At 43.9% G+C, this 144,179-nt stretch overlaps 1 protein-coding gene across 1 annotated transcript; it reads right to left on the bottom strand.

The window, feature by feature from the left end:
• Nucleotides 1–116,876: 116,876 nt before the first annotated feature.
• FOXE1 (forkhead box E1) lies at nt 116,877–119,994 on the bottom strand. The gene has a single exon (XM_086963200.1). The coding sequence runs from the start codon at nt 119,289–119,291 to the stop codon at nt 118,170–118,172; it is 1,122 nt and encodes a 373-aa protein (XP_086819326.1). The 5' UTR covers nt 119,292–119,994; the 3' UTR covers nt 116,877–118,169.
• Nucleotides 119,995–144,179: the final 24,185 nt, after the last annotated feature.

Raw genomic sequence — 144,179 nt, forward strand, 5'->3', positions numbered from 1 at the left:
AAAATACTTTGACAGTGAAATGGCCAAAAATGATGCCAAACTGGAAAAGCTGGAAAAGGAAATTCGAGAGAAAAAGGAGAGCAAATTTACCAGAGACCGCAATGATTACGAGCGCGGCCAAGTGCTAACATTTGCCAAGAGATATGACCATTTGCGCACTGTCACTACAATTTTCGGACCAGTGACATCCCAAACAATGAGTAATGCGCAAGCGACTCCGATGATGGCAGATGATACCCGAGAAAACGAGGAATCAATTGCGGGAACCAGTGCCCAGACTACATCTAATCCTGACCTCATGAGCCCAAAAGACAAAATTTTATTGGAATACGCGATGGTGGCCCAATGGAGACTAACAGGGCAAAACAAAACCAACGCAAGAGGACAAAAAGGACGAGGTCAACGCGTGAAAGGCGCCCGAAAATCCGGCTCACTAAACCTCAGCAGCATATCAAGCCCAGTGGGATCCAGAACGAGGGGCCAGAGGAAAGGGAAATAATGGATACCCGAACAATCATCAATCTGTCTTCAAGGGAACTGAGTGAAGCAGAAAAAGAGGTACTGTCTCTCGGATTATCTTTTTGCCCCACTTCATCCTTTGATTACACCCAAAGCCGAATTTACCTTTTTTACTTTACCAGAATATTGCTCTTGAAAAAGTGGTATTCTACTAAACTTAATATTGAAACTCACGAATCTGTACAGGAACCCACCAGCCTCACAGGGGGAGATGTGGAAACCTTACATCTACTTCATGAGCTGAGGGGAGACTTGAATGTTATTGACAACCCTATGCTTAACTTAATCAATGATGATTTGAGAGTTGACCTTAATTATCGGAGTGTCTTTTTGACACAGATCATTAATGAACCTATTGACATTTTTGAGAGGGCTATGATCAAAGAGTTGGACAAAATATCGAAAAACAAGGATTTTGTTAAATGTAATATGACTAATGCACAATTTAAGGCTATTAAGACTCTCAGCAATGACAAGAGTATAGTCATAAAGAAAGCCAATAAAGGGGGGAACATGGTTGTGTTGCCTCGCAATATGTACATTAATGAAGGACTTTTACAGCTGGGGGATAGCACTAAATATGAGAAAAGTAATAGGACAAGTTATAACATCTGTATCACACAATACTCAAAACAACTGAATGACTGGAGGGAGAGAGGTCTCATTAGTCGGGAGGAATTTAATTTTCTCAACAATAGATATCCCAAGATACCTGCCCTCTACCTATTGCCCAAAGTGCATAAGAGTATGACCGAAACCCCAGGGAGGCCCATTGTCTCCTCGAGGGGCAGCTGTAAACGTAAAAGAAAATAATATCAGGTGGTGACCAAAGTGCAGTGATAATAAAAACATTACAGTTTCATGAAACAGAGTTAAAAAACAACATAGTTGCAGTGGCAATCATATGACCTAAATTCTAGAACTAGCCTAAATGCACGGTTAGTTCTTCATGTAAATTGTGACCACCAGGTTGTGTGGTTCTGTATTTGATTATGAGTCTTGAGTCTAATCTCCTCATTTCCTTGATTCTGTCACCTCCTCTTTCCCTACTGGGAACAGTTTCCAAAACACAAAAGGACAGTAAATTGGCATTACTCTTGTGATGTAACGCAAAATGCCTTGCTATTGGGTATTACTTGTCCCCGTTGGTGATAGCTCGCATGTGTTCCAGAACTTTCTTTTTGGCTGGGTGTTTGGTGCTCCCAATGTAATAGAGCTGGCATGGACATTTAAGTGCATATATTGCGTAGTCAGTCAGACACATGACATTTTTCAGGATCTTAAATTTGTCCATTTCTTTTGATAACTGGACTTCTTTTTGATTCTTGCTATTGCGGCAGGCTTTGCATCTACCACAAACGTAGAATCCTTGCACCGGATATCTTTGACTGGTATTCTCTGGTATAAGTGTGGTACAGAGAAGGTCCTTAAGGGACTTGGGTCTCCTAAAAGTAATTTGGGGGTATTCAGAGATTCCTGGTGCTAGATCCCTATCCAGTTTCAGCACATTCCAGAATTTCCCCAATATCGCCAGATATCCGGTGCAAGGATTCTACGTTTGTGGTAGATGCAAAGCCTGCCGCAATAGCAAGAATCAAAAAGAAGTCCAGTTATCAAAAGAAATGGACAAACTTAAGATCCTGAAACATGTCATGTGTCTGACTGACTACGCGATATATGTACTTAAATGTCCATGCCAGCTCTATTACATTAGGAGCACCAAACACCCAGCCAAAAAGAGAGTTCTGGAACACATGCGAGCAATCACCAACGGGGACAAGTAATACCCAATAGCAAGGAATTTTGCATTACATCACAAGAGTAATGCCAATTTACTGTCATTTTGTGTTTTGGAAACTGTTCCCAGTAGGGAAAGAGGAGGTGACAGAATCAAGGAAATGAGGAGATTAGAATCAAGACTCATAATCAAATACAGAACCACACAACCAGGTGGTCACAATTTACATGAAGAACTAACCGTGCATTTAGGCTAGTTCTAGAATTTAGGTCATATGATTGCCGCTGCAACTATGTTGTTTTTTAACTCTGTTTCATGAAACTGTAATGTTTTTATTATCACTGCACTTTGGTCACCACCTGATATTATTTTCTTTTACGTTTACAGAACGTTGGGATGACACATTATGGGAATCTGTTCGGCACTCTGTGAGCGACTGCACATTTGAAAGAACCGCATGACTGTGGACCCTTTTAAGTATGACAGTATTACTTTCAACATTTACGTTTTGGCATTCGAGTATGCCGTCTACCGCCGTAGATGGCGCCTCAAAAAAATGCTGCGTTTTATTTTTGTGCCCACTGTGGCTGCACACGTTGGATATTGACTAATCAGCAAAACTTTGATATTTTGCCCACATGGGCATTACGATTATGCCACACTCATTGAATATTGAGGATCATTGGTGGAGATGTACAATTATAAACGCTTACAATTGACCTAAATGGGGTGACCCTCTATTAAGAAACATTGCGTCTTGTTATGCCCAATGGGGCTGTTACCGCTGGAGGTGGAGGAGTGTGAAATGAGAGTAGACTTTGACATGTAGCCCACAAGGGCAGCACTAAGTCCATTACTCCTGCTTACTTTGCATATTAATTTGGCTTCCGATTGCTTAACAATCGGAGATTGCAACAACTTAACCCACTTGTTGCAACAAGCGGAGCACTCGAGGCTGCTTTCTTTTATATTTTTATTTTAATTTTCAGCCTACATGGTGCACTTTATTGTTTCCCTCCACATGGACAAAGAGGGTAGGCACAAACCATACCGGTGTCTTTTCCTTGTAGGAGTGGTTATATGTCACTTTCAATTGAATACGGCATTTTGAAACATAATGTTGACAAATCACAGTATTGTATGTTGTGTTCTTTCTCTAACTTGAAATGTATTGCCTAAATATTTTCGTTCACAAATTGAAAAGTATTGCCTTACATGAACTCAGCCCACTAGTTCATCAGAAAGTCTGTTGTTTATTACCATTGGTATGATGTCAATACCAGGTGACTTTGCATATCTTGCACGCAATGCAGTTCACTCGTGAGAAAGCAGGTTTCACCTGCGAAACGCGTCGAGGAAAAGCCTTTTGAATTAAAACATGCTTTGCAACTCTAAAGTTGCCCGGACTTCTTTCTTTCACAGAGGAGAGTGTTTGGTTTGAAATACAGGGATTCGCTACCATATATATATCTATATCTATATCTATATCTATATATATATATATATATATATATATATATATATATATATATATATATATATATATATATATATATATCACAGCTTTTCTCTCCCTTTTGAAAAGAGTTATGGAGACGCACACGGTATTCAGAGTTTGGCAGACAGCCTTTTATTGCAGTATGAGGCACCTGACGCGTTTCGTTTGGGCTGCAAACTTCTTCAGAGGTAACGCCTCAGTTCTTGCAAATGTTTGAAGTGGGTTCAGCTGATTTTCATATTCCTTCACTTTTATGCCCCACCCCTGGTCGACGCTGCTGGCGGTTTGCTGGGCATTGTGGTAGCTGAAGTCCACTGGTGCTTAAGAGTTTCTACTGACGTTTTTCTGCAAGGAGGGGGTGTTGTTGCCTTCATTCAGCAGAGTGCCAGTTCCGATCTGCAGTTAAAAGTTTGATTAGCATTGCCAGTCCCCTCGTTCGTGGTTGATTCGGCATGTTGTTTACTGCAGTTCTGCTCTTTGCGCGAAGGTCGGTGACATCATGGCTGGTTTTCCTGGAACATGCTGTTGTCAGGTTCCAGGTCTGAATACCTCCCAAATTTGCTTCCCAGTCTTTTATGGGACTGCTAGGGATCCTACCTGACTCCAGTGTCAGGCGGCAGCCGATTTCCCCTGGTTTTCGGTTTGTCCAAGAATAAACAGATAGTGGTTCAAAGGCGGGGAAAATGTTCAGCGCTCTTTAAGGTGGTGCGTAATCTCTGCGTCAGAACCAGTTGCTTTGTATCACAGCTTTTCTCTCCCTTTTGAAAGAGTTATGGAGACGCACACGGTATTCAGAGTTTGGCAGACAGCCTTTTATTGCAGTATGAGGCACCTGACACGTTTCGTTTGGGCTGCAAACTTCTTCAGAGGTAACGCCTCAGTTCTTGCAAATGTTTGAAGTGGGTTCAGCTGATTTTCATATTCCTTCACTTTTATGCCCCACCCCTGGTCGACGCTGCTGGCGGTTTGCATATATATATATATATATATATATATATATATATATATATATATATATATATATATATATATATATATATATATGTCACTAAATCCAACGACTCCCCAGCCTCCTGACGGCGATGGAGAGACACACGAACACCACTTCCTGTGATTCCAAGTTATTCTTAATTTTTCATTTCTGTATGCAGTGCTCCCGCAACCTGTCATTACGCGTTTCGGCCAGCCAAGCTGGCCTTGATCACATGTAAGCCACTCAACGCAAGATCAGATATATAAATACACACCCCACTAGTGTCACATGGTTTTTACATATGGACATAGAAAACATACTACATATGGTGTGCATATGCCATTTCCATGAATGAAAGTTGTCAAGTCAAGTCAAGTCAAGTCAAATGATTTATATAGCGCGCTACATACCCAGAGGGTCTCAAGGCGCTTGGGGAAGGGTGGGGAATTACTTGTCGAATATCCAAGTTTTAAGTTGCTTTCTGAATGCTAGGTGGTTCTGAGTGAGGCGGAGGTGAGTGGGAAGTGAGTTCCAGGTTTTAGCTGCCAGGTAGGAGAAGGATCTACCTCCCATGGTGGTTTTGTTGATGCGAGGTACAGTAGCAAGGGCTTGGTTGGAGGATCGTAGCTGGCGGGAGGGGGTGTAGAAGGAAAGTCGTGTGTTGAGGCATTCGGGTCCAAGTTCGTAAAGTGCTTTGTGTGCGTGGGTTAGGAGGCGGAAAGTAATCCTCTTGTTAACGGGGAGCCAGTGGAGGTTTTTCAGGTGACCAGAGATGTGGTCTTTACGCGGGATGTCTAGTATGAGTCTGGCTGAAGCGTTCTGAATGCGTTGGAGTTTTTTCTGGAGTTTTGCGGTGGTACCGGCGTATAGGGTGTTTCCGTAGTCCAGGCGGCTCGTGACCAGTGCGTGGGTGACCGTTTTTCTAGTTTCTGTGGGGATCCAGCGAAATGTTTTTTTGAGCATGCGAAGAATATTGAAGCAAGATGAAGAGACGGCGTTGACTTGTCTGTTCATAGAGAGTGAGGAGTCCAGGATGACGCCTAGGTTCCGTGCGTGGTCCGTCGGGATGGGTGCTTTTCCAAGGGCCTCTGGCCACCAAGAGTCATCCCAGGCGGAGGGGGAGGTACCTAGGATAAGGACTTCTGTTTTGTCTGAGTTCAGTTTTAGACGGCTGTGATTCATCCACTCGGCTACTTCTTTCATTCCTTCATGTAGGTTGGTTTTGGCAGTGTTAGGGTCTTTGGTGAGTGATAGGATCAGTTGAGTGTCATCAGCGTAAGAGATGATGTTGAGGTTGTGTTGGCGTGCGATGGCCGCGAGGGGGCTCATGTATACGTTGAAGAGGGTGGGGCTGAGTGAAGATCCTTGTGGCACGCCGCAGATGACTTCAGTGGCTTCTGACTTGAATGGTGGGAGGCGGACTCTTTGGGTTCTTCCGGTGAGGAACGAGGTGATCCATTCCAGTGCTTTTCCTTGGATTCCGATGTTTTTGAGGCGCTGTAATAGGGTGCTATGACAGACTGTGTCGAAGGCTGCGGAGAGGTCGAGGAGGATGAGGGCGACTGTGTCTCCATTGTCCAGTAGAGTTCGAATGTCGTCTGTTGCTGCGATGAGGGCGTGTTTGGCTCGGAAGCCGGACTGTGAGGAGTCGAGGGATTTGTTGGTTTCGAGGAAGGCGGCGAGCTGGTTGTTGACAGCTTTCTCGATGACTTTGGCCGGGAATGGAAGGAGCGAGATGGGGCGGTAGTTTTTGAGTTCGGTGGGGTCAGCTGTGGGTTTTTTCAGAAGGGCGCTGAGTTCGGCGTGTTTCCAGCTTTCCGGGAAGGTGGCGGAGTTGAGGGAGCAGTTGATGACGTCTCGGAGGTGTGGTGCTATGATGGAATCTGCTTTGTTGAAGATGTGGTGAGGGCATGGGTCTGTGGGGGATCCTGAGTGGATGGAGTTCATCAGGCGGATGGTGTCTTCAGTGGAGATTGGGTTCCAGTCATTAAGGATGTTCAAGGGGGGTGAAGGTTCTGCAGAGGGTTGGGTGGGTTGGTCTCCGGGTTGGTTGTCAAAGCTGTTGTGGATGTCTGCGATTTTGCTGTGGAAGAATGAAGCTAGGGAGTCGCAGAGGGCTTGAGAGGGGGTGATGTCGTTGGAGTTGGCTGAGGGGTTGGTAAATTCTTTGACGATGTTGAATAATTCCTTGCTGTTGTGGGCGTTGTTATCAAGACGGTCTTTGAATGCGGTTTTCTTGGCAGATCGGATTAGTTGGTGGTGTATGCGGGTGGCGTTTTTGAAGGCGTCCCTGGTGCTGGTGTTTGGGTCTTTTTTCCAGGCCTTCTCGAGGGTGCGACAGAGTTTCTTCGATTTCTTAAGATCATCGTTGAACCAGGAGGCGTTTTTGCTGCCTAGTTTGATTTGACGTTTTTTCAAAGGTGCTAGGTTGTCGGCGCTGTTGGATAGCCATTGGGTGAGGTTAACGGCTGCTTGGTCGGGGTTTGAGGAGTGGGCAGGGGGGTTTTGAAGAAGCGATGAGGAGATCTGGTCGATGGTGATTTTGTTCCAGTTTCTTTGCAGAGTAGGTTGAGGATGGTTGTGGGTTGTGGTCTTATTGTAGATAAAGTGAACGCAGCTGTGGTCCGTCCAATGGAGAGCTGTGGTGTGACTGAAGGAGACATGTTTGCTGGAGGTGAAGATAGGGTCGAGTGTGTGACCTGCAATGTGGGTGGGGGTAGTGACAAGTTGTTTGAGTCCGAGGTTGGCGAGATTGTCCAGAAGGGTGGTGGCTTTGCTGTCATTGTTCTTTTCCAGGTGAAAGTTGAGGTCTCCCAAAAGAATGTATTCCTCGGAGGGGAGGGCGTTTGGGGTGATAAAGTCAGTGATGTCATCACTGAATTGTGCACGGGGTCCTGGTGGCCTGTAGAGGAGGGTGCCTCTGAGTGTGGTCTTGGGGTCGGTGTGGATCTGGAAGTGAAGGTGTTCGGCGCTAGCGAGGTTGACGTCTGAGCTGGTTGAGATGCGGATGGAGTTCTTATGGACGATAGCGATGCCTCCTCCTGTTTGGTCGGTGCGGTCCTTACGGATGATCTTGTAGCCTTTCGGGATGGCAATGGTGATGTCTGGGGCTGATGAGGCGTTCATCCATGTTTCTGTTAGGAAGGCGACGTCCGGAGAGATGGTGTCTAGTAGATTCCAGAGTTCGATGGCGTGTCTGTGGACCGAGCGGGTGTTGAGCAGGATGCATTTTAGGTGGTTGGTGTCAGGTCGCTGTTTGGTGTAGGTGGATGAGGAGTTGGTTTTGGTGCCGTCGAACTTGCAGGAGTTGCAAGAGAAGGGTCCATGGGTGTGTCCGGGAGCGGCTTGGACGCAGTTGGGGGAACGGCCAGGGTTAAGGGCTAGGAGGGTGGTGGCATCGTAAGTGATGCGAGTGGGCTGGGCAATATGGGAACCAGGGGGTCTGGCGCTGGGCGCGGTCCAGGCGCGGACGGGCGTAGACGGGCTTACCTTTGGCGCACCTTCGGCGCGACTGGGGCGCGATCGCTGCGCGTGAACGCTGCACGCAAATGCTTCTGTCATATATGGATGGTGGAGGGGGAGGGGCGAGGGAGGGTCAGCAGGGAGGCGGGGCGGGCTGTGGGGGCCGGTCTCTGGGGCACTAACAACAACAACAACAAGAGACAGATGGCGTCAGCTCTGTAGAAAGCGCTACTTGCGTTATGCTGGGGCTCAGGTACCTGACTACGCTTGCAGCTGAAGCGTCCTGTTTAAATGAGTGTACAAACAGCGAGCGCCGATAGTACAATGCCCCCAAGCGTTCCGAAGTCAATTTCAAGGGTCAATGAGCGCCGAGTCAGCACCCCCCTGAAGTAATTTCAAAGTCCCAAATGCGTGTGGCAGCACTCGCGCTGCAGCGCAATGCAAGCAAATCAAGTTAATGCAGTCAGAATATTAATAAATGCGCATCCAGATAACGATACCACACAGGAGCAGGCAGCAGGGCAAAGGGAGCGGCCGCTTCTGAACTCGTCAGGGCGGTCACAGCGCGAGCGGGATCAAAGCAGGCAGTGTAGTTCGTGGGAGGGAGGGTCAGCAGGGAGGCGGGGCGGGCTGTGGGGGCCGGTCTCTGGGGCACTAACAACAACAACAACAAGAGAAAGATGGCGTCAGCTCTGTAGAAAGCGCTACTTGCGTTATGCTGGGGCTCAGGTACCTGACTACACTTGCAGCTGAAGCGTCCTGTTTAAATGAGTGTACAAACAGCGAGCGCCGATAGTACAATGCCCCCAAGCGTTCCGAAGTCAATTTTAAGGGTCAATGAGCGCCGAGTCAGCACCCCCCTGAAGTAATTTCAAAGTCCCAAATGTGTGTGGCAGCACTCGCGCTGCAGCGCAATGCAAGCAAATCAAGTTAATGCAGTCAGAAGATTAATAAATGCGCATCCAGATAACGATACCACACAGGAGCAGGCAGCAGGGCAAAGGGAGCGGCCGCTTCTGAACTCGTCAGGCTGAAAAATCGTTTCATGGCTGGCATTTCATACAAATATGCTGTGTGACAAAAATAACGAAAACATACAAATTAGCAGTTTTGAGTAAATACAATATATCCAGTGCAAAATACTGCAATTGTGCCAAAGGCTTGATATCCGTCAGACTCCAGATGACCCAATAATTATCAAACTTATATCCTGTGTGCAAATCCAGCAAAACTGTGCAAAATACGCAAACAAAGTGCATAACGTCGTAATCTAAAATTTGCTATCATAGTTAAATGTTGGCTTACAGTGCAAAATACAATTTAACTAGTGCAAATCACGTTCTGTGCAAACCATCGCAAATGTGCAAAATACGCAGTCCTAAGTTCGCCACCTAAAAATAAAGCCTTTAAGATGATACATGGTTGTGAGTCATGATGGAAAATACAGTACACATAAGATGTATCAGTCCATAAAAACCCTGCTTAAAAATTTCTTTGTGATACAAAGTGCAAAAAATTACTAAGTTAAACAATAAAATCAAAAATTTTAGACAATGGGAGAACAGGTAGACTGTGAAAATGTAGCTCCAATGAGTAAATGAAAAAAGTTCATGTCTGGTAATACACTTCATATACTTCACAGAGAGCATCCATGGAGTGAATATCATATCTGCAAGAAAGTAAAAAGATTTATATACATCACCATATGTCTGTCTGTACATATGTGGATAAAAGTTAAATAGAGAATGCAGGCTAAAATATATACAACAAACTGTAGATCGAGGCAAGTATATTTGTAGCAAGTCTATCTAATGTCCTACATTGAAAAATATACATATTGAGAACATTTGCATCAACCTACATGTATCCTATAAAAAATTGTGTAGGTCTTCCGTAATATTAAGGCCATTCGGGGACTTGCTGTCAAATTCCAAAATATATCCTGACTCTAGCTGCCTTAGAAGTTTCAATCTGTTTCCACCTCTATGCAGAGGGAGATGGCATCAATCACGAAATATTTAAGACACTGAAGGTCATCGGCATGTGTCTTTTTAAAATGTTGTGTCACCCGATAGCCAGAGTCACTGTTAACAATAGCCCGAAAGTGCTGTAAAATACGGGCATGCTCCTGCAATTTGGCGCTGCCAATGTATGAGAGATCACATGTACAAGTCAAGACATTTATATCGCGAATTCTGTGCGACATGTAAAATGTCCTGTAATTAAGGAACTTTATATTTGGTTTTGTTCACCCCAAATTTGCAGGCTCTGCACGTAGAGCATTTAAAAAACCCATTCCTGGGTTTGAGCCAGGTCCTCTTGTCTAACTCACAAATACTGTCCATTTTAAGATCCATTGTCATTGATTTAGCCTTTCTTTTTTTAAAAAAAAAAAGCTTTATTTGAACAATATTTAAGGCAACAACTGACAACAGGAAGGAAGATACAAAATAAATAGAGGAGTAAAACATAACAATTCTAGTATCATTAGAGCATAACAAAGCATTTTATAAAAAAATTTAAAAGGGAGAGGAAGGGGGAAGGGGAGGGAAAAAGAAAAGGGGGGAGAGCAGAAAGAGGCAAGGATAAAAGAGGAAGTCCGCAAAAACTGTAGAACATCTCAGGAGACCTTGAGAGAATTAAGAAATGCCATAAACATCATCAAAAATAAGACCAATAGTATAGAAATGCAAATAGAAGCATATAAATGTAAATATAAGCATATAAATATAAGAGTATAAGCATATCAGCATCAGCATCACAAGCATCATAAACTTCATAAACATCATAAACATAACAGAGGATGAAGCCATCTAAGGGGGTTTAAAATTTTCAGATTGAGTAGGTAAAGGTGTTTTTTTCATGGCCAAATGATCTAAATAAGCAGTAAGAGGAAGCCAAAAGAGTTCAACATTACGAGGGGGTTTGCAGGAGGAGGCGGAGGAGACATCCAGCCTATGAAAGTGACAGACAGAATTCCCCCAATGTTGTACGGAAACATTTGCAAGGGATTTCCAATTGGAAGAAATATGTTGAAAGGTGAGTGCAAGCATAAGGTCAAACAGACCACAGGAATGTGGCGGCAAAGTAAGTGCATCTGAAAGACTGCCAAGAAAAAGGATAGAGGGTGAGTATGAAGTGGAGAGGGAAAATATTTGAGAAATGCAATGCCAAACTTGTTTCCAAAGAGCAGAGACCCTAGGGCAGAAAAAGAACATGTGTAGAAGATCCGCAGGAGATGCGTGACAAGTCCAACAGGCAGAATCAGAGGACGAAGAGAAGCGAGAAAGAGAAAGAGGAGAGAGATAAAGTCTGTGATACAGGAAAAAGAGAGATTGAGTAAGAGAAGCGGAGCGAGAAACCTTCAAAGATTTGAGCCAAAGTTTATACCAAAGAGAAATGGGCCATACACAACCCAAGTCAGTTTCCCAAGAGAGTTCAAGTTTGGACTTAGGACGATCCAGGTTAGGGGAAGAAAAGAACTTATATATAAGAGACGCTTTGGGGAAAGTGGAAAGTAACAGCAGAAGAGGAGAAGGGGGAACAAGTGGTAGAGTAGGTGAGAGAGAAAAGTAATGCTCCAGAATCACTCCCATAAGGAGAGAGTATTTATGCAAAAAGGAACGAGGACAAGAAAATTGAAGCTGAATGGGAGGAAATGGACAAGCGGTGGTACCATCAAAGAATTGATGAATCCAAATAATACCCTTCCGCCTCCAAGTATTCCAGCAGATAGGCCTATTATTGACAAGAAGGAGCAAATTATACCAAATGGGTTGTTGTAAAAAGGACTCACGGGAAATAGTTGATAGGAAAAATAAAGTGCGCAAAAGAGAGAAAGTGTGTTTAAACAAGGGGAAAGAGTCATAAGGGGATTTGGATGAAAAACGGATTAACTCATCAAATGAAAAAGGTGATATAAAGGCACGTTCAATAGAAAGCCAAAGAGGAGAGAAGGGAGAGGTTACAGAGGAAAGCCAACGGGAAGCCTGACGAAGAGAAAAGGATTTATGATAGACGCGAAAATCAGGGAAGTCAACACCCTCAATGGATCTGGATTTACGAAGTGAAAGAAGAGAGATCCTAGTTCGTTTGCCCCTCCAAAGAAATTTCGAAATAGAGGAGTCAAGACATTTAAAATAGAGAGCGGGAATATGAACGGGAAGCATAGAAAGCATGTAGATAAGAATGGGAGCGATCATCATCTTGACAGAGTCCAACCTACCCCACCAAGAAAGAAAGAGCAGATTCCAAGAGGAAAACAATTGTTCAATACGCAAAAGGGCAGCGGACATATTCAATTTAACAGAAAAAGCGATAGAATTAGAAAACCATTACCCAAGATACTTGATCTTGGTGCTATTCCAGGCAAAGCCAGTAGAAGAGAAAAGATGTGGGAGGCAGTACTTCGTTAAGGTAAGAATTTCTGTTTTGTCAGAATTCATCTTGTAACCAGAAACAAGGGAAAACTTATCAAATTCAGCTAATAAAGGGGGAATAGAGGATTCTGCATTTGAAATTAACAAAAGGATATCGTCAGCGAAGCAGAGAGTTTCAACTGGTTAGTTCCAAAGGGAAAGCCAGAGATGGAAGTATTCTGACGGATGGAGGATAAAAAGGGTTCGAGAGCCAAAACAAAAAGGAGCAGGGAGAGAGGGCAACCCTGCCAAACACCTCTTTGAAGGTTAAAGGAAGACAAAAGATGGCCATTAACCAGTATAGAAGCTTTGGGAGAATAATATAATAAAGATACAACCGATATGAACTTAGGACCAAAGCCATGCCAAGTAAGGGAAGCAAATAAGAAAGACCAGTCCACCCGGTCAAAGGCTTTTTCAGCGTAGACTAAAATGGCGGCTAAAGGAAAGACAAAGATTGGGCCTTATTCAAAACATTGAGGAAAAGGCGAGAATTATCTGAAGTGAGCCTGCCCTTGATAAACCCACATTGTTCTTTGCCAACTAGATGCGGCATAAAGGGGTCAAGTCGTAGAGCAAGTAGCTTGGCAAAGAGTTTATAATCGACGTTAACTAACGAGATAGGACGGTAGTTTTTGCAAAATTTTGGGTCTCTACCTTCTTTAGGAATTAAACAGATGGTGGCATCTTGAAAGGAACCCGCGGCCGAACCTAAAGAGGCAAAGGATTGAAAGAGTGTTAATAGCCTGGGGAGAAGGAGATCAGAGAAGTGTAAATAGAATTTCACAGGGAACCCATCTGGACCAGGAGTTTTACCTTTAGCAAGGGAAGAAAGTGCAGTGGAAAGCTCGTGAAGAGTAAGATCCAGGTCCAGGGAAGCAAAATTAAGGTCTGGAGTAGAGGGTTTAGGGAGTTTCTCAAAGTAAGAGTGTAGCATAGCAGGAGAAGGAGGAGATTCTGGGGTATAAAGGTTCTCGTAAAAGAGTTGAAACTGCTCCAGAATTTTATCCGTTTCATGAAGAAGAGAATTATCTGGGGAAAAAATAGACTCAATACAAGTACGCTCCTTATGGGACTTGAGATAATTAGCCAAAAGTTTACCAGATTTATTACGACCACCGTAATATCGAGCACCACTCCGAAGAAGTATAGAGGAGGCATTGTCAGTAGATAACTTGTTGAAGGAGATTTTGGCGTGCAAAAGCTCTGGTGACATACACTTAGCCGACGAGGTATAGAACTGATGTTCCAATTTCTTGATATGGGCGAGAGAGGCTTTCCGCTGTTGAAGAATTTTTCTCTTCTTCCTAGACACAAAATCGATAATAAAACCTCTAGCAGTCGCCTTGAAAGAATCCAAAAGAGTTTGAGGGGGAATTTCAGGGGTAGAGTTGATAAGGAAGAAGTCATTGATGAAAGCACGGAAAGAGGAAGAAAAGTCAGGATCAGTGAGAAGCGAGGAATTAAAACGCCAACGAGAGGATTTGGGACGAGGTGGGGTGCAGGTCAATATCTCTAATAAATTAAATAAAAATTCAAAAAAAAATAATGGGGGCATGATCTGAAATTACAATAGTCTCAATAGAAGAAGAGAGAAGATTCTGAGTAGGAGGGTGGGAGAGAAAGATATAATCCAATCTAGAAAAGGATGCATGAGGGTGTGAAAAAAATGTATAGTCAAGGGTATCTGGATGGGTGAGTCGCCAGGAGTCTGAGAGATTAGCTTGGGAATAGTATTCAAAAATTGTTTATGAGACCTATGTGAGACAAAACGAACAGTGGACTTACGATCTAGAAAGGGATCAACAATTTGATTACAATCACCACCTAAAAGGAATAAAATCATCTTTATATTGTGTACATTTACTTGTGATGGTCGACCAAAACACACAGTCAGGTTGGAAAGGGCCATAAACATTGAAGACAATCAAGGGAATAGAATCAATCATTAGTTTGGCCAGAATCCAACGACCCTCCGAATCCCTCTCCTCAAGTAAAATTTTACATTTCAGCTTTTCGTGTACTAAAATGGCAACCCCGTTCTTCTTGTTATCTGATGGGGAAAACAACACATTGCCCACCCAACTCCTCTTCAATTTAAGGGATTCTACATCATTAAGGTGAGTCTCTTGTAAAAGGACAATATCAGGTGTATAGGAAGATAGATGGGTAAGTATCCTCTGTCGTTTAATGGGGTTATTAAAACCTTTACCATTCCAAGATATAACTCTGAATTGTAAAACAGGGTAAGTGTGATAAGTAAAACCTTAAAAAAAGGAACATTGTAAATGCAATAAAAAGACGTAAGAAGTATGTGAGTAAAAAGTTGCAAAAAAGAGAGGCAAGAAGGAAGAAAAAAAGAGAAGTATAAATGCCTCGAAAGGAGAGAAGGCAGAATACAATATTGATAAGAAAGAGATTAGGAATGAAGCAAACAAAAATGAAGGAAGAGAGCAGATAGGAAAAAAGGAAACACAGAGTCAGGAAGAGAAAAGACAAATAAAGAAATGTAGAAAAAAACAGAGATAGGATAGAAAGAAGAGACAGCACAAATCCAAAAGGATGACTGCATTAAACATACCTGAGGGGGAAGATACAAAAAGGAGGATGGGTAAGTGGCGACACTAACAAGATGGACCAGCCGAAGAGCAGGGACACAACCGCACCGGGACATCATAGAACCACAGGAAGGTACTGACAAGGAGGATGGAACAAAGGAGACAAATCTATGGGAGGGAAGAAAAATTATTAGAATTAAGCAAAGGACAACAAAATGCAATATAAAGGAAACAACAAATCACAAAGACACACGAAAAACGAGAACAAGAGCAAATGGAACACAAGGTAAGAGTACATCTGGAGCACATAAGCACAAGGGGATGTTATATAGATCAGCAATGAACAACCAAGTGGAGGGGACATGAAACACCAATACAAAATATTAAGAGATATCCAAAAACACCAAAAAGGAAACAACAAAAACGCAAAAGAATTCATCAAAAACGTTTAAAAAACATATCCGCCAGATGAAGATGAAGAGGTATCCATGCCACCGTTGTTTTGCAGAAGAATGAAGTTCTTAAGTTCATCAGGATCCTGAAAGGTCCAAGTCTTATTTTGATGGGTGACTTTGAAGATGCAAGGGTGGAACAGACCATAGCGTGCGCCAAGGGAGCGCAAAGATGGACGAAGGCAAAGGAATTCTTTCCGTCTTGAGGCTGTAGCATTAGAGACATCTTGAGCAAGAAACACACGCTGACCCAAACAGGAAGCATGACGTTTAGCTTTAGCCGCAGAAAGGACCGAAAGGAGATCAGTAAATTTAAAAAAAAAGGATGATAACACCACGCGGCTTTGTAGAGGTGTCTGAGCGAGGACCAAGTCTGTGAGCTCTTTGAATACTGATGGAAGTAGATGGCGGCATATCCAGGAGCTTGGGAAGGAAGGAGGTGAAGAAGGTCACCGGGTCATCCCCTTCAAGGGATTCCGGCAGGCCGTAAATACGAAGGTTATTCCTTCTGTTTCTATTTTCCAAGTCCTATGTGTGCTGCTGGAGAGATATAACAGACTTTTCTAGAGAGGATATACGCAGTGAATTAGATTGTATGGCAGGAATTTGCTGTTCAACTGAGGTAATCCGGTTGTCCATAACCACCCATTTTTCTTTCAAGAGCAGCATATCCTTACTAGTCTCCTCAATGAAAGGACGCAAAGCACATATTTCATCCAAGATTAACTCCATAGAGATGGGAGACGATGACTTGTCAGGGGAAGGAGGATCTTGCTTCAGGCGCTTGGAGGAGGACGCAGGAGGCAAGGATTTGTTAGAAGTAGCCTGCGCCACTGAGGAGCGATGAGGTGCAGAGCCAGCCATTGTTGGAGTTGAGGCAGAAGCGAACAGCGCCACCGAAGAGGAAATTGGACTGGACTTGGAAGGCACAAAGATGAACTTAGGCATGCGTAATTTGACCATAGGAAGGAAAGCTTCCAAAAATTGGGTGAGAGGTTCACAGGATAGACGTTCAGCAGACGAGGATCTGAGTAGAACAGTCACAAAAATAAGGCACTTGAGTGGAGTAAAGGGACTCAAAGGAGGGGATACACTTCAGAGTAATTGGTCATTAGAAGAAGTCCATGAGATAAACACCATCCAGTGTGACCAGCTGATAAAGAGCCACTAGGCAAAGAAAAAGTATGACGCGGGTAGTGTTGTAGAATTGACAGATCCTTCCACCATAAGGAACAAAAAGAAGGCAGCCAGCAGCATGGAGAAACCAATGACAGTAAAAGTATCAATATAGAGGTATGTTGGGTTCCATCAGCAGAGTAAGAGAATGATAACAGCACTTAAAATGGTCTGAGAGCAAACATGAGCGAAAGGAGAGACATATTTGTGGCTTCAATATCAAATTAAATTAAGGGAGCCATACAGGAAAAATACAGGAAGAAACAGCTGTGTTTGTCCAGACCGATATGTAGATGAGTAACGCAGCATAGACCCCATTAAAAGCACTGAAATCCGGTGTAAAGTGGCACCTTGCTGTTTCCTGGCATCCGGACACAAGCACACTGAATTTAAGGCCCACTAGTGCATGAAGCAACGTAGAAGGAGCAGGAAAGGAATCAATAAAAGGCAGTAGGCAGCTTCAATAAAAGCATTTGAAATGGAGGCAATCCATTCTGTGAGGGAAAATGGACTGCAGCTATGAAGATGCACAACTAAGACGTCATTCAGTGCAACAGTAGAGTAAATAGGAAGAAACCACCACTGACAATCTAACGCACTGTGGCACCGAGTACAGCTCCAGCAGGAAATCTATGAAGCCATGTCGCAATGCAGGTATTGATTGCCAAAAAGATACGTTTCAAACATGTAGACCTCGGCAAGCTGCAGAAATATGCCCAGAAAAGACACGCGCTGTGATAAAAAAAGGCTCACCAATCTTGACAGGGTCCTAGAGGTCGACCCTCAGAGCGAGCGGCAGCGGGCAGCGCCATGATGAGGAATGTATGAAATGGCGGCGGCCTGCCTCCGTGACAGGAAACGGGTCGCGGACGCTGAGCAGTGTCAAGAGGTTAATGACATCCAAAAATAACCCCAGCTGCTGCACGAAGTGTTCCGATAAACCCCCTTACTGTCCCAAGTCGACAAAGAAGGCATTTAAGCATGGAGAGAAGACATGGGTAGTCCCAGTGAAGCGGAGACCCCACACTAGGCGGCCATCATAAATGGCGCCGAAACCACGCCCCCCTGATTTAGCCTTTCTAAAAGCCATGGTCGGCATGTTTGCTAGTATGGGAGCCAGAACACCATCTGTTTGCAGAATTGGCCAATGTGTATTCATGATCCCCCTAATTTGTTTATGCTGTTTGTTGAACGTCGTAATAAATCTAGGGGCCGATTGGACAGTAGGTGTGCTGGTCGCCAGTAGGTAGTTATAGTTAGGGTGGATGTAGTTCCCATAGGAAGAGTGTTTTTTCATTTATCAATAACTTTGGCGTTGTAGGACGAATTCTCATGAAATTTTCAAAACAAATGGGGCAGTCACTTCAGAGGCTATCTTAACAATGTTTGGGAAATCCATCAAGCGGATGCAGAGAAAAAGGGGATGCCCCAAAATGCTTTTCCTCTATGTTAATTTCCATAGCAAACGTTAGACACGGCTACAGCCCAAACTGCTAAACGGAATTACAGTAAATTTGGTATAAAGGTAGCTCTTGGTCCAGAAAATACCCTTTTTGTTAAATTGTGTATATTCATTCAGTAGTTGCTGAGAAATATTAAAGATCTCTCAGACCAACACCTGAGGCCGTGGTGAATACACAATCCCTTCCGATCTCGTGCCTGCAATATGATTTGCTGCCAACACTTCCAACCAGGAAGTGTTGGCAACCATCTTGTGACTCGGCTCACTAGAAAAAAAAATTAAGAAAAGAAAAGGGGGCAGGGTAGAAACACCCTGAACCCTGAGGCCTCTCGTGGCCTAAAAAGCATTTATTTTAAAACAAATTCAGCAGGAGTCGCTTTGGATTTGCGACTCCCAACAAAAATGGAAAAAAATGACGATCGGACTCTCGTGCTTCATTTAATTTAGGCCCCCAGGGACGGTCAGCTCCCTGGGGTTGAATACAAGAGAAATGTAGGGGGACATGTGTAGACCACCAATTCCCTGGGGCTTTTCAACATTCATATGGGGTACCAAACTGAAATTTAAAGAAATAGTAGAGGGCCATGTGGCCCTTCTCCCGGGCCGTTGTTGGAACAGAGGACTGCCAAGTCCTCAGGGCAGGCCATAATCTAGGAAGGAGGGGGGCTTGCCCCCTCCTGGAGCCATACATGGCCCTGGGAAACATCACCCCCAGGGCCCACTCCAGCAATGCCTTTGGGGTGCCATTATGCCATAGCAAACACGGGCTCTGCTTTGAGGAAGCGAGAAAACACTTTCTTTTTACACTCAGGAAGCTGCGTGTCAGCAGCTCCCTGTGTATAAAAAGCAATGCCTGCTCCCACAGGAGGCGTGAAGCTATCCAGGACCACGGGGGCCTTCAGGCTCCCCCTGGGGTCCACAACGTGGAAAATGTGGGTGCCCTGAGCACCCACACTACAGGCTGGGCCTCGGGGGATGGAGTACCCGGGGCAAACCTCAGCCCGGAAGAGGGGCTATGTGGCCAGCCTTCCATTTGTTTAAAACAATATATATATATATATATATATATATATATATATATATATATATATATATATATATATATATATATATATATATATATATATATATATATATATATATATATATATATATATATATATATATTAAAAGGGGAAAGCCCTGGGGGATTGGGTTCCCGGGGCTGAAAATGGCCAGATGGGGGATCTCTCGTCCCCCAACCCTCAAATTAAATAAGAAAAAAGAAAAAGGCCAGGCCCTGGGGGTTGGTATCCCCAGGGCCAATATCAGTCCAGGAGGGGAGGCACACAAACCACTTCCATTAAAAAAAAAATATATATATATATATATATATATATACATACATATATATATATATATATATATATATATATATATATATATATATATATATATATATATATATATATATATATATATATATATATATATATATACACTCCAACTTGCCTCCAATGCGCGTGCTGCGCCGACATATATATATACACATATTTAAAAAAGGACAGGCCCCTGGGGCTGAAAATGGCCTGGGAAAGGGGGGCCACAGAGCCCCACCTCCCATAAAAAAAACTTCAGCAAGTCATCAGAGGCCACACCCCCTTCACCACCACTCTGCAAACGTGACTCCTGTCGCATTGGTAGTTGAGGGATGAAGTCCCCTATGATGTCGAGGCTCTACAGGGTCCAGGAACCCCTTCTGTAACCTCCAATAACTCCCAGAGAGCGGGATTGCTTAGAGGACTTGGAGGCTAAGCACCTCTCTCTACCACTCTGCAAATGCGCCTTCAGGTGTGCTGCTGGTTGGGAAATGAATTTACTGTACTTCTGAGGGACTTCTTCCCCTGAGCAGTAGTGCACCAGGAATCGCATCGGCACAGTGGTGGTGAAAGGTAGCGTGGCCCCTGATGAGCTCACAGCAATCTAGCTGTGTGAGTCTTATTGGAGGTAACAAGAGGGCTAATTGGCCCTCAAGGACCCTCAGTAGCCAATATGGCTTCATCCCTCTACTAGTAGTACGCCAGGAGGCATTTTTGCAGAGTTATGGCGAAAGAGGGTGTGCCCTCTGATAACCTCTCACCAATCCTGCTATGTGGAACTTACTGGAGATAACAGGAAGGGTAGTTGGCCCCTAAGGATGTCCTTGGGGGGACAACTACTCCACATGTTATCTCCAATAAATCCCCCACAGCCGGATTGCTAAGAGGTCTTTGAAGGTCACGCCTCCTTTTTTCCACCACTCTGCAAAGGCGGCTCAAGGTGCACTACTGTTTTGGAAATGAAGTCCACTTTACTCCTGACGGACCTGGTGGGGCAAGAAGCCCTCTTGGTACCTCCTGGAGTACTACACAGAGGGATTCCTGATAGGTGGTTGGAGGCCCAGCCCCCTTTCTCCACTACTCTGTAATGGAAACTACTGGTTAAAAGACCTTATAAATTCACTGAAATTGTTTTTTTACATGGACGTTATAGTTAGGAATTAGCATTTAAAAAACATTAGAAATCCACTGAAAAAAACAAAGCTTACAGGGGCTTTATAGTTAGAAAATGTAATTTAAAAAACTTTAGAAATTCACCGAAAAATACAAAGGCTACAGGGACATTATAGTTAGGCTCACATTTCACTTATACAATACTATAGAAATTCAGCAGTTATAGTTACCTGAGCTAACTATAAATTACGCCCCGCAATACACTGCTTATGATTTCACATATTACATCATTCATGACAGGGTCAGTAACATTACTGATGACATCTCAAATGACATCACTGATATTGATATACACACATATATATTTATCTATATTTGTATATTTGTGCTTACAAATAAATGACCAGCACTCACGGGAGAGTTAAATCCACCTAGGATTTATTCGTACTTTACATCAAACGAGTTTCAGCAGTTTGCCTTCGTCAGTTTCGGCAACGTCCACATTAGTGCCTCTTTTATTTCTATTTCATCAGTGGAAGGACAGTGCTAATACAGCGCCATCTTATAACGGTGATTTTTTTTACATCATTATATAATTCATTATGTATCTCATTAATTCATTTACCACATGAACCCAAATGCTGAGATTGATATAATTCAATGCATAATACTTTTAAACTTTAAAATAATTTCACTTTCACGTGATTCCAACTGCTTAATAAAATTATGAATAAACACTTAATTACACCACGCCATCTCATGATGGTAAATAGTCATCTAAGTTCATTTGGTTTTGGTGCTACTCATTTGTTATATCAATGCTTTGTACCAATTTAAAAAATCAGGTGATTCAGCTAGTAGTGGCACCAGAGTTAGAATCAACATCTAACATATGCAATTCATTGATCATTCCTTTTCATCTCATATTGGGGACATACTGCTTAATGTCCTTGCAATATATTATTCATACTCAATTTCATTATTTCCAACCTTACTCATAATGTACTGGAATAATTCCAAAGATATTGACTCTCATAATTCCTCCCTGAATTTGCTTATCAATCCCTCTACCATTCATGTCCCCTGTTTCTCTCCTTTTATGTCACTCCCTATATAATTCTTTCCTCTGGTTCCTATCTGACTGCAACTGTACCTTCTCAACAAAATATTTCATACATTTCCTGCCCTTCCTAGTTAGTTCTCCCTTATAGGTGCAACTACAGCTCCTTCCCACTGTTTAACCCTCGAGGTGCCTTCGTTAACATATCTTCTATGTACCTCAACTCTAATCTTTATAATCTATTTTCCCTAGCACCACCCCTTATATCTCATGATACATTGTCCTCACAGAAATATTTAAGCAAAGTCCTATTGCTCTGGTGATAAATCTCGAAGTGTCTCGCCACTGGATAATTTGAATCTTTTTTACTGATGGCTCAATGATGTTCGAGGATTCGTACCTTTACCGGGTAGATTGTACTCCCCACATACCTCAAGTTGCATGAGAGGATTAAACAATACACTGTGTTGGGTGTATTACAGTTCATAAACTTTGTATTTGGTTCTGTAAATCTCGAATCTCGTAGGTGTTGACTTTCCTACTATGAGCACAGGCCTTACATTTGCCACACGGGTAATAGCCTCGTAACTGTTGTAGACTTGTCTGTTATCTAGCCAGAGGTAAATAGCTCTCCACTAGTTGGTCTCTAATAGATCATGTCTTTCTAAAGGTCAGTGAGGGATGTGGCGGTAAGTTATGTCCTATCACTTGTTCTGATTTGAGTATTCGCCAGTTTCTCTGTATGATTCCTCTCACATGCCTTGCTGCATTTGAAAAACTTGTAATCAATCTGAAGTTTCTTTTTTACATTTTTCTTCTCAGCATTGGGCTCCTCTTTCTAAAGGTAAACTATGTTCTTACTTAGTACTCTTTCCATAGCTTTTTTCAATATTCCCTTTTGATATCCCCTCACTTTAAACTTTTGTATACTGTCCTGTGCTTCTTTCTGAAAGTCCTCCTCTCTTGAGCTGTTCCTATTTATTCTTAATAGTTCCCCGTATGGGATACTGTTTATAAAGTTGCAGGGATGACTACTCCTAGCATGCAAGACAGAATTCCCTGCTGTTGGTTTTCTGTACAATGCCGTATTGATCTTATCGTCTCTCACGAATACTTTCAGGTCCAGAAAATTAACTTCAGATGAGCTGATCTCACTAGTAAATGTCAAGTTAAAATGTTTACAGTTAAGATGTGAGATATACTGTTTTGATGATTCCTCAGTACCTCGCCAGATAATTAGGAGCTCATCAGTATAGCCCCTCCAACTCACAATCTGTTTAACTGATTCACCATAGGTATCCGACCATGCCACCCGCTTCTCCCACCAGCCCACGAATAAGTTCACATCGCTGGGGGTGAAGCAGGATCCCATGAGAGTTCCCCTTAATTTGTGTGTATATCTGGTCCTGAAAAATAAAGATGTTATTGTGCAGACAGAAGTCCACAAATTCCAGTAACATTTCATTGTGTTCTATGTACTTCAACGGACGGCTTCTCAAGAAGTATCTTATGGATTCCAGCCCATTTTTATGTGCTATGCTGGTATATAAATTGACAACATCTAGTGCTATCATTAGGAAGTCCTGCTCCCATACGACTACCACGATGTGTTTTAAAAAACCCTTAGTGTCTTTGGTGCTTGATGTTAATTCCAACATTCCAACACAATGGAGCAAGGATATATATATATATATATATTCACTGAAAAAACCATAGGTTTCACACCAGTTATAGTTAGGAATTAGCATTTAAAAAACCTATTAAATTCACTGAAAAAAATAGGTTTCACACCAGTTATAGTTAGCTGGAAATTTTACTGATATAAAACCATTGAAATTCCCACGTTATAGTTAGTCGGACTCACTATAACTTGCGCGTGCAATGCACTGCTGATGACATCACATATTACATCACTCATGACATGGTCAGTGACATCACTCATGACATCACTGATGACATCACTCATGACATCACTGATGACACCATCCAATGAATATGTGCCTTTCTGAAAAATAAATATGTTTTATATATGTATATGTTAAGGTCGATGGAAGAATGAATGTTTAAATAAGTGTCTAATTGTTTTTTTTTTTTTTTAAATTGATTGGTTAACTGGCTTATTAAGTGTATCTTAGTGAATACATATATTAGCGAGTAATGTTTAAATATTTAAATATATGTATCAGTGTTTTACTTTACGTATAAGTGGCTGCATGGGTTGGTGAGTAGCTACATGTGTGTGTATATGGGTTATTAGATGTTTTTTTAGTATCAGTATGAGTGTCTGTATGGTTTGGTGGGGCTGTTACTTAGCACATAGATGCATCAATGACTGACTCACAGTTTGTATGTGTTTTGAAGACAGCATTTATGTAGGATTGTATGGGTGGATGAGTGTGTATATGTGTGTGTTAGAGAGTGAATGCCTCTCTCACTAGTGTCTTTATGAGTAACTACATATGTTTTAATCTTGTATATATGAGAATTAATGTATATAAGTAAGTATATGTGAGAGTGAGAGATTGAAAGAGTTCCTGTTTAAATAAGTATGTGTTTCTATAAGTGATTGTTTAAGAGAGTAAGTATGTGTAAGTTTCCTTAGAAGTAATGTGCTAATGTGTGTATAGTTGTATATGCAAATAAATGGATGTTTATTAGTTTATTTGCATGTGTGAGTATATGTATGAGTAAGTTTTTGATGACTGTCGGTGTGTAACAGAATGAATAGGGGTATCACTACATATGATGAGTGAGTATATGTATGAGTGAATACATAAAACTGTTGGTGAATGTGTGAATTTGTATATAGATGGTGAAATTACTGAATTGGTTGTTGTAACTGGTATGGGTATATCCACTTTTTTGTTAATGTTAGTTTCTATTTTTGAATATGTGTTTCAAAGGTTACTTTACAGTGAAAGGAGGTCTGTCACTGTGTTACAAGGATGGTGTCATCAGTGATGTCATGAGTGATGTCACTGACCATGTCATGAGTGATGTAATATGTGATGTCATCAGCAGTGCATTGCACGCGCAAGTTATAGTGAGTCCGACTAACTATAACGTGGGAATTTCAATGGTTTTATATCAGTAAAATTTCCAGCTAACTATAACTGGTGTGAAACCTATTTTTTTTTCAGTGAATTTAATAGGTTTTTTAAATGCTAATTCCTAACTATAACTGGTGTGAAACCTATGGTTTTTTCAGTGAATTTCATAGGTTTTTAAAATGCTAATTCCTAACTATAACTGGTGTGAAACCTCTGTTTTTTTCAGTGAATTTCAAACGTTTTTTAAATGCTAATTCCTAACTATAAGTCTCAGTTTAAATGTAAGACTGTTAGCACTCTAGTTGTTCTTTAGAACACTCTGGTACATTCTGTCATTGGGCTACAGTTGGGCTACATCTAGCTCATATTTGGGCTACATTTGGATTTTTTGGTCTCTGGTGGCCATCTTTGGGCTACATTGGGCTACATTTGGGCTACATTTTGGCATATATATAGCCCAATGTAGCACAATATATATTTTATCAAAGTTAATTTTCGTAAAAACCACTTAAGAATAGGGCTACCACTCCCTACAATTTTTCCCAATTTTTTATTTTTATTTTTTGCTTTGGAGCGCTTCCGGTGCGCTTCCCGGGGAACGCCCCGAAAAGCGTACTTTTATAAAGCGCCCCCGGGCGCGCTCCGGGGAGCGTCTCGTAAGCGCCAATATCGCGAACGAAAACATGATCATGACGTATCGCGTAGCCGCGTCCGCGTGATACGCACGGCGTAAGCGCACCCGGAAGTACTCGAGCGAATACGATCGCGCAACGTAAACATCCGACGCGCTTACGCTACGCGACCCGGAGTGCCCCCGGGCGCGCCCGGGGGCGCGTAGCGTAAGCGCGTCGGGTCATGTGACCTGAAAATAACACTTTTCATTGGTTCATAACAGTTTTAGTTTCATAATGATGAAGCCCCTGGTCTTGTGACCTGAAAATAACACTTCTCATTGGTTCAGGACAGTTTTTTTTCAAAATGATGAAAGACCCCACCTTTTTTCCTTATTCTGACTTTGTCCTTTGACTGAGGAAGACCTGTTTGTACATCTCTGTACCTTTTTGATCTTAATAATGGCTTCAGTAGCAGCAGCAGCTGGTGCATCTGCCCCACCACCACCACCACAACCACCAAGAGGACCAGCTCCAAATTATATTGGTGGTCAAGAACAGGAGGAGGAGGAAGATGAAGAGGAGGAGGGGAGGAGAAGATGGCTGCCTGAAGAAAATACCCCATACAAACCCAAGCCACACATTGTATGGGAGTTTTTTTCAATCCCAGAGGGCAAAAAAAAAGTGAATGCGGCCAAGGTAACTTGCCTAATCTGCAATGAAGAACTTTCACGGGGCAACCCAAACAAAAATTATTCATTTGGTAACCATACCATGATTCGTCATATGACCCGAAAGCACCCAAACAACTACTCTCGTGCAGAGTTCAGGGAACTGGCCAGTAACCTCCCCCAGTCGTCAAGGACCACCTCCCAAAGAACCCAACCCACTTCATCGGGACCAGAAACATCAGAGATGATGCCTTGCATTCAGCCAAGATTTGCTGATTTTAAAATCACTTGTTCTGCATGTGGCAAGCTTATCGCCTATGGTGAAAAAAGCGTTAAGCTCATCGTCCTTGCAGGTGATAATCACAAGTGCCCCAAAAAGAAGTAATTTTTTGGTTTTTTTGTTTTTTTGCTCCAGTTGAGCCAGTTTCAATTCCCTTTTTTTGTTTCTCCCCCTAAAAAAATACAAAAAAAATATAAAACTGTTTTGAAAAGCCAAAAAAAGTTCAAAAAGTTCAAAAAACACAAAAAAATATAAAACAACAAAAAGAAGAAAAAAAAAAGTTCTTTTTAGAACTACCTCCAATTTCTAAATAAAGGCTTCTTTTTTTTATAAACTGTCATCTTTTTCCCTCATTTTACGCTCCCCGGTGCGCTACCTGGTGCGCGTACCGGGCGCTTCCCCCGCGCAAAACGAAAAAAAATATATATTTTAAATGCCCGCGGGGCCCTTTTATAGCCCCCACATCAAACCTAGGGGGTCAAGGGGGGGTCTACCCTGCCCCCTATGGTCATTTCCCCCTTTGTTTTGGCCACCTCTCGTGTCTCGATCCTACCGAGACACAAGATCGCGGCCGCTCCGGACTGTTTAGAATGTTTACAGACAACTGAGAGCCAATCAGCTTTCTGCGCGCAAGTCGCGTGTCGCGCCGGGAGCGCACTCCGGTGCGCGCACCGGAGAGCGCCTACAGATATATATATTTTTTGGAACCTAAATTACTCAAAATCCACTGCAGCACATATCTTGAGACATAGCAAAGGCACATCGGGCTACCAGTCCCTACAATTTTGCCAAGTTTGGTGGAAATCCATTCAGCCGTTCGGGCTAAAAGTGAAATCGACCGCCCTATGGAAATTAACATGGGGAAAACGCGTTTTGGGACCCCCTTTAATCTCGGCCCCCGCTTGACGTATCCCCCCCAAACTTTCAAGGAAGGACCGGAGCTCGACGAGGCCATTTTCAGGAAATTTTCAGGCAGATTCGTCAACCGGTGCCAAAGTTATTCCAAATAGAATTTTGAGATTTAACATTGAAAAAAATCCTAACTATAACTACCTACTGGCGACCGCCAGTAGGTAATATATATATATATATATATATATATATATATATATATATATATATATATATATATATATATATATATATATATATATATATAAAAATATATATATATATATATATCTGCAATACCTCACAGCTGCGCTCACCTTTGGTGAATTGCGAGGCAAGGACCAACTTGTAACAGCCTACATTATTTATTGTCAAACAGACAGACTGCTATGACGCATTTCGGCCGTCCCAGTGGCCTTGGGCACATGGCGTTACAATATGCTCAGCCCTATTTAAAGTGCAAAATGCAGTCACATGTCATTTGATGGATATAGAAGAAATACTATCAGTATAAATACATATGCTTTGTTATTATAGTTACATTACTAGCTGTATCAATACAAAAAAACTTTATATTAATTTTCGACATTTTTATATATCATAACTAAAAATGTCTATAGAGTGTTTTGGAATAAAAATAGTGTGTTACAATCACATAGCGCTATTACAGAATACCTGCATGAATGTTGGTTCCAATCTCCAAAACATATCTAAGTTATTTTATCCTCATCCATCTGACACTACCTATCTTAGAATCCAAACTAAAACACGTGCTCACCAATACGTGCTCAAAATCATAACTAAGAAAAAAACTAGTATATTCTATTGTTACATTTAAATAAATGAAATCATAAAGTGATCAACTAATATCATAGAACTATACAGAAGATATGTTCAATTATAAATTGTTATCCAGTCACTAGGTATACTTGACAATGCGTATTCTAAACGATCATCATTATCTCAACATTCATCATATAACCGTATTTTGCTCATATACCTATTTTGCATATCAGCATTACCACAAGGGTAGCATAAATTGAGTAGCTTATAAAGTGACCTCGTGCTATAGTGCAATTTATTCAAAGTGACTGGTGCATAGAGATTTCAGAAACTTGACAGCGAGGGAAAGTGAGGAGATGAACGACTAGGGGAGAAGGAAAAAGACATTTTCATAAGTGTCAGTAGAATCTATTTCAAGACACAATTTTATGAACTAAATTCATACAGTACTTAATGTGATAAACAGTATATTAAAATTCATTTGACCGGCATCCAATTAATGATGCCGTTAAAACTAATTACAACAACACTATAAAATCGACCTAATATAAAAAGGATATCGGTGACATAACTAAAACCAGCAATCATAAAAGACACTTGGATAAAACTACCCTAATATCTAAAAGACGGCTAAAATCAATTATGTCTATCGTATACATCGCATTTGTAAATATGTTTTCAATAAAAACAATATGATTTACACAATATAAATATGTATAACTACAGAGTGTGCAAATTGTGCAATGTATTAGTCCAATTCCTCTTTCCGGTCTGACTAAAGTGCTGTTAATATATGTCTATTTACCATGTATCTCACTACAGTGTGCCTGGCCTAATTCATAAGTAAGTATGGAGGTCCTCTGTGGTGTTAAGGCCTCCAGGCCATTTGGAGTTGAACTCCAGAATGTATTTAGTCTCCAACCTACGCATGCAAGCCTCTCTGTCACCCCTCTTTTTGTGGCCGGGACAGATTCGATTGCATAATATTTTAAGCACTGAGGTCTACTATTGTGACATGCCTCAAAGTGCCTTGCAAACGGATAGCTTTGATCTTTGTTCGTTATGGCGCGTAGGTGCTGCAAAATCCTCTTATGGATCTGCAACTTATATATATATATATTCTGAAGCAATGTGGTCAAAATCGCCAGAGCGCTCAGCAGCAGGTGCAGACTACGGGCCGGACCCAAGGCCAAAATTCAACAGGAAATGCTATTTAACAGATGATAATAGTAGTGTCTCCCTACCGTGACAAAGGCCACCAGGCCAAAACGCGTCGGTTGACAGACTGGCTCTGTTGTGAAAATAAATCCTTTGGAAAAAACGAGAACTGGTGTGTGCGACTAATACTTTGCAGAAAATATATATAGAATTTAAAAGACCTTAGGCAATTGCTGAAAAAACACACAAGTTATAGGGATGTTATAGTTAGGTTCAGCTTTTATGTGCCCACAACCATAGAAATTCAACAGTTATGCTTATCTCAAGAAACCATAACTCGTTCCCTAAGTTATTTATAACTTGCATCCCCACCATGCACAGTTTCCTCATCACTGATTTTATTGCAAATGTTGCAGTTATATAATGAATGATGTCATACAAGATGTAATTACGGATGTAATATTTGGGGTATGTAGCAATACATGGTGTGGGTGTGAGCTATATTTACCTTAGGGCACAGGTTATAGTTTCTTGAGATAAATATATAACTATAATTGCTGAATTTCTAGGGTTTTGTGCACGTAACATCTAAACCTAACTATAACGTCCCTCTAGATTTTTCAGTGAATTTTCAAGGTTTTTTAAATTCTATTTCCTAACTATAATGTTCCTGTAAGCTTTGTTTTTCAGTGCATTTCTAGTTTTTTTAATGTTAAGTAACATTTCCTTATTTCACGTTAATCCAAACCATGCTGCGCAAGGCGGGTGTTAGCTGGTAGGCCGGGCCTGCGGCCAACGTCCAGTAGACACCCAACCCCACGCACAGCTATGCCCTGCAGCTACCTGTAGCCTGCTGTAGGCTCCCAACAACGCACACAAAGTGGAGAGTTATACCGAAGGGTAGAAGAAGATCTAGAACTATGTAGAGCAAGAAATGCAAACTCACCTTTGTGAATTGAGACCTTAGTTACTAAGTTTAGCCTTGTTTTCATTTTATCAGTACGTTATATATAGAAAAATGTAAATATAGGCATGGACGCTTAAGGGATGATCAAGCCACATTTAAGTCTTATGCAATCAAGTCACTCAATGAGTACTACTGGACACAAAAACTTAAAGAAAATATGACCAGCACTTCGATCACTGCATTCATATCAACCTATCTTTCCATTAAAGAAACACTAGGTTTTGAACAATATCTTGACTGGATTCAACCAGAGGCATGCAGCACTTTATGTATAAATTGTGGAACTGGTAAACTGGAGTGAGACTCCCCTGAGCAATGATTTCTGAAAGGGAGATACTAGGGGTCGAGCTATGACAATGCTCTTGTGCTGTTTTGCACAAGAACACAGGCTGCTCATTGGTAATGGCTGATTCTATTATTTAAATCCTCTGCAATAAAAAATGACCCAAAGCTTTAGCAGTGTGCTATAGAACAAACAACTCTTTAACTTACTCTGCAGCAGCTACCTAAATCAGGTCTATTTCACTTATTCTAAAAAGAGGCTTATCTAGCTTATCGAGCTGCCATTACTATGATTTCTATGACAATTTAGTATATAAAAATTAATATTACAATGAAGGCATACATTTTAAGGCCAATTATTACTATGTATTTTAGAATTACCTAAGGTACATTGCCATATTGCTAATACTAATATAAAAGGTGGTGTATGTATTATGTCAACATGAAACTGATGGTTGTTATATTTTTAATAATAATACTGATATTTTAAATAGGCTACAACTGAAAATAACTTTTGTTGGTGTACATAAAGGCAAATTAAAAGCAGATAGAGACCTTCAGGCTTATAGAATCTGACACTTTGTGTGAAGAATGCACAGGGTATGGCCACATACCATGCAATGTGCGTGCTCTGCAGAGAGATCCTATATACATAGGACATGGCCATGACTTGCCCAGTGTATACTGACGCTATGTGTGTGAGCTTTGTATAGTCTTCCCAGACATGGAAGTACGATTCTGCCTGTGCACAATGTGCATAAGTACAGGTTATTTCTAGTGCATATTGAATAAGGGAGATGTCCCAAAAATAAAATCTTTACAACCCACAGGAAATTCTTAGGATTTATTCCTTAATGTAACTCATCAATATTGCACACTAATCTACTTACCGTATAAGAGACATTATATTTATAATGCTAATGCAAATAACTATAAACATTTGACATTAATGGACTGCATGTCTTAGAGCTCTGGGGAAAGCATTCCAGACAGTAGGCTACAAAGAGAAAAAGTCCTGATATGCCTGAGTGTTAAAAGTGGTGTAGTAAGTGTGCAATTGCTCTAAAGCAAGCAGGGAAAATGCCTCCTCAACTCTAGTTAGGTAGTAAATTACATTTGCTTCAGTTTCATTGATATTTATTCGGATATGCACTATCCATAAAAGCACAAACATTTCTCACATAATTAATCGTAAGAGCATTTGCATTGATCCATAATCTAAATTTAAAAAGTTTAAAAAACAGAAACAAATATAAAACAATTCAGTGAAACATCGCAAAATTGTCACACATATGTTCGGTAGCAGCTTCATATGTTAAAGTGCCAAAGTGCAAGGTGCAAATGTTTCAGAAAATAGCAGCAGGAATGGAATGGACAGGTTATTAAGTCCCATTAAAAACCTTCAGCTTCTCTTAAAACATACATAACAAATTAAACCGCATTATTATACTCGAGGGCCCTCAGATAGCTCTGGGACCGGTGCCAATTCATCTTCTGCACTATTGATAGTCATGCCCCTGGATGTAATGCCATCCAAAAACAGTCAAGGGAGTATGGATAAAATAAAAACCTGTGCAATAATATTTCTTGCACACAGTGAAGTTTATTGAAGTCTGCTATGTGTGGTTTTAAAAGCACTAAGCTCACTAGAGTAAAAAATAAGACTAGTATGATCTGTATTTTTAATATCTTATGTTCACATTACTTTGGTTATGTATATTGTTTTGGGAATGGATATTGTACCTCTTTTTTTATGACTGGCATGGTCAGCTGATCCTGTCCCTTGAGAAAAACTCCACAGAGTCTGTCTCACGGCGGTTATCACATGGATGAAAACAATCATTAGAAATCCTATTGATCAGAAAAGATAATCTCTTTCAACCGAAGGATTGGTGGCCGGAAGAGGCAGAAGCTCCCCAAGCCACTGTGAAGGTGGTCAAAAATCTATGGGTGTGGTTCGACTCCTCTCTTTTTTTCAAACACCATACCCTTAAGGTGGTGGGCACTTGCTTTGGCCTAATTAAAACCATGAAAAAATTATTTGACTTGATCCCACTTGCCGCAAAGAAGACAGTGGCTGTGGCGTTGATGCTTTCACGCCTAGACTACCTTAATAGCCATATAGCAGGGGTTACTAAATCAACTTTGAAGAGATTACAGGTAGTACAACACACAGCTGCTAGACTGGTTTCGAAAGTTCCACGCAGGTCATCAGCATCAGACGCTCTGAAAACTCTCCATTGGCTTCAGCTACACAAGAGAATTCTATTCAAACTCTTGGTAATTACCTTCAGAGTGACACGCCAAATTGGACCAGAATATCTCTCTGCAAGATTCACACCATACACCACAATGAGGATACTTAGATCTACATCTGCTAACATCCTCAAACTTTGCTGGTTTTAAACTTAAAACCAGGGGAGGGAAGACTGTTACAGTATAGGTGCAAAAGCTTGGAATTTTATGCCTCACAAATTGAGAACAATGGTATCAGAAACACAGTTCAGGAAAGCCATAAAGACCTGGATTTATGGAATAAGTGATGAATCCTGTCTTGTCTTCATCTAGGCCTTAGCTCCTCACTAGTATGCCTGTTATCTGTATAGCGCCAGGAAGTTCCTTTGGGAGCAACAGTTCGCGCTTTATAAATACCACATTTCATTTCATTTCATGGTATGCTAGAGTCGTCAGCTCCAGGAATGCATTCTGCAGTACATGGGTACTGGTAAACATGTTTCTAGAGTCCAGATGTATGGGCTGTGGTATGCCTTTGAGCTGCATTGATGCCAACAGGATAAGAGTGAGACGTTGGGGGTGTGTAAGATAGACGAAGGGGTAGCAAAGTATGTACATTGTTGCTCAAATATTAATTTACCTTGAAAAAGTGAAAGAGGCATTTAGGAAAACAGGAATAATTGATTTATTTAAACACAACGGCCGGGAGAACAGGCAACAGAGTTGGGGTCTGAACACTGTTTGAAAGCACATTGGTTTCAGCCATCATTTTATACATTTCATGAGGCATCATAAAACAATTTTTACTTTCCTTTGAAGACATAAATCTGGGCCTAGTCACGGGGTCATAGATCTGGTAGTTTGATATGAAGCGCTGGTGGGTTTTGACCTTGCGTGGACACAAGGTGGGGCCAGTGGGTATGTGTCCAGATGTCCGGCATGTGGAGTGCGTGATTACTATGTGTATTGTACATGTGGTGTTCTGATTGGCTGAATGTTCCTATCTTACTGTGACATCTGACTTTATGCTGTTTTGAGAACGTGCGCTTTGCCAGCCAAATATGTTTTATTGGCACCAATCTTCTGAGACCACTGTGGTGTTGCTTCCTATCTGTGGGATTGATCTGGGTTTGCCTGTTTGCGCACTTGTCTAAGTGATAAGTCAGTTGTTTCAGACCTAGGTCGCAAGCCCTGTCTGACCATGTATTTCTGACTCAGGTTGAGGGTAGGTCGTATTTAGCAGGGGTGAGCGGTCAACTTCACACTGCTAGTGGAGTTCACTGAGTTTTTGCCACTCTGTGCTCTGCTTGGAAAGTGGTTTTCAGCAAAAACTCTACCTCTGCCACTTTGTGGAATTTTACTAGTGCCAAAACTCACCCCTTAAATATGAAAAGTGCAGGGGTATGTTTAAACTGAAGACCTTGGTCGTACAATAGTGGTTTGTTTTGGAAATCAAGTCATGCATCACTTTTACTAACAAAACGTGACCATCTTTTCGGAAAACACCACAGCTGTTGTGTCTCAGTGAGAGAAACGCGTAGGAATAGTTTGTTTCTTCTGTGCTCTTTTAATGAGGGGTCCATTTCTTTCATTGAAGTCCTTGGTGCACAGAACACCTAGGAATGTGGCTGCATCTAGAGCCGGCGAAGTGCATAAATTGTGTCGGTGGTTGCAGATGGTGAAGAAAGGAGGGGTTTTGTACTTTTTTTTGTGCCTGCAGAGATGTGGGGACTGCAATCCCCAGCATGCGGATGCCTTTGGGGAGGGGCGGCTAGCTGGAGGGGGTGGGCGTAATGTAAGCAGAGGCCTGCAGGGCATAAAGAGTAAGAGTGTGAGTCTGGAATTAAGAGGTGGGAGCGTGGGAGGTGAACTGCATCACATGCAGAACTTGGTAGAACTACAAATGGATCAGTGCTGCTGGCAGGGAATGAGCTGTCCTATATACGAGCCGAGGAACACAAGGCCAGTGGAGGTACTGCAGGAGCAGGGAGCACAGCATCAGGGTAGGACTGGATGAGCCTGGCTCGCAAGAAGGAGAGGCCCTTACTTTACTAGCTGAGAGGCTCTGATTAGCCACTCCGTCCTCAGGACTTTCTGGATGGTCTTTCTGGGGGTGGCTTGCACTCTGTTACCAGACTGAGTGGTTTTGTCGTCCACAGGGGTGGACTGATTCCCCAGACTTGAATCCCCAAGGAGTGATTTTGCTGGTGGGTTCTACTTTGACGACTTGTGGGACTGACACCCACGAAGGTGAGAGGGTTCCCTTTGCTAGTTTTTTCACTTATAAAGTAGGATTTGTGGGGCTTGATGCCCATGGACACATAGCACCCATGGGACTTGATAGAAATGCATGTTGGTGGGAAGAGGGGATGGAAATGCATGCAAGCCACTGGGACAAGTGAGGATTTGTTTAGACCATGTAGCATGGTGCTGAAATTATGCAATGCGTGGCTGGTGAGAAGTAGGTTCTAAGGTTCTGAAAAAGGTGGCAGCCAATGTCCATCACACACTTTTCTGTCATTATTGCACCACTTAGCCATTTTGAGTATCACCGCAAAAATTATCCACATAGAAAAAAAGAGTGATCATCAGCAGTTTAAGTTCATTGATTCGTGTGCCAGCGAGGGGGGATTATGTTTTACACAATGCTTTGTGCCTGAGGAATGCAATTGTGGTTAGGGTTAGCCGTCGCCAAGCAATAGTTAGTTACTCTGCCAGCATGCAGAACTCCGTGGAATTTGTCGGAGTTTTTCAGTAACTCTGCAGAATTCCACGGAGTGATACTCCTGAAGCTCCACCCAGTCCTAATATCTGGTAAATTCAACAACAGATATGCAAGTTTGTTATAATACTGACACACATTGTGCTGTACATTGGCATCAGATTTATCAATATTAAGATTCCTCCCTCTAGTTGATTTTTCAAGAACATCAATTGCCCCACACTTTAAGACAGTCACATTGTTTGAGGTTGGTGAGCTTCTGTTGTGTCTACCACTACCTCATTGGTTACTTGCATTCTACCTAATCTGAGGACTGTGTTTTTACAGCAGGACACCCCCACTTGTTAGAAACCACACAAAACCAGCATACAAATGAGAATAGGGAGCAATAATATGCACAGCCTGGTCAGCCACTGGTGGAGCCAGGAAAAAAAAAAAATATATATATTTCTGCTCAGTGGCACCTCCCACCTTCTTCGTGTCAGCTTGTAGACGATGCAGTGCTTGGATGGCAAGAGTTGGTGCCCCATTGTTCATATCATTTCCAGGTATAAAACTATAGCAGGAGGCACCAGTCTTGGCACACAACCCACCCTCCATCGCTGTCATCAAGGCCAAAACATACCGATGTTGTATCACCATGAGGCGGAAGGCTCTTAGCTCTTCCTTGATAGCATTTAGACCGAGCTCAGTATTGTTGATCATATTCAGTAATTCCAACCTTGTTATTTGTAACCATTGGGTCTTCGTCTTTGTTTGCAGGGTCAAGGAGGGTGTGGACCCTTCTGTGTTTACTTGAGTTTCAGAAAAGAGTCTAAATTCTTCCAGAATGTCCTTGCACTGAGCCCAGCTAAAGTAATCAGCAGTTATTTTTTTCTCGAGCCTGATGCAAGAGAGTTTTCTTCAGTAGAGGATGTTGGAACCACTTGGACAGATCTTCTCCAGGTATTACCAGGGTTGGGTGTATATGGTTACGAGGGCGCAGAGGCCCCGCCATCAGTTGATGAGTTGAGTGTAGCCAAACTCACCACAGAGCCAGTAGGTATCCATCAGAACAGAGGTGCCCATTGCATGTCTGGTATGCGCAGTATGGCTTCGTAATTTTCATTGGTGCCAAGTAGGATTGTTCCTTTGCGTCTGAAACACAAAGAAGACAGTGTAAGTTTCCATACAATTACGGGTTGCCCCTTCCCTTCTCACCACTTGTACCTATCTTGGTGTCACAGATTTCCTGACATGGTGTATCTATGCTGGTATTTAACCCTTCCCTTCTAAACTAATTTGCCCTTGTATCCTTGAGGTTGATGGCCCTGCACTGGAACGCCATGCCGGGCCCATTTGTTATTAAAGGAAACTACCCTAGACATGCTAAGGGCCACCCAGAGACCACAGACAGAGGCAGGAGTGGAAGTGTTTGTGAACTGGTGCTAGTGGTTTTGTTACCTCCAAGAACGTCTTTTCTGCAAAACCTCAGGGCTAAGCAGTGTCCTCCCCTACAGTGCCCAGCCTGTGCATCCTGTCTATCTTACTGTGAATATCGCTAGGCTCAGTGAGAAGGTACAGTGACGTGGGGTTGGTTTCGTACAGAGTATGCTTACCTCTACTCTACAGGGTTCTACTCTACTGGGTTGCATCTTAGCCCTAATCCTACATAGATATAGGTGGATGAGACATTTTGCTTCCTTGGAGACTATTTCTTGGCATACGTAAAGTCTGCCTGCACCCATGGAGTGAGGATCAGCAAGCAGACATAGCACAACCTAGCCAACGTCTGGATGCCCACGGAGGTCATGGGCTGATACCATCTGTTGTGTAAGAGTGCGCTCTTTGGTTCAGTGTAAGTGTAAGTGAGGTGGCAGAGGTCCCTACTCAAGCACTGTAGAAATGTTGAGGTAGGCTCCATGTGACTATGCAGATTTCCTGCTGCAGATGGATGTGCCATACCCATGCTAAGTAGATTTTGTACAAAGGTGCAATAATATATACCTTTACGAACATTTCAGGTTTTGGTATGGTGTCTGTAGGGATCATGTGTGCCTTCCTTAGGTGTCCTGTAGTGTTGGTTTTATTGTGGCATACAGGTGGGGGTTGAGAAGGGGCTTGTGGCTCCAGTGTGACTCAGATGTGGCAATGGCTGGGATTGGGCATGTTGCTCCCTTGGATGATGTACGTGAGGCCCTGTCTTACTTTATTCGACAAGCTGGGTTCAGTTTGGTGAACATCTCTGTGCACTGGGTCTGGGACTTCTTACCCAGTGACATGCTACTCCGTTGTTTTAGAGGGACATGATCCGATAAGCAGACTTTAGATGTTTGGAAGCATTAGAAGAGAGGAGGAGGCAGAATAACCTATGTACGGTGGGAGTGAGGTGCACGGCTGGGAACTGTCTTGCTGTGAGTAATGAACTGAGATGGCTGATTGCCCTGGTAAATTTCCATACTGACTTGGTGCCAAAATTGTGCGTGGACTATGGAGTTCTATGGGGACACCTTTATCCCAAGTGCATGGAAAACCCGGCTTCTGGCATTGGAACGTTGTCTCATTTTGGAACTGCAAGTGGCCTCCACGAGCAGAAGACCTGAAAATATTGAGGACTGGGGTCCTTTTGACCTAGTCATAGGAAACCGTCCCAACTGGACTTGGACAAAGGGACCTGGGTGCCTGTTTTTATGCATTGGTCAGGGACCGCCCTGCCCCACATCAGACTGCCCTCCCTCCGGGGAGTGGCCAGCCAACCTGCCCTGGGGGACTAGCAGCAGAATGGGTCTACGTCTCTGAAGGCATCCAAATAATGGATTTTAGGGCAGATTCCCGATCGACCGGAGATACCGCAGCCCTGAGTTTTTCCTGTGCACAATTAAAGGCTGGAGTTTTCTCCTAGTCTTTATTGTTGTAGTGATTTTTCTGAAGTAGGTACGAGGTGGATCTGTAATATTGGAGGCTTGGATTTACTGCATTTTGGGATTGGGTGATTGCTTGAAGGCATTGCCTCCCCAGACTGCCACCACTCCCTGCAGTGGCCCCAGTGTTGGTGAGCTGAGTTACCTGCCTGCTGCTGTGGTCATGTGTTTGGCCAGCTGCCTGGTCCATGTTGTGGTAGCATGTTTGCTGACTGATTTCCTTGTGGCTGAATGTGCTGTGCGTTCAGGTTGATCTGGGCTTGGTTCTGTGGATGGGGATTTTGTGAGTACTGGCCCAGACTTATTGATCTTTGCTCATGATAAGCATTTAGGCAGCATCAGTCAGACATGTGGCCCATTTGGTGACAGTAGTAGCACTCTCTGGGGTATGGCTGCTGCCAGACCCCATGACCTCTGCCACCAGGTGTAGGTGGAAACCTACTGATGTCTTTAAAAATTAATGTGTCCCTAAAGTTAAGTGGGGCTAGACACCTTTCAAATATTTTTCTTTAACTTCCGTTGAAGCTAAAATAAATGCTTGCCCGTTTATTTAATATCTTTCTGAATGGCATTGATCTGTCAGGTAAACAGCAGCTTAGGGCTACTGTGCACCAGGGGGCCGCATATCAAGGTCAAGAGGGCAGCAAGCAGCACCCAAGTTATTCTTTGAGTATCACTGATGTAGTAGATAAAAGATAAATTATTAATATGCTTTCATCTAGGTTAAATGTTTAAGGGTAAATGAGCAAATAAATATTGGAGTGAGTCACAAAGGCATTAATGACTATGTAAAAGAGTACCCCTGTAATAATATTTTAAGTATTGTTTTTTTAACTGGCCTGAACACATCAAAACTTAGAATGAACTGGGAGTATACAGGGAATGTTCAAATAGAATTAGTACACACAGAAAGGAGTGTACCCTCCTTGCACTTATATTGAAATAGAGTTGGATATGTTGGGCTGGTTCACAAGGGTGTTTATGAATATGTGAAATAGTACTATTACAGTGCTTCTATAGCACTATGTTGCATACTTTTCGGAATTTTCCTTAGTGTGTTTTGTGACATAATATGACTATAATTAGTCTGAAATGGTTATTAATCTGCTAAAATTGTATTTTTTAAAGAATATTGGAAGCGAGGGGCTGGTAGTGTGGAATAGCAGCTTTGGCCGATGACCATCAAAACTGTCTTGTGAGCTTTGCTGAAATAATTCTAGTGTTATAATTGACTTGAAACATATGTAACCTAGTACGGTTCTTTCTGAACACCCTGAAAGAACAATAGACTTGAAATAGTTAGAAATTCTACTATCACAGTGTGATAATGATTTAACTGGGTTGATCTCTGTTGAAGTTACTAAAATGTAATGTCAACTGTTTTTTATTTATAACATATAATCTTTGTATTTGAAATTGGATTAGTATGAATTTGATTAGATGCAATACTATTTTAAGGATTATTCATCATAAAAGTATAGTTGTCTTGTTAGGCATGTTTAAAGCAATACGTGGAATATTGCATATTATTTAGTAATCCGTAGTAAAAATGCCAAGGTGCCCCCCCGGCCTATGTAGTAAAAATACCAAGGCGCCAAGCCCATGGCAGGGTGCCGGTCCCTGCTGGAAGGGGCTGGGCTTGTGACGGCAGTAAGTGACGCCGCCGTCACCAGCCCACAGCATGCCCGGGCATTGGTCCGCCAGGCGCAGGAACCCAGAATTGCATTAAGCACTTCCGGGTCAGGGGGACCAGTTTGCGCCAGACCCTGCCCCTTTAAAAGGGCCAGCGGAGCGGCAAAGTGGTCTCTTTCCCCACATGTTTTAAACTGCTTCGTTTTTTGTCTCCCTCCAGGGCAACGTCGCCAGAGCAGCAGCTGGCATAGCAGATCTACTGAGCGGCAGGAGAAGTGCTTCAGGGCAAGCCAGAACTTGCACATGCTTGAGTTGTACTCACCTGACCCACAATTTAGCAATTGCAGTGGTGGCTCTGGCAGGGAGGCCCTAGGTGAGAGAGGATTTTTAGGTTCTACTTCACCTTTTGCTGGTAGATAGGGGCCAGTGTTTGCTGGTATCTGGCTATGTGTTTTGAGCTTTAGTGCCCACTGCAGAGAGCTGTGGGTAATGTAAAGGTCACAAAGTCTGGTGCCAGTGTTTTTGTAGGCCTGGTTTTATGGGGGAAGCAGGAAAGGTCTATTGTAGTTTTGGATAAGTGCCTTGCTTAGCTTGGTTGTTTACAGGCAGCTGCTTTTTTTAATGGATTATCCTTAATCAGCCAGTGTTTTGTTGGTTACTGGTGCAGGAAGGCTACTGTGGCTTGGGGATAGGAATATAGTTTAGTGTGGGTTTTCAAAGGCAGAAATTGAGACACGGATTGTCTTTTAATAGGCAAAAATAAGCCGTTTGCTGCCAGGCAAATCCCTACTTGGTATCACACAGGCAAGGTATTGGAATGCCGTTTAGGGCTCAGAAAGGGGAGACACACACGTGCATGGAGGAGGTAATGGAGGCTTTGATGCGCATGGACGCCATGAACCAGTCCTTGGCAGAGTTGAGGAACCCCCGACCTGCGGGTAGGCAAGGGGGATCAGAGTAGAGGCCCAGAAAGGTGTGGGTCACTCCTAAAGCAGCATTTCTGCTGGTGCCCAAGAGGGCTAGAGGTAAACGGGCTAGGAACGAAGGACAAGGGAACTTGCAGGTACCTGAAGAGGAGGTACCAGGGTCCTCAGGGTCGGGCAGAAGGGAACCAGTGGAGGAGGCGAGGGGGCATGTACCCGCGGGGCCTAGCACCCTAAGCGAGGTATCAGGGGGAGCGCCCAGGCAGCCTGATTTAGTAACAAATGTGGCAGGCGTGCTACCGTGGCTGTCCAAGTTTGGTATGTGGACTCCTATGGCTGGGAGTGGGGCCATATTATCAGAGTGTAATAACCTGGAGAATGCCAGGAAGCTAGTGGTACAGGTAGAGGGGCCCAGCCTGGGGCTGCGGAGGTAACAGGGGAAGGTGGCACAGTGCCGGGGGTAGCCGGAGCTCAGCAGCCAACGAGCCTGACACCCAAGGCAATGTGGAAAAGGACAAGAGTCCCCCTGAACCAGCTGAAGGCAGTGCAGCAGCAACGGGAGCATCCCCCAAGCATCACGACTCCGTGATTTCAGGTAGGAATCAGCTGCTGCCAAGCTTAGGTTTGGGGGAAATACCATCACTTAGGGAACGTCTGGACAGGCATATTTCATGGGTGGCTAAAAAAAAGATCGAGAAAGGGGAGCATGTTGACAAGCCTGATAGGGAGGAAGTTAAAAGATGTAAGGGGTGTGCACACTCCAGGGAATGTTGCCAAAAAAAAAGGGTAGAATAGTCAATTGGATTAAAGGATTCTCCAATTATGAGGTGGTTATGGCAGAATGTTTCCCTGGTTTGGGTGCTCAAATGGCCTGCTACCAGAACAGAATTGCTTGCGCACATGATGAATGTGAGGGTGTGGTGTGGGAACAATATGACAAGGAGTTTGGGAGAGCGAAGGCAACTGACCCCGACTTAACATGGGATCAGATCAATCTTATTATGTGGTTATTCCATATGAAGCAAGTGCGCCAGGTCACCACCCCCAGGCAGTCCTTTCGGGCAGGCCGCTCCGGCAACTCAGGGGGAGGTGGAAAAGAGGGGACACAACCCGAATCAAAATGTTTTAAGAAATCAAAGGATAGGGGGAATAATGCAGGAATAGTGACCCACTCCTCTGCAAGGCCCCTTCCCTTGTAAATGTATCAGCTTAATAGGTATGTTAGCCCAGCAACAGCCCAAGTTCTTTTTGAGGGCTTTGAGTAGGGTTTACGGATACCAGCTCCATGATACCTAGGCATTCCCCACTGCAGAAATCAGCAGTCCTTAAGTTCTAACAGAGCAGTCGCGCCAGCAGAAATTGGTAAGGAAGTGAGATTAGGAATGGTGGCCGGTCCATTTGAGTTGGTACCCTTGGAGAGCTTTGTTTGCTTACCACTAAGGGTGGTGCCCAAGAAGGACCCAGGTGAATTTCAGCTAATCTATAACTTGTCCTCTCCCAGGGGGCAGTCCCTGAATGATGCAATTGACAGCACTTTATGCTCTGTTAGACACGCCTCTCTCGACCAGGCAAAGGAAAATGTCTAGGAGCAGGGGCCTGGTACCCTTTTTGGCAAAGTCAGGCTTAGAGTCGGCTTTCAGCTTGCTCCCAGTCCCCCTCAGGACTTTCATCTATTGGGCTTTTAGTTAGATGGGATGCATTATATGGACAAATGGATGGCCATGGGTTGCTCGGTCCCCTGCTCATACTTTGAAAAGTTCTGTTCTTTTCTTGAGTGGGAGTTCAGGCAGGAAACAGGCCATAGGTGAGTTTTACATTATTTGGATGAATATCTCTTCCTGGGCTTACTGGGCTCGCCAGAGTGTGGCAAAGCGTTACAGTCTTTCTGCACACTTAAGGGCAAATTTGGAGTCCCACTAGCTCATGGCAAGAATATGGGGCCGTCACCGGTCATTAAGTTCCTGGGTATCGAGTTAGATTCTGAAACAGGGTTGTCACGGCTCCCACAGGGGAAGGTTTCCGCTTTCTCTCTCGCTTTGCAGGAGTGCTTGAGCAATGATAAAGCCATGTTACACCATTTACAGAAGACTGCTGGGCAGAAGACTGCTGGACAGCTCAATTTGCTCTGATAATCATTCCCTTTGCCCATGTTCCATCGCACAGGCAATGTTGGGTTTAAGGGAGAAGCACCATCACACCTGGTTGTCTAGCGAGGTGCACCAGGACATGCGTTTTTGGATGGCCTTCCTGTGGGATTTCAATGGCACCATGGTGTGGCCCAGCCCCCCCAAGTCCAGTAAGGAGTTGGGGATGCTGACCGAAGCGGCAGGTAGCAATGGGTTCAGTGCCATTCTGGGCCCAGCATGGTGCGTGCAGCATTGGCAAGCAATGTAGGTGGATTCAGGTTTGTAGGAGAGTAGGGTCTGCTATCCTATGGTCACCCCAATGATTGCTTTTTGCTTCACTGGTTTTCGACTTATTGAGGCTGTGGGCCTGCTAATCAGACCCCCAGCCTGCTGTTCTCTCTCTAAATTCACATACATGTACTATAGGTACATAACCTAATTGGAAATGGACTCCTTGTCAGCCCCTGTACCATGCACTATAGGTGCTCAGGGGATAGGTGCCACCAAGGCCTACCAGGGGCTGCAGCATAGCTTTTGCCACCCCTGGCTGGTTCCTAAATTGACACAACTGGCTGATCACTCAGCTGGGGCAAGTTGGTGTAATCACCCCTTGTTTAAATATAGTATACCTATATCTAAACCTATATCTGGGCACATATAAACCGGTGAGCCACTCCTATGGAAGGCCTTATCAATCCTGGAGGCAGAGTGCGTGGTTTAATGTGAGATGGAACACGAGCATGAGCTGAGCCTGTCTGCAGCTGTCGGGAACAACTCCCTAAGCTGTTCCAGGATAATGCCATACCATATACTAGTAAGTGCATTATAATCCTCGCGGTTATATAGCAACTTTGGTTTGGCTTTATCAAAACATGTCGTGTAAGGTATTATACGATTTGGAATACTATCCCCTCGACAGTCCTGTTGATGGGGATAGCATTCCACCCCTCTAGAGGGAGAAGACATGTTACTTTACTGAAACGGGGTTGATTTTTAAAAGAGCCTCAGATCCACAAAATGGATGCTTCTGCCACAGACACAAGTCTGACCTCCTGCTGCTGACCGAAACTCAGCCGAGGAGGCCTGGACAAAGGCTTTCTTGTCGCAGGGAGGTGTCACACCACCCCAGACAGGAGATAGTGGATTGTAGCAGGGAGGATTGAAAGAAACCAGACACTGCCTGGGGAGCACAAGGCTTCCCCTTGCATAATCCGGTCAAACCGGTTCTGGGGCACACCAGCCCCAGTCCCATCGCGGCCTGGACAAAGGGAAAGGGGTGTATCCACCCCCTTCCTGGGTCCCACCCATAGGAGGGGACCTAGCAGGTAATCCAGCCCCCTAGATTGGTATAAGAATGGGAGCAGTGCCAACGCACTCAGATTATCCTGATGAAACATTTGAAACGAAACTCTGGACCCTTCGACATCCTACTCGACATAGAAGACTGAAGAATCTCCCTTGTGGTCAAGGAGTGACCACCCTGTGCAAACAGGCACCATCCAGCACCTCGACGTCTGCTTTGTTGCAGTTCCCGCTGGAACTCGAGCAACAGAGATCGACAAGATCAAGCTTGCCTGCCTTCTACCAGCCGATCCACAGTCCCTGCCGAGCTGAGACCCGTGGAGGCGACCGGAAGCGTGGGGCACGCCATCTTGAAAAGACCACGAGACGCTGACCGTGCAGCCCACGAGTGACCCTCGAAGCTGTACAACGGGGTTTGGGAAGCCCCAGCCCTGAGCCACTTTTGCACCGAAGCTCACCCCTCTACACTCAACGAGTGCTGCGTGGGGCCCTTCTGCTTCTTTTGGCTCAATGCGTTGGCCCGGTCACTTGCCCGCTGGCTTGTGGCCACTGTGCCAACGAAACTTGAAATCCGACTTGTGATTCTGGTTGCTCAAGACTTGCACCCGCTCTTCTGAAAAGGAGCACCCGCTCTGACCCTCCTGGTCCGAGTGAAGCAATCTTCCAGTCCTGCATGGATTGCTCTTGCCAAGTGTTGTTTGCTCCAATCTTGAAGTCGACAGCGCCGACTGTGAGAGCCTTCGTGGGACAGCTCGTGACCCGCTCCTGGACGCTGCAGATGCCCCAGAGCCCACGTGGCAGCGGAGAGAAGCTCCTCAACAACCACCTGATTGCGCCCGACATTGCCTGGTTCTGTCCTGGTTCCACCCTGGTCACTGCTGAGAGACCCAGACTCTGTCCCCTCTGCTTTCAGGTACTTTACGACTCTGATCCACCCTTGGATCACACCGGACACTTCTCCTTCACATCGCCTGCAGCATCTTCAGCTTCAAGCACCAACAACCTGCGTGACGAAACCCGACGCCACTTCGAGCCTATGCACCCGCTTCCTGTGGGTGAGGTAACTCAGCAACGCCAGTGTTCCCACACTGGTACACACCTCTAGGGTCTGTGTCTAAAGTTTTATCCTTCTAGGTTGAGCGGAAGTATCCTTAAACTCTAACTGTGTAACTTTTACGCACCATTGACTTTGCATTGGTTCATGCGGGTGCTTTAAGCGCTGCACCCGAATCCCTCGGGCTTTTCACGACTTCAGCATTGCTTGTCCCAACTGCTCCCAGCGATTCCCTAGGCCCTAGGCCTAACCACTGTTTGATTGGTATGTCTTATACCACTTTCTTAATATATGGTTTGAGTGGCCACCCGCCCTCATCCATAATTGTGCAACTTTCATATGTTATACTGTGCTTTTGTTTTAACGCTTGTGCCCCTTTGCTCATAAAGAGTACTGGGGATTATTTTAGCAATAAATACATATGTTTTTCTAATATATACTTGTGTGGTGTCCTTTCATTTGATATTACAGGAATGTGATTGGTAAAACAGCTCGCTTAACACGACCTCTTGAGTTTAGCCTTTCAGGCTGCTTAGTCCATGCTACCCCTAGGATAGCTTGTCTATAAGGTTGACTTACAACCAGACACCATAAGGGATTGTTTGGACTGATACAAGGTGGTTCCAGAATTGGAAACATCATATATCAGGCCAACTTCTCACAAGGTTTGACTACCAACATAGGGCTTTTGGAACTTTTTTCCATCCTGGTGGCATTGACTATTTGGCCAGACCAGCTTAGCAACTAATCAGTCATCTTTTGGTCTGACCACGTGACAGTTGTGCATTAACCAGCAAGTGGCTACATGTAAGATGATACTGAGGTTGTTGAAGGAGATAGTGCTCCGATGCTTGAAACTTAATGAAGTGTTTAGGACCAAGCATGTCCCAAGGGTTCTGAATAATGCTGCTGATGCTCTATCTCCTTTCAAGATTCAAGCATTCAGGTCCCATCACCTAGAAGCAGCGGAAACCCCAATGCCTTCTCCAGACCGTCCATGGCAACTTGGTGCCCACGCCTATCGGATCTCGTGGCATCCAGCCTAGCACCCAGGAAGAGGTAGGCTTATGAGGGGGCATTTAGTGCCAAGTGTTCTTTCCTCAGGAAGGATTGGAAGGGATGTGGTATGACTCCTCGGCTTTCCTGTCATTCTTAGTAACATTGAAGGAAGGGGGGCGTTCTGCAGCTTGCGCATGACGCCACACGTCAGCAATTTCCTTATTCGCAAAAATGCAGGGCCACCAGGATCTAAAAAGCACTTTCATAGAGCAGGGGGCTTTGCAGGGATGGCAACGCTTGAAGGGGTCCCAGGCGGATGCCTGGCGACCCATTGGTAAAGGCACACTATCAGCAGTATTGGGGGCGCTGGAGAGCGTCTGTAGGTCCACTGTGGAGGTTCATCTTTTCAGGGCAGCCTTCGCGTTAGCTTTCTATGCAGTTTTCATGGTTGGGGAACCGGTGACAAATAATAAGGACTGGCAGGGAGGGCTGCAGCTGGTGAACGTGCAGTTGTATGAGGGTTTGGTGTACAGCTCTATACCTTGCTCTATAACAGACCAGGGCAGCAGAGAGTACCACACTAAAAGTATAAAAAATTCTTATGTATGTCAGTCAATAGTGCAGTGTCAACCAATATGTTTTGGTCTTTTAAATTACTGTCTAAACACAACTGTTGTCTGCAGTTGTGCATGTTTTTATGCCACTTTTTGCAATATTCAGTGAACAATGGACAATTGATTGCAACGAATGTTTGTTATTTGTGGTTATGTTTCATCAGCAGAGTATCAATGGTACAAAGGACTTTGATAAAATGCGTTACTGTATTGATGATGTGGAAGAATTCTTTGCTCCGAGTACAAAGAAAGTAATTTGTGAGGGACAACAAATCAGGCTTTGGTTATCTATGCTTGAAATTCTCAGGAACAATGTTATCTTTGTGAAGCATTAACAATAGTTTTTAGATATGAGTTATGGGGTTTGAAACCACTAATGTTTACACAATATAGATAGGCGTATATGTATGCATCTAGAAGCAGGCTTTCCTCCAGGGTTCTGCATCTGGGAGGTCTATGAAGAAGCATGGGTGGGCCATGAGGATACATAGGGGAAGCAGGCAAAATGTTTTAGAGCTCTGTTGTTTAGAGTAACAAAATCTATCAAATATGGACATGCATATGAAGTGAAAGCAACACTTATTTAGGAATGTTGGATCTTACAGGTCGACCTGTGGCAATACCCACAACTTATTTTTCTGGATGACTTTAAACTACCTTATAATAAGAGCTTACATTATCTGTGTTTAGTTGTAGTGGAATGTTGTGACATACCCTGCTATTCATTTGTGAATGGTTGATGGATTTGATGTAATCACCTTTCCTTCATTCTGAATTGACATCTATCCACAAAGCAGACTCATCAGAAGGATTTGTGGGGCCCCGGTGAAAGACTACTTGCAATATCTCATTTTTGGTTCTATGCCAAAATGTTTGCTGTCCATTACATATGCTTAACTTTAATAGAGGCTGCAGTGACACTAGCAAAACGTTGAGAGTATTTAAAAACATTTTTACACAGGGTAGGAGGTCTCTTTGGGAAACAGGAATGATAAATGAAGCTTGTTAAAATAGCGTGGACAAGTAACATCAATCAAAACAAAATATGTTTTCTAGTTAAGGGGAGATGGGATGCACCAAAGGAATTTTGCTAAATCTGGTTAATTGTGCATTGCAATACACAATTGGCCCGTAGCTGTGCTTAAAATACAACATCATTTTTCAAACAGTGATATGGGACTTATTGTTTCTCTCTAATAATTATTTAAAAGAGAAGGTATAGTGCTTTTAAAGCACTTGGGAAAGCCGCCCTGATCAGTACATGGAAGTTTGTTAGGAAAAAGAACACAAGATAATTATTTTAAAATGCATTTAGAAATAGGTTGACTTTACAAGAAATGGTATGTATGAAAGAAGGGATCAACTGGGACTGATTCAGCTACATGCTGAGCAACAACATATTTGAAGTATTCCCTTACAAGTGACTGATTCTCACAAAGCCCTATGAGCCTTTCAGAAACACCATCTGTAATGAGTCCTTACCACGAATCACATTATAGCATGTCTATGTTGCTTTCTGGACCTCTTGTTGAGTGCTCAAGGTGATTTCCTAGTGGGCTACTAGGGATGACCGTGTCTTACAGTACAAACCTGTGGAGGGGTGTTGGCTGCAATGCCATCTAAAGTCTACAGTTTTCATTTTGTACATGAGTCTCGGAGTGTGCTGCAAGCTTGTTACACCAGCAGGTAAACATGCAAACGCATAAAGCCATGTACAAGGGTGAGATTGAGCGTCAGTCAAGTCAATTTCTGTTGCTATTAGAAGAGATCTTGGGGCATATTACCAAGCAATAGCGATAATTATCGCTATTGCTTGGTTAGCGTGAAAAAATTATCGCCGAGCTGCAGCGATTTTGATCGCAGATAAACCTTGGTATTACCAAGATTTATCGCAAATGCGAAAAAAATAAGCCGCAATGCATGAATATCACTGAAAAGTCCGCGATATTCATGCATTAGCGAGCTAATGCTCTTAGCCATGTTATCCACCTCCCATTGGATAACATGGCTAAGAACTGCTCAGGGCAGGTGTTAGCTTTTGGAGATATTCGCGCTTAGCACGAATATCTCTAAAAGTTGGTAATAGGAGATAGCGATGTTAGCGACTGTTTCCAGTCGCTAACATCTTGGCACGCCCACTTTGCATGTCATTAGTGATAAATATCACTGACATGCAAAGTGGAGCCCAAGATGGTCGCAATCTCCTGCTAGCTGTCGCTAACTGGTGTTAGCGACAGCTAGGTAATAGGGAGATAACTTTATCTCCGCTTTCTTGGCTTTTAAAGCCAAAAAAGCGGAGATAAACCCCCTTGATAATATGCCCCTCTGTCTTTGTTGCTGATCTGAATACCAGAGACTTTGACGATAATTGTTCTTTATTTAAACAATTTCTCTTATCCTGATATTCAAACGTCAAGGTTTGAATGTCAGGATAAGAGAAGGTGCCCCCTGAATGAGATGTGGTTGAGTTGGTTCTGGCCTAAAAGAAGTCCAAGTTCTGGAGGCACTGTTAGGTCACCACCAAATCGTTATACTGGGTCTATCCAAAAACAAAAGGAACCAGACCCCTGTAGGTGCTTTTACACCACATATAAAGCACTTTCTGGAGTCAACCTAAGAAGAGTAGAAGGCTGAATACCATAGAGCAGTTTTAGACCAGGGTACAATAATTACTTCATATCATGTTGAAACCAGCTTAGTTGTGTGCACTCCATTATTTTAGCCGGATAGATCATAACAACGGACATATGCCTAAACAAGTCAAACCGTTTTGAGGTGCCAATGCTTGTTAGCATTGTCACCTAAATGAGACACAATAACAATATTGTGAATGTATAGAATTGAAAATAGTTCCATTCTGAAACTAAGAGACTGCGAATTAATCATTACTAAAGTCTGTGTAGTGGTCTTTTAAATGTCTCAGTCATTCCCTTTCACCTTTTAACACCACTTTCCTGTGCAATCTCTCACTCTGGTGGACACTTATTTCTTGTGCCCCCTCCCACCATCTTTCGGAAATACTCTGTCAGCTATTTTCATGCACCCCCTTCCTTTGCATCTCTGCCTTTTCAGGCTGGTCTTCAGCATGCTCATCTCTGTGTTGCCTTCCATTCACCATGCCCACGCTCTTTCTCTCGATCCTCACCTGTAAACACAGTGTTTTCTTTTGGTGCTGTCAATATTAAACAATTTTGTATACCACCTTCCCCCAACTTCACATAAAATGGCAAATACAATTAACACATATATAACCATTGCTCAGGGTACGCTTCAAAGAGGCATATGATTTCATAGGCATGAAATATTTGTACCTTTATGGCATACTGACATGCAGAGTGAGATGCTTACACTACCTTCAGCCTCAACTCCAGAACTCTCAATTGTGTGTGTCATGAACAGTTCTACACACCCTGATCTCGCCCAGACACCTAGAAGTGCCTCAGGTCACAGTATGAACTACACAAGACTCTTATGTTGCATTTAAAAACATAGTGAAACACAACATCTAAAAAAAACAAATAAGCATAGGCAAAGGAGACAAAATAAAATGGGAAATTTAAACAGGGACCACATCACTGATCTCGAATAGGTTTTTACACTCATTATTGAGAAATCAATCAGTGATTTTGATTGATAAGTTATAGACATCAAACTAGGGCCCCTTAGGGACCCGTTTTAAAGTTTGTTTTTAATTATAGTTGTGTATGGACAATATTGAGACCCATCCCAGTTAAAGCCCTGACTGTAGCCTACAACGGTCCCAGCAGTTACTGTTCACTGTTCTCACAGCAAACCAAGGCATGCAAGGCATCCTTGCGTGGCTCTGCATGGCTTAGTAAATCGGGAGTAATGCAAGACAGCAAAAATTCTTGCCTTGCAGTACTCTGCCCTAGGGAGGCATTCTATGAGTGGAGCATGGGTGTCACCATGAATCCACCCATAGATGTTGGTGCATTCCAAGATTTACATAGAGTGGTAGACCTGGAAAAGTGTCAAAATGCTAACCCTTCCCAGAGAAGGTGTAACAAGGAGATTTATGTTTGTCTCTCCTCATTTTTCCTCTTTCTGCATGTGCTGCATTCTACAGGACACATAGCAGGCGGAAAAAGTCTCAGAGAATTGTTTTGTCTGGGATGGTATCCCTTCCTGCACAAACACAATCTTGCTTGCAACGCAGGCACCCTTGCACCATGGTGTAAGGGTTCCTGCATTGGCACTAGGCAGCACATAGTATGACAGCACAAGGAGAGGAGAGGAATGTGCCAAATAATGTTAAATATGGTGTATTATTTCTCTCTCTCTGTCATGTGGTACAGCAAGGTGTCTTGCTGCACTGCGTTCTGTGACATTTTGATTACTCTGCCCCCAAATCTCCAAAACTATGGTGCAACCATCAGAAGTGCATGGGCCCGAATAAGCCAAGACAATAACATAATACACCTTCCTGCTTTTTCCTCATGTAAAAGGGCTCCTGTCATATTATCTAGATAGATTTACCTATTAACTGAATATATTACACTCTTGTTGTAATTAAATGACTGCTGTCCCAACTAGTGTAAACATTAAATTTTTCCAACAACACAAACATGCACAAGAACACATTAGGCAAACCGTCTCTCAAACTTTGAATAAACAGCTGTCAATTTTGTACCTCCTAATAGCACCATCTACTAAAATTTCCCAGATAGTAACACACCTGATTATAATAGAAACAACATTGTACCTACATACATCAAAGCACATAGATGATATATAGCCCATTAGCACCTCCTTAGAACAATACTAGCCACTAATAAATAAATTACAAAACAAAAGCAAAGGAATACATTAGTTTTTATTTTTTGAAAGCAATAGATCAGGTTAAGCAGATCATCCCACACACATCCAGCACAGGTGAGACATGACATATGTTAGACCTGTCATCCTTAAGGTGGCCTTCCACCAACGGTTGCCTGCTTACCTCCACTTTTTGCTGTGTTTTTAATTGGCCTTAGGACTCTGAGGACCTTACCACTGCTAACCAGTGCTAAAGTGCATATTCTTCACCCCTTATCATGGTGACATTAGTATATACCTGATTTCCATATAACGTGTACTTGTAAGTCCCTTGTAAAGTGGTATACCATATACCCAGGGCCTATAATCTACATGCTACTTGTGGACCTGCAGCACTAATTGTGCCACCCACACCAGTAGCCTTTCAAACCTGTCGCAAGCCTGCCATTGCAGGGCCTGTTTGTGTAGTTTACTGCAACTTTAACTTGACATGTGAAACCACTTGCCAAGCCTTACACTCCCTTTTTTATTATAAGTAAGTCACCCCTAAATAGCCCTAAGGGTAGAGTGCTGTATAACTAAAAAGTGGGACATATACTTTTATGGTTTACATGTTCTGTTAGTGACAACCAGCTAAATCTGTTGTTCTCTACTGTGAGGCCCACTCCTCTCATAGGCTAACATTGGGAATTACATAAAACTGTTTTACACTGTAACTCCTGATTAGGTAGGAGTAGCTGCATCATGTTTCATATCTTTGGAATGGTAATGATAAATCCTCTTTACTGGTAAAATTGCATTTAGCATTACTATTTTAGAAATGTCACTCTGGAGACAGCAGCATGTTCACAAGATCAGATACAGACTAGATGAATGGCAAAAATATCTAACTTTGGAAGTATGACTGATTCGATCACTTTTTGGGCGTCACACATTTGTTCAGTTTAAATCGTATTTCATTAAGTTTAGGCAATGTCATGCATATTATGTTTTTTCTGATGAGGTAGTTGCATTAGCTCATTATCACTATTCACATTTAATGTTCTTTAATGGTTCGGGTTGATCGTTTATTACGCTTGTTTTTTCATGTTTTCTTTGGTGGGGGTAATGCATTGTGGGTTTTGTAGTCTGCTCATCTTTGAGCGAGGGAGCCATGTGGTCTGATTTTGCACATCTGTGTGGGTGGTTTAAAAGTCATGAGGGTGGGTGTATTAAGCTTGATTCTTGCAAACAACGGGAGGCATTTTGAGTTTATAATGCCGATTTTGGCTTTTACAAGGTAAATGCGGGCATTTTGAGTTTAGCGGTGGGAGAGGGTTTTACTGTATTTTAAGTGGTTAATCTGCAAGGGGCAGATTATATTGTTTGCGTCACATTCAGGCTAATTTTTTGTCTTATTGTATATCGTTTCGGACACAGATTAGGGAGGCCCAATGATTTGCTGTTTTGTTTAGAATTATTTTGTCACAGTTTTGTTTTTCTAATCTTCAGCATAATTGTTTTTATTTTCAGGTGAGCACGTTAGGTTGTAAAGTGGTTGGTTAAGTGTATTCTTCTAATTTTTAACAGTGACCTCTGACGAAGAACCAGACAGGTTCGAAATGCATTGGGTTATATTGACAGTCCTGTTGTCATGTTTGATTGCATGCACACGTTTCTGTTTAAGCTTGGTTGGGCCACAGAAAACGTTTGAAAATGCATGAATAAAGTATTCTGCGCAATCTATCTGTCTCCGGATTGATTCTACATATTATAGAGACTACGAGTATTATATTTGAAAAAGTGTTTGGTTTACTCTGGTATACTTGGTTGATAGAGAAGAGATGGATTATATGGAACACAACAGCTGGTGCCGCAAAACAGCAGTCCTGTTGTCATGTTTGATTGCATGCACACGTTTCTGTTTAAGCTTGGTTGGGCCACAGAAAACGTTTGAAAATGCATGAATAAAGTATTCTGCGCAATCTATCTGTCTCCGGATTGATTCTACATATTATAGAGACTACGAGTATTATATTTGAAAAAGTGTTTGGTTTACTCTGGTATACTTGGTTGATAGTGAAGAGATGGATTATATGGAACACAACAGCTGGTGCCGCAAAACAGCATCTCATTGGGCCTCCCTAATCTGTGTCCGAAACGATATACAATAAGACAAAAAATTTGCCTGAATGTGACGCAAACAATATAATCTGCCCCTTGCAGATTAACCACTTAAAATACAGTAAAACCCTCTCCCACTGCTAAACTCAAAATGCCCGCATTTACCTTGTAAAAGCCGAAATCGGCATTATAAACTCTTCATGCCTCCCGTTGTTTGCAAGAATCAAGCTTAATACACCCACCCTCGTGACTTTTAAACCACCCACACAGATGTGCAAAATCAGACCACATGGCTCCCTTGCTCAAAGATGAGCAGACTACAAAACCCACAGTGCATTACCCCCACCAAAGAAAACATGAAAAAACAAGCGTAATAAACGATCAACCCGAACCATTAAAGAACATTAAATGTGAATAGTGATAATGAGCTAATGAAACTACCTCATCAGAAAAAACATAATATGCATGACATTGCCTAAACTTAATGAAATAAGATTTAAACTGAACAAATGTATGACGCCCAAAAAGTGATCGAATCAGTCATACTTCCAAAGTTAGATATTTTTGCCATTCATCTAGTCTGTATCTGATCTTGTGAACATGCTGCTGTCTCCAGAGTGACATTTCTAAAATAGTAATGTTAAATGCAATTTTATACTTTTAGAAAGTGGACATGTCTCTGCTCTTACTGCTCTATGTCTGTTGCATGCTGTCTCCAATGCACACCTGGGCTGGGTGACAGCTACACTTTGTGCATTCCAGCTAGACAGCAACAAACACAGTATGGGTGCATGTGATGGAGGACTCATCTAAATTCACCTGCATTGTGATAGTCTTCCGGGGCAGGAAGGTGAGTGGGAGATGATACTTGCATAGGAATAGGCAGTGTCTTGTGTCCCACACAACGGGCTGCTTACCCACCCCAGATAGCCTGGCAGACAGGACTAGGGTGAGAGAGGAGCTATGCACTTCAAGGAGCTGCTTTGAAGTCAACCCCCACTTCAAAGGCACATTTAGGAATAAGTACTGGGGCTCTGGCCCTTCTAAGACAATACACTACTGGACCTGGGAGACCTCCGCCAAGTGTAACAACTGCTGTGGTACAAGGATTGCCTCACTTCTTGACTGACTCTTCTAAGGAACTGTTTCATTGCTTTGCTGAGATGCCCTGCTGCCTGCTGATCTCTGCCCTGCTGCAGACAAGGACTGACCCACCTCACTTGAACTCAGAGTGACTCCAAGAGTTCGCTGGTTTGCTTCCTATTGTCTGAAGTCTCATGGTCATAAAAGACCTCTTGCGACTCTGCTGATGCAGCTGACTCTGCCATCTGTGAGTCCCACCCTTGCCTGAGGTGACCCCTTCAGTCCTGGACTTCAGAAGTAGGATTTTGCATCTTGTCCTACATCAACTTTGAGGCAGCAGTGGCTTTGCACCGATCAGAACTGATGCATCACCCTCCAATGCTGGGCTGTTCAATGACTGCGATTCTACAGCTCGAATGGCTTGACGACAATGGACAGCAAAGCTCGACAACAACACAGTGCCGGCATTGTACAGACGTTCGTCGATGCATCTTCCATCGATAGTGCGGCTCAGCGCTGAAGCTCACATCCATCCACAGGATCGACGATGGCATGGGGCCTCCTCAAATCCTCGATGTCAATGTTATGCTCTATCCAAGGAACTTTGTTAGCTGAACCTGTTTAAGTCCTGTAGCTGGCATGCCCTCCATCGCGGTCGGCCTGCACAGTCTAGCGCGACCTCAAGTAACCTTTTAGAGCTATTGACTTCTAAACATTATTTTAGGTTTATTCTTTACAAATCCATAACTTGGGTTCTACTTATTGGATTATTGTCACTTTAGTCTTGAGTTATTCAGATAAATATTCTCTATTTTTCTAATTCCCGTGTGGAGTCTTTTTTGGTGTTTTAATTGTGTTACCATGTGTGTGTTGCAAAAATACTTTACGCATTGCATCTATAGATAAGCTTGAATGCCCTGTGCCAACCTACCAGAGGATGTGTATACCAATAGGGGTTTGCCCTAATCTTCCCACTAGGGCATAGGTATAAAATAGATAACAAAAGAAGTGGGGGTTGACATGAAGGAATAATTTATTAGAAGACTAAACCAGAAAACATATTACTTGGTCACTGGTACAGTATATAATCCCAAAATGCTATTTATTAGCCTTGCCTTAAAGCAAAAGCCCCTAGCTCCAAGGTTGAGGCGAAGGAAGTAGTTTATCTACATACAACAAATACAAAAGATATCTACTACAAAAATTAAAAATGGACATAATTAGTTTGAGTAATACAATACAAACTTATATACACACATAATCCCTAAACAATGGGAAACTTCTCTCTTCCATTACTTTTTACTTACATGTATATGGCTGTGAATTATAAATTTCATACACTGTCCATATTAGAGGTAGTCCATTACCAAGACACCCTTAAGGGAATTTCCTGCCCTCAAAATTAATTTTTGTGTCCCATATATTTATACCAAAACATTCTACATTTATATCGGACTCCTCCAATCAAAGGGGTCAGAGAGTGAGCACAGGTTTTCTTTTAGTGTGTGTCTAGCTTACCCTGACTAGAGTGTTGGTTCCTGCTTGGGCAGGGTGCATAACTCTGCCAACCAGAAACGCCAGTTCTGCAATTGGTGATCAGCGGTGAGAATTGGACTTGTGTTTGTGCACTACCATATAGTAATTCAGTCTTCACTACAACTGTATAATTATAACATCTTTGATTTTTTTCAAAAGTTTTTTTTCCCCATACTCATATTCGCTACAATGTCTGTGGTCCTACCTGGCAATATGGAATTCAAGCTGGCCAACCTACTGGCATACACAGTAGCCCAGCAGCTCAAAGGGTTCTGCCAGGAGAGAAGGGTGTTCCATAAGGGAAGTACTGGGAAGGCGGAGTTTACAAAAACCTTAAGAGCATGAGCATTAGCCCACTCAGAAGGAGAAGTGGATGAGGTGGAGGTGGAGGGGTCAGAGTCTGAGGAGAATCAACTCAAGCAGGACTAAGGTGGAGGTCTTAACATGCAGCCTGTTGATGTGGGAGATAACATCCTCCCAGGACCGGAGGTTGGCAGCAGACCAGGCAGCAGTGTGTCTTCAAGAAACCTGTCCCCAGAGGAGCGGGAGGGCAGAAGGGAGGAGAGAATGCTCACATTAAAGCTTGCCATATTGAAACTGGATTAGTAGCAGACCTTCTGAGATGGAGAGAGAGCAAACTCTAGGGAAAAGAAAAGTGGCCATGGGGAGAGAAAAATAGTCCATGGGAGAGTTGCGCATCAGAGCCATCAGAGAGGGGTCCAGCAACAACAATTATGGCAGCATACCACACGGGGTCCACTGGTGAGGCCAGATTCAGGACCCCATAGGAACTGGTGGCCAGTTATGTGGTGGGGGATTATATAGACACTTCTTTTGCTGCCTATGAAGTGGCTCTGAGAGTGCACAAGGAGCCAGAGGAGTTCCTGGGCTGTTAGTTTGTGGAGGTATATGCCCACTGTGGGGAGGGATATACTCCTTATACTAGAAGTAGAGGACCCGACATGGTACACTGCAATTAAAGCCATCCTAGTCAGCAAGTTTGGACTAACCCCTGAGAGGAATAGGCTCAGATTCAGGGGCAGCCACAAGATCTTATTACAAACATGGGTTGATTACTTGGATTATGCCAGCAAGGCACTGAAGGCTGGGTGAGGGGCAAAACCATGTTGATTATTCAGGGCTGTGCAACTTAGTTTTGAAGGAGCACATGCTTGATATTTGTTTTCCAGAGCTGTGCCAGCACATAGTTGTTTTTGCAAAAGCACATAGTTGATAGCAACTTAACTGACCCCAGTAAACCTACTGAGGAGGCGGACAGCTGGGTCATCACCAGAGTGTCCAAGAATGCATCTGGGGAAGGGACTCCCAAAGGGGTGGTCATGGTTTCCACCAGAAGGAGCGGGGGAGATAAAAAGACAGAGGGCCTGATTTTGAGTTTGGCGAATGATATACTTCGTCACAAACATGATGGACATTCCATTCGCTATATTAAAAGTTCTATATGATAAAATAGAATTTAAATTTGGCGGACAGGGTATCTGTCACATTTGTGACTGAGTAACCCTGTCCTTCAAAGATGTAATCAGGCCTAGAGTTCTCTAAAGGCCACCAAATAACTTGCAGGGAAAATGGTCTGGTTCTAACTCCCAACCTGGCCACCAGAAAGAAACTATCCTGAGAAGCCCAAACCCATCAATTTCAATAAGTGCTACAAGTATGGACACTACAAGGCAGATCCCAAGTGTATAAGAAGAGCACCACCTCCACTGGAGGCAAAAATCCAGGGGTGTCTAGTCTATTGCTGGGGAAGGAGTTTGTCCCAGTTAATGAGGGGCTTTAAATAGGGTTATCCTAATCTCCCTGTGTCACAACCTAGGATCCATGTGCCCTCAAATACTACTAAGTATAGGCAATGGGCCACCATCAATGGGCAAGGTTTTGAGGCTCTGAGGAATGCAGACACCAGCATGACTATGGTAAGGAGTCAGCTTGTGTCCTAAGAGCATGTAATTCCAAATGCATTCCACCAAGTTCTGGTGGCTGAAAAGAGAGAGGGTCACAATTCAGTGGCCCTTGTTCCCTTTTAATGGTGTGTGGGGGGGAGGGGTTACAGGTCTTCTGAAAGTTGTTTAACCCGGATATGCCTGTGTACTGTTTGTTGGGTAATGTCCTTGAGCACACTGTCTGGAAGGAAGTGGAGTGCTCAAGGCTCATGTAGAGATGTTGGGGTTACCTGATTGGACCTTTGCAATGACATTGTTCATGGCTGCCCAGGATGGGAGTCAAAATGGGCTGAAGCCTGGAACAATGGCCCAGCCTGCTACTAAAAACGCGAAAGGAAGAGGGTGTGGTAAATCAGCCCTGAGTGTCTTCCCAGTGAGATGGATGGAGCACCTGCGGTGGCCACCCCAAAGCCCACTGAGGGGGGCACTGCTCCCCTTGGTGATCTGTCTATACTTGCTGCATGGCACGTATAAGGAGGACCCACCAAGGAGAAGTTCTCTATGGTGCAGAGGGAGTGTCCAACCCTTGAGGGCATGAGGACACAGTTTGCTGCCCAAGCAGCAGGTGATGTCTCTGGGCATTATCACATTTCCTGGGAGGACACCCTCCTTTACAGTAAATCTAAGGGTCTTGTGCTTTGGACAGCAAGTTCCATGGTGGCCCCCCAATGCCACAGGGACTTCTTACTGGAGCCAGCTCACGAGATTGCACTGGCAGAACTCTTGGGCCAAGACAAGATGATTGCAAGGCTTGCTCCTCACTTTTTTTAGCCCAAGATTAGGATATCCTCTGATGCACTCTGCAGGACTTGTGTAACCTACCAGGCCAGTTGGAAGACAGGGCAGAGGCTGAAACTCCCCCATTCCCCTCAATCCCTTGCCTGACATTGGGAAACCTTTTGAGAGGGTGAGCATTAACAGTGTTGGGCCTGTGTATCTCCAGACTGGATCAGGCAACAGGTTTATCCTGGTTCTGGTAGATCATGTGACTAGGTAACCTGAGGCAATCCCTCTGAGGACCATGACTGCACCTGCACTGGCAAAGATCCTGATGGTTTGTTTTTTTACCCGAGTGGATTTCCTCAAGAAAGTTGTGTCTGACAGGAGCCCAAACTTCATGTCTACATACATGAAAAAGGAGTGTGGGGTAACGTACAAATTCTACACTCCTTACCAACCACAAGCCATTGGGCTTGGTGAGAGATTCAACAAGAACCTGAAAGGCATGATTAGAGGCCTACCTGAGTCCCTGAGGAATAGGTGGGACACCCTCCTACAATGCCTGTTACTTGCCTACAGAAAGGTACCACAGGAAAGAGGGGGCATCGACCCCTTTTAGCTTCTGTCTGGGCACCCAGTTAGAGGAATTCTGGGTCTGGTGAAGGAGGGGTGGGAGAAAGCTCCCAGGAAGACTCCCAGGACATAGGGAGCTACATCCTGGCCTTCAGGAACTGGTTAGAGCAGGCCTGCAAATGGAGTGCGCCTCCTTTTATACCCTACTTCAAGTGTTGCTTTGTGGTACAATCAGTGAAAGTGTGGTAGGACTTTTGTTGTAGCGCTTGTCAAAATAATGTCTCACCAATCCAAGTTTTATTGATAGTTTAAAAGTGTACAGAATTCTATGTTCCTACTCCCAAAAAACGCTTAACCTTCAAACAACAATACACAGGTTATAATTGCAATATCGGAGTAATTTTTTGAAGTACTCAATTGGTGATCGTATGTTGGCATTTTTTCTTACACTACCCCACCCTAAAACCCCATGGCCCAGGGAGTTAATAGACTCAGAAAAATATATATATAACAGGAGGCAATTTGGTGAACTGCGTTGTAATGACACAAAACAGCAGAGACACTACAAGCGCATGGCAACAGCATGTGCAGTAAACGCGTGCGATGTAATGGCTTTTACGATTTTACAACAGCGTCGTAATTGCCTGCGTTGTTCCGGTTTGCGGTGTATCATCATACATCCGTGGGAGGTGTGTGACTGTGCATAGATGTTTGAGTGGTTGATTCACTGTGTGAATGGGTTCAAGAGTACATGTGGAAAAGCTGTATGGGTGGGTGAGTGTGCCTTTGGGTGTGTTGGTGAGTGAATGGATGTCTCAATGTTACTCAATGAGTTATTGGCCCTTTAGCGCAGCAAAAGTAGCAAAAGAATTATCATCCCATTCTCAACCTGGTGAAAACTGCCGATATTGCCAGTTTTCCAGCGATAGCTTCTGCAAAAAAATTGCCACGAATGAGAGCGACAAGTAATGGTAATGATATGCAGAGTCGGCGTTCCCGTGCAAAAAAAACACAAAAACACCACTTCCCGATATTTTTAACGACCAGCCAAATCTGCGATGCGATCCAAAAACAGGCGATTAGCTGCGTTAGCTGTAAGAATTTAACATCTGCCTTTTACTGGGGTAAAAAAGGGGGTGGTAATGGACGGAGCATCTGAACCAATCAAACACTCACACCCAGTCAAAAGATCTCGGTTTAATCCATCACCGTTCTTTAGCCCACTCTGCCAACCCAGTTCAGACATGGCTATTTGCAAATCAGTCTGACCCTGTGCCTCATGGGAACAGTGCAACCCGAACTGCCAAGCCATGCCTTACCTGGACCGGAAACAAGCTTCCGAGGACCGGTTTCCGGCATTCCAGCCGTCTTCAGCCCGGCTTGCTTGAATCCAGTGGCAAAGTGAGCAAGGGACTCACGTCTGAGCATACCCTGCCACACTTATGACTGCCAAAAGCGGTACAAAAGGGGGTGGTAATGGACGGAGCATCTGAACCAATCAACCACTCACACCCAGTCAAAAAACATGCTCTCCTGGGCCCATAACGTGTTTATTACAATATTTTATTGGTCAGGTAACTTACACACCGCTATCAGTAATTCTTGTTCACTTAAATTTATTTCCTTGTACCTGACTTACCACTCCTTGTCACAGGTACCTAAGATCTCAACGGATCAGGAGCTATCAGTGGGTAGGAAGATAACACAAACCAAAATACCATATACAATTTGTAAATGTTTGCACTTTTATAATAACCACAAACGCAAGAAGTTTTAAACACCTTTATCTAATTAATCTTCATCATCCAAGGCCATGATAATCAAATTTACACAGATCAAAACATCAATAACTAAGATCAGAAATATAGTGTAACTATTAATCAAAGTAAGAATCATCTATAAATCGAAGAATAAAGGAAAGGAAAAATAAGGAGCACGCTAATTGTGTGTAACAGACTTTCATAACGTTACTAAAGGCGGGTAAGAACAAGGGAACATACTAATCAATGTTGACTTGAAATATACTAATGATTCAGAGGAAAAACGAAACTTATCAAGATGTGCTTATTTTCTATAGGAAGGAAAAAATGGGAACATGCTATATATGCAGACAGTTCAGTATTTGACTAAAGGTAGGTAGAAGAAAATGGAACATGCTAGTAAAATACTTTACGTGAGAGTCTAATGACAGAGAGATTTACATAGGCAAGTTTGCTTTATTTAAGAAAAGAGAGAGAGTTTAGATAGACAAACACACACACAGGATATATTTACCTAGAACAGGACGGAGACTAACCCTGGCCACGGGTCAGCTGGGAAAGGCGGGAAAGGACCCTCAAGGACTTAGGATGCCAGTAGGCGAGCAGGTACAGCTCATGGACAGTCAGGACAGGATAACCCCAGGATTTGGATCAGGACTGGGCTCACCAAAGGGTACGACCAACACCTGCAGCTTCGGATGCAACGCCTGCACAACGCACTCTCTGCAAGGAATCTCCCAATAACCCCGATTGGGTTCTCGAATCTCCCAGCAAAGTGCTTCGCCAGCACTTAAGGTTTTTCCACCCCAGACTGAGTTTGTGGAAATTATGGACAGAGTGCTCCGCAGCTCTCTGTATCAATCACCTATAGAGTTCGAAGGGTCAGTGACAGGTCAGCTATTCGGACAAGTCTGACAATTTCTCTAGCTAAACCTAGGCTAGTTATACTGTTTTCGGGTCAGTGTACCACCCACCAATGTTGCAAGTGAAAGGATCCCCAACTTCGGATTGGACGGGAGAGGTGGTTAGGTCATGGCACCACCAATAATTTTCACTTTCCCAGATTAAATATTCAATTTTCGAACCCACCCCTTACATTCCATTCCCATGGCATAGAAATTCAGAATACAATAGAGCATACAGAAAATATCGCAAAATGTATCGAGTGCAGGTACGAGTTGAAGTCTTCTCCCTGGGCATGGGTCACTTTCCCAGGAGCATCTTAGCTTCAGCAGCCAGCTGGCTGATTTCCACTGCTGCAAGACACTCTTTTCCCTCATCACGTGATTAGTACCGCACGGGCTTCAAAGATGGAGTGGCACACCTCTCCCAGGCCCGCAAAGATCAATACATGAAAAGTAAGCGAAAACAATTTAGAAACACAGAAAAAATGAATACACTGTATACCATGATTGGCTATACTACATCCCTTACTTTATAATAACTATAGCATTAGGAGTTAAGCAGAACGAAACGGCTGAGCAAAAGCAACAGTGCAAGCGAAGAGCATGTGAGAAACAAAGCAGCCATCTTTAGTAGTACTGCGCATGAGCGACAAGTTCCCTCCAGAACTGCGAGTGCGTCACATCACTTGGGTATGACCGACACATGCGCAGACTAGAATCCCGCATAGCAGCGACCATTTTAGGTGCAAGCGTAGTTAGGATTAGTTAAACACATAGGCAAGCCTCACTGGGACACCCTCGTGTAGTGAAAAAGTGCAATATTAATAAGACAAACAGGTTGATTATGACGTTAACGTTATTCGAGGTTCATGAATACAAGCAAGTCGCGTAACGTGCGAATCCTTGCTCCATCAATCCCCTCTTAGATGATATTTACTATCATCACTATTAATGGAACCAGATGCCAACTTTCCCTTTCACATTTCACCCATTTCAATATCTACAAACTTTTTGTTGAGCCTTTTTTCTGCATCCTTATTAGGATGGTAATTCTTCATTCTTTTATAGATTGTATCATTCAGCTCCTCCAATTCAAGCTCATCAACATTCCGTTTCACTCCTCTCTTATTCACAGCATACTTCTTTTGCATTTTTGACATTTACAGCAAATTATTATTATTAGCACAATTAAATGTATTCCTGCTATTGGCATCAGTATTTTACTCACGAGACTTTTACCTATGTTAGAAAACCAACTACCTACTGAGGAGAGACCATCAGTTAGTCTCTTCCAGGCACTGTCAACCTCCAGTGGTTTGAGCTCCTTTTCCAAATTAGTTATGTTTCTCACATATTTCTTAATTTCAACACTCTTATCAGGAATGTAAGTGCAACAATGTTGCGCTTTCAATATTCTACAGACTCCGCCCTCTTTCGCCAATAAGGTATCAAGAGCAAGTCGATTTTGTAAAACCATTGATCTGATCGCAACCATTTCAGTATTGACCAGTAGGAAACCAGCAGCAGTGTCAGTTGATAACCGATCCACCACTGTAGACAATTTGCAAATTCGGTGTGTATTCAGAACCACTCCCACTCCAGGTATCAATGCACTTAAAATATCACCTAAAATTTCTCTTACACTTTCTCTTCTACTACGCGCTAAACCATTACTATTTTCCTTGCTTCAAGCGGCGTCATTCACATGGTATATTTTCGGGAAGACAATTTCAAAATAGCAGGTTCCATACCAGTGATCCGGCAATTCGAAATAAGCCTTGTTTCCACATATATAATAAATTCTGGGAAACACAGGTTCTGACCCATTTTTGAAACCCCAACCTCCAATTACCTTGTAATTGTGTTCGCATTCACTGGAACCAATGAATATATTATTATAATAACTGGTCTTTTCTCTATGAAGACAAAGTTTCCCTTTTCTTTCGAAATCCAGTAACAGTGCAGGGTTTGCTTCACCATTTGAGGTGCTTTCCATGTTTTCTGCCCATTTAGGAGTTTTCTGTCTTTTATCATTTGCCTTTCTTTGGAAACTTTCCCTTCTTTTCTCTGCCATGTTTAGAAACATTTTCTCTTGTTCATGTAATGAACAGGTCAAGTTGTCTCGGTGTGCTTCACCTAAATCTATAGTACCTATTGTCAGAAAGTATTCTCCCATATAACGTGTCACGTCACTTTTAGTATGTACAATATTCTGGTTTCCACGAATAGGAAGTTCAGAAAAGATTACGTCAGAGTTAGAATAATAATACTGTAAAGTTCCTCTATAAAATAAGCTTGCTAAAATACTACAGGAAATTCCATAGGTTAGGGGTAAATGGTGATAGGTCACACCTTCAGCTACAGAAGTGGGTAGCTTCATACAGACATAGCAGTCTTCTATTTCCATGGCTTCTACATAGTGTACTAAAAGGTTTGCAAATACATTTAAATGTGTTGTGTTTTTGATTCTGTGATAATGTAGTCCTCCCTCATCTGATGCATCTACGTCCATTTTTGTCTGTCTAAGACTAAATGTTTTCTCACGTCTTTCTACACTTCGTGGTGTCTCTTCTGTCGGCAGAATTTCTGTGTCTTTTGTCACTTGTTTTGTAGGATACAGGTTAGAGTCTTTACTCATCATGAACGGTATTGAAATTGTTAGTCCTATCCATAATATCAGTACTATAGCTACACTACACAAACATATTTTACAGCATGTTTTACAACAATTCCGTCTAGGTCTTCCATTCACATTAGAATTAGACATTGTGGCTCAAAAGAAGTTTTCCAACCCCTCTTTGTAACTTTACACAGGTGGCTTACGCAGGGTAACTCTCAGGTTGGGTCTTCTTCTTCGGAAACCTGGTCAGTAATCAGTTCTTCATCACTCTCGTCACTTATCTCGAGGTCTTCAAATTCCTCTAGCACTAGGTAAGTCCATTCGGGACTCCGATACTTTTTTAAAAATGTTTTATTCTGCTACTTCTTCTTTTTGGCTTGGCTCCAGCTTTCTCTTTTTCACTGGAGGCCCTTTTTCTGTCTTCTAGCTTTTCCTCTACAGTTTTCAATCTTAGTCTCAGTCTTTTTATGAATCTTGGTTCACTCTTCTTCTTTTTTAGTCTTTTAACTGGCACTGTGGTGTTGCTTTCCTCTAATGGTAGTTTATTTTCGTTTAGTTGTGGCACATTTGTTTCAACACTATCTTCTTCCCTTCCTGTCTGACTAGTTCCAGGTCCTATTTCAGTATCTTCTGCCTGGTTACTAAGCTGACCTTGTTTGGGGGTAAGCTGATTGTGACTTTCGTTTGTTTCAAATTCTGTTTCCTGAACACATTTGTCTATCTCTATCTGATCCTGTTCATGCACTTCGAACCCTTGATTTTCTTCCGCAGGAACTTCAGCCCTAATTTCTAACTGTCCCTTTTCGGTCTCTGGAGTTCTTGGAGGTGTGTCGATAACCTGCCCTGTCCCTATCTGACCTTCCTCCTCATCAGATTTGACATGGATTTCGATTATCTGGTTATCCCTTTCTAATCCTGTCTCGTCCTCACTCTCCCACTCTCTATCTGAGTAGGTGTATCTTTGGGTTCTTATTGGATTGAGAGTCAGATCGTCTGCTGGGACCCACTCGTCTTGACTGGTGCTCGGTTGATCGTCATCAGCTATTTCAGGACCAACGTCTGGAGACCCTTCAGCTGCACAACCTTCAGCCTCAGTTGCTTCTTCTTCTGTCACCCTCTTGGTATGACTGGCATGGATCCACTTTGGCACACCTGCACACTTCACCGCGGTTGTAGTGACAAGAATCACTTGTCTCGGTTTCCCCCACTTCGGTGCAAGGCAACTCAACTGGGTGTGTTTCTTTAGAACAACCCAATCACCTGGGTTCATACTATGGACTGGAGTTGTTGGCCTGGCGACGGCGTCTTCCCCAATCTGGTGAGAGATAGAACGCAGTTGGTCACCCAGTTGCTTGCAGTACTCTAGTACCAAATCATCAGAAATACTTAGCAGTTTGTGTCCTGGTACCCATGCCTGCCGCATCACTCTTCCCATTAGTATCTCATGGGGACTCAGGCCTGTTTTTCGGTCTGGAATACTTCTCAGTCCCATCAGGACAAGGGGTAAGGCGTCTATCCAATTCAATCCAGTAGAGTTTCACATTTTTCCTAGTCTTGACTTTATAGTGCCATTCAGCTGTTCTACTACTCCAGAAGCCTCTGGATGATATGCACAGTGCAGTTTTTGTGTAATTTTGACTGCTTCACAGAGCTGAGTTATTATGTCATTGGCAAAATGCCCACCTCTGTCTAATTCAATTGTGACCGAAAAACCGAACTTAGGTATCAGTTCCCTTAGTAACAATTTGGCTACAGTAATGGCATCATTTTTCTTAGCTGGGTAAGCTTCCACCCATTTTGAGAATAGGCAGACTATGACAAGGACGTACTTCATTCCTTTACAACGGGGTTTTTCTGTATAAAGTCAACTTGTAGTCTGATAAAAGGGCCCTCTGCCTTTCCAATTGTACTTGGCAACAAAACTGTTTTCTTCCCAGGATTAAACTGCTGACAAGTTAAGCACCTCTGGCAAAGTGCCTCTGCAATGTTCCTGAACTTCGAATTGTACCATGCCTGTTTGAAAACACGGACCATCGCATCTCTCCCTATGTGTGTGTCTCCATGTATCAGTCTAGCCATAGGAGCAATCAAGCTGTCTGGTAACACAGGCATACCATCACTACAGACAATGACAACATCCTCATTCCTTGGTCGACAACCAGATTTTTCCCATCTTTCCTTTTCCTCTGGTTCTGCTGCCCTTTGCAACTCTTTCAGTTCCTCCCAAGTTGATACATCCTCAAACACCATAAGTTGGCATCTGTTTCCGATTCCCCCCAAATTGATATTCACTGACATTCTATGTCTTGCACAATGTTGGGCTACTTGGTCAGCATATCTGTTTCTGGCTGTCACATCATCATTGCCAGATTTGTGAGCAGCACACTTGACCACTGCCAATTCTTTTGGTAACTGGATTGCTTCCAGTAGGTTCTGTACCACTTTTCCATTTCTGATAGGGGTACCCGAGGAAGTCATAAATGCTCTTTGCAGCCACAATTGGCCGAAGTCATGCACAACCCCGTAACCATACTGGCTATCAGTGTATATGGTTACTCTTTTGTTTTTCCCATTTTTACAGGCTCTTGCCAATGCAACCAATTTGGCTACTTGTTCAGACTTTACTCCAAATAGGTAGGATGCTTCTATTGTCTTTTCTAGAGTGCACACAGCATAGGCAGCACTTAGACCTCCATCCCTATGTCTTAGACATGAGCCATCTACAAACAATTCAATTTCTTCTATTGGCAAGGCCGTTTCCTTGATATCTGGGCGTGGTTTTATGCTAAATTCAGTCAGATCAATGCAATTATGCTCGACCTCTTCTTTGACTTCTGCAACCAGTGTATCTGGTAACAGAGTTGCTGGATTCAGTATATTACATCTGGTGATGGTTACATTTGCTGCACCCACCAGGATTCTTTCATACTTAGTCAGCCGACTAGGTGTGAGGCACTGAGTCTTGGGTCGGGTCAGTAGGATTACAACTGCATGTGGGACATACACAGTTACCAGATGTCCCATGACAATGGATTCACTTTGTTCAAGACTCATGCAAGTTGCAGCTACTGCTTTCAGACATCCAGGCAATCCAGCAGCCACTGAATCTAAGGTAGCAGAAAGATATGCCACTGGACGTCTAGTCAGACCATGAATTTGAGTTAGGACTGAGAGTGCACAATTGTCTCGTGTGTCACAAAACAGGGCAAAGTCTTTTGAATAGTCAGGCATTCCCAATGCGGGAGCTGTGCATAGACAGTCTCGCAATTTTATAAAGGAAGTCATGCTTTCATCATTTCACTCAACTGGATCCTTTGCTCCTTTCTTGGTCATTTTTATTAATGGTTTTGCTAGGACTGCAAATCCCACAATCCACTGTCTACAGTATCCTACTACTCCCAGGAACATTCTGATTTCCTTTTGAGTATTTGGTAATTCCATGTCTCAAATTATCCTAATTCGTTCTGAAGTAACTTTCCGGATACCTTTTTCTATCTGGTGCCCCAGATATTTCACTGAGTTTGTACAGAACTGTAATTTGTCTAGTGATACTTTATGTCCTCTTTTACCTAAATGATTCAACAATGCAATGGTATCAGTAACACAGTCGTTCCGACTTTTAGACGCCACTAAGAGGTCGTCTATGTACTGGACCAAAACTGATTCTCCAGGTAAAACTAATGATTCAATGCATCTTTTCAAAATCTGATTGAAAATTTAAGGACTTTCTGTGTACCCTTGAGGCACACGATTCCAGACATAGACATGACTGTCAAATTCAAATGAGAAAAGAAATTTGCTGTCTGGATGCAATGGGATCGAAAAGAATGCGTGACATAAGTCAATGACGGTAAACCATCCAGCATTCCATGGAATTTGGTACAAAATCACTGCAGGGTTTGGCACAATAGGACAGCAAGGGACAGCAATCTTGTTTACCTTGTGCAGGTCTTGCACTACCCTGTACTTCCCACTAGGCTTTTTGATTCCAATTATAGGCGAATTACAAGGACTGCTCATTACTTCTTGTATGATGTTTGCTTCTAGCAATCTTTATATTTCAATGGCAACCCCTGCTTTCACTTCTGCACTCATTTTATACTGCTTGGTATTTGGGTAAACTGCATTTGCTTTTATGGCTATTTGAATCAGGTCTACATTTGCCATTAATCCTACATCTTTTCCAGTGAAATCCCACACCTCTGGTTTCACTGTGTGTTGGAGCTCTTCAGGTAAGTCTTGTATTGTCAATTTCTTAATTTCGGAGTCAGGCCTTATTAACATTAATTTATACAGTCCATCTTCGTCCGGGGTCTGAATTTCAACGCCCTTTGGTGTGCAAAAGATGGTACAGTGCATTTTGCACAGCAAATCATGTCCCAGTAAGTTCACAGGACTGGAATCACAGACGACAAATCTATGCATCTCTTTAAAATTCCCTATTGAGATTTCCATTGGTTCAGTTACTGGGGTACTAATTATTTGGTTTGACACACCCACTACTTGGATTGCTTCTCCCGAGAGGGGTAGGTTTGGAACGTCTGCTGTTCTCACAGTAGAACGGGTAGCACCAGTGTCCAACCAACAGAAAGGTGACGTAATTTCCTTCAACCTTCCCTTCAATGTATGGCCCTGTCTGGTCTACCGGTAAGGAGGCGCCAAGTACGCACTCCTCGTCCTCCCCCCTCAGGCCCCGTCAGTAAGGTTCATCACAGAGAAACGTATCATTCAACAGGAATTGCGAAGTTGCTGCATTTCTATCCTCCCATACCTCATTTTCCTCATTCTGCTGTGTTCTATTCTTATAGTATGGCCTAGGTACGCGAGGCAACTGAGGCTGCTTTACCTGCTGCTGTGTCTTTCGTGGCCCCTCTTTCTGCACCTGTGGATTTAAATCATTATTTGGCACATTACCATTCTGTAGCAAGGGACACTCGTCTCTCCAGTGCCCTATCTGACCGCACCCGTGAAAGGGGAATTTCTTCCGGGCTTCCTCTCGGCTCATCTTTACTCTGGGTTTCCCTCCACCCCCAGGGCCTGTATTTAGGGTATTACTATTCATTTTACCTAACTGCTTTTCTTGCTGTTCTGCCAATTTCACTTGGGCCCACATGACCTTCTCTTTTAATGCTTTCCGTTTATTTTCCATCTCATCTTCACAATACTTTGCGTATTTCAGGACCTCATCTATAGGTTTACCTTGCCAACAGATTTTATTATCTCTGATCCACTGTGAGATCTCAGGTCTTAGCCCTAACACAAATCGATATATAACATGGGTCATATCCTTCATTTTAATGTTATCGATTCCACTGTAGGTTTTGAACACTTGTAACAGTCGTTCATAATATGAGTGAACAGTTTCATCACGATTTTGGGTAGTTCAATCTATGCGGGTCCAATCAGTTTCTTTGGCTGGCACTTTTCCTTTTAAATACAGTATTACTTTGTCATACTGTCTCATCACCTCCAGGGAGGGAGCTCTGGTTCTTGAATCTCTTTCATACTCCTCACTGGGCCAATCAACTACAATTTTACATTCTGTCCATAAATCTACAGGAACTACAATGTCGAAGAATCCATCTAGGTCCTTCAAAAGACATTTTTGAACTTTTACAAATCTTTCAACCTGTCTATACCACTCTACAGGCTTTTCTCGTAATTTCGGGAAATCATTCGTAAATGACACAATATCTTGTCGGGACCATGGTACATGTACATATTTCCCCCCTGGCACTTCTCTCATAGGATACAAAGTCTCTGCCTTGTCGACTTCTTTTAGAACATATTCAGAAGTCCTTTGTCTGGCCTTACTGTCTTCCTTTTTCTTCGCCCATCTAGTTTTCCATTTTTCTAAATCTCCCCATTTTTGTAATAGATTCAGCAATTCTCTTATCTGTACCTTTTTCCCTGACACATTCATGTTTTCTAAATCCTTGTCAGAAAATTCTGCTCTGTAGGGCTTTTGTAATACTTTGGATCTGCCAGCATCTATTCCCATATTAGCTGCTGTGTCCATTAATTTCTCATGGAACACTCTGGTGTTTCTGGAAATGCTTTTGCAGATGAACAATAACTCTTCCTCACTAAGGGTGTTCAATCTGTCCAGTCCCACGTTCCCTGCCATTAGTTCTTCCAGTTCGATTCTTAATTTGTAAATATCTAATTGCTGTGGCTGAGAATTTGCCTTCTCTAATTCTCGGGTCCATCGATCTATCTCTTCCGGAGTCACTACCGTCGCACTCCGAGTACCTGCAGATGACTCTATTAGGACTTCTCTTGCACTAGTCTGGGTTCTGGTTCTCTGTGCACTGCCTTCTGGTTCTCTTATGGGTAAATCCATTAGTGAAATCACAGACTCACATTCACTTGTCTGGTCATCTACTATTAAAGACTCTTTTCTGGGCGGTACTACAGTTGGAGTAATAACTGGAGTTGTTGGACTAGCCTGTCTATCCCCATAGAGGGGAACAACTGGGCCAATAGTTACTGGAATGGTCAAAGCTACAGGACTGGTATTTAGCTGGGTTATTTTCTGAATGAGTTTAGTTCTCTGTTTCTCTAAGGCTTCCTTTTCCCTTTCCTGCAAAATCCTTGCCATAGAGGTTTCAGGTATTACATGCGGAACCCAAGGAGGGTAAAGACTCGGGCAGTTGGAACTGTCCTACTTGGTCCCTCATCACAAATCGGTCTATAACAAGGAATAGTTGGATCCGACATGCTTGATCCCTCATTTCCACAAGGTCTAGTGCCTAGTCCCGTCACTTCAGTGGTACTGGCCCTTCTATCCCTAGGATGCCTGAAAAATGGGTTTTTCGAACTCAGGGACCTAGACTCCTCATCATAGGGTGGTGGATTTTTCATAAATAAATCCTCCAAGTATTCATCTTCTGAATCACCCGCAGCCATTTGGTGTCGGGTTTTTTCTGTGCTTTTTCCTCCTGCTTGTTCGTCTACACCAAATACTGGAAATAATCCCTCAACCATCCTATTCTGTCTCCATTGTTTCATCTTTTTCTCTTTAGTCTCTCTCTGCATTTTCGGGTACCATTTACTTATTCCCTTGTCCATTCTGGGTCTGTCTCGCTCCGAGGCCTCAATTTCCCATTCTTCTAAAGCCTCGTATTGCGTCAATCTTGGTCTGGGATGTAAGTCATTCATTCGGGTCCTCCAATTAAACAGAATTCTACTATTAAAGGTACCATCTAGGGGAAATGCTAAGATTCCATCGTCCTTGGTATACTTTACCCAATTTTCCAACCATACACAAGTATGATATCCTTTGTCAAACATCATAAATGACACGGGAGTATTAGGTGGTGGAATAATTACACCTTCCCTAGTCTTAATGGACTTATCTTTCCTGAAGTAATTTTTGACCTTGTCTGTGAAAGACATTTTTCTCTTGCTTCCGTACATATTGTAAGGTCTGCCTCTTAGCATATGATCCTTACGGAAACCTAAGTGTTGTGGATCAGGTAAAAATTCGGGATACCACATATACTTCGTAACTAGGATTTTCGTATTAAACTACGTATTTTGTTTACAAATCCTTTTCCAATGCTAGCGCGTCTTTCAGTTTTTCAACCACCAATCAACACTATGATTACAATTGTTTCTGACCAATGGGTGCGCGGCCTTTTTCGCGAGACACAGTCTCATGCTCCGGCACTCACCCCTCCTTTACAATACTAGCTTCGTTACACACCCGCTGTTTCGACCAATACCAGCGCGGCACAGAGTGACGTCAGCGCAGCTCCGCGACCGACTCCCTCCTTTACAAGGTAACGGAAACTTTTGAATTTTCTTAAAGTGCAAGTGCTTAGTTTAATATACAACGTATAACATTCGCCACTGTACTCGAGTGTCTATAAAGAACGCTTTGTTTCACTACAAGTAAACCTCTTCTGTCTACTTTTCATACACTACGGATAGACCCTTCTGCCTACCCTTCACACGAGCATTAGAGAACCTGTTACTTCTTTGACTCATCCACTCTTTCCGGGATATATACTAAGTCTAAAGTTTCACCAGTGAACTCCTTTGCTATCACTCAAGCTTCGATGAACCTACTACTCCTTCCTCGTGTGACCGTTACTAGGTTATATCACAACTGAAGTTTCATCAGTGAACTCGTTGCTGTCATTCATTCAACTATTCTTTCAGAAAACCCTAATTAGCGCTTCCAGTTCTGCCTAACCATGCACTAATCTTCCTCACAGCCAGTGACCACTCTGCGGAGTGGATTCTACTCACCACCCGCTTTTCTATCCCCGGGGAATTTCCAGACAACATATAACAATCACTAACAATTTGTTAATAAACACTTAATATAGCAGCATTTCATAAAATATAATTTCAAAACACTTTCAAAACATTTTAAAGCAATACTTTTTTTACAGCAGATCGATCTTAAGGAGAAAAATAATTGTTAACAGTACATTTAAATTTTCACGGTTTATCAATAATTAATTTATCTACCAGAAAATTACTGATAGAGCGCGCAGGTCACCCGACTCTTATTCTACCAAATATGCTCTCCTGGGCCCATAACGTGTTTATCACAATATTTTATTGGTCAGGTAACTTACACACCGCTATCAGTAATTCTTGTTCACTTAAATTTATTTCTGTGTACCTGACTTACCACTCCTTGTCACAGGTACCTAAGATCTCAACGGATCAGGAGCTATCAGTGGGTAGGAAGATAACACAAACCAAAATACCATATACAATTTGTAAATGTTTGCACTTTTATAATAACCACAAACGCAAGAAGTTTTAAACACCTTTATCTAATTAATCTTCATCATCCAATGCCATGAGAATAAAATTTAAACAGATCAAAACATCAATAACTAAGATCAGAAATATAGTGTAACTATGAATCAAAGTAAGAATCATCTATAAATCGAAGAATAAAGGAAAGGAAAAATAAGGAGCATGCTAATTGTGTCTAACAGACTTTCATAACGTTACTAAAGGTGGGTAAGAACAAGGGAACATACTAATCAATGTTGACTTGAAATATACTAATGATTCAGAGGAAAAAACGAAACTTATCAAGATGTGCTTATTTTCTATAGGAAGGAAAAATGGGAAAATGCTATATATGCAGACAGTTCAGTATTTGACTAAAGGTAGGGAGAAGAAAATGGAACATGCTAGTAAAATACTTTACGTGAGAGTCTAATGACAGAGAGATTTACATAGGCAAGTTTGCTTTATTTAAGAAAAGAGAGAGAGTTTAGATAGACAAACACCCACACAGGATATATTTACCTAGAACAGGACGGAGACTAACCCTGGCCACGGGTCAGCTGGGAAAGGCGGGAAAGGACCCTCAAGGACTTAGGATGCCAGTAGATGAGCAGGTACAGCTCATGGACAGTCAGGACAGGATAACCCCAGGATTTGGATCAGGACTGGGCTCACGAAAGGGTACGACCAACACCTGCAGCTTCGGATGCAGCGCCTGCGCTACGCCCTCTCTGCAAGGAATCTACCAATAGCCCTGATTGGGTTCTCGAATCTCCCAGCAAAGTGCTTCGCCAGCACTTAAGGTTTCTCCACCCAAGACTGAGTTTGTGGAAATTACGGACAGAGTGCTCCGCAGCTCTCTGTATCAATCACCTATAGAGTTCGTAGGGTCAGTGACAGGTCAGCTATTCGGACAAGTCGGACAATTTCTCTAGCTAAACCTAGGCTAGTTATACTGTTTTCGGGTCAGTGTACCACCCACCAATGTTGCAAGTGAAAGGATCCCCAACTTCGGATTGGACGGGAGAGGTGGTTAGGTCATGACACCACCTATAATTTTCACTTTCCCAGATTAAATATTCAATTTTCGAACCCACCCCTTACATTCCAGTTCCCATGGCATAGAAATTCAGAATACAATAGAGCATACAGAAAATATCGCAAAATGTATCGAGTGCAGGTACGAGTTGAAGTCTTCTCCCTGGGCATGGGTCACTTTCCCAGGAGCATCTTAGCTTCAGCAGCCAGCTGGCTGATTTCCACTGCTGCAAGACTCTCTTTTCCCTCATCACGTGATTAGTACCGCACGGGCTTCAAAGATGGAGTGGCACACCTCTCCCAGGCCCGCAAAGATCGATACATGAAAAGTAAGCAAAAACAATTTAGAAACACAGAAAAAATGAATACACTGTATACCATGATTGGCTATACTACATCCCTTACTTTATAATAACTATAGCATTAGGAGTTAAGCAGAACAAAACGGCTGAGCAAAAGCAGCAGTGCAAGCGAAGAGCATGTGAGAAACAAAGCAGCCATCTTTAGCAGTACTGCGCATGAGCGACAAGTTCCCTCCAGAACTGCGAGTGCGTCACATCACATGGGTATGACCGACGCATGCGCAGACTAGGATCCCGCATAGCAGCGACCATTTTAGGTGCAAGCGTAGTTAGGAGTAGTTAAACACATAGGCAAGCCTCACTGGGACACCCTTGTGTAGTGAAAAAGTGCAATATTAATAAGACAAACAGGTTGATTATGACGTTAAAGTTATTCGAGGTTCATGAATACAAGCAAGTCGCGTAACGTGCGAATCCTTGCTCCATCACCTGTGCCTCATGGGAACAGTCCAGCCCGAACTGCCAGGCCATGCCTTCCCTGGACCGGAATTAAGCTTCCGAGGACCGGTTTCTGGCATTCCAGCCGTCTTCAGCCCGGCTTGCTTGAATCCAGTGGCAAAGGGGCTCACGTCTGAGCATACCCTGCCACACTTATGGCGGCCAAAAGCGGTACAAAAGGGGGTGGTAATGGACGGAGCATCTGAACCAATCAAGACATGTAATAGAGCTACTGATCATGCAGCTCCGACACCCAAGAAGGCTTCAACACCCACCCCCACCACCCCCAGGACCTCCCTCCTGGACCACCCCCCCTACTACCTCTGAGGCAGCGCAGAACAGGACAGCGGACCTTCCCAAAACGGCCTGGCCGCTCAGCCACGCAATAGTTGGGAGAGGTTGTGACCAAGTATGTGTGAAGGAGGCAAGTCACCCATCGATAACAATGCACACAATGCCAAGTGTGGCGGTGATGTGCTGGACAGACCTCACTCTGCAGAGCATAGACCTCTCCATGTGTACATATACTACTGGTGCTTGTAGTGTTGTGGACAGTGGACGCAACCATGTTACCTCAGGCAGTGGGGAAGATCTTGGTCATGTAGCTGTGTCGTCCCGCCTGGAAGCAGAATAAACAGACCGGGGCTCTGGGCGTGGTTCACTTCTGGGAAGGCCAACGCATCTGCCAGAGCGTCGGCCCTCAACCTGCCATGAGGCTGCCGTAGTGACCACCGGCCTCCTCCACAAGGGCCCCCTGCAAACCCAGCGGCACAGCACCGTAGAGTTATGTCTGTACAGACTACTGCCTTCGATGTACATTGCAGACAGCATGGCTCACAGTTCAGATCGAGTCGCAATTACAGATGACGCAGTCCAGTAGGCAACAGACATTGCTCCCAGTGTGGCTCGCCCGGACCACGCATCATTGCAGGCTGCACACACGCTGAGTGCTTCAGGTGTCACTTACTTAGTGCACCACAAGTCATCGCCATATAGCCTTATATTGGCAGAATTCCTTAGGCAAAAGACATTGCTCCCAGTGTGGTCGCCCGGACCACGCATCATCGCAGGCTGCGCATACGCTGAATGCTTCTGGTGCCACTAACTGTGCAGCTCAACTCAACGCCACATGGCTGTGGACCCCTGCTAACCAATGCCTTTGGCCTACACTGTGGACACCAGGGCTCACAATTCAGATCGAGTCGTGATTGCATATGACGCAGCCCAGTAGGCAACAGAGATTGCTACCAGTGTGCTCTCCCGGCACCACGTATTATCGCTGGCTGTGCACACGCTGAATGCTTTTGATGCCACTAACTCAGTGCACCACAAGTCACCACCACATGGCCTTATTAAAGTAGAATTCATTGGGCAAAAGACATTGCTTCAAGAGTGGCCCACCCAGACCACGCATCATCGCTGGCTGCGCACACGCTGAGTGCTTCAGGTGCCACTAACTCTGTGCAGCTCAAGTGAATGCCACATGGCTGTTGGCCCTTGCGGACCGCTGCCTCCGGCATACACTGCGATCAGCAGGGCTGACAATTCAAATAGAGTCGCGATTGCAGATGACGCAGTCCAGTAGGCAACAGACATTGCTACAAGGGCGGCCCGCCCGGACCACGCATCATCGCTGGCTGCGCATACGCTGAGTGCTTCAGGAATCACTAACTCTGTACAGCTCAAGTCAATGCCACGTGGCTGTGGGCCCTTGCTGACCACTGCCTCTGGCCTACACTGTGGTCATCAGAGCTCACAATTAAAATTGTGTGTTGATTCATTAATTGCAGAGTCCAGTAGGCAACAGACATTGCTCCCAGTTCGGCCCAGCCGGACCACATATCATCGCTGACTGTGCACATGCTGAGTGCTTCAGGTGCCACTAACTGTGCAGCTCAAATCAATGCCACATGCCTGTGGGCCCTTGCTGACCGCTGCCTCCGGCCTACACTGTTGTCAGCAGGGCTCACAATTCAGATTCCTTCTTGATTCATTAATTTCAGAGTCCAGTAGGCAACTAACTATAACTTCCCTGAAACCTACATATTTTGACAATGTATTCCATACATATTTCATCTTTTGTTCCTTACACCTACACGGCGGTCAGCAGAGCTCACAATTAGAATTCAGTCTTGATTTATTAATTGCAGAGTGAATTGTACTCTATGTCCTCGGATTTTGTCAAGAGGAATTGACAAAAAGCATTCCTCAATGTTTGTGCTGACTACTGCCTTCCATCTACACTGCAGACAGCAGGGCTCACAATTCAGATCAAGTAGCAATTGCAGATGACATAATCCAGTAAGCAACAGACATTGCTCCCAGTGTGGCCCGCCCACACCAAGCATCATCGCTGGCTGCGCTCATGAAGAATGCTTCTGATGCCACTAACTCAGTCCCCCACAAGTCACCACCAGGTGGCCTTATTGAGGCAGAATTCATTAGGCATAAGACATTGCTCCCAGTGCGGGCTGCCCGAACCACATATCATTGCTGGCTGCGCACACACTGAGCGCCACAGTTGCCACTAACTCAGTGCACCACAAGTCAACACCATGTGGTTGTGGACTCTTGCTGACTGCTGCCTCTGGCCTACACTGCGGTCAGCAGGTCTCACACTTACCCAATCCAATCCTGTCCTGCAACGACACACCATCATAGCTGGCTGCGCACGCGCTGAGCTCTTCAGGTGCCACTAACTCTGTGCATCACAACTCATGAACCCATTATGATTGACTTTCGTGTTGTAGGCACCGAACGCAACAATGTCACCTCAGGCTGCAGGAATATCCTGAAGGGACATTAACAATTTCTTCACATGAGCATGCTCTTCTCTGGTGCCTCTACCTCAGTGCACCACAAGTCATGGACCCTTTACGATACAATCTTTTGTGTGTGATATAAAATCTGGTGCCCCTACCTTAGTGCACCAAAAGTCATGGACCCTTTATGATTAAATCTCTGTGTGTAATCCGATGATCACTGTTGTAGTTTTTGCCAGCACCAACCTTTCCCTGAGGGCTGGCTTACACTCACCGCATGCATCCAGCACAGACATCACTGGACATGTGACCCTGGTAATAAAAAGGGGCTGAGCGCACGTGCCCACAGCCAGTTCCACTATCTATCTAACTGTGTCCGTGTGTTCATTATGTATGCATGATGGTCCTGGGCCCTACCACATTACATTGTGCTGTTGACTGCTCATGCAACCATGTTACCTCTGGCAGTGGGGAAGACCTAGGTTATGTAACTTTGGGTCATTCTATGAGTACATGGGTAGAGACTGGATGATTAGAGTACAGCAAGGAGAGTGTAAGGTGAATTTATAAGTGCTTGGGGATTGGCGGAGTGATTGAATGAGTACATATGTTGGCGGAGCCTTATCCCTGAGCATAAGCTGGGCTCTAATTGGCTGCTAACCAGTGGCAACCCCGGCGAAGCATCAGGATTGCAAACCAAGTCTCGAGTTAGCCGTCGCTACGCATGGAGCGTGAGTAGGCACTGTGCCGGTTCCTGAGGCTCCCGCCATCTTTGCTACGGGATCCCCACAGCGTTTGTTCTAGTACCCTGGGTTCCCGCCCACTAAAATCTGGGCCACTGGCTAGCGGGAATACCGCACAGATGCCTAGAAAACCGAGTCCAGGAGCTTGGAATTCTCATTGTGGTGTACTGCATTCTCATTCGGTGGATACCCTCCCAGGTCGTTAATCTCTGGATCAAGGAATTCTGACTGTTGCATCCTACGAGTCCCTTCCACTGGAACCCCTAAAGTGAGCTGTTGGGTCCATGGAGCACTGGTAATAAAAGGCCCAGAATCCTGTCTGCAAGATATTCCCAGCCTCACAGCTGGATCATTGACATACAGCGGATAGAATCTATGGAATTGTGAAAGCGTAAGCGGAGTGGGCAGAGCTGGCGTACACCAGTCAGGGGCGCAACTAGAGCCACATTTCGGGGGAGGCTGATAAAAATTTCGGGGGGGGGCTAATTCTTCCAGTCATAGGCAGAGTGGAGATGCAGGGGCTCTAAGAAGGGGTGAAAACACAACAAATCCTCATGTACAGGTAAATGGTTATTTAAAGACCTGTGAAGAACTCAGAGCCGCACACGCAGTGCGTTCACACTAGGGGGCTGTGCTGAGAGCCGCGCACCTAGCACCTTCACACTAGGGAGTCGCACTGAGAGTCGCGCACACAGCGCGTTCACACTAGGGAGCCTTGCTGAGCACCACGTTAGGATCGCCTATCCAAACGTTTCTTTTAAAAAAACGGTCCACTTCCATTAATTTATATTCGCCTCGAGGACACCATCCGGGGCATGCCCAATTCTTGAATGTTTTTTATAATCATTAGGAAGGGGGCCGCGTGGTCCCCCTTCCCTTGTCCACTTCTGGCCCCGGGGACCCCATCGCCCGAGTCCTGGCCTCTTCGTTGGGAACCGTGGGGGAAGACCCAATACCCCCACGGGCCTGCCGGCTCCCTGCCTCCTACAGGAACCGGCAATGCTTTTAGGCAAGGGGAGCTCTTAACATGCAGCTCCCCTTGCCCAAAAGCAATCCTTCTTTGCTTCATTGATGCAAGAGCATTTTTTCCTGCTCTCGCTTCAATTAAGCAAAGCAGAGTTTGCTATAATAGGGCGGGAGACATGCTCCCGCCCTGCCATAGCAAACAACAATGTCCCGGGGGTGGGTACCCCGGCACATTGCATGAGCGGGCCCTTGGGTGTGGTGGTCCCCAGGGCCCTAAAGGGCTCGAGGAGGTGGCCACGTGGCCCCTCTCCCTCTATTGTCAAAGCCCCGGGAGGTGGTGGTCCTGGGGCTTCAGGGGGCCCGCGAGGCCCCCCCTGCATATTTAATTAAAGCCCAGGGGGTAGGAGTCCCCGGGGCTTAGGAGGGCCTCAGAGGCCCCCACTAATCAGTGATGTCATTTGAGATGTCATCAGTGATGTCATTTGAGATGTCATCAGTGATGTCATCAGTGATGTCACTGACCATGTCATGAATGATGTAATATGTGACATCATCAGCAGTGGATTGCGGGTGCGCGATATATAGTTAGTGCAACTAACTATATATGCGAATTTCAATGGTTTTGTACGAGTAAATTAAGGTTTTGTAAATGCTAATCCCTAACTATATATGGTCTATAACCTATGGTTTTTTCAGTGAATTTTCAAGGTTTTGTAAATGCTAATTCCTAACTATATATGGTCTATAACCTATGGTTTTTTCAGTGAATTTCAATGGTTTTTTAATAGCAAATATCAAAAGCTGAAAAATGTCAAGTACGTGGTAGGTAAAAACATTTTCGTATTTATGCACGCTGATGTGCTTTGAACGCTGCCCCCCCCCCTCCTCTTTTCTTTTAGGAGTATTCTCTCTTTGCAGATAGTGAAGGGTAGGTAACACAGGCCTTTGCCCCCGTTGTAATCCGTCGTGCCTGCTTCCCTCTCCATTTGATTGATTGTTATCCTAGCATTTATTGTTTCGGAATTGGTTCTCTTTGGTTCATTCTCTATTTACAAACAAGCACAGAGTCGCAATACTCTGTTTAGTCTTTGCAGATAGTGAAAAATCGTTAAAAAAACAAAAGGAATCAAGCAAAATCAGTAGGCCACTAATGGGATCTCTTTTTGACCTCGCTAAAATAGAAACATTATGAACAACCCCTCATGACAAATACGAAACTAGTGAGAGGAACTGAGCTCGACACCATGATGGCTGCAAGACAGCTCGGCTCCGCCGCCCACCCCACCCAAAATAACGACAAACACTATGCAAATATTATAAATATATACAACACACCAGCAAAGTAACAGGGTAAAACGTTTTATTAAATAACTATTTACATGGCAGCCTGCTGCAACATCGATCCAAACAAGCCTTTGTATTTTGGGCTCAAAATAAACCATCAATAGTAAGATTTTCATAGGTGAGCGTAGGTTCATGGTTTTCCATCCACAGACTAAAAGCCTACAGTGGGAGTGAAAGAACAATAACTAGGTAAGAAGGAAGGCAGAGGTTGTGGGAAGGACTCTGGATATGGTATGTTGCTTGGTCCCTGAGATGCTTCGATGTCACTGCCTTGCACAAATGGCATAAGTCCTGGATGTTGGGTGCCATAGTTGAGGGTTCCGAGCAGCGCTTGTAACACTGTCTGAAGCTTATTTGCACCTGCTGCAGCTTCACTATTCTCAAAGTAAGTGGGGGCTGTTTGTGGACCTGACTGCATTGGAAAACAATGTGATGCAGAGCCTCCCTGAACCGCTTGACGGAGGCCCCCGAGATAATTGCGCCTGCTCCACACCTTGTCCCACAATCCGTTTGACCTGAAGACACGTCCTGCGGTGCCCTGGTCCGACCATCACATATACCTGCGCCAGGAGACGGCGTGGGGTGCAGTAGAAGGGAGAGGCAGCGCGAACAAGCCTCCCCCACATCCCCAGGTGGAGGTTTCTCAGCTACACCCCAGCGCTTCACTCGACCAGCTGACTTGCGCCCTCTCTTGCAACACAGTGCCTCGCTCGGCCAGCTGAATTGCGCCAGCTCTTGCTATTACAATGTCTCACCCGCCATCCAACGGAATTGCACCCAATCTTGCGGTACAGTGACAGGCGGCTGCTACGGAGCTCACGAAATGGCGGTCTGCTCCACAGACTTGGGCCTGGCCTGCAAAGGTAGCTCTGGGCAACCGTGGAACTCGGACGCTTGACTGCTAGGGCATGGGCCCCATTCCCAAAAGAGTCCCCTCAGCCTTGAAGATTCTACAACAGTCACCGGGACCCCCGACTCCCGTAGACTTCCGGTGGGGAGCGACTGCCATGATTGCTCGCGGAATGGCCACAACGTAGCCACGAGATGGTGGTGCTCTCATGCTGACGCCAGCTTCAGTCTGAAACATCCAGAAACACTGTAGACTACCAATTCGATCAGTTCAGGTGGAGCCCCAACGTGACCCGGTAGAGAAGAACTTGCCCTCCCCTCTTTGACTGATGGTTCTTGTTGCCTGTCCCTTCTCTTGTCATTTAACAGAACTTTTTGGAATGCTGGTAAGGGGTTGTGTTCCGACCGCTGGTTGGTGGAGACATTTTGACTATTTTGACGAGCAAAGGAACTTGGTAAATGCTAATGGGACATTGATTGATGCGTTTGTGTTGTGCGAATGATTTTAGATTAGCACTACTCACTGCTTAAGGAGGATAACTACACTGAGAGCAGTGCATGCTAAACGATTTTAAGTTTAGGAAGTGCGCCTATTTTTAAACACTGCGCCAAATGATTTTAAAAATAGCACTGTGTACATTGTAATTGATTTTAATTAATACCCTCTGACCTCTGTGGCAATCTTGCCCCTGCAGCCCCGGTCCACCGCAAGCGCTAGGCTTGATTGAGTGGAGGGCGCAGGGAGGCACCTTCTTCCGGCTTCCCAGCCGAGGCAGGCACCCATTGGCTGAGCGGGTAGAGGCGGAGCTGAGGGAGAGCCCGTCCTATACTTTAACCTGTTGCCACCTATGACGCGCAGCGGTGACGCGCAGCGTCCGCGCCAAATCCGCGCCGAAGACCCGCCAAAGACCTGCCCGTCTGTGCCCGTCCGTGACAGTACGGGGCATGGGGCACAAATATATGCTCTATCTAACCCGCAAAATAAAGGTATGACTGCAGAGAACCTTAAATCCTTGCGCCCCAAACCCCATAAAGATTGCACTGTACTCCAGCCTACTCTTACCGGATGCCCTCCATGCGGTAATTGCAATTTTTCTCTCACCAATCTCCAGCCCTATCCTGACCCCCAAATCAGCAACCCTAGACATACACAACATGGGAATTCTGATAACCAAGATTTCTCCTTTTGCAGTGTAAACTGCAGATCTTTGCCACATCATAAGTTGGATATATTCAATTTTCTACTTGATTACAAACCCTGCGCCCTCTTTTTAACTGAAACATGGCTGCACGAAAGCTCTGGCCCTGACATAGCAACGGCTCTTCCCTCCGATTATGCCATAGTCAGGAGAGACCGTGTTGGTCAAACTGGCGGAGGAATTGCTATCATTTTTAACAGGAAATTTACCTGCACCCTGGAACCCGCCTTTATCCCTGATTGTGAAGCCGCCTTCTTTAAACTGACCCTTAATCAGAATTTCACGGCCTCTGGCATTCTAATATATAGACCCCCGGGGAACGCCAGCACATGGGCCGCTAACCTGGCTAACCTCATTACACCTTTTTATCTCGTCGCAAAAAATTTTACTCTCCTAGGAGATTTAAACATGCACTTTGATGACCCCACTAATACAGCCTGTACTAACTTATTGGATGACCTAACAGCTTTAAACATATCTCTACTGAACTCTGGTCCCACCCATAAGGCAGGGCATCTGTTAGATCCCATCTGTTCAAACATTCCCGAACTGATTTGGACAAAGACATCTCCAATTTGTTGGTCAGACCATCATCTTATCTATTTTAGCCTTAAATTACCCACACCTAAACCTAAAAACGTCTGGCCTATCTCTGTCTTCAGAAATTGGAAACAGCTTGATATTGATTACCTTAACAGAACTCTTACTAAAAATCCTCCAACCCCAGCCTCGGACATAGAAAGCATTGCTCTAGCCACACACTCATGGCTGGAAAACGCAGTCAATAGCTGCCTCCCACCTTCTAGGGTTAAAAATAACTCTCATCGTCCCCCAGCCCCCTGGTTTACTGAGCTCCTTAAAATACAAAAATACAAATGTAAATCTCTGGAAAGAAAGTGGCGGAAAAATTACGCCCCTGAAAACAAAGAAACATACCACAAAGCCAGGAACGAATACCACTCAGCCTGCACTAGAGCCCGAGCACTCTATGTGGCAAATACCATAAACTCCGCGCACAATAAGTCGAAAACACTTTTCAATACTGTTAAAGACCTCGCAGGAGAAAAAACGACTGCATCAGTCCAGCCGCTGGATAAAAAACAATGTCAAGACCTCGCCTCCTTCTTTTGTGAGAAAATTGAAACAATCATCTCAGGTATAAAAAGCAACCTCCCTACTCATACCCCTGTAGATGATACCCCCCTCAGTTCAAGCATTATTAACACTCTTGAACACTGGCCTGTCATCACCCTGGAATCACTCAATTCCATTCTTAGAACCGTCAAATCAGGCTCCCCTCGTGATCCAATTCCTGCCTCTGTTCTTAAGCAATTGGACACCCCCTCTCTGACCATCATTGCTGAGACTTTAAACTCCTCACTTCAGCTTTCCGCAGTCCCCTCACTCTGGAAACACGCCATGGTCAGCCCACTATTAAAAAAACCGACAGCCAACCCTGAACTTCTGACAAACTATCGGCCCATATCCCTTCTCCCAATTTTTTCAAAATTGCTGGAACGTCACGTTCATACCGCCCTTACCATCTTCACTGAAGAGAACTCTCTCCTTCACTCATCACAGTCCGGCTTTAGAGCGGGTTTCTCTACAGAAACAGCTTTACTAGGAGTTACCAAAAACATCAGGAAACTCCTAGATGATGGCCAGACAGTCGCACTTATTTTGTTAGACTTGAGTGCGGCCTTCGATACCATCTCCCACCCTAAACTCCTGGCCACCCTAGAAAGAATCGGTATCCGTGGTGAGGCACTGAATTGGATTGAGTCTTTTTTATCACACAGAACCTTTCAAATCACATCCTCTATAGCTTGCTCAGAGTCAATAAATGCCCCTCACGGAGTACCACAGGGCTCTATCTTGAGCCCGTTGTTTTTTAATTTATACCTCAGACCCTTGGCTGACCTTGCTGATAAATCAGGGCTTACTCTGATGACATATGCCGATGATTCTCAAATCATCTTCTCCCTATCAGAGGCAAATCCACTGACTCCATCATGTCTCAAGCAAGGCCTACAAAATATCTTCAGCTGGATGTCAGCAAACCAGCTGAAGTTAAATGGAGACAAGACCGAGGTCCTTCTTCTGGGGAAAAACAAAGACCTGTGGAATCCATCTCACTGGCCTTCCGAACTTGGCTCCATCCCTACTCCGGCCACGCAAGTGAGAAATCTTGGTGTTATCATTGATAACACCCTCTCAATGAAACAACAGGCAAACAAAGTGGTAGGCCTTTGTTTCACTATTATGAAATGGCTGAGAAAGATCTTATGGATGCTGCCCCTTGCCACCCAGAAGACCGTAGTCAATGCACTCATAACATCTCGGCTTGACTACGGCAACATCCTTTACCTGGGTTCAAATCAAGCCGTCACCAAACGACTGCAACTTGCCCAGAATGCGGCCGCAAGATTGCTTTGCAATATCCCTAAAAAATCTAGTGTGTCCAAACACCTAATTGACCTTCACTGGCTCAGGGTGGAAAACCGCATTAGGTACAAAGCCCTGAGCTACATGTTCAAGATTAAATCTGGCACCGCACCAAAGTATCTGCTTTCTCTTGCAACCCCTTACCTTCCTGCCAGAGAATTGCGCTCTCAGACTTCGGCACTTTTTACAACCCCGAGATTCAAACTAGCGAGAATGGGAGGGAGATCATTCTCGGTACTAGGGCCCACTCTTTGGAACAAGCTCCCGCTTCACATCCGCAAGGAAGACAACTATGCCAGATTTAGAAAGAATCTGAAGACCTGGCTCTTCTGTAAATAATTCCTATTCATTTACCAATTGTCTCCTACCTGTGTCTGACCTGTCATCGGCGCCGGGAAACCCTTTTTGGGTAGCTGTGCGCCATACAAATTTAAAAAATAATAATAAAAAAATAAATATATTCTGGACCTGCGTTGTCGCGTAATGCATCGGTGCACGAGGCGCAGCTTCCTGGAAACGATCCAGAGCGCGGCGCGCAGCGCGTAACGTAAGCATAACAGTTCATGTGACTTGTTAATAAAACTTTTCATTGGTTCATTTTACTTTTGTTATTCTAATGATGAAAGGCTTGGTCATATGACCTAAAAATAACACTTTTCATTGCTTTCGAACATTTTTTTATTCCCAAATGATGAAAGCCCCACCTTTTTTTTCTCACTCTGACTTGTAAAGCAAAAGACCCAGATGCATTTACAGTTTATCACTAACAATGTTCCAGGCTAATGTATTTTCCCGGGAAATTTACAACTGTCCTGCAAGTAAAATATTCCTATTTCGAGAAAAAGGGCTTCGTCCCATGAGGGAGCCGTTGAACAAAAGAGGCTCGGCCTGCTGTCTTAGTCGCTGATAGGCATGAATATCGGATTCTTATCGATCACTTTATGTTGCAGGAGTGGAAAACACAACAGCCCTTGACCATTTATCCTTACTGCGTTCCTGCGTATTATACCTTTTAACCGTCATGTAATTGGGCTGCTTTATTTCACTTGCCTTTTACTGATTCGAAAACAGTGGCTATTATTCAAAACTTTACCAATCTAGGTACTACTACCATGTTTTGTTTTAAAAACCTTTATTGTGAAAATGTCAGTATACAAATACGGGCCTATAACCACGTGGGCCGGCCACGGAGCAAACTGGAATCGTATATGATGAGGGGACATTTACACTGTAGAAGAACATAACGGGCGACCCATTAGGTTGCAAGAACTAAGGTGTCTAACAGTTGCGGAATCGGTGGACGTACATTTAATAATTAAAGTACGACAGGGCCAGTTACAATAAAATTATCTAGATATACATTTGCGGGCAAGTACCATGGGTGACGTTAATTCGAACTTTCAATAGCACAGTAATCAATAACACATCAGAACTTAATATCAATAGGGATGTCCAAATGTTCAATCAATACTCGTCCCCGCCCGCCATGTGCTTCAAAACTGCATACGTATCTCGTGATATCAAGGTTGGGCAACCAGTACACAACAAGGAGTTACGAGTTTTATACCGGCGCCATTTTGGGCGAGGCCGGGCAGGTCCAGGATATAGTCAAAATGTCTCCACCAAACAGCGGTCGGACCAGAACCCCTTTCGGCAGTCCAAAAAGGTTCCGTTAAATGACAACAGAAGAAATAGGCAACAAGAACAATCAGTCAAAAGAGGGGACGCTTTCGTGAATGGGGCCCATGCCCTAGCAGGCAAGCGTCCGAGTTCCATGGTGTCCCAGGGCCATTTTAGTGGACCAGGCCCAAATCCAAAGAGCTGGCCACCATTTTGAGAGTCCTGTTGCAGCCGGCTATCGCTGCACAGCAAGACTAGCCGCAATTCAGCTGGATGGCGGGTGAGTCACTGTACCGCAAGAGTAGCCGCAATTCAGCTGGATGGAGGGTGAGGCACTGTGCCGCAAGAGCGGGCGGAACTCAGCTGGAAGGCGAGTGAAACGCTAAGAGGCGCCCCACTGCAGATGAGGTGCCTCCACCTGGGGATGAGGGAGAGGCCCGTTTCCGCTGCCTCCCCCCCCCCCCCCCCCCCCCCCCGGGCACCCCACGCCGTCTTTCGGCGCAGCATTGTAGGATGGCCACACCAGTGAAACTTGCTAAACACCACCTAGGTGCCATCCGGATCTCGGTGCGTTCGAGTCACTGTACCGCAAGAGTGGGAGAAACTCAGCTGGATGGCAGGCGAGACGCTGTACCGCAAGAGCGGGAGGAACTCAGCTGGATAGAGGGTGAGGCACTGTGCCGCAAGAGCGGGCGGAACTCAGCTGGAAGGCGAGTGAAACGCTAAGAGGCGCCCCACTGCAGATGAGGTGCCTTCACCTGGGGAGGCGGGAGAGGCCCGTTTACGCCGCCTGCCCCCCCCCCCCGGGCACCCCACGCCGTCTTTCGGCGCAGCATTGTAGGATGGCCACACCAGTGCGGCAACTTGCTGGACACCACCTCGGTGCCATCCGGATCTCGGCGCGTTGTGCTGCCTTCGGCCTATTCGCACATCTGTCCGCTACTGACGCCGCCTCACAGGCCAACGGATTTTGTAGGCTTTTTATAGCCCAAAGCCGCATAACAGGTCATGTGACTTGTTTATAAAACTTTTCATTGGTTAATTTTACTTTTGGTTTCCTAATGATGAAATGCTTGATCATATGACCTAAAAATAACACTTTTCATTGGATTAAAACATTTTTTTTTCCCAAACGATGAAAGCCCCACCTTTTTTTTCTCACTCGGCAATCCAAAAAGATTCCGTTAGATGACAACAGAGGGGACAGGCAACAAGAACCATCAGTCAAAAGAGGGGAGGGCAAGTTCTTCCCTACCGGGTCACGTTGGGGCTCCACCGGAAGTCATCGAATTAATAGTCTACAGTGTTTCTGGATGTTTCAAACTGAAGCTGGCGTCAGCATGAGAGCACCACCATCTCGTAGCTCCATCGTGGCCATTCCACAAGCAATCATGGCAGCCGATCCCCACCGGAAGCCTGCGGGAGTCGGGGGCCCCGATGACTTTTGTAGAATCTTCAAGGCTGAGGGGACGCTTTCCAGAATGGGGCCCAAGCCCTAGCAGGCAAATGTCCGAGTTCAAATGTGTCCCAGGGCCATTTTAGTGGACCAGGCCCAAATCCGAAGAGCCGGCCGCCATTTTAAGAGTCCTGTGGCAGCCGCCTACCGCTGCACCGCAAGAGTGGGCGCAATTCAACTAGATGGTGGGCGAGACGCTGTAGCCGCAAGAGCGGGCGCAACTCAACTGGATGGTGGGCGAGACGCTGTAGCCGCAAGAGCGGGCGGTAAACAGCTGAATGGCGGATGAGGCACAGTGCAGCAAAAGCAGGCGGAAAACCGCTGAATGGCAACTGAAACGGTAAAGGGGCGCCCCATTGCATTAGAGGAGCCTCCACCTGGGGAGGCCCGTTCATGCCGCATCCCCCCCCGGGGCGCCCCACGCCGTTTTTCGGCGCAGCATTGTAGGATGCCAAGACCAGTGCGGCAAGTAAAGGACATCACCTAGGTGCCGTCCAGATCTCAGCGCGTTGTGCTGCCTTCGGACTATTCGCACAACAGACCGCTACTGACGCCTCCTCACAGCAGCCCATTGTTGCTTTGTTTTAAAAAAAATGTTTTAATGTGTTTACTTTGTTGGAGCGTTGTATATATTTATAAGTTATTAAAGTGTTATAATCCTACTACTTTGTTGGAGTGCTATATATTTTTAATGTGACACATAATTGTGAAGACTTTGATGTACAAAAAGGCATCACTGGAATCTTCCGCTTCAGGCTCGGGAGGTGTCGGGCGGGCACAGGGTGTGATTCTCTGGGTAGAGCAGCGCAAATGGGGGGAGGTTTATGGCCCAGGCATGAGAGAGAGAGCGGGGGTGACCAGTGCATGGGGGAGATGCTTGCGAGGGTGGGGAGCCATACTGAGGATCGGCGGCGTGCAGAGAGTGGGTCTGGTCAAGGCATCTAAAATGGCTGTCGTGCACGACAAAAGTGTGGCATTGGAAAAAAGGCAAGATGGCGCAGACAATGTTTATCAATACGGATTAATTTATAACAATTATTTTTAACAATATATTTACTCGCAGTGACAAAATGGCGGTCAACACTTCCTGATTTCCTTCGAATCGAACGTTAACAGATGTCACGCAGCAAAAAAAAAAAAAACGCTCACGCGCAGCCGCTGGAAGACAAGTATCAACATATATGAGCATCCTCAGCCACCCTCAGAAAACATAGGGGGTCAGGATACGTCTCCCGTACCCCCTTATACCCATTTCTCACATTGTTTTTCCTCCATCTTGTAATTTAATTAAAACGAAACACAAAATAGCGAATTCCAGTTTCTCGACCCGGTTCGCGAACCGGAAAGCGCTTCTACCGCAAAAAATCTAATTTTTTTTATTTGCCCCACGGGACCCTTTAATAACCCCAACATCATTCCTAGGGGATCAAGAAGGGTCTACCTTGCCCCCTTTCATTAAATTCCCCCTTCGTTTTTCTCCTCCTCTTGTCTCTCGATCCTACCGAGAGACAAGATGGCGGCCGTTCTGGACTGTTTAGAATGTTGACAGACACCGGAGAGCCAATCAGCTTCGCTTCGCAAAGTTCCGTTACGCGAAAAGTTCGCGAACCGGAGCGCTACCCGGGACGCTGTCACAGATATATCTGTTTTTTAAAACGTTAATTTCTCAAAATCCACTGGAGCACATATCTTGAGACCTAGCAAAGGCACATCGGGCTAACAGTCCCTACAATTTTGCCAAGTTTCGTGCAAATCCATTCAGCCGTTCGAGCTAAAAGTGAGGCCAAACGCCCTATGGTAAAATGAATGGGAAAAACGCGTTTTGGGACCCCCCTTTTTTCTCGGCCCCCCTTGACGAAACCCCCCCAAATTTTCAGGGGCTGCTCAGAAACAAAATGTGCCATTTTCCTGAACATTTCAGCCGATTCCGTCCACAAACGCCAACGTTATTAGACATAGAATTTTCAAAAGTCCCATAGAGAAAAAATCCTAACTATATATACCTACTGGCGACCGCCAGTAGGTAATATATATATATATATATATATATATTCCATTCCGTTTGGTCCACTGGGCGGGCTCCAGGGCGCTCTATGGCGGTGCACACGGAGCACAGCAGAACCAAGCCGTGAACAGGTTTCCTGTGAGCAAGGTCTCCGTAGAGACCGAAACGCGTAAGGTGTTGCTGGCTTGCTGAAAAAATGAAATAAATCTAAAACCGATCTACTAACATTGGTGTATGGCTGTAATTGCAGAAAATATCCGGGAGTGCATGGAGACTCAACTCCCTTAACGGGGAAACTGGATTTGGATATATATATATTCACTGAAAAAACCATAGGTTATAGACCATATATAGTTAGGGATTAGCATTTACAAAACCTTATTTTACTCACACAAAACCATTGAAGTTAGCATATATAGTTAGTTGCACTAACTATATATCGCGCACCCGCAATCCACTGCTGATGATGTCACATATTACATCATTCATGACATGGTCAGTGATATCACTGATGACATCACTGATGACATCATCCAGTGACTGTATGTTTCTGTAAAGTTAAAATATGTCTTACATATTGAAGAATGAGTGGATGTATAAGTGTCTGGATGAAGGATTTAGTAGGTGCATGACTGACTGTATGAGAGAGTGATTAAATGTGTCTCACTGAGTGCATGGGTTAGTGACTAAACTGTCTTAATTTGTGCATCATTATATCTGTTGTTCTGTAAACTGCTGCATGTGTTGATCAGTAGCTATATGAGTAACTATATGGGTTATTGATTGGTTGCCCAAGTATTTGTATGGGAGACTGAGTGTGTGTGTGGGTGGCTGGGAGGTGTATGACTCTGTGCATAGATGTGTGAGCAGTTGATTCACTAGATGTATGGGTTCAAAAGTGCATGTGGAAACAGCTGTATGGGCGGTTGACTGTGTGCATGAGTGTATTGGTGAGTGAATGGATATCTCAGTGCTACATGTCAAAGTAAGTACATATGTAAAACACAGTACATGTGAGAGTTGGCATATATAAATAACTGTGCATAAGAGCCAGTGAATGTGTGAGTGGCTGTATGGATCATTGTGAACTTGTATCAGGGATTGTATAAGAGAGTAAATATGTGTTAGTATATGTTTGAATAAGTAAGGTGTGTATAACTGTATAGTTGAGGAAATGGAGGTGTGATTGATTCTTTGCATGACTGACTAGGTGTGTGAGTAACTCCATGGATGAGTGACAGTCTGTGAGTGTCTGTTTACACTGATTGTATCTAAGGTTATATTAGAGTCTGAAGAGGTTCATTGTATTATCACATAAATGATATCATCAGTGATGTGATCAGTAATGTCAAATGAGATGTGATCAGTGATGTCATCAGTGATGTCATTTTAGATATAATCAGTGATGTCATCAGTGATGTCATTTGAGATGTCATCAGTGATGTCATCAGTGATGTCACTGACCATGTCATGAATGATGTAATATGTGACATCATCAGCAGTGGATTGCGGGTGCGCGATATATAGTTAGTGCAACTAACTATATATGCGAATTTCAATGGTTTTGTGTGAGTAAAATAAGGTTTTGTAAATGCTAATCCCTAACTATATATGGTCTATAACCTATGTTTTTTTCAGTGAATTTTCAAGGTTTTGTAAATGCTAATTCCTAACTATATATGGTCTATAACCTATGTTTTTTTAGTGAATTTCAATGTTTTTTTAATGCAAATATCAAAATCTGTAAAATTTATTATTCTTTTAAATGAAAAATATATTTTATATGTTTTTAATATAATTTTTTTATGCATCTGCCAAACCCTAACCTCTTAATAGTGCACTGTGGTGGAAATGATTTTGGGACTATGACTGGGGTTGGTCTGGAAATGCTTTTAAAGGACACCTTTCATCAATTGATGACACTTTTTCCCCAAACTCCCTTGGTATATTCCAATATATGCCAAAGACAGAAATGGAAGTGGTCCAACCAATTTTTTCCACAATTTGAGAAAGCACGGAAACATGTGAATAAATCTGTTTCTGCTTACATGAGAGACTTTAGAATGGGTTTAATATACAACAATAACTTGCGTTACAACATGCAAGACATCTACAGAGGAGATGGTGTGCACTTCTCCGATGAGGGGAATAGAATATTTCACCTGAATTTAAAACTGTGCATTGGAACCTACTTGTAGGTACCTAAATTAGCCACAGAACCCAATAGCTCTTTTCAGAGCTACCCTACCTCTGATCATTCAAAACGTTTTTCTTTTTGTAACTTTTTTCACTATTTTTCACCAAAGTACGCTCCCTGGTTCGCTTACCGGTGCGCGTACCGGGCGCTCCCCACGCGATTTTTTTTTTTTTGCCTATATGAGCGTCCTAAGCCCCCCTCAGAAAACCTAGAGGGTCAGAAAGTGTCTACCGTGCCCCCTTCTACCCATTCCGAACATTGTTTCCCCTCCATCTTGTGTCTCAATTCTACCGATACACAAAATGGAGAACCCCCGTAACGCTGCCGGTACGCGTACCGGGCGCGCACCGGTGAGCGCTCGCTAAAAAAAGGTGGGAAAGTAATTTACAGAAAAACCACTGCAGACACTTTCAACAAATATTGAATAGGCCCTACTACATAGCAGTCCCTACCATTTACCCAAATTTGATGAAATTCCATTGAGAAAATTATGCTGTAGGCCTGACTAAATATCCTGAGGTAAATTACATGACAAAAACACATATGAAGTGTTAGAATTGACAACCAATTAAAATGTTACTTTCATTTTCTACTATTATTTCAAGACATTTGATTGGTTATGTACCTGAATATTTATAAAGAAAGAGAGAGAAACACAGCCATTTTGACTACTACTTCCTGAAGTACATTTCAAGAGCATTTTCACTGTCAACTTTAACTTCTTTTTCAAAGGTAAGATATAATTTAAAAAATTTGAAAGGAGAACTATGTTATGCACTTTAAATTAATTTAGGAAAACGTTTTCAGATAGTTACATACTGTCCCTCTATAAGAGTTAGTCATTGAGAAAGACTTAATTATTTAATTTTTTGATTGAGTTAGGCTTCTGTGGTATAATTATGAATTTACTTAGGCTTCATCACAGGCACTTTTTAATAGTTCTACTTCCTGCCTGAAACCATGCACTGCCCAAAGATTACTTCACTGTTAAAAGCTCACAAATACCTGTCTGAACTTAAACCCAACAGTGCCCTATCTCCACTGATATATTTTTTTAATACAATTTACAGCAAGAAAATGGAAGCACAGCAAAAAGAAAATACAATTTCATTTGAAATTAAGATTGAAAGCAATCCAAACCAAGAAAAAGAAGAACTAGACTTTATGGATGAAACAGTAGACCAAGAATTATTAAAATGTGCTGAAGAATGTGATTCTTGGAATGAAAAGGAGGACATTCCTGATGATTTAATGTTACAAATTCTCTTAGATTTTGAAAAATCAGAACAATAAATTTAAATTTTAAAAGTTAAAATTGTTTGAGACATTATTCTTTTTAATTTGAAAATTATGAAATAGTACCCAAAATGATAAAATATAAACTGAGACTTAAAATATACTGTGCAACTTTTTTGTGTTACATAGTAAGTTTGCTCATAGTTACTTCCTTTCTCCCACTATATTATCTCCAATGTGTATTTAACATCTCTTTATCATCTCCTGCCTCCATGTTCTTTCTGCTTTCCTCACAGACTATGCTATGAATTCCATATTCCACAATAACTTCTGAAACAACATGCAAGATATCTACGAAGGAAACGGTGTATATTTATTTTTAGACTCTGCATTGGTACCTACATGTTGGTACTTAAATAAAATAAAAAAATAAAAAATACAACAAAAAGAACAATCAATAAACATACAATATTTGAACATTCTTTCATTCTTTTTTCCCTATATTACGCTCCCCGGACCGCTTCCTGGTGCGCGTACCGGGCGCTCCCCCCGCAAAAAAACCGAAAATAAAATATATTTTTTTTTGCCCCGCAGGCCCTTTTAAAGCCCCCTCATCAAACCTAGGGGTCAGGGAGGATGTACTCTGCCCCCTTATGCTCATTTCCCCCTTTGTTTTTGCCACCTCTTGTGTCTCGATCCTACCGAGACACAAGATGGCGGCCGCTCCAGACTGTTTAGAATGTTCACAGTCACCGGGGAGCCAATCCGCTTCTCCTCGCGAAGTTCCGTTACGCGTCAGGTACGCGAACCGGGGCGCTAACCGGGACGCTGTCACAGATATATATATTTTTTTGAACGTTAATTTCTCAAAATCCACTGGAGCACATATCTTGAGACCTAGCAAAGGCTCATCGGGCTACCAGTCCCTACAATTTTGCCAAGTTTCGTGTAAATCCATTCAGCCGTTCGAGCTAAAAGTGAGTCCAACCGCCCTATGGAAAAATGAATGGGAAAAATGCGTTTTGGGACCCCCCTTTTTTATCAGACCCCCCTTGACGAACCCCCCCCCCCCCCCCCCAAATTTTCATGGGCTGGTCAGAAACAAAATGTGCCATTTTCCTGAAAATTTCTGCCAATTCCGTCCACAAACGCCAAAGTTATTCGACATAGAATTTTCAGAAATCCCATAGGAAAAAAATCCTAACTATATATACCTACTGGCGACCGCCAGTAGGTAATATATATCATGTGATCAAGCGCTCTGTGTAGCGCGAAACGCGTCATGATGGCTGGGAGCACTAACACCGAATAAACCACCTTGCACAAAACTTGGGTCCGTGTCCGTGTTTTCAGGACGAGCTGAGCCTGCCTTGCAGCCGGATTTTCCTTGGAATATATATATATATATATATATATATATATATATATATATATATATATATATATATATATTACCTACAGCCACAATAAATTCCTTTAAAAGTGAGCCCAAGTGTGCTGGAGCCTGTTTTGATTTGTAAGCAGCAAGCTGAAGTTATATATATATATATAGTCATTTGATCAAGGCTCTGTTGGGAGTAGAAACGTTGAATTTGAATTTGAATTTAAAATACTTATAAAGCGCTGCGTTCACCGTGCGGTTTCTTGGCGCTATGGAGGCAAAATTAGCAGACGAGAGGCAATAGATACTGGTACAAAGAGAGGGAGCAATGAGGACAATTTACTGAGGGAAGGCCTGATTAAATAAGAAGGTTTTGAGATCTTTGCGGAAAAGAGAGTAGTGTTTGGCGGACCATAGATGGTCGGGGAGGGAGTTCCAAAACGTGGGTGCCAAAATTGAGAAATTGGCCACTCCCCACTTTTTGCGCTTGTAACGGGGTACCTGCAAAAGTGATTGGGATGATGAGCGAAGCTCTCTGGCAGGGGCATACTCCCTTATCATAGAGGTAATGAAGGCGGGAGCTGAGCCCTGGCGCGCCTGGAAAACCATGCAACCAGTTTTAAAAAGGGATCGCTCCCTGACAGGTAGCCAGTGGAGCGCCTTCAATAAAGGAGTTGAGTGGTGGGAGCGGGAAAGGCCGTACACTAATCGGGCCGCCTGGTTTTGGACCAGTTGGAGCTTCCGTAGACTGTACGCCGGAATGCCGTTGTACAGGGCATTGGCGTAATCCAGCCGGGAGATCACCAAGGCGGACATAATCAGTTTAAGTGCCAGGGGAGAAAAGAAGCGGGAAACAGTGCGAATAGTGCGAAGAGTGAGAAAGCAAGAAGAAACAACAGAACTGATTTGTGAGTGTAGGGTGAGATGATTATTCATTTTGATGCCTAAGGTCTTAACTGTGGAAGAGGGAGTGGGAGGGGGTCCAAAAGAAGAGGGCCAAAATGAAGAGTTCCAGGGACTGGAAGAACCACCCGTGAGAACCAACTCTGTTTTATCCGGGTTCAACTTCAGATGGTTGTGGTTCATCCAGTCCCTAATAAAAATCATAATATTCTGAAAGTTAGAAATAGAATAAGAAGAAGAAGATAAGTGAAGATGAGCTGGAGGTCATCCGCATAGTTATATACGGTGACCTCCAGCTGCTGAAGTGCAAAGATTAGGGGATAGATATAAAGATTGAACAGAAGAGGAGAAAGAGAAGAACCCTGGGGAACACCACAAGTGACCTTAAGTGGGGTGGCCGAGAGATCCCCCAACCGGACCGCCTGGGTGCAGTCCCTCAGGAAGGACGATAGCCAGATCAAGGCTGAGCCCCCGATTCCCGCCGCTCTGACACGTGAAAGCAAGATGGAATGGTCCACCGTGTCAAAAGCGGCGGAGAGATCGAGGAGCACCAGGGCCTGGTGTTTGTTTTGGTCCATGCCCTCCCTGAGGTTGTCCAGGACCGACACCACGACGGACTCAGTGAAGTGCCTAGGCCGGAAGCCTGCCTGACGAGACGCCAGGCCCCCATTTGCTTCTACATGGGCGCTGAGTACCGATGTTACATGGCGCTCAAGCACCTTGCCCAAGTAGGGCAACAGTGAAATAGGGCGATAGTTGACTGGAGCGGACGGATCCGCACCAGGCTTCTTCAGAATAGGCACTATTGTAGCAGATTTAAGTGCTGGGATCACGACCCCCTTAGCAAGGGAACTGTTGAGAAAGGTGATCGGGGGCTGGGTGCAAACAGAGTAAATCTGTTGAAGAATACGGGCCGGGCAGATGTCTGCCGGGGAGCCTGACTTTACCTTAGGAAGTATTGCCAAGAATACTTCTTCAGTAAGAGTGGGAATTGAGGAAAGACAACATTGGACAGTAGGAGGAAGGGGTTCAACAAAAGTAAAAGAGGGGGGTGGAATATTGGCCTTGATGTTAGTAATTTTTTCCAAAAAATAAGAATTCAACGAATCACATAAGGACTGGGTGGGAGGAGGTTTAAGTGTAACCCTGTCAGAAAAGGCTAGATCGTGAATAATTGTGAAAATCTCCCTGGATTTATTCTCAGCCACCAGAATTTTTGCTGAGAAATAGGCAGTTTTGGCGCCTAGTATGGCTTTTTTGTAGTCGCTTAATAGAGTGGAGTAGTGGGTTTTCAGTAAAGGACAATAGTCCCTTCTCCATAGCCTCTCAGCCCACCGGAGGGCCAGCTTTTTTTCCTTCAGATCTTCACTGAACCACCGAATTGACTCCTTAGGTCGTCTAGTTGAAATCCGACGTAGGGGGGCTACTGAGTCGCAGCCTCCAGCGAGCCAGGTGTTGATGGCGGTGGCTTGAGATGAAGAGGATAAGCCCGCCAAATTAGGTGAAGAGTTCAGGAGAGAAGAAGATTACGAAGGGAAGTCGACACGGTTCCAGTTCCGCGCCCAGGTGTTTTTGGCAAGCGGGACTTTAGTTACCGAGTTAAGGTGGAGGGAGAAGGAGATTAGGGCATGATCTGACCAGGGACATGGGGACACAGACATGGAAGAAACAGAAATATTGAGAGACCAAACCTGGTCTAACACATGTCCGTGTATGTGTGTCGGGACATGTATGTGAGAAACGAAATTCAGGGATTGAAGTGATTCTGTAAACTGTTTGGAGGAAGTACACTCAAGGGGGTCCGTGGGCCAATAGTTAAAATCACCTAACACTAGGACTCTGGCGTGATTGACCGCCAAAGTGGCCAGTAAGTCCTGAAAGGCTGGCGTGAACAAATGTGAAGACTGAGGCGGACGATACATTAGGAGGCAAGTGAGCGGAGGGGAGAAGGTAGGAGAGCGAACCACAAGATGCTCAGTGGGGGTAATGAGAGGGGAAGGAAGGAGTTGAAAATTGTACTCAGACCATTATGGCGGCCACAGCGAATAAAGGAGTAAATATCTGGAAATTTTGGTCTGTGTCTGTAGCTCCGGATGTAGGAAATGTGGAGTGTGTTGTTCGGGACTGGCGGGGTGGGTAGAGAAGGAAAAGGATTCTGTCTGTTCTTCTTGCCCAGAGAAGACAATGGCAGTGTCCACTTCTGCTCTGTCGCTGCCAGCTGCCCCTCTTTCTTCTTTTTATTTCCTCTCTTTCAGTCTAACTCCTTTTTTTTTTACTGAGAACCATGACTCCAAGAAATGGTTCTCATTATCTCTTTCGATCATTTGTTTCCCTGTGAAATGGATCCAAAAATGAAAAACACTTTTGCTGACATTTTTCTATTCCAAAGTGCAGCCTCTGTAAAAAAAAAGGTTCAACATATGATAGATAAATAAATAAATCACTAAAGCAAGACAGAGTGGTCGCAAAGTGGCCATATTGATGTTATTCACACCCAAACACATCAGCGTCACTTTACAGAGTTTGCCAGTGAAGCCCTACTTTTGTTTTCTCTTCTTTCTTTGAACAGCACTGTTTTCCCCGTGTGGGAAGTGCACCAATCCTGCAGGTACTGCAATGCCTGATTGATGGGTGGATTGGAAAACAAAATGTGTACAGCGGCTCTGTGTTCACAGATGTGGTCTTTTTAAACCATACTGCTTGCATTTCGTAAGGATATAAGCAATGGACATTGAAACGGGTCCCTTCCAGGCCCTGTAATAATATCCTTATCTTTTCAAGCAAAAGCATTCACTGATTTATGAAAAAATGACTGTAAAAGTGTTACGGTAACCATGTTGTTCTTGCCCACATTTCACATGCTTTATTTAAACTTGCATTCCCTATGAGTGTTTATTTTTTCCAGAGTGTTATGACTTTTTTTTTCCAGACAGCATGTTACCCTTGTCTAGTGCATAATTTGAATTTGGTCATATCCAGGTGTTTATAGCGGTGCATAAATGGGTTGTAGATGAAGGCAGTGCGAGTTTCTCTCAGTAGAACAGCATGGTGTTCAGTGGGGGAGAGGATGTGGCACTATGGTCAGAGCTGCCGAATTTGGAACTGGGGAATCAGGTTCAGCCTTCATGACCAGTTCACCAGACCACTCTCCTGAGGGAGCACACTCCTATGCTAGACCTTATAAGCCACTGCAAGACCTTAGACACCCTGGTGTCTTAGCACCAGCATGTGGATCCTAGCTGTAGCAAGTGTGGGTTAACCTTGAATCCCTGTCCACCGCAACCCATACTGAAGCTCACCTCCAGTCTTGCTGGCAAGCGTATTGAAGCAGAACCCCCTAGAGCAACAGTGACGCTGTCACTGAGGTCACAGGACTCTTGCGAAGAGCCGGCTCTAGGGCTTTGAAACCGATGTGACTGCTACATGCGCTGACTTTGGGTGGAGGTGTCATGTTTGCAAGTACAGTGTGGATTTAAAAGTGCTAGCTGTCTCCTTCCTGGCTACCAGCAATTTTTGGGACAATTACAAATGTCATGATAACTCCAGTGATTAATGTTTAATGTTTTCCTAGAAAGGGATCAGAGTTTTGTCTAGTGGAAGTTTTGACTCATGGAAAGGTAGTGCTGAGGGTTAACGTGCCTGCTGCAAAGACCACGTGCCATGCAGATCACAAAATGCACATAATGTAAATAGGTCAGTAGGTTACTGCTTTTTTCAGCTAGATGATTTTGTTATTTGCAGTTTCTAAGTTAAAATCATAACATAGAACAGTGAGTTATTAACTGTCATCTAAGAGCTGCATAAAAATGCAAGGTATAAATTGGAGCATTATGGTATTCCCCCCCAGTCTTTGATTATCCAAATGTTGCGAAAAGTATTTACTTAGATAGATATCAATTCTGGTTATTAAATAGAACCCCCAACAATGGTTTTAAGTTTTAAAATCTAAGTTTGTGTTTCTCCAGACCAATCACTATTAAACTATACTGCCTACTAGTATGGGTGTCATGTGACTCCTACACCTTGTAGTCCTTTGTCTTATGTAGCATTTCCTATACAGTGATTTACATACGTATGATTGATTGTCTCAGAATAATGTGTGTGATGTAAAGTACTCTGACACGCTACACTGGTATGAGTGGCACTGTAAATCAAATTAATTATATCTGAAAGAGATTGTGTTTATGAATACTTGAGGGGCACTGTTAAAGGGTGGTAGTGAGGGAATCCTTGGCAGAGGTGGTCATGGGGGAGGGGTGGCACTAACAAACATTGTTGCACAGGAAGCTACCAGCGCTAAAGCAGGCCTTGCCCTTGAGGTCAGTCCCCCTCACCCATTGGTACCTCCATCGGCATTGTTGCCGAAGTAGTTACTGCAACTTACTAGGGATCGGCAATGGAGGATTTGCACGCACACCAAACTAAATTTGCAAACTTCACAGTCTCTCTGCTTCATGCACAAGCACTTTTAACATGTGCTGCCTGCTTTGTGGCCATGGAAATTAGGCAGCAAAGGACAAAATGACGCAGCAATGTGTTTACTAAATTAAGCAGCAAAAAAAGACTGTGGCGTAATGCAGTATATTTTCAGATATTTTATTGTTTTGATTTTTTGATGCATGCTAACAGTCTCTGGAAAGATTTTGCCTTATTAGTGCCAGTGTAAGATACAAATGCAGCAGTGAGAAAGGTGCTCAGACAACCTTTGCAAAGGGCTGTCCAATTCACAGCAACACTAGGCACATTTGTAGTGACTTTTGATCCGTTTGAGCTCCAAACAATTTATTTGTTACAATTGTAAGATTATGCAACAGATGTTGCATTATGTGGCAAATATGGCAGACATAATTATATAGAAAACATTTGCAATCTAGGATATTTTGCCATTCATACTTGAACTGCTCTCGTGGAAAAAGGGAGGAGAAATGCTGATGACAGACACTCCATGGCTCAGAGGCAAATGACTTGTACTTCCACTGTAATGCTTATTTGGGACATTCTGCGGTTGGAAACCTGTCCCACTTTGGGAATGTAGCACACCAGCAGCACACTTACCTGCTAGACGCCGCAGCATACCAGGCACTCCAGAAGCACGCCACCACCGCCGAGAGTCACTTACCTGCTAAATACACGCGCCGCCGCTCCGGGACCACAATTCCCGGCAGCCTACGCGGCGGCGCGCATCGTGACACGGGCGAGGGCGCCAGGGAGGCACTTAAGCGCCACAGGAACCGGCGGAGCGGGGGGAACCAGCAGCACACTTACCTGCTAGACGCCGCAGCATACCAGGCACTCCAGAAGCACGCCGCCACTGCCGAGAGTCACTTAACTGCTAAGTACACGCGCCGCCGCTCCGGGACCACAATTCCCGGCAGCCTATGCGGCGGCGCGCATTGTGACACCGCGAGGGCGCCAGGGAGGCACTTAAGCGCCACAGGAACTGGCGGAGCGGGGGAACCAGCAGCACACTTACCTGCTAGACGCCGCAGCATACCAGGCACTCCAGAAGCACGCCGCCACCGCCGAGAGTCACTTACCTGCTAAGTACACGCGCCGCCGCTCCGGGACCACAATTCCCGGCAGCCTACGTGGCGGCGCGCATCATGACACCGCGAGGGCGCCAGGGAGGCACTTAAGCGCCACAGGTACCGGCGGAGCGGGGGGAACCAGCAGCACACTTACCTGCTAGACGCCGCAGCATACCAGGCACTCCAGAAGCACGCCGCCACCGCCGAGAGTCACTTACCTGCTAAGTACACGCGCCGCCGCTCCGGGACCACAATTCCCGGCAGCCTACGCGGCGGCACGCATCGTGACACCGCGAGGGCGCCAGGGAGGCACTTAAGCGCCACAGGAACCGGCGGAGCGGGGGGAACCAGCAGCACACTTTCCTGCTAGACGCCGCAGCATACCAGGCACTCCAGAAGCACGCCGCCACCGCCGAGAGTCACTTACCTGCTAAGTACACGCGCCGCCGCTCCGGGACCACAATTCCTGGCAGCCTACGCGGCAGCGGGCATCGTGACACCGCGAGGGCGCCAGGGAGGCACTTAAGCGCCACAGGAACCGGCGGAGCGGGGGGAACCAGCAGCACACTTACCTGCTAGACGCCGCAGCATACCAGGCACTCCAGAAGCACGCCGCCACCGCCGAGAGTCACTTACCTGCTAAGTACACGCGCCGCCGCTCCGGGACCACAATTCCCGGCAGCCTACGCGGCGGCGCGCATCGTGACACCGCGAGGGCGCCAGGGAGGCACTTAAGCGCCGCAGGAACCCGCTTCGCGGGACGCCCAGGGCGAAGCCCGGGCAAAGGGCGGGCCCTCTACGGCCCTCACCGGCACGAGTAGGCCAGGCTAGGCCACCTCCCTAAAATTCATCATTGTGCACCAGGGATTAGTTCCTGTCAGTTTATTGCGAGTGGTGGTGTTAATGCCTTTGGTTGACCGCCTCCTAAGTCCTAGTTATCCAGACGGGGGTCGGCAAGTAGGCTGTATAGCTGCCACCGAATCGCCCAGGAGCTCGGAAAAAGGAGGGGGCCTTCGCTGATAAGTTGATAGCAGATAAAACACCTCTACGAATCAGGAAACGAGTCCGCTGGATATCTGCACAAGGCGTTGAAGTAAGACTTTTGTTTTAACTTTGAGAGCAATGCCTTGTTATTTTATTGAGTTGTGGGCGTAAGACTATCACACACCTTTGTATAATTATGACTAAAAGAAATCATCACATGGCATCTGAAACACCAAAGAACACCATGGAAAACTACCTTGTTCAAGTGGTTAACAAGATAAACAGTGAGCGCAGACAATTGTTGGGTCTGTCCCAGTCACCTATTCTCCCTCCCATGAGCCCACCCACTTCCTCACAAACAAATGAGTCTCTGCTATTAGACTCCAACAATGATGCCCATGAAACAGCTTCCCCAGTAAATGTTAATATTGATACCAGTGCAGCTAATGTGGCGGACATTGAGCCACATGCGGACAATGATTTAGATGCACAGGTTGTCATTGAGGTTGAAGAAAGTGATGAAAAAGAAGAAGTGGAGGACGAACCACCTGTAAAGCAGTCCTCAAGGGCAGTTAGAGCCTGTCGCAGATTACAAAGTAAACGTGGGGGGGCACGTTCAGGAAAAAACAAGATTACATCACCGCTAAAGTCAAAAAGTACTTGCCAGAACATTGAGGAGAACAATCTGAGGGAAATATTGGATGAGGACCTAATGTCAAGAATAGCGGAGCTGTTAGAAATAAAAATTCAGACAATTATTAAGCCACTTATTAGCAAGATTGATAAACTCTCTGCAGAGATAAAGAAATTGGGAGGTACACAAAATGTATTAGCAGATGCGATAGGAAATGTTTTAAGTAATGTTAATAAGGGCCGTGATTGCCCAAAGGAAGATAATGAATCTGGGTTAACATCAGATGCTACCCCACCAGGGCCAACTCTTCCAGAATGCCCACAAACTGGCCATATTATCAATGACTTGCCACTAGAAGCCCCAATTGTTCAATTAACTGATCCCCCACATGTCACAGTGCCCCCTAGTTTTGAAGAAAATTCAACACAATTTGTAGTTGAAGCATCACCGTTGGTGTTAGTGCTAGCCAATACACCAACCCTACCACCGGGTCAAACCGAGTCAGCCTCGTCACTAATAAGCAAGGCACTATACTGGCTGTCAAATAATATGCGGATAGCACAGGGGGGGCGAACAACGGCTGGCTGACGAAATTAAAATGGCATGGAGGGTTGGATGGATAGGAAATAAGCAAAAAAAATGGAAGGGCGACTGTGTGATATTAAATTTTTCAACTCCAGCTGCTCTTCCTGATATTCTATCCAATATTCTTCCACCACAAAGAAGAAGTAGTTCTATAATCCCCCTTACATTAGAATTCTTTTATAATGAGTCGCAAAAAGCCAACAATCATAAGCCCCTGAAGCCAGCTTGGTTAGCGAGAGATAATGGATGGGGTGGGGGACCTACAATGTTTGACACGAACTATGCTTCCAAAAACAGGGCTGGCCCATGGCAAGTCAACCAACATAACACTCCTCGTCATATTACTCCAGGGCAAAACTGGAACCTAATGGGTAGACGAGGGCCTGGTATACTAGCTAACAACTGTGGGACCTTAGGTAATGGCAATTATAACGGAGGATGGCCAGGTATGCAGCAGAATTTATTGTATCCTAATACCCCAGCACCCATAGGCAATGGCAACTATAATGGAGGATGGCTGGGTACTCACCAGAATCCACCTTTTCCTATTACCCCTGCACCTAGATGGAATGTACCTGCAAATGGTTGGGGCTTTGGGGCCCCATCTTATAATTGGGGAGTCAGCACCTCAAATAGGTTTGAGGCCCTAGCTGGTTTAGCTGATTGCAATTGACTTGATGGAGGGCCTATGACAATGTCATGTGACATAAATCACACATATCCTGGTTTGCATCCTGAAGTTGCACCAAAGCAGATTGCACTTGTCAAAAATTCTCAACAGCTACTGTATCCTGCTGACACAATGGCACGAACACCACATTTAGATGTAAGTGGGTCAACTACACTACAGCAGGTAACAGAGAAACTAGGCGTTCTAGGAATAACAAACATTATCTGTTGGAACATTGCAGGTCTGAAAAAAAATCTTTCAGATCTGGCCTGGCATGACTATCTGGCTAGTGGGGATTTAATTATGTTCCAGGAAACCTGGGGGCTCGAGAATTACTTTAAGGTTGATTATAGATCTTTTTTCATCCCCGCAGTAAATACAAATGGGGGAAGACCTTCTGGCGGCCTAACAATTTGGGTGAAAATTACAGGAGGCCTGTCCTTCAAGCAAATTGATACAAATAATCCCGACCTTTTATTACTTGAGTTAAAAAACACTAGGGGTTGTAGCATTTACGTGATCAATATCTATAGCAGACCACATCGATCATGTAAAGAATCATCAGTTGTAACCCACCTGAGTAATATTGTGGCGGGGTTTGATCAAAATGCAAAAATGATTATAGGTGGTGACTTTAACAGAGGCTTTGAACCTATAATAGGTCTAGAAGACATCTATAAGGATGAGGACAGTGCCAACAATATCCCTTTAGTTGACACAAATTATAAAGCACCTTGTACAGTGAGTGCCTTACAACTATTGAATTTGACTCTAGAGTCAGGCCTACGTGCCTGCAATGGGCGGTTGCCATCAGATTGCCCCAGCAAACCAACATTTACCAGAGGGGCGAATCCCAGCCATTTAGATTATTTGTTAGTTTCTCTGAATTTATGGCCCATGACCATCGACCCAATGGTGGATGACCGCACAGAAAGTGACCATTATCCCTTGACTTTATCTGTCCAGACTCAGATCTTTAAAACCCTTGACAAAAGCGTTAATAGTACAGTTTCCTTGCCACGGGACCCTCTAGTGGCAAATAACCGTAGATCCCTGAAGTGGCCAGTGGTATTAGACAACACAAAAATCATTAGTCAAATCTATAATGTATTTGTGAGGCATATGTCTTCTCTCTTAGGAAATAGTACTGTCATCCAAAATCCTTGTCTGATAGAATCCCATGAACATTTAATTAACCAACTTGGCGAGATCCTGACTAGGGCGGTAAAAAGATCATATAACGCCCAAAAGAGTAAACAAACAGGGATTACCTGGTACAACCAGGAATGCCGGAAAGCTAAAACAGACCTAATTACAGCGGTCAGGGGGGATTCAGCGGATATTGTGAGAATTAAGAGAGCTCAGTATAAAAGAACCCTATTAATGGCCAAAAAAGAGTGGGACGAAAGGGTTTGGTCAGATTTGTTGGACGCATGTAAGTGTAAAGACCAGACCTCCTTCTGGAACCTCATTGCTAGAGGCACCAGGGGGGCGACTGAATGCAAAGACAAATTCTTAGAGGAGAAAACATGGGTCGAGCACTTTACCTCGTTATATTCTTGCGAAAGCTCAGGTGAGATTGAAGGCTGGGACAGTTTGCAGGCTCCTTTGGCTGCACATGACACACCTCTTGTCTTCTCCTTGACAGAAACAATTCTAGCAATCAAGGCAGTTAAGCAAGGGAAAGCGCCAGGCCCTGACAGAATACCAGGTGATCTTTGGAAACACGAGAATTATATTTGGGCTCCTTATATCAATTTATTATCTAATGATATTGCTTGAGGAGCTCCTGTTCCAGAAACCTGGAAGGGGGCGGAGATTGTAACACTGTTCAAGAAGGGTGATAGGTCAAATCCTTTGCATTATCGGCCTATCAGCCTAATTGACGTGTTGCAAAAAATGTTTGCCCGACAAGTTCTTAGTCGGCTCTCCTCTTGGATTGAAGAACACTCTATCTATACAAAATACCAGGCAGGTTTTAGATCAAAGATAAGCACTGTAGACCAGGTTTTTAGATTTTTATGTTTAGTCTGGAAATATACGATTATAAGAAGTTCCCATATATATGTGGCTTTTGTTGATTTGAAGGCAGCTTTTGATATGGTTCCAAGGGTAGCCCTATGGAAGACATTAAGTAAGATGGGCGTCCCTGGGAATATCCTTCAAATTTTAATCAGACTCCACGAGAATAATTACGCACGAGTTAGATGGGGACCAAATGGAGAAGTCAGTGAGAAAATAAAAATAGCAAAAGGGGTAAGGCAAGGGTGCGTAATGGCACCTACCTTATTCTCTTTATACGTCAATGACATTCCCGATACTCTTTTGGGCTGCGAGCATGACTCTCCCAAATTGAGCGGGCAAGCCGTTCCGGCATTATTGTTTGCAGACGACACCATTTTAATTTCTCAGACACCCAGGGGGCTCCAAAACCTTTTTAATACATTTAGTTTGTATTGTCACGACAAGGAATTAGAAATTAATTCCTCAAAAACAAAAGTTATGACAATCAACCCTCATAAAGGTTTTAATAAGGTTTTTAAGATAAACAATGAACCTATTGAAGAGGTCCCCAATTTTAAATACCTGGGTATTATTTTAGACAGCCACGTCACATGGAAAACACAATTGGAGAACTCAAAATTAAGGCTGACCCAAAATCAGTGTCCGATTTTAAAGAGGCATAAGAATAGCCATTTCAAAGCAGTCTCACCAGCCATTGAATTATTTAAATACAAAGTGCAATCATCTTCACTTTATGGCGCGGACCTTTGGGCCTATGCTTTAAAGGATACTTTTCGAGTGAGGGAAAATTCCTTCATTAGGCAACTTTTAGGGATACCTGGGTCAACACCACTGACACCCGTATTATGGGATCTTAACTTTCGACGTACAGATGACTATGCTTCTCTTCGTCCGCTGCTCTATTGGGTCCGCTTATGGTCCGTTGAGGAGCTGGCTGATTATAGAGAAGCATTGAAAGAGATATTGGCTATAAGGAATACTACGCATTTGCCATGGTTAGAGTACGTCAAAAAATGGTTTGAAAAACTAGGGTTAAGTGACTTTTGGTTTGATCCTGATTCCCTCACAAATAGCTCAAAAAAGATCTTGAAGCAAAGGTACTGGGACTATATTAGAGATTCAGTGTTATCAAACCCCAGAACAGGGACTCTAACCTCGAAATTTTTTGAAATTAAAATGACTATGCAATTAGAGCCCCTTATGGATGAAATTTACCCTCCACTGGCCAAAAGCCTATATTTAAAGTTCCGGTATGGTATTCTGCAATTAAAAGAAAGGACAACTAGCTGGAACTGTAATAAGGGGTTGGCCGGGGCCGCTGGCTCTGATATATGTGAGTTTTGCGATATGGGGCTGAAAGAGGATGAGTCCCATGTTTTATTTATATGCCCAGCATACCTTAAAGCCAGGAAAAAATGGCTTAAGCCAATCTGCAAAAGGTTAGGCCTCAGACAAATTAAGGTTGAACTTAGAATTTTTAAGGGAGACACTGCACAACCGATTGTGTTCAGCCTAAGCCGTTTTCTCTTATGTGTAGCCTTGATTAGGAGGATGAAAAACCAAAAAACCTAATGAAATAGGCTACTTCACCATGTTATTGAGTCATCTGTTAGCTGCTAAAGTGCTGCTTGCTCTACTGTTCTGGTGTATATCTTTTTAACAAAAACAGATGTTTAATTTATTGTTTTATTATTCTGTATATTTATTTAGTGTTCCGTATACTAGAGGGGCCAATTAAGATCTAGCCAACCTCAAGTGGATGATTTGGAAAATGAATTGAATTCTATGTATTTTATGCAAAGGAAATGTGTTGATATTTTTATCCACCGCTATTTTATTATTATGTATCTATATTGTGATATGATGTATTATGATTGAATGTATTGCATCTTACAAGGTTTTTTAAACCGAATAAAGATTGAAATGAAATGAAATGAATGAATGTAATTTAATGTCAATAACTCATATTGAACCTTCCATAATAATGGTTATCCATTGGTTGAGATAAACAACATAATAAGCTGTAACTGGTCAGTGAAATGCCACGCAAATACTAAAAATGAAGGTGTTTTGCACATTCTGGCCACACCTCTGACTCTGCCTTCTGATCCAGTCCTCTGATTATTCCCGGCCTCTGATTCTCCGCTCACAGTTCACCTACTCGCCCCCCCCCCCACACACACACACACACACACACATACTTCGACCACAGTCTTACACAAAATTACAGACATTTATTTATCGGATTTTACTTTGCCTGCAGTGCTGTTCCCTTAATCAGCCCCTCAAATAAAACTTAGAAACCCTACAGGAGAACTACTTATGCAAAACAAAATGAAGCCTTATGTTCGGGCACAGGTGTTGATCCTAAATCCTGAGGTGATACTGAAAATTTGAGCTCGTTTCTATAAATGAAAAACTTTTACTGGCAATCAAAAAAACGAGGTTTTACATAAAATACGCCTGTGAATAAAGTTTGAGCGAACAGCACATTGCTGTTTAAGTTTTACGAGTGTTAAAAGGCAGTGCTGGGTTCGTGAAAAGAGTACCCCTGTCCGAAGCTCTGGTCAATAGCCCGGGCTGTGGAATTAAACATAAACGCACTGAATACCAAGCTCGTAGTCTTTAATCCACTACCAGACACTGCCCCTTCATGCAGGTTCATGATTTCTGTTTGCGAAGGCTTCGTGGTCTTTTTTTCTTCATCACCTTTCTGATCTATAGAGCTTATTTGCTGGCCAGAGAAAGAAGTTATTCCCTTGAGGTAAATACAAGAAAAGCTAAAACATAGCCTCAAAGTTCACGCTATAGTCAAAAACTAATGCAATCACAAAAATATTAAATACAACATATTTATTATGTAATCGAAAATTACAAACAAATAATTGAAAGTTATTATTTGTATGTTCTTTTTAATTATTTGAGTAGGTAAAGAGGAATATTTTGCCAACCCTTTGCATATTTGAGATATTTCAAGAAAAGAACTGAAAAAGGAATGTTTAGCCCTTCTAGAATCCCATCGGGTTGCTGTGGAGATCCTAAAACCCTCTGTTCAGCAGCACCAATTGGTTTTAGCATCTTTTAAGATTCAGCCCTATCTAATCCATGTTAATAACAACTATGAGCGCTTTTTACTTTCACGCTTCAGATTCAATATCTTCCACAGATTGGTTAGTTTTCCTATAATTAACAATTGGACGCATGATCTATTATGTTGTCCCTGTGATAATGTCTCCCCCCAAAGTACCATTCATGTATTCTTATTTTGTAAACTATATCATGAAATGAGGAAAATTGTTTTACTGCCACTCTTAAGAGTTTTAGGATTTCGTCATTGCCGTGCGACGATGATTAGTATGCAAGCGCTAGATAATCATGTAACTGTAGCAACAGTAACTTTGTTCCTAAAGAATGTGATGACTATTAGGAAATGTATGATCACATAACTGCACTTTTCAAATATATTTTTAACTGTAACTGCACTTAAAAGTAATTGATTCTGCTTATGAATCCAATGAATTATTGTATTTTTATATTGTATTTTTAAAATTGTAAAATTGTAAATTACTTGTACTTTTATGATTGTCTACAACAATCGAATAAAGATATTTTGAATTGAATTGAGTAGGTAACCATGATATGTATAGGTATGTAATTATTTGTTTGTAATTTTCGGTTGCATAATAAATATGTTGTATTTTATATTTTTGTGATTGCATTAGTTTTTGACAATAGCGTGAACTTTGAGGCTATGTTTTAGCTTTTCTTGTATTTACCTCAAGGGAATAACTTCTTTCTCTGGTTAGATAACCTCACTTACCGTGACTGTTTTAAGGGGTTCCTCTCTCTTTCTTAGCTTATTTGCTGGCCCCTTGCGCCACTTTTGTGTCATTTCTAACATGGGAAAAGTGACGCAAAAATGGCGCAAGGAGCTTGTAAATCTGCCCCTATTTGTTTCCTCTCTCTTGCGCGCTCTGTAAATATATGATACAGAAAAAGCCGGTCACCAAAGATAAGTGCTGGTGCCCCCACTGGCTCAAATTAAGCACTGGTTAACGGGTACTGACTGAGGTGGACAAGCGCAGCACTGATTGCAAAAGCTTGAGTCCTGCAGGCGCAGAGCTCGTGTCTGGGAAGCGCGTCCGGATCCTTGGACAGGACTTGCAGGTCTCTGACCACAAGGGGAACCTCCTTGCGCTGCAACAGCTTTCCTCACACAAAGCACTCCAAAGTTGAATGTACTAAAAAAAGAATACAAAGCAAGTACGGTGATTTTTTTTCTGTCCACATTATTTGCGTTGAAGCTTTGAATGTGTGTACAGCAGTTCTCTAGATCAGCTGCGCGGTGTGTACATTATTTGCGTTTTGCGTGTTGTTGATACTTATATTTGCAGAATATATTAGTTTACCAGCTCTGTGTGTGTTTATAGATTTGTATATGTATATATTTGCGAATTATGATAGTTTTGCATTTGAGCAATACTTGGATGTGTGTATATTTGAGATATCTATTTGCCCATGTGTGTGTTTTCTGAAGTTATTTACGTGTAACCGTTTCCTGGATATAGTATTCGTGTTTACATATGAAGTGTATTTTGATATTCAGTGTGTACATTTTTATGTCTGCTTTTTTATACATGTATATGTTTGTGCTGCACAGTAGTTCTGCATCGGTACAGTCAATACACCTCACGCCAATGACCACAAAGTTTTGCAAGGTCTAGTTAGCACGCGCCACTCCTTCTTAGGGTAGTCGAGCGCTCTATAAAATTCTCAATCATTTGTGTTTGGTGCAGTTTTTTGGGGTATGAACCAGCACATTATTTATATTTGTGTTCAGTATATGTATATTTTATGCCTATGCATTGATTGGTCTTTGTCACGTCCATTTACGCTGCCTGCGTAAGTTTGTTTCGTGTATTTGATTCATTTTTGGAGCCTTGCGGGCCGAATCAGGCTGCTTTCAATCATATCAGGCGCTTGACCAAGTCCGTCTTTTTTAAAGCTCCCTCTAAAGGGCGTTTCTAAACCTTCTGTTCACATACGAAAGAAAGTGGGGTGCATACTGCGGTCACACACCTGAGATATCACTCATGTGCTGCCGTGGGTGATTGCCCTCGAGCTCGGCCCAGTGGTGGGCTGGCAGTCCCCGGTGACCCCCTCCATCCTGCGTGACTTAGTCGCCACTGGCACACAGACAACACAACTGCTACATTCAACATATGCACAGTACAGTACACAAACAACACACGCACACCTTTCATGGACAGGAGTGAAGGTTTTGGGGAGAGGTTGTGGCCTTATGGCCAGAGCTGCCGACTTTGGAGCTGGGGACACAGGTTCCAGTCGCGGCTGGGCTCAGCTTCCTCAGCAACTCACTTAATCTCCCCGGAACCTAGCAAAAACGAGTGTGCCCTTGTGTAACGTAACCGGTGCTCACGTAAAGCGCTCCAATACCTTCGGGTCCAGTTCGCGCTGTATAAATCTGCAACAAAATAATATTTGAATCTAGCTGTGTTACTTGACCTTGAAAGCCTTGCCTTCTGGACTCGCAGGCGCGGGGTGTGTGTGCTTTGTTTCGTGTCTAAAATTATCCAAAAGCCTGAACTAAACCCAGGATTCCACTGCGTGTCCGTTCATTGACAGCGCGCAGAACGGCACAGCCATCATACACTTCGGAGAGGAGGGGGGGTTGTTTGACCAATCCTCAGCACTTTTCATAGTGGAGGGCACAACACCTCGGGCACCTTCTATATTTAACAAAAACAGAGGGCCACTGGAAATCTGTGATTTGGCGGCCATACCGCTTTCCACATAGGTATTGATTTACCGCATTTACCAAATAATCAGTATTCTGCAGGATAATCACAAACATATGTTTCTGGATCAAAAGTTACGAGAAATGCAGCGTGCTTCAACGCGCAGTGGCCGGCCCTTCTCAAAGATTGACTGGTCGTTTTCAGTTATTCATTGCTGTTTGGGGGGGTCAAATTCGGGTTCTAATGAGGCGAAACTTTTGCCCAGAAAGCCCACTGTGTAATAATGACCAAAGAATTAAGTAATACTGTCATAAGATGTGTAGCAGTAGGCCATATAGTTGCCTTTCCTTGCCACATAAATTAGCCAACTCTGCCGCATAATTCGGTCCCCTGGGGCACACTTTCAGTGGTCCTGAACGAAGACGACCTTAGGATCAGAAGGTTTGCTATACTTTTGCTCGACAGTTGGCACTACAAGACGTTTTTACATACATTCGATACGTACACGAGAAATGTTCTAACTCAAACAATGTCACCGATATATTTTTTATCACAATGTGTAAAATAGACGCATTATGCTTGTAATCTGCACTAACCACTCACGATGATGTTTCTATCTCGTGAATATTATTTGTTTGCAATATCTCTAAATCATGTAATTGTCGGGGCTTCGACAAATTGTCTCTTTTGCTTTTAGTTTTTTGTACTCAGGAGATCCTGTCACTGTGTCTATCAAGAAGTTAAAGGGATAACATCGTACAGTAGAACGCGGCATTAACAGTCCACACTGTTCTGGCATCGAACGACCTTCTTTAAAGATGTATTGCCCTTTGAGACTTCCCAGGTAACTGGAAACTTGGCGGATAAAGCACAGAAGTGTCATCCACTGTGTGGGGAATAGGTTGGAGGGCATGCCGCCAGCGGACAACCCTCCTGATTTTTACATTTCCCCTCAGAAATTGTTTTACTCTCGCCTATTTGCATGTGCTTTCTTATTACAAACCAAAACAAAATGTGTAAAACAAAAAAACATATTTGTACTACTTTTTTGTATAAGCACCCGTCATTATAATTCTTTATAGAATGTGTCCTGCACACGACTTCAGATATCATAATCTACTCACTGTTCACGGTGTAATCCGAACAATAAACTGATGCAATCGGTTACCGCTTCACGGAGCTTATTTACAAGCCCCTTGCGCCGCTTTTGCGTCACTTTTAACATGGGAATAGTGACGCAAAATTGGCGCAATGGGCTTGTACTCTGCCCCCACGTGCGCAAAAATGGCTGCGGTCTCAAGCGCAATTCTGCGAGAAACTGGACACCCCCCTGGCAGCATAAATAGAGGTGTGGTGGCAGACGATGCCCACTCTGTTAGCACCAGCCACCTGTGAACTGGCACCACCTGTAGGGCGCACAGCGACAGCAGGCAACAATAAACATCTGTGAGCTGCACCATCGCTGTGGCGTCGGCGTTTATCAGTCGGACATCATCGCGAACCCAGACACGGGCTACCCAGCCCTCCATCCGCCATAGGTCGGCAAATTAAGTCTCATTGAACAAAGGTTATTTCAAACTCTATTAACAGACTTAGTAGCGGTATGTAATTATGAAGCCTCATTGGCCAAACGAGTTTCTAATGGGTGCTGCCTTCCAAGTCTACATTTTCTTATCATCACCCGCTGCAGAAAGTCTTGCTTGGATACAGCTCCCCCCAGTTCGCCACATAAACTTAGATCGTAAAAGAACCAATTCGTATTTATTTCTGAAAGGCAGCGACATATTTCTGAAGAGGTTGTAATTAACCGAAATGAATTTTGGCAATTCTAAAACATTCCCTTGAAGTGAAAATGACATGGTGGGTGCGTGAAGCACGTGCGTGCGCAGCTGTCATTTTCATTCACACGTCCAGCGACCTCTGAACTCACGTACTACGCACAGTGCAATTTTGTAAATCAGCAGCCGGGAAAGTCTCACGTGTATTTCTTTCAATTTTTGTAAATAAGCTAACTGAGGTCAGGTGTATCACTTACTAAGTCAAACAGTGCTTTATTTGGAAATATTGAAGAGTAGGCAGTCAATACTTAGAGTACCCGTTTGCCCCTCAGAAGCGCCCGTTCTCTCACATTGAAGGTATCCCAGCAGTGCTGAGAAGGGCAGGCAAATAAAAAAGTGCATGCCTCTGAAACGAACATTACCTTTTCATTTAAAACACAGGTGTCAAATAAACCGATACAATATTCGATATTTATCACAGTTGTTAGATCATTTTAAAACACATTTAAAGGTGTTTTAAATACGTTTACGGCGATTGTGAGTTTACCATATGATACTCAGTATAACGACAGCATACATTTATTTTGTAGAATTGCTTCATCATGTTTAAAAGTCGTGACTTTTGCCTTAAGTTAAGCTACGGTGAGCTGCCTCCACTTTTTTCTAGGGGTTCATTTGTTACATATGCATTAAAAAACAAACATTGCAATTCTGCCCCGATGTTAAAGGTATGTATAGCAATCAGCAACCCCATCGGAATTACAGGGTCGATTGTAACCAAGCCCTGAATGTACTGAGCCGCGGCATTAATTGTGTTATCCATTAAAAACAATGACACACAGGGCCTCCAGCTAAAATAAAGAGAAATAGACAAAAAGCCTTCCAGTAAGAGGCGCCCCACGACCAAATTGCAAACACGCCAAGGAATTCCTAGAACACTATCTCAGAGTTAAACCTCCCTGAAACAGTCACTCCTAGCCTAAGAATCCACACCAGGAGAAATTACATTTCACTGACTCAGAACATGCCTGTAAGTAGCTACACAATGTGCATGACACAGCATGGCAGAATTATTTTACTCGATTTTGAACTTGCACTGTGGTAAAAAAAAAAAAAAACCTGGGGCACAGGCAAATCATGCTTATCAAATAAAGACTGAGTCACCACACTTGCGAAATTGAGAAACGGGTACAAAACAAGGTCAAAGCGAACAGAAGTGGTTCTAAATTGGTCCCGGGAAAAGCATAAGGTGAGAGACACTTTCTGCTACACTCCAAGTGCTTCAATTATGTCAGTGGGGTGTACATGATGAGCACCCTCATATTTCTTGTGAATCAGAACTACTTATTTTATATCATCAGACTTTAATCCGAGCAAGAAAGACAGAGGCAGACAAGGAAGAGGATGGAGGAATAGAAACATAGAAAAACAGCAACAAATGGAGAAAGCAAACAAGAAAAAAATTTCCTGCAAAAGTGAGACAAAGAGACAAGAATTGGAGGGGATTGAGAAAGGAGGCAAACAAGACAAGAGAGATCTGGCGGTCTGGAACCACAGCATTCAGCAGCGTTGGTGGTGGAATCCTGACAAAAAACTTTGAGCCTTTGTGCATATGTGTGCACACACAAAGACACACACACACACACATATATATGTATATACATATATATACTCTTTTCCAAAAGCTCCGTACCGCTACAGGTGGCCCCGTGGGAGGTGGCGCGCACTCCGGCCGAGCACGCCGGTAATTTAATTCACCAGAGAAAGTTCCAAAAATCGCAACGCTCTCAGAAATTAACACGCCACGCCAGGCTTCACAATCCAAGGGTGTTTATTCACACATGTTGTAGGAGTGAATAAACACCCTTGGAATGTGAAGCCTGGCGTGGCGTGTTAATTTCTGAGAGCGTTGCGATTTTTGGAACTTTCTCTGGTGAATATATATATATATATATATATATATATATATATATATACATTTGTGCACACACAATCACACAGTCACACACACACAAACACACACATATATATATATGTATATATATATATATATTATGCGCAATAACAGTCTGAGATGGAACGGAATGGTGCATCCCCTTAGGAAACATGCCAGAAATAGGGAAGAGGGCCGCAAATGTGTCTCTTCATCGCACCAGAGTAACCTCCAGGCAGACGCGCAATGCCCATAGGGCTCAAAGGACTTCGCCCCCACCCCTGCCCAGTCATGTTTGTCAGCCGGGGATGAGACAGTTTCCTGGACACACACAGACAGTTCTTGAGCTGCTGTGGGCTGGCTGGTCTGGCGTCCGTCTTATTGCAGCCGCACCCGAGTACTTCACAGGTCTTTAAAAGACCATTCACTTGTTAACAAGGCTTTGTTGTTTTTCACTCCTTCTTAGAGCCCCTGCATCTCCACTCTGCCTATTGCTAGAAGAATTAGCCCCCGTCCCGAAATTTTTATTAGCACCCCGAAATATGGCTTTAAATGCATCTCTGCCTCCAAGCATAAAACATGGACTTCGAAACAGCCTGTAAACCGAATCTCCCAACAGGGGAGGGTGATATTTAGTTCATTCCTGGGATTTAACTTGATCACATTTGTCTGACATGTCAGGACAATAAAGTCCCTATATATGTCTTCATTTCCATTTTTGAGTACTCAGGCCAGTATCCTGCACATTTTTCCCTGCTTGACTTATGATGTCACTTTGTCAGGTAGAGCTTACATCAACATTCAAATATAAAAATACAACACTATAAATAGATTGAAAGCAGACAAGAGGGAAAGTGAATGGCCATGCTTCCCATACTTCAATGGGGACAGTTTTTTCACTCAAAATCCATATACTTTAAAAACAAGTCACTGCTCCCTGTGAAGCTGACAATTGACAACCTGTTCAAAACCAACCATTTATTAGAATTATAAATTTAAAGCCATATGAAACAAGATTAAAATAGTTATAAAAATAACATTTGAAGGTTTGCTTGCTTTGATATTCCATCCCAGTGCTCACGGTGCAAACATTACTTTGCCATTGATGCGGGTGAAGACTGCCAAAGGAGTTTCAGACTGACGTATGCCACCTACCAAGGGGTCGTAGAAAATCCAAACCACAACATAAGCACATCAGACCACTTGGATTCTTTTCACACCAGGGCAATCTATTCTTTTAGTTTTAACTAACAAAAAAACGAATCCGAGGCATTAGTCTTTACATTGATGGCAACATTCATGTCTCTTAAAGTGGGAAAAATGTTAGTCACATTTGAAGATTTCAGCAGTCGGAGTCAGTATACATTATGTACGATTGTTAGTGTCAGTTCTCACATAGGCATTATACATCCATCTTTGTGGTTTGCCCGTTGTGTTTTCACTGTAGTAACTCTTCACAGATTTGATTCAAGTGCTGCTCTGATTGCAGGGGTTCTGTGGTGCACAAGAGTGTCTCAGAACACATGGTGTCCCCAAATCTTTTCAAATGGCAGACACAAACCTGTCCATGTTGCTTGTGTAGGAGGTGTGTCTGAGGTAGGGGTTGGCTGTACTCAACTGGGCATTGGTACTGTTGTACGCAGTCAAGGAGGTGTACTGACCCGGGGACATCCTCCCATAGAAGTCTGCGGGGTCATTGCTCACTGAGGGAGAGTTGGGCATGGCCAACCGCCCAGGAGCCCCAAACAATTGGCTGCTGCCCTGTGGATAGGATCCCTGGTTCATGGGCATATGCCCATTGGAGTAGGAGTAGCCGATGGAGTTGGATGGCCTGCTTGTAATGTTGCTCCCACATTGCCCTTGATACCCACTGAAGGTGCAGGAGCTGGGGGAGCTCCTGTCTGGGCTCAGGGGCTTCGAGGGCTGCTGGAGGGTGTCAGGGCCGGCTGGGTGTCCTATCAGTGTGTTTATGCTGAACATCCTGGGCTGGCTTGTGCTGAATCCTGGGGATGGTGCTGGGTAGTACACTGAGTGGTGGGGGGCGAGTGGCTGGCTATAGGTTGGGCTCACCGTCATGTTCTGATACACTGGATTTCCATACGGTGGCCTGGCTACTGCTCCAGGCGGGTAGAGGCCTGGGTCGTGGATGTAGGCTGGATAGGTGGTGAGGTCAGTGCGTTTGAATCTCTTCCTCCGCCTCAGGAAGCTGCCACTGTCGAACATGTCCTCAGCGTTGGGATCCAACGCCCAGTAGTTGCCTTTGCCGGGGCGGCCCGGCTCTCGGGGAATCTTGATGAAGCAGTCGTTGAGGGTGAGATTGTGCCGAATGGAGTTCTGCCACTTCTTGGGGTTGTCCCTGTAGAAGGGGAAGCGCTCAGTGATGAACTTGTAGATGCCGCCGAGGGTGAGCCGGCGCTCTTGGGAGTTGGCAATGGCCATGGCGATGAGCGCAATGTAGCTGTAGGGTGGCTTGCCCCTCTGCAGAGGCCTCTTCCTCCTCCTGCCCTTTGGGGCCTCCTCAGGCTCAGGGTCATTGCCTGGACCATTCACCGCTGGAGAGACATCCTTCTCCACCTTCACTGCCATGGCCAGGCTTCCGGGCTGCTGCAAGATGGCACCCGCGGGGGCAGCCCGACAGGGAGACTGCTGGCTTTCTGCCGTCATTCCGTTGAGTGGTGGCAAAGAGCAACTTTTACACAGTTACAGTTGGAGGAAACTACACTAGGATTGGCAGTAAGCAAAGGAAGTTCTTGCAGTATCGAAGGAGCGACATCAATGAAGTGGAACTATTTGCAGATATTCACAAAGTGCCTTCCAAGTCTGTTGACAGGACTGTCTACAAATGATATTTGTTCAGACACACTGCAGTCTTTGCCAGGCTTTGGAAAGTTTTATTAATGCCAATTCATGAAATACATCCAAGTGCCAGACACGCGTATGTTTTTCCTCTGATGACTGTTGCCTGTTTGAGAAGGAAGCTGCATTTAAGGGCACAAAATGTGGTCAATAATACATCCCAGCGGAGGCCTCTCCATTAATGACAGCGAAGCCAGTTCTCATCCGACTGTAGACCCCCACTGCTCAAAATGGAAACTTCAGCCTTGTAGACATGGAGAGAGAGCTCCAATAGGAAGACTTCAATAGGTCCGGCAAGATCCCGCTGGTACCAAAAATGCGATGAGCGCAGGCAGCCTGGAGAAAGATTGCACAAAACTGGCCTAGTCTGGCTCCAGGCCTACTTTTTCGCCACTGTCTGGACTCTAGAAATTACTAGCATCTTGGCCTGTCAGTCAGTCTGCCATCTGGACTTCTCACACCTCCTCTTCTTCCAATGCAGGCGAGTCTCTAAAAGTCCTCCAAGAAAGGCACACCTTAAACAAAGAAACAAAGTGTGTTTAGTATATATCCAGATAAGTTCAGTGTGTAGCAGTGCATACCGATACAAACAAGTTGATATCATGGAAACCAGTTTCTCTGAAACATTGATAATGAAGGTAAGATTAAACAACCATAAAATACATTGTTAATACTGCAAAATTGAGTCTTTGTACAGAGGCATTAGGGTGAAGCCCTATAGAATTAGTGTGAACTATTTAAAAAATTAACAGCAAAGAGTCCTGGGCCTCAGCCAGTAAGCCCAAATGTGGTGCCCACCATTCAAGACACACATCGGTACCACCTTACAATGTGACTTTCCAAGAACTCTCTTCTGTTTGATATAAATGTCTCTACCCATTAACCTAGTGCCAGAATCTGCCATTCTCATCATCTTTCGATCCTTTGCTTCAGGAAGACGCAAGACAGGTTATTGTAATAGCAACTTCGAGGTATTGTGCAAATTTGCAGGAGCTTAGTCCAAAAATGTTAGTAAATCCAAGGAAAATATTACAATTTGAACACAATGCATTAAAAACTATTTCAGTAAAATCAACATCCGCCTCGTAGTTAGTGGGGAAAAAAAGTTTGCAGGTGTCATTCATTGGGTGAAGTAAATATTGCCTGGGTAATTAGCTCACAAAAATAGTTATGCGAAATAAAAATCATGCACTCTCCATTTTGCAATCCAGGTTTTCTGCAAGTCCGATTCGTGGGAGATTTTGCACTCTCTAATGTTCATGCAAGAAGAAATATTCCACCAGCGGAGTAATCCAACAAAGAACGACACATCTTTGCAAGTTTATGGAGGGGAAATTCAGGATCGTCCCATACATCTCTGGGAGAAATGCACATTGTACACACACAAAAATATAATTCTTTGCATGTTCTGCTCAATGTGGGGGATGCCTGCATCACAGCTCGACCTAAGATCTTAGGCTGCCTTAATGACTAATTGGGACTAGCACATGGGAGGTACACTACGGCGTGGGAGGGGTCATTGACCACAGAGAAGTGGACAGAGGATATCCTACTGCAGAATATAAGGTCCCTGCTTTCTTGTCTGCCAAGTAACTTCCACCTTTATTTGTTGGCTCATACCTCCCTCCTAGTACCAGTAAAACTGAGATTACCAATTGTTAACGCCTTGGAAAAAAGTGAAATACATGCCGAATTGAACATTAAAATGTTTTTTTCTTTTTTCAAAACCTCTAATGAAAGTGTTAAATACCGCAAACATCGATATGGTGATTATCTCCATGCAGGAGATGTGTGTTTTTCTCGTGGTGTTTAGTTGGAGTTGAAAGGGGTCCTCTAATAAGGCAAATGCGCACAGAATTGTTAAGATTATTTTGGGGGGTTTCCTCGGTCCATGCTGCCCTAGACATAGCACACGCTTTAGAAATAAGTGATTAATTTGTAGCAGATGCGTATCTGTGAGATCACATACACTGGGAGATCTAATAGGAGCAGTAGACCCTCAAAACATGTCACCAACGACAACACCTCTCGCATTCGTGCGTCATTTCCTGCGATTATTATTCGAAAGAAGGTCGTCACAAACTGACATCTCGCCACTGCTACTCTACCACTGAGTTCCCAAGTGACAGCGACCCCCCCCCTCTTTTCTGGAGAAAACTATGGGTTCATCAACAATCGCATTTGCGTCTAAGAGGAACTACGTTTTTGCTTTGATAACATTACACTCATGCCAGTTCTGACCAGGGCAGGACTAATGTGGGCACAGCACAGGGCACACCTGACACACTGGGACAAAGGGCGCAGAGGGTTAGGAAAAGTGGAATCCACCGTGACGGGCATCGTTCATCTCCATAGAAAACGTGTAAAAGTGGCCAGCACAGCCAAGAGCCATGGACAGGGGACAGTCCCAGCTTGGAGGGTGAGTGGCCGCCCTGTCACAGGAGGACTTCTGCCCACCCTGGCACATGCCTCGGGAGTCCGGGGGTAGCACGCGAGCCCAGGCCACACACAGGCCTCTGGGGTGGCCTTAGGCACTGTTGACCTGCTTTCTGTAATCAGAGCCCCGGAATCCAGCTCGTCCGATGGGCCACATTTAATACAAATTATGCACAGTTTATAAGAGTTTGAAATGCGCCCGTGTTCCCCGGTGGCAGCGTGCATGTACCACTCACACAGTGCGCTCCGTCCCCCATTGACCCAGCAGAGCCCGTCCACTTACCTCCACAGAGAGCAAGTTCATGGGCAGAGAGGGCCTCCTCCAGGCGCCAGCCGGTCCCCTCGCTGCCGGGCCGCCTAACCCTAACTCTTAAATAGGGCCGTCGCGGATACCTGGAAAGACTGCCGAGCTCGCAGGAGCGCTGTCACAATAAGAGTCTCCGGCGCTCACCTGCTGAAACCTGAGATTCCTGCAAGCTAAGAGCCCAGGCCCAACCCCTCCACCCCCAGCCAGGGGGTGAGCATCAGTCAGGTGGGCACGCTGGCCAGCCCAGCCTCTCTCAGGCCCAGTGACGGCAACAGGACCCCACAGTCAGTGCCTTTCTTGGGGAAGAAGACGATTGGTGCCCTACAAATCATCGCGGCATGGAACAATACCAGCAAAACCAAACTAGTCCATGAGAGACAACAAGCATTGGCAAAGTGAAATTCTACAACGAGTTCACACACAGTGTCGTGGCTCTTCCGAAGGGCTTCAGCTTTCTGGGCTACTATATCTGACGAGGCATCACTATACGGGAGATTGGGTGGATGGGTGTCAGGAGGGATGAGTGAATGAATGACGGTTGAGTGTCGTTAGCTGGTAGATCAATGAGTCAGTGGGGTCAAAACTGAAACATTGGCTCATAGCTTAATGAATGCTGAGCTCACCAGTGAAGGTGCAATATAAATGGTCATGTTAATTAACGGATTACCATAATGTCATTATTACTTTACAAATAGATTTATGGAGATGATTTCAAAGGTTCGAAACATATACTAAAGGACTACTTGCTCTGCAATTTATGTATATTTTCTATTGAAGTCACGCGAACTATATTTTTTGTTGGAGCTAAATGTGTAAAATACATACATTTGTTGGAAATTATAAAATAATTTGCTTTAATCGAGGAAGACTAACATTTAACATCTACCGTATTTAGAATGATATAGATATATTAGTTGTTTCATTTATATTTTAAGTGACACTTGCGTTTCACTAACAATATATAAACACCATCAAAACATAAAGAGAATCACGTATCCTGGTCTTTGATTTGAGAAACAAATTTCAAAAGGCACTTGCTTCTGGTACATTGTGACGCGCCTGCGCATTGCGGTTCTCCCAATACACATAAACGCAACAACTGCTCGCTAAAGTTAGCTCACAATGAGATAAAACAAACGAAGACTTAATACCTCGATTCGATATATTACTTACTGATACATGCTGTTTTCCTTTAACTTGGTAGGAGTTCAATGTGTTTACCCATTCAATTGTAATTTATTCGTTTGCTTTCCGCCAGAACTGTCGAGTTTGGAACTGGGCAAACAGTTGGAGTATCGATGTCTGCTTAAGATTCTATGCTTTTGGGAAAATCACTTATTCTTTCCGAGCCTAGAAAATAATAAATGTGACCTTGTATAGTGCAACCGGGTGGTCGCGAAAAGCCTCCAATACCTTCGTATCTAATTCCCGCTATATAAAACTACACACAAAAAAATCACATTTAATTTTCAAGTTGGCTAAATCACTGGCTAACACCCTGCATAATCAGCCAGGCATATGAGAAGATAGAGACCTGTCTGACCTCTAACGGATCACATTTATGCCATAGAAACGGAGTACTCACGTCAGGGAGGGGGGAAGTCTGAATTTTGTAAGCAGCACTTTCATGTAAAGCAAATTTCAAAATTTCAGAAGGCGAGGTTATAATGGGTCTGATTCCCAAAGGATCATCTGAGGGTTTGGAAAACGTCCACCGTAGTATTGCTGCTACTTTCAAGTAAATGTCTCACTCTCATTGTATTCACAAACATTCCCTGGCCAGGGCTTTAAGTGGGCCGGGTCTCACCTGGTCTGAGCACCGGCAGGTTTTTTAAGGAGGCAGCGAAACGGGTCTCTATCGGGCTCTGTTTTGTGCCGTGGCATAGGGGGTCCATTTTTTTCGAGCGTTATAGGGGAATGAAATCCTTTAAAGAGAGTAATTTTCTCTCTGGATTTCCCTTCTCTTTTTGGAACTCAGGAGCAGCAACATTGTCGTGGTGTCACCAGGGTTTTATGTGGAAGCTTTTTCAATATTATATACAAGCCACAGTTGCTGCTTATTTAACTTATGGAACTAACAACCATTGACAAAGCCAATAATCCTGACTTCTTGTAGTTATGATGTTACTTGTTGTATCATATATCTGGATGCAACGACAGAAACAAAATAATACCAATCGGGCGGCACACTATGCTAAGCACAAACTTTTAGCTTACGTGATTTTAAGCCACGCCCTTAATTACATTGGCCACGCCCCTGAAAGATCCCCCAGTTTTTTCATCTAACTTAAAGCCCTGCCTGGCGCTCTGCTGGAATGAAGGTTATTTGTAAAGTTCCAGCGGTTCTCACAAGATCTTGCAGAACGTTTACCAGCTGAATGTGACCACGTGGTGTAAATGTGATGGAAAAGGGAAATTACACATTTAACTTTAATTGTGACGAACTCTATGACTATGTATCCCACCTGTATTATTGATGCTACTGACTATCTATGCACACATTTAATTGTTATATTTGTATTATTGATGTGCTGTACTACTTATGTGTAACCCCACTCTCTTGCTGGCATTCCCAGCCGTGTAAAGCGCTCTGATATCTGCAAAGATCCTGTTCGCGCTATATAAAACTTTCAAAATAAATAAATAAATAAAAATAAATAAATAAAATAAAACATGTCTGGGAAAATACTTCTCATGCACACAATTAAATATCAAGGTGTTCTTTCCCATCTCCCGTCGTGCAAATTCTCTTTCTCATGCTCTTGGCATGAGTCCATTTACAAGTGCTGCAGAGGGTAGAAAACAACATGAAAAGTATATTTGAACCAATAACTGCATGATTTTGAGACAGTTTTTCTACTGCAGCCAGTACTTCCACACAGAAACATCAACAAATCAGCCATAAATGTAAAGGGGCTTATTTACAAGCCCCTTGCACTGCTGGTACTTTACTTTTTCCCATAATAAAAGTGACGCACCAGTGTCGCAGGTGGTGTGTAAATAAGCCCCAATTTTTCAACTGTAGAGATACGGCCATCGGGGCCGGACTGACTACCGGGCAGTTTGGAATGCTGCAGAGTTGCTGGCTGATTTTATTGCAGTGGGGGCTGATTTCGTTCATGGAGACCTGCGTGTGCTTTGAAATAATGAAAGCAAAACGAATTTCGTTTAGTACACGCAGGTCCCTATCAAAGAAATCAGCCCCCAGCTCAGCAGCATTCCAATCTGCCCGGTAGCTAGTACGGCCCTGTTTGCCATATTGATCAATTTCTAGATCGGAGAATGCCATTTGCATGCGTAAAATTCATCCAACTCTGGGGCATATTTGCAAAGGCATTGCGCCACCAAGTGCGTCACGTTTTGGATGCTCCGTTGGTTCAATGCCCTGCTCCATATTTACAAAGCATTGGTAAACCCCTTTGTGTGGGCCTACACTACTTTGTAAATATTTTACCCTTTCACGCTAGTATCTGCATGAAAGGGGCGTGCAATGAGTGTTGCTGTGGGTGTTCCAATGTAAAACACCCATTGCTTTTTGATTTCTTCCCAGATTTTCAAGGATGTGTAAATTTGAGGCAGCACCAACAACTAACCCATGCAATAGCAGGCATTAGAATGGCGCAACAAGGAGAAATACTTTTATTTCTCCTTTTTTTGCTCTTTCTATATGTGCTGCAACCCACAGCACACATAAAAAGAGTAAAATACAGTTCATGAGTGTTTATGTGCAGGAAGGTGTCTATTCCTGCAGGTAAACAATCATTAAATAATGAAAATTTGCTACTTCTATGTGGGCTGAGGAATGCAGCACACATAGAAGTAACACATCGCCATTATTGAACAGCCCTGGCAAGCCATATATCAGTCCTACCTATTTCACCTGTATATGGGAAGTAGTATACTGATTGGGCTATTGAGGTGTAAACTGCAGATTTTCATTGATGCACAGCAGTGTGCTACAGAGTAGAAACTGTATACATCGTTGAGGCATTACTGTAGGTCAGAAAGAGGCATTGTCTTTTAAATACAGAACATTTTACATTGAAATGGAAGCACAATACCAGCATGAAGTTTCACTGATAAAAGTATACAGCGCACAAATAATGTGTGGAAATTTGGTTTAGGCAAATATTGATAATTTGAACATCACCAAGCAAAGTGCCTTGATAGTTTTGATCCTATTAAACCTGTTTACAGCACATATCTGAATTGCAAACAAGTGGTCCATTTGTGGTTTCCTAACTGCTGGTATGTTTGGAGTATTTGTAGGGTTCATTTACAGGTATTTAAAGTGTGTTGTGTTTTACTAAAAAATTCACAGCTTACAGCCTTTGTTTTCACATGCCCTTTACCACCACAACAAGACAGCCACAAGTCAATTTTACTATCCTGTCATTGACGGCAAAGTTACAGAATTTTATTAAACACCAATCCAAGTGTTAAAGGAATAATCAGAAATTTGTCAAATGATACAGCCTGGCTTTTGCTCTCAATTCTTGAACACATAGCGATTGTGACAAGCTGAAAACAACATTTAAAGGCATCTTTATTGCCCATTTATCTTCTCAACTCAAGCTCATGATAAGACTGGGTAGTATGTGTGATAGTTTGCTTGACTTTGTGCACTTGGTCCTAGGCTGTTTGTGGAAGGGTGTGAATTTGGTACATTTGGTACATTTAGGGTGTTCTTGTGGGTGGTGCTGTAGAGGAGATACATGGTGTTCTGTTGTTCATTATCTCATTTATTCTGTTAAAGAGGAACATTTTGCTGTTAAGAGTACCCGATTTTTTGATGTAGAAATGGTGAAGGCTAAAGATGGCATTACCAGGATTGATACACATGTCCTACATTGCGATTCAGAAAACTAACTACATATTGTCAGAGGTGGACTTACCGGATGAAAGCACTTGACCACGTTTATATGTCTCTTTAAATATATTATTTATTTACTTATTTAAGAGTTTTATATAGCGCTAGCTAGACCCGAAGGTATCAGAGCGCTTTACAACATATATCGTGGTGCAATCAGTTATTCAGTATTACAATAAACAGCATTGAAGTGTCTATATATTACATTATCTTGGCTTGTCTGGAGTGAACCTACAGGGGAATTCGAACTATGGCATCCTGAGTTAAGGGCATTACCCATCCCTGGCTAGAAAGTAAGGGGTACATTTCTGATGTGCCTCATATGTCCAATTTAAACATTCAGACACCTTATTTCCAAATTGTATAATGTTCCTCCTACTATACCATCATGTTTGAATGGGAAGGTAGAGTGGTTTAAACCTATGGGGATTAGCACATACACTACAAGTTATTTTATTATGAAAGATGGTTAAGTCATCTGTGTAATAGGCTATGCCTTCAGATCACAATGAGGGCTTTCATCAATGACACTTGATGCATACTCATACCCTACTGATGGTTGGACATCCGCAGATGGGGGAGACAGCTAACTCCTTACGCAACAGTAACTAATTCAAAAGTAATGACACATCCATGAGTATTCTCCCATTCCCTTATGTCCCACCTTAAGCAATCCATCATGTATTGCAGTACCCAGATGGTATTTTATTCTTGTCACACTAGCCGGTGTCTACTTACCTATAAACTGTAAATTCACATGCTCCTTCATGAGACTCTCCCAAACACTGATGCGCCTAAAGACCTCCCTTCAGAATGTGTGGGAAGTATATAACCCCCTGAAATAACGCATATTACATTGGTGCACCATGAGATTTTCGAAGGATTACAAACTGTTTTTACAAAAATTAGTTCTAGTAGAAGGCCTGCTAGCATAGGGGAAAATAAGTGGTTCAATAGCGAAAGCAAAAGAGTGAAGAAGGCTCTCTTGGCTGCGAGGGCAGAATGGCCTATTCATCAGTATGTCGAGAATCAGCCTTGAACAGAAGAGAAACTTGATACAAAATACAGTGTTCTGCTGAGGCAAACAATACGAGTAATGAGGCCTAGTTGAGGCAGAGTCTAAGCAGCCTAATAGGGATTACGAAATACAAAATGGAGTCGCACTCGCTAACTGAAGGCTGCACATTAAGGGGATACCTCAGTGGGTTGAATAATATGAATACAAATGGTGTCTATTTAGCCACACACTGATAATCTAATATAGCATAAAACTGGTGCATTGCAGGAATGGGATTTTCAAACCTAACAGGCCCTCCTTTAAGCTTGGGTGGCTAAATGCTTTATTGAGGCTATCCGGTAGGGTCTTTACAGTTCTAAGTGGGGAGAAAGTAAATGCGTAGTTACTCAAGTTACAAAGGAGAATAAAGCAGCACATGAGTATCAAAATCCACTTAGTATTCAAAAATGCCCTCATCTATGAGATCTTGTCTTGGATATCCTGTATCATCATAGTAGAGACCTTGTGATCACCTCCTGACAGGTTAGGGGTAGGGGTGAGTTTGCTCACACAATAGGTGCATTGAGTATAAAAGGGGCAGCCCATCTATACTACCTGACCTGGGTCAATACGTTCAGTATATAAAAGGAGGGTCTTGGTAGCTAATCACTTTTGAATGAGTAGATCTAATTGCTAGTAGCAGTACAAAAAACAAAATCATAACGGCATGAAAAGCAAAATATTCAAATAGGTATACATATAGTAAATCTCAAATGCAATTTATTTCAAAGCATTAGAAAGATATAGACAATCATGTTGCTCAATGTGGTTCTTAGTACAATATAAAATAGTGCTCAGGGTGTGAGAGAAGGGTAGGGTCGGGGTAAGTGTTGATGTGTAGGAACAGAGACAGGGAAAAGGTCGTTGTGACATAAAAACATAAATTTTTCATTATACAAGCTTTTCCTCCTGGAATAGGTGAAAGGTTCAAAATATGACACATGACTCAGATGGACAAGTGATTTTTTCAGGCAATGTCACTAGAGTCTGTGCAGTGCAGGTGTTGTCGACATTTTGACCCCCTGGGGCAGGACTAAATGTGGTCTTTGCGGTGGGGTCTTCTTCAGGACTAGGAAGAGGACCTGAGGAGTGATTGAAAGATGAGTGTAAGTGTACTAAGGAGTGACCACGAATGCTACTAGTATTTGACAGTGGTAAACTACCTACCATTGTCAAACAGCGACGGGAAGAATCCGCCGGGCAATCCAGGAAATGGGCAATTCATATCCAGTCAGACGGGGGTCCTGACAAACTGAGTAGCGGAGCATTCCCTGACGCGATCAACGCGACAGGAGGGGCTTCAAAGGAAGCGAGCCCTCGGCGGAGCGGGGGGTCCTGACAAACTGAGTAGCGGAGCATATTGAGGTTTACCTTTCGAGTGGTCAAAGGTGCAAGAGCCACGAGAACTTTGGAGCCGGTGGAGCGCCCTTGGACCAGCGCCGTCAGCACCTCATTGCCGCCAGTCGCGCCACCGCTCCGGGACTACAGTTCCCGTGAGCCTTTGCGGCGGCGCGTTCCCTGACGCGATCAACGCGACAGGAGGGGCTTCAAAGGAAGCGAGCCCTCGGCGGAGCGGGGGGTCCTGACAAACTGAGTAGCGGAGCATATTGAGGCTTACCTTTCGAGTGGTCAAAGGTGCAAGAGCCACGAGAACTTTGGAGCCGGTGGAGCGCCCTTGGACCAGCGCCGTCAGCACCTCATTGCCGCCAGTCGCGCCGCCGCTCCGGAACTACAGTTCCCGTGAGCCTTTGCGGCGGCGCGTTCCCTGACGCGATCAACGCGACAGGAGGGGCTTCAAAGGAAGCGAGCCCTCGGCGGAGCGGGGGGTCCTGACAAACTGAGTAGCGGAGCATATTGAGGCTTACCTTTCGAGTGGTCAAAGGTGCAAGAGCCACGAGAACTTTGGAGCCGGTGGAGCGCCCTTGGACCAGCGCCGTCAGCACCTCATTGCCGCCAGTCGCGCCGCCGCTCCGGGACTACAGTTCCCGTGAGCCTTTGCGGCGGCGCGTTCCCTGATGCGATCAACGCGACAGGAGGGGCTTCAAAGGAAGCGAGCCCTCCGCGTCGCGGGACGCCCGGGGCGAAGCCCGGGCAAAGGGCGGGCCCTTTGTGGCCCTCAGAGGCCCGAGAAGGCTAGGCGAGGCCACCTCCCTGATGTCCATTGCTTTGTATCAATAAGGTATCGTTCAAAGTTGCCTATAACTCATTGTCTAGCTGTTATTTGCCCATCGCACCTGACCCCTACCCTGTTATACCGCTCATCCATCTTGACTACTCGCTACAGTCTGTAGGCAACATGGTGAAGAAGAAATTGGCACCCGCTGCTACTGAGTCACTCAATACTATGGACTCCTATGTTATACAAAAGGTCAGTAAGATTAATAATGAGAGGAGGCAATCCTTAGGCTTGAGCCAATCCCCAGTTCTGCCCCCAGAAAGCCCGTCCTCAAGTGCATCAATCACAGTGACGTCGGCTACACCGCTAGAGATTCCCTTAATAAATAGATCAGATCTTATCCCACAAGATCATGGCAGCGAGGAAGAAGATTCCGACGTTTTGGTAAATTTGTCTGTTAACATTGGCCCTGACTCCAACCATCAGAAAATTACAGTGGAAGAAGCATTATCACCGGAGCAGCCCGCACCACGGGCTGTGAGAGCTTGCAGAAAATCCCAGTCAAAGCGGGGGGGGGGAAACAACAAGGTAGGAAAAAGTTGGCCACACCACCCCCAAGACGTGAAGTGGAGTTTGAGGTTGAAGCGGAGTCAAGACGCATTATTGACGATGATCTATTTAATCGGATACAAGAAATGATTGATATTAAAATCAGGACAATCATTAAGCCTCTGATCGGGAAACTGGACAAATTGACATCGGAGGTCAAAAAGGTGGGTGTAGTATATAGTAAGTTGGCCAAAGAGGTGGAGAATTTATCCTCCCTTGTAACAAAATTGGTGGCTGGAGATGCGGAGGTCATACCAACTGAGAACGTATCACAGACCACCCTACTAGAGCAGCCACTACCATCACCATCATTATCGGCACCCAGACAGGAAGCAGCAGCAGGAGTCTTTCCCACCACCACAACTGCCGCTATAGCAGGATCAAAACAAGAGGATGTCTCAGCCCAATTCATTTTGGAAGCCTCCCCAGTAGTGCTTGTACTAGCAAATGTTCCCGTTTTATCACAAGATAAAATAGAATCTAAACAGGGTCTGAAAGATAAAGAGCTACATTGGCTCACCACTAACATGCATATGGCACATCAAGGGTTGGATAGTTTAGCAGGGGATATCGTCATGACCAGGAGGGTACCCTGGATTGGGAATAAGCCTAAAAAATTTAAGGAGGACTGCGTAATTATAAACTTTGCTAACGCGGACGTCCTCCCAAACATTCTGACCAATATCTTCCCACCCCAACGGCGTAGCGGTTCTATAATCCCCCTCATCCTAAAATTTTTCTTAAGCGAGGCCCAGCTTGCTACTTTCTCTAACACTCCTAGAGCCAAGAGAGTGAACAATGCCACCAGCTGGGAAGGGGGTACTAGACCTCGACATCCTAACGACCGTTTCTGGCCCATGCCTAACTTTGAGTCTGGAAGATTTAATTACCCGCAAGAGCTAAATATCAGGCCTGCTATGCCATTTGACCCAGTCATAAATGGATGGGGCTCTGGCTTCCCGGGTCACGATTTTATTGGCCAGAGTAACAGGTTTATACCACGGATGAGAAATGACCAGTTTTTGTTACGCCCAAATACGCCACAACCTATGTGGAATACCTCAGTTATTGGTCAAGGTCAGGTAGCTACTCCCTTTGATTGGGGATGTGGAATGGGGAACAGGTATGGCCCTTTATCCGACCTAAATAACTGTGATTGACTTAAGCTTGGAATTGACTTAGAAAGCGAGGCTAGAAACATGCCACTATTAAACAGTGGCCAATATTATATCGGTGAAGACCCCAGCGAGCCTACTTTTAATGAAGTATTAGAGAGAAATGAGACGCGAGAGCGCGACCACCCCCTGTTATCACATCAGACGGAGGCCCGTGAAAAGCCGAACCTGAACACCGACTTTATACAGAGCCTTTCTGAAGTGGAAATAAACGAGGGGGTTATATCTTCACGAATAGTTGAAGGGTGCTTGGTGGGGGTAAAAGAGCCTAGGATACCAACTGATCCCTGTAAAATCATAAGTTGGAATATAGCAGGCTCAAATGCAAAACGCCAGGATAACGCTTGTTCGAGCTTTGTCTCAAATCATCACATAATCGCTTTGCAAGAAACGTGGGATACATCCGCCAATTTTTGGTGGGATGGATTCACTAGTTTCACTAAACCTGCTGTCCCCAGTCGTATGGGTAGAGCCAAAGGTGGCCTGGTAATTATGTTTTCCTTAGACTTGAAGGGAAGCTATAGGCAGATCAATACTGACTCCGTCAACATCTTAATGGTTGAAAGGGTGATAAATAATAATAGTAGGACCATTTATGTTAACTTTTACAATTCTGGGAATAGCGAACATAGAGGTTGTAATGTTGCTAACCTAGACAGCATTTTAAATACAGTATCTCAGAATATCAAGTTTGCTTTTGAGTTTATATTATTAGGTGATTTTAACATTCATTTATGTAACTTAGCCTGTAAGGGAAGTAGTGACAATGTCAATGAGGAGGATGAGGAGGCCCCCCTGGGACCCCACTTTGAACATTCCACAGAGGGGCACGAGTTAGAAGAACTTCTTGCTAACTACGATTTGTATGAACCTGACAGGGGTCCGAGGGCGCCAACCTTTACTGGCACCCAACACGGATCAGTGATAGACTACATTTTCGTCTCACAAGGCATCTTAAACCGGACTATGGACTATCGAACAGTCATAACACCCTATAGCGATCACAACCCTGTACTACTTGAAGTGGCCTGGGTAGGCCAGATGGGTGCACCGCCAATAGCGTTAAAACCTGTACATCCCCTGAGGCCCTCCGAACAAGATAGACGATTGAAATGGGCTAAAGTGATCCCGGAAAACTTTTATGAAAAAAATTTCCCTAAAATAAAAGATAAGGTGGATATTTGCAAACAAATCGGTGCCCAAGGTAAAGAAGTAATAGCGGCTTATGAGGCAATATGTGGCCAGGTGGCTAAGGATCTTCTAGCCAAACCAAAAAAAGGAATTCCTGGAAATAAGCGCTGGTTTGACTCTGCATGCTCAAAAGCCCACAGAGCATTGCTGGCAGCCTTAAAAACCTCCCCTAGGGTCGGAGATGACATTGCCAGACTAAGGAAAAATTATAAGGCAGCCATAAAGAATCGCAAGGATATCATCAAACGCGAATCATGGGAAAATCTCCTTTCAGCTGCAGTGTTGAAGGACAGTAGGAGATTTTGGGAGATTATTAAACAGCCTTTATTTTCCGATGATAAAAATGTTCCCATAGACTGCGTGATCACAGACGAAAAATGGCTGCATCATTTTAAAAATGTCTATGAGGGTGAGGACGAAGGAACTAAAGATGCCCTATTGCCTATAGTAGCTGTACACCCTATTATTTTTAACCCAGAAGAAGTGGAAAAAGCATTATTGGCTACAACAAGACATAAGGCACCTGGCCCTGACGGTGTCCCTGCTGACTTCTTTATGTACTCACCTAAATTGTGGGCGGAGGTTCTGTCAAATGTGCTTAATGCAGTCAACGATAACCAAGCCCCTAGTTCTTGGGCCACATCCACCATTGTCCCTATTTTTAAAAATAAAGGCCAGCGGGATGATCCCGCTTCCTATAGGCCTATATCTCTTTTGGACTCAACCATAAAAATCTTAGGTAGAGTACTTTTGGCCAGACTGAGGGAGAATGTTGAGAGCTGTGGTGGGCTGTCTGAATTACAATATGGATTCAGAGAAAGAAAAGGGACTATCGAACAATGCATAAATTTGCACCTACTGATCTCTAAATATACCGTGGCAAAGGAGGGTTCCGTGTTTCTCGCATTCATGGACCTCTCTTCGGCCTTCGATCTGGTTAATAGGACAAAACTGTGGTTGATATTGTTGGAGATGGGTATCGACGAGTCGTTGGTTGTGTTCATGGCCACCCTGCATCAGGAGCTTTTTGCAGCTGTCCGAGTAACAAATGATGGTAGACGCACCCCTTTGTTTAAATCCTTAAAGGGGGTGCGGCAAGGCTGCATCTTAGCCCCCTTACTATTCACCATTTATATCAATGGTTTGGGCGGTCACCTGCGGGGTCAGGTAGCTGATGTTCCGTATGCAGGAGGCGTCAAAATACCGGCACTCCTGTATGCGGATGACGCAGTGTTGATAGCCCGCACTGGTGTAGGCCTACAGCACCTCCTGGACGCCTTTGGTTCTTTTATGGAGAGTCTGGACCTCAAGGTTAACGCCTCTAAATCACACACGATGGTAATGGGGCTTGAGTGTAGGGGGGTCCCCGTCTCCAATGTAACCACATTTCCCTATTTGGGGGTAACGTTTGACCAGAAAGGATCTTGGGGCCCTCAGATAAGAGCAAAAAGGTTGGCAGTAATAAGATCGTCCTCAGCAGTACTGGGTTTTGCTGGTAAGTTAGGGGCTAGGCCCATGGAAGCTCTTTTAAAAATCTACACGAGTAAACCGGTGGCCATAGCGTCATACGGTTCCCCTTTGTGGGGGTATGTAAATCTTGACCCAATTCAGAGAGCAGAGAACAGATTTATCAGATCCCTGCTCTCTGTTCCACAGTCAACCCCAACGTATTCTATCCACAAAGAGGTGGGCTTGCCCTATCTGTCTGATACCTTGAGTCTAGCACCGTTGATTTTGTGGTTGAAAATGTGGATGAACGAAGATCTCCCCTTGAACCATAAAATTCTGCTTGACGTCTTATCTCTGGACAAATATAATAGTATCCCATGGTTGGCCTATTTAGCGAAAACATTTACAGACCTGGGTCGCCCGGAACTTTTTTCATCCCCGGATAAAATTAGGGGACAGGATATAGCCATTATTAAAAAGTTATTCGAGGAAAGGCAGGAAGCACGGCGGGAGGAATACGAATTGTTGAAACCAGCGGTAAGGGCCCATAGCCTTTTGGTTAGCTCATCCTCACTCGCCCCCTACCTGAGCTTTGTCACATTCCCTTATCACAGGTTTTTACTAATAAAGTTTAGATTTAATTTGCTACATTTTTATTTGGGTTCTTTTAAGAGCTGGCAGAAGCCTGAGTTGGCCCCACCGTGTAGCTGCGACAATTTTTCGGTGCAGGATACTTTGCACTTTGTCATGTTTTGCAGTCTGTATCACGAGCAGAGAAAGAAACATTTGCTTCCTATCCTGAAAGAAGCAGGCTTCGCACAGGTGCGACCAGCTTTGCTCTTTTTACAACTTCTACCTAATCCACGCATCACTTTTTGCATGGCAAATTTTCTGGTAGCTGCTGCAAGGGCGAAATCTGTTGGCCAAATCTCGCCTTAAAATTAATGGCTTTTTATTATGCACTCTTCACCTGAAATGTAAAACTTTTTAACTATGTATACAACTTTTTTTTAATTTTAAATGCCTAGTTGTTTTTCTCTAGGAAAATGTAGATAGAAGTATTGTATGTAAATGTAATTGTCTTTGTTTTATTGTTTGTTCTTTGTATGACTTGTAAAAAGTCGAATAAAGATATTCTGACTGACTGACTGACTGACAGTCAGACGGGCACTAGTAAGGTGCTGCATCGTTGTCTTATTCAATAGGGTATCCACAGCATGAGGTACCATTACTGTGTGATCAGTATCAAGGACGAGCCCTGACGATTGTCTGATAGAAACTGCCATGGCCACGGCAGCTCTCAGGCAGCTCGGGAAAGCCCTGATGACGTTATCAAGAATAGCAGATTAATAAGCGCAGGGTCTCTGCTTACCACCAAAACCCTTTGTTAGAACAGAAAGCGCGTAACTATCCGCCTCATGCACGTAGAGCACAAAAGGCTTCTGGTAATCTGGAGTACCAAGCACAGGCGCAGAGCAAAGCGCAACCTTTAATTGCTCAAAAGTTTGCTGGAATGCATATGTCCAAGGCAGGTGTTCAATGATAAGTGTGTAATGTTGTGTAAATGCCTTCTGAGCATACATTCAATGACCTTAGAGACCCAGCCCCTCAAGGGCGACTGGGACAACAACATGCAACAACAACATGAATTTAGGCAATAAAACTTTCAATTCATTTTGTCATTTGTTCATTCAGATAAACTTTTTATATTTCCACAAGGTTCATAACAGAATTTTACATAAACAATATTTTTCAAATACTTTGATATGTTACAATCATAATAACAATGTACATTATTAACTTCACATCCAATGCATTTCGAGACCTGAGTCTCTTCTTCAGGGGTATAGCTGCAAAAGAAATTATATGAAATGAGACCAATTCATTTGAAAAAAAGATTTTACTCTATGCAAATCAATGAGTCAAGCCCAATCACCAACACCTGTGTGACAAGCCACCTAGGTCAAACTTACTTGAAGCTCTCAATGTAATCCTATAAAACAATAGAGCAAACAAACAAATAGACTTAATCAAAGTCCAACACAATAACTACCACAGTTTAGACTCATAATGAAATTATAACAAACCAAAACCTATGTACCTTAGGTTCCTTGCAATAAATCCTAATACTGATGGGATAGTCGACAACTTCCTCTGTGGATCTGGCACTGCAAAATTATATTAACTAGGATCAGAGTCATATGATCAGATGCACAATACCACAACAATGAGTGTGTAAATGGCCCTTTTCTTACCTAAAAGTATAGTAGTAATGGTTGTGTAGCCAAATGATCTGTAAAAAGATCGAAGAAATAAACTCTTAGTTCTTATGTGCTTCACAAAGACCAAGAGACAAACTACCACGAAACCAGCTCGTTAATAGCTCCTACCTCGTAGGCAAATGTCTGCTCTTTTCACCATCCGTTCTGCTCGCGAGCGATCAGCGCCATGATGCTAAACAAGCTTCACGGCAAGAAGTAATCCTTCCGCGTCACGTGATCGCAGTGAACCGATCATAAACATAGAAGACGGGCTATTGTAAACACGGAGCTCCGTGTTCAAGAAATTAAAACTAGTAGATGTTTAAGGATGATATAAATCAATGAGTAGAAAAGAAACGAGTCTCGATCTAACACTAATACGAATGAGATGGAAATAAAGTATAATTAGAAACATGATAATAATCGAAGAGTTGCTAAAATGGTCATGCTAAAATGTTTGTTATGCTTTCGAGTATTCCCTATCAATAGTGTCCAAGATTCTGCAACTCTTGGTACTTATATCCAATTGATCTGCATAATATATCAATCAACAAAAAGAAAGTGAAGAAAGACTCCTGTGAAATCAAAATAGACAAAGGACTTGGTACAATCTCAGGTTTTGGTGGTGAATATGAATGATAGATAAAAGAATAAAACATATAAATATATTCAAATTGAATGCATCAAAAAATAACAGAACAATATTTTCAATATACTCAATCAAACAAGTAAGCTTAATTGCTACAAAAGTGTCTTGTTTAAGTGTAGTGTTATGTTTTGTTTTAAAAGTGAAAGGAACACATTTAGAGAAAACACGACATCTCCAATTTGTCGTTAAGTCCCGTTGGATTCAGGGTTCTTAAGCGTTTTATCCAGTAAACTTCCCGTTGGAGAAGCTTCTGTGAGTTATCAGATCCAGGTTGTCTATCCACTTGCTCAATAATTTGAAATTTGAGTTGTGCAATCGTATGTCTCTTATCTTTCCAGTGATTTGCCAGGGGAGATGTTAAATTTCCTGTTCGTATTCGACTCTTATGTTCTGAGAGTCTGGTTTTCATTTTACGTTCAGTTTTCCCAACATATAGTAGTCCACAGGGACATTTAATTGTGTATATGATATTTTCAGAGTCACAAGTACTTTGGTTCTGTAGTATGATTTTTTCTCCTGTTTGTGGGTGTAAAAGAATATTGCCCAAGATTGCATTGTTACAGTGGATACAATTCCAACATTTGGATGTACCTGTTTTTTGCACTTTTTCTTTTTTCTATTTCGTCAGAAGTTCTTTCAAGTTATTTGACCTGGTATAGGCAAACAGAGGCTTATTCTCAAATAGTTTATGAAAGTCCTCTTCTGTCTTTAATATTTCCCAGTGTTTAAGTATGGCAGGTGTTCAAGCACATCGTTGGTGGTCAGGTAAAGGAGGGGTTTTGTTAGTAAGGAAGAGTTACCCTCACATTGGGTCTTAGGAACATGCACATTACTAATAGCAGCTATGTGTTCAGGTGTTAGTCTGCGACCCTCCTATGGCAGTAGGTGACCAAAATAGGTGACCTCCTGTCGACAATGTTGAAATTTGGAAAGTGACACTTTGTGTCCATGGTGTGCCAAATCTAAAAATAATTTAACTGTGGCTTCTTTGCAGTGTAATAGTGAACACCTTCTGGAGAACCAAATATGGTCTCATGTAACCTTTTTAACAAATTCAATCCCAACAAATTCTCCCCACAATTTGACCATAATAAAAATGGTGAATCGACCGTAAAGGGGCTAATAGATCTGTAGAAATCAAAAATCCACTTCTCAGGGGTTCCACTAATACAAAGAAGTTGACAAAGAAGCTGGAATATAAAATAACATCTTTATTAAACGCAAATGAGTGAGACTACGTCACACAGAAGCCTTAGCAACTGAAGGAGGCAGTCTGCTAGAATGGTCTTACTTCACATATTATATACTCTTTATCCTGCCCCAGGCATGTAAGGGAGTTGTACCAATTACAATTCTAAACAAATGGAAAATCTGGAGCGTCAGCAGGTGAGTAGCCTTTGGGGTTTTAGCAGGATATCGGCAAAACATTATAATTACATAGTTCACAAAAGTAAATCTGATTTAGATGGCACTGCAGGGCATGGCATGATTAAATGTACAGTAACCCAACCCAAAAGTCAATCATTAAGAATGTCCCAAATTCAACCTCCAAAAGCCGGACAAACCTATAATTGAAAGCATAACCCATGTAATGAAGAAACATAAAAAGAAACAGTAACAGATGATGAACAAGATAAGGCATGTGCAAGGGAACTAAAAGTTAACGATGTCCTGAACATTGATTGGCAATCTCAGACAAATATCAATCAGGGAAATTGGCTTTGCGAGGTCAGTTTCAGGTGAAGAGGTCAGTTTCTTACAGTTCATTTCAAAGTCAAAAAGAAACCTTAGTTAATGTATACATGGACTAAGAAGGTTAGGCCACTTTATTCGCCAGGCTACCTTCACAGGCCTACGTGAGGGCAACACAAAATGGTGGCACAATATAAAATGGAAAAAACACAGTTGATGGACAGAATGCAGAACAATGTTTTACATTCACCCCAGTACAAAGATCTGGGCCTAAATCCATCATTTTTTTGCACTCCACACCTCCCTAGGTCAGACAAGGGCTATAAGAAAATCAGCCTTGACCCTGTGCCTCATGGGAACAGTCCAGCCCGAACTGCCAAGCCATGTCTTTCCTAGACCGGAATCAAGCATCCAAGGACCGGTTTCTGGCTATCAGCCTTCTTCAGCCTGGATAGCTTGACTCAAGTGATGTGGAGAGCCTGGGACTCACGTCTGAGCATACCTAGCCCACTCGGGGTGAAAATTGCAAAAAACACAGTTGATGGACAGAATGTATATAATGTAAATGTAAATTTAAATGTATAGGCATTTATATAGCGCACTACTTACCCATAGGGTCCCAAGGCGCTTCGACCGCTGCGAAACCCTTCCTGGCTTCCCTGAGAGATGGTCCCTTAATGGGTATCTCCAGGGTGAGACCAGGCATCCCCGGCGGTCTGGTGGGGCCGTTAGTGAAGATGAGGCAAGCTAATGCCCAGAGTTGCCGAGTGTGATCGCTGATCAGAGTGGGCACCGAGGCGAGAGAATTATCGAGTCCGCTGACCCTGGTCCAGAAACCTGCCGCGCCGGGAATCGAACCCTGGTCCCGGGCCGTCCTCTGCTCTCGGGTCTGCCGCCTCTAACCAGTGAGCCACACTACTTCAGGCAGAACAATGTCTTACATTCACCCCAGGACAAAGATATGGGCCTAAATCCATCGTTTTTTTGCACTCCACACCACCCTAGGTCAGACAATGGCTATATGCAAATCAGCCTTGACCCTGTGCCTCATGGGAACAGTCCAGCCCGAACTACCAAGCCATGTCTTTCCTAGACCCGAATCAAGCATCCAAGGACCGGTTTCTGGCTATCAGCCTTCTTCAGCCTGGATAGCTTGACTCTAGTGATGTGGAGAGCCTGGGACTCACGTCTGAGCATACCCAGCCCACTTGGGGTGAAAATTGCAAAAAACACAGTTGATGGACAGAATGCAGAACAATGTCTTACATTCACCCCAGTACAAAGATCTGGGCCTAAATCCATCGTTTTTTTGCCCTCCACACCACCCTAGGTCAGACAATGGCTATATGCAAATCAGCCTTGACCCTGTGCCTCATAGGAACAGTCCAGCCCGAACTACCAAGCCATGTCTTTCCTAGACCGGAATGAAGCATCCATGACCGGTTTCTGGCTATCAGCCTTCTTCAGCCTGGATAGCTTGACTCCAGTGATGTGGAGAGCCTGGGACTCACGTCTGAGCATTCCCAGCCCACTCGGGGTGAAAATTGCAAAAAACACAGTTGATGGACAGAATGCAGAACAATGTCTTACATTCACCCCAGTACAAAGATCTGGGCCTAAATCCATCGTTTTTTTGCACTCCACACCACCCTAGGTCAGGCAATGGCTATATGCAAATCAGCCTTGACCCTGCGCCTCATGGGAACAGTCCAGCCCGAACTACCAAGCCATGTCTTTCCTAGACCGGAATCAAGTATCCAAGGACCGGTTTCTGGCTATCAGCCTTCTTCAGCCTGGATAGCTTGACTCCAGTGATGTGGAGAGCCTGGGACTCATGTCTGAGCATACTCAGCCCACTCGAGGTGAAAATTGCAAAAAACACAGTTGATGGACAGAATGCAGAAAAATGTCTTACATTCACCCCAGTACAAAGATCTGGGCCTAAATCCATCGTTTTTTTGCACTCCACACCACCGTAGGTCAGACAATGGCTATATGCAAATCAGCCTTGACCCTGTGCCTCATGGGAACAGTCCAGCCCGAACTACCAAGCCATGTCTTTCCTAGACCGGAATCAAGCATCCAAGGACCGGTTTCTGGCTATCAGCCTTCTTCAGCCTGGATAGCTTGACTCCAGTGATGTGGAGAGCCTGGGACTCACGTCTGAGCATACCCAGCCCACTCTGGCAATTTTCATCCCGAGTGGGTTGGGTATGCTCAGACGTCCTCTCAACACCCCAATGTATATATTCACTTTTCTTCTTCAATTACCGCAATTTATAAAAACAAGTAGTATCACTTTAGTTTGTGACATATTAACCCCTCCCATGCTCATGACGGAGCCGCTGATTTCGCGCCTGCGCGGCGCGTTCTATTGAGCGGGCGGGGCCATGACGGAACCGCTCCGTCACGATCACAGCTCAACCGCGGCTCGTGACGGAGTGGCTCCGTCACGAGCATGCGGCCGACGCTCGCACCCCCCCTAGCGCTGCGGCGGAATTGTCGCAGCAGCGAAGGGGTTAATGTTAGATGTCTAAAAGTAAAAGAAATAACTAAAAAAACTTTCTTAAAAAAATAAAAATATTTTTGAGATACATTTCATGACTGAAAGAGTGGTCTATGAAGTTGAGAACGAGGTGCTCAGCTTTTTTGTTCTTTGAGAAAATATTTGAGTAGTATTTACATATGCTTAAGGGCATACTACTGTATAAAAGGCTCAAAATCTTTCATCACACTCCACACATTTTCCACACTATAGATTGCATTCCAAGGCCAGTGAGCTGCTTGATTTGCCACCATCTGCTTTTCCTCATCACCCACAGCAGAACACACCAACATTTTCTCCATGCGGTCTTGCGCTGCTGCTCAATTCGCTTCATGCATCCCACGCACAGGTCTTTCGACATTCAACAGGGTTTGGGGTGTCACCCTAAAGGGGAAAGAGCAGACGCAGAGACAGGTACCATCATGTAGGGAAACAGTGGTGTAGGGATGAAAGGGGGCATAGCAGTCAAAACGAAACCAATAGATAGGACAGGAGAGCTAACGGCACCCGCCTCTGTGACTTGCGTGAATAGAGGAGAAGCAAGTGGGGCCGGGCTGAGGCAGTAGCACAAAAACAGAAACACTAGAGAGGGCAACACTAGGCACTGAAGACTGAGACGTTGGAACTGTCAGGTATATCCGTTCAGGGGCATAACGGGGTGGGGGCGAGAATCAAATAGCTCTTTAACAAAATCATCACATTTCTCCCTAGTAACATAACATTCATCAGTCTTTAATTGAAACTTTCTATCCGCGCATTCTATGCCTTTCTCTTACACAGGCCACTGTTTTCTGTGTTATAGTTTGCGTCTGTCTCTTGTAGGCCTCTTTCTCTGCTCTCATACGCCGTTGCTTTCCTTCCTTCTGCCATACTCTTAGAGAATCAAACATCGACTGCCTTCTCTTTTTGGCGAACAATTTGTCCTACAAGAAATTTAATTTTTGTTCATCAAACGAGCCAATGAGTGGCCATTGCAACTCAGTATTGTCCCTCTTTTTTTTATTCCACAATGTGCTAAATATAATAGGGCCAATATCATGCTTGAGGTATACGTTAAAATTTGGGAAACCCTCAGGAGACGCAGGCTGGCTCTCTTCCAGTTGGGCATCAGTGGAACAACATTGACATCCAAAACATCCTAACTTAATTAAACAAGACATCTTAATATAAGGCACATTCGCTGTCCCAAAAGGACCGGTATAATACTAACAAAAATAATAAAAGGGAAAAATAAACAAGAGAAAATTGTTCAAGAGCCAAACCAAAATGGTCAGAAAACTGCTCACTGCAGTCCGGAGACTGTACCGAGTTCAAGAAGACAGGCTCTAGCCCCAGACCTATTCGAGAAAAGACCAAATTACCAGTTGGCCTGGCAGATTGTTCCCAAATATTCTGTGTCTTTTAAAAGGGTCCGCAAACCCACCATGTTCAAACCAAGACAGCCCAAAAAAAATACCAAGACACAGCCCGTCGACTCGTGCTGTTCAAGCAACGCAGTTCAAAAACTGCACCAAGACAGTCAGGAGACTGTACCAAGACACAGCCCGTAGGCTTTTGCCGTTCAAGAATTGTGCCATTTTTCCAGGAATCAAATCATTCACCTGGTACACACAGGTAAATGCAAGTTATTCTCCACTGCCGAATCTTCAGACCAAAAGGTCAACTCCAAGGTTTTGCCTTCTCAGGACCCCAGCCGGTGACCATTAGACTAGGAGTCACCCGATCAGATGGGTGGGGCAGCTACGAGAACCAAGCTTAATCATGTGGGGTACCCCGATCCGCCTGACTGACCAGACGCAATCCTGAGCTTGCAACTCATTTGCAGGTGAGTCAGGTCACCTTGTGGGCTCCCTGTTCGGACGCCAACTGAAGGAAGTGGCCCTTAGGGGCCACTCGGGTTACTTACAACCACCTGCTATGCCTTACCAAGAATGAAGAGTCGGTCAGACAGTAGAGAATACAAACAGATTTTCTGCCGAGGGACTGACCCTCCAACAGTCTACAACACGTAATGATTCTTCCCAAGAGCCTCCAACTATGCCCACAGTGGAAAGTTACTGGCCTGGGCCGAACATGAACAAAGAGGGCACAGAGGGATGAGCTACCACCTGCCACATGGGTGCATGTTATGTGCGACTCAAGGTTACCATGCTGAGCCTCAGCGTCTCTTAACCTGGGAGCAGAACTACACACTTGGATAGGTATGCAAGGGCAGTATGGCCTATTCACCAGTAAGTCGAGAAAAAGCCTTAAACAGAAGAGAAAGTTTCAAAATATAGTGTTCTGCTGAGGCAACAAATACGAGAAATGAGGTCTTGTTCAGGCACAGTCTAACCAGC

Source organism: Lissotriton vulgaris, chromosome 3_1 (genome assembly GCF_964263255.1).
Source record: "Lissotriton vulgaris chromosome 3_1, aLisVul1.2, whole genome shotgun sequence".
In the NCBI taxonomy this organism is placed as follows: Eukaryota; Metazoa; Chordata; class Amphibia; order Caudata; family Salamandridae; genus Lissotriton; species Lissotriton vulgaris.

Bases quoted from the DNA above. Each gene is read 5' to 3' on its own strand.
- FOXE1 (XM_086963200.1), bottom strand. From the start codon at position 119,291: ATGACGGCAGAAAGCCAGCAGTCTCCCTGTCGGGCTGCCCCCGCGGGT.